General features: G+C 33.6%; 15 protein-coding genes, 1 long non-coding RNA gene and 1 pseudogene across 21 annotated transcripts; 9 read left to right on the forward strand and 8 right to left on the reverse strand.

Moving 5' to 3' along the window:
* Positions 1-3606: 3606 nt before the first annotated feature.
* Positions 3607-8468, forward strand: LOC18599793 (putative amidase At4g34880). Of its 4 annotated transcripts, none has more exons than XM_088806554.1 (8): positions 3607-3809; positions 4186-4308; positions 5361-5482; positions 5996-6598; positions 6864-7078; positions 7392-7619; positions 7712-7910; positions 8043-8468. In XM_088806554.1, the coding sequence occupies exons 4-8, from the start codon at positions 6041-6043 to the stop codon at positions 8397-8399; spliced, it is 1557 nt and encodes a 518-aa protein (XP_088662680.1). In that variant the 5' UTR covers positions 3607-3809; positions 4186-4308; positions 5361-5482; positions 5996-6040; the 3' UTR covers positions 8400-8468. The 4 variants fall into 4 exon arrangements, with proteins under 4 accessions (XP_088662680.1, XP_088662677.1, XP_088662679.1 ...); XM_088806551.1 differs by having other exon boundaries at positions 3611-3809; positions 7380-7619; XM_088806553.1 differs by lacking the exon at positions 5361-5482 and having other exon boundaries at positions 3611-3809; positions 7380-7619.
* A 1443-nt stretch (positions 8469-9911) lies between these two features.
* LOC18599794 (cytosolic sulfotransferase 15 pseudogene) lies at positions 9912-11556 on the reverse strand (annotated as a pseudogene).
* Positions 11557-18398: 6842 nt separating this feature from the next.
* Positions 18399-35137, forward strand: RIF10 (polyribonucleotide nucleotidyltransferase). Of its 2 annotated transcripts, XM_018121958.2 has the most exons (25): positions 18400-18853; positions 19420-19488; positions 19633-19739; positions 19822-19864; positions 20674-20757; positions 22066-22130; positions 22236-22392; positions 25340-25396; positions 26421-26534; positions 27143-27406; positions 27527-27598; positions 28244-28357; positions 28672-28764; positions 29845-30023; positions 30167-30350; positions 30499-30546; positions 30741-30813; positions 31486-31559; positions 31661-31768; positions 31852-31946; positions 32529-32592; positions 33054-33107; positions 33213-33254; positions 33751-34228; positions 34702-35137. In XM_018121958.2, the coding sequence occupies exons 1-24, from the start codon at positions 18533-18535 to the stop codon at positions 34108-34110; spliced, it is 2841 nt and encodes a 946-aa protein (XP_017977447.2). In that variant the 5' UTR covers positions 18400-18532; the 3' UTR covers positions 34111-34228; positions 34702-35137. The 2 variants fall into 2 exon arrangements, with proteins under 2 accessions (XP_088662951.1, XP_017977447.2); XM_088806825.1 differs by lacking the exon at positions 27527-27598 and having other exon boundaries at positions 18399-18853.
* Positions 35138-36451: 1314 nt separating this feature from the next.
* EMB2775 (ATPase family associated with various cellular activities (AAA)) lies at positions 36452-41115 on the forward strand. The gene is made up of 11 exons (XM_007029919.3): positions 36452-36643; positions 36765-36875; positions 37204-37236; positions 37679-37847; positions 38123-38304; positions 38525-38661; positions 38797-38895; positions 39210-39279; positions 39352-39426; positions 40146-40191; positions 40827-41115. The coding sequence occupies exons 1-11, from the start codon at positions 36560-36562 to the stop codon at positions 40883-40885; spliced, it is 1065 nt and encodes a 354-aa protein (XP_007029981.1). The 5' UTR covers positions 36452-36559; the 3' UTR covers positions 40886-41115.
* Positions 41116-41859: 744 nt separating this feature from the next.
* Positions 41860-44692, forward strand: LOC18599797 (uncharacterized). Its single transcript, XM_007029921.3, has 3 exons — positions 41860-42021; positions 42125-43370; positions 44295-44692. Exons 2-3 carry the CDS (start codon positions 42181-42183, stop codon positions 44407-44409), a joined length of 1305 nt encoding a protein of 434 aa, XP_007029983.3. The 5' UTR covers positions 41860-42021; positions 42125-42180; the 3' UTR covers positions 44410-44692.
* Positions 44693-46590: 1898 nt separating this feature from the next.
* Positions 46591-48142, forward strand: LOC18599798 (maltase-glucoamylase, intestinal protein). The gene is made up of 4 exons (XM_007029922.3): positions 46591-46678; positions 46981-47215; positions 47304-47359; positions 47938-48142. Exons 1-4 carry the CDS (start codon positions 46628-46630, stop codon positions 48106-48108), a joined length of 513 nt encoding a protein of 170 aa, XP_007029984.3. The 5' UTR covers positions 46591-46627; the 3' UTR covers positions 48109-48142.
* Positions 48143-48179: 37 nt separating this feature from the next.
* LOC18599799 (cationic amino acid transporter 2, vacuolar-like) lies at positions 48180-54243 on the reverse strand. Its single transcript, XM_007029923.3, has 14 exons — positions 53778-54243; positions 52920-53121; positions 52610-52694; positions 52322-52462; positions 52120-52238; positions 51954-52050; positions 51679-51851; positions 51515-51581; positions 50758-50916; positions 50018-50285; positions 49492-49600; positions 48949-49061; positions 48776-48851; positions 48180-48606 (listed from the first exon to the last, which is right to left on the reverse strand). Exons 1-14 carry the CDS (start codon positions 53935-53937, stop codon positions 48453-48455), a joined length of 1923 nt encoding a protein of 640 aa, XP_007029985.3. The 5' UTR covers positions 53938-54243; the 3' UTR covers positions 48180-48452.
* A 12720-nt stretch (positions 54244-66963) lies between these two features.
* On the reverse strand, positions 66964-73799 carry LOC18599801 (cationic amino acid transporter 4, vacuolar-like). The gene is made up of 14 exons (XM_018121602.2): positions 73398-73799; positions 72719-72920; positions 72466-72550; positions 72211-72351; positions 71964-72082; positions 71784-71880; positions 70559-70731; positions 70388-70454; positions 69969-70127; positions 69572-69836; positions 69071-69179; positions 68017-68129; positions 67599-67674; positions 66964-67495 (listed from the first exon to the last, which is right to left on the reverse strand). Exons 1-14 carry the CDS (start codon positions 73543-73545, stop codon positions 67339-67341), a joined length of 1911 nt encoding a protein of 636 aa, XP_017977091.1. The 5' UTR covers positions 73546-73799; the 3' UTR covers positions 66964-67338.
* Positions 73800-74088: 289 nt separating this feature from the next.
* BPM4 (BTB-POZ and MATH domain 4) lies at positions 74089-79133 on the reverse strand. 2 transcript variants are annotated; one of them, XM_007029934.3, is made up of 5 exons: positions 78654-79128; positions 75896-76241; positions 75465-75744; positions 74762-74810; positions 74475-74679 (listed from the first exon to the last, which is right to left on the reverse strand). In XM_007029934.3, the coding sequence occupies exons 1-5, from the start codon at positions 79025-79027 to the stop codon at positions 74655-74657; spliced, it is 1074 nt and encodes a 357-aa protein (XP_007029996.1). In that variant the 5' UTR covers positions 79028-79128; the 3' UTR covers positions 74475-74654. The 2 variants fall into 2 exon arrangements, with proteins under 2 accessions (XP_007029995.1, XP_007029996.1); XM_007029933.3 differs by lacking the exon at positions 74762-74810 and having other exon boundaries at positions 74089-74679; positions 78654-79133.
* LOC148762943 (uncharacterized) lies at positions 76774-78645 on the reverse strand. The gene is made up of 2 exons (XR_016026342.1): positions 77657-78645; positions 76774-77000 (listed from the first exon to the last, which is right to left on the reverse strand). It is a non-coding gene; the product is annotated as an uncharacterized LOC148762943 (long non-coding RNA).
* An 814-nt stretch (positions 79134-79947) lies between the features above and the next one.
* Positions 79948-84945, reverse strand: LOC18599803 (guanosine-3',5'-bis (diphosphate) 3'-pyrophosphohydrolase, putative (DUF2215)). Its single transcript, XM_007029935.3, has 10 exons — positions 84772-84945; positions 83779-84001; positions 83458-83615; positions 83194-83339; positions 82666-82728; positions 82487-82579; positions 82055-82216; positions 81281-81372; positions 80648-80817; positions 79948-80536 (listed from the first exon to the last, which is right to left on the reverse strand). Exons 1-10 carry the CDS (start codon positions 84863-84865, stop codon positions 80229-80231), a joined length of 1509 nt encoding a protein of 502 aa, XP_007029997.3. The 5' UTR covers positions 84866-84945; the 3' UTR covers positions 79948-80228.
* A 2577-nt stretch (positions 84946-87522) lies between these two features.
* On the forward strand, positions 87523-92041 carry EGY1 (Peptidase M50 family protein). Its single transcript, XM_007029937.3, has 10 exons — positions 87523-88055; positions 88557-89021; positions 89166-89306; positions 89518-89619; positions 90278-90489; positions 90670-90720; positions 90806-90875; positions 91466-91534; positions 91635-91685; positions 91775-92041. The coding sequence occupies exons 1-10, from the start codon at positions 87696-87698 to the stop codon at positions 91931-91933; spliced, it is 1680 nt and encodes a 559-aa protein (XP_007029999.3). The 5' UTR covers positions 87523-87695; the 3' UTR covers positions 91934-92041.
* Positions 92042-93013: 972 nt separating this feature from the next.
* SDG20 (SET domain protein 20) lies at positions 93014-95503 on the forward strand. Its single transcript, XM_007029941.3, has 2 exons — positions 93014-93856; positions 94839-95503. Exons 1-2 carry the CDS (start codon positions 93112-93114, stop codon positions 95225-95227), a joined length of 1134 nt encoding a protein of 377 aa, XP_007030003.3. The 5' UTR covers positions 93014-93111; the 3' UTR covers positions 95228-95503.
* Positions 95504-96453: 950 nt separating this feature from the next.
* On the forward strand, positions 96454-97994 carry LBD20 (LOB domain-containing protein 20). The gene is given in 3 exon segments (XM_007029943.3): positions 96454-96837; positions 97649-97966; positions 97968-97994. Coding segments are annotated over 3 exon segments (729 nt in total).
* A 459-nt stretch (positions 97995-98453) lies between these two features.
* On the forward strand, positions 98454-102816 carry LOC18599807 (ubiquitin-conjugating enzyme E2 2-like). The gene is made up of 5 exons (XM_007029944.3): positions 98454-98829; positions 98931-98956; positions 99928-100017; positions 100121-100209; positions 102248-102816. Exons 1-5 carry the CDS (start codon positions 98705-98707, stop codon positions 102374-102376), a joined length of 459 nt encoding a protein of 152 aa, XP_007030006.1. The 5' UTR covers positions 98454-98704; the 3' UTR covers positions 102377-102816.
* A 462-nt stretch (positions 102817-103278) lies between these two features.
* On the reverse strand, positions 103279-110014 carry LOC18599808 (Leucine-rich repeat protein kinase family protein). The gene is made up of 9 exons (XM_007029946.3): positions 109193-110014; positions 107379-108913; positions 106925-107058; positions 106065-106305; positions 105433-105638; positions 105263-105312; positions 104755-104866; positions 103860-104152; positions 103279-103680 (listed from the first exon to the last, which is right to left on the reverse strand). The coding sequence occupies exons 2-8, from the start codon at positions 108730-108732 to the stop codon at positions 103874-103876; spliced, it is 2376 nt and encodes a 791-aa protein (XP_007030008.3). The 5' UTR covers positions 108733-108913; positions 109193-110014; the 3' UTR covers positions 103279-103680; positions 103860-103873.
* A 3966-nt stretch (positions 110015-113980) lies between these two features.
* Positions 113981-117482, reverse strand: LOC18599809 (plant cysteine oxidase 2-like). The gene is made up of 5 exons (XM_007029947.3): positions 116974-117482; positions 115397-115518; positions 114812-114968; positions 114519-114722; positions 113981-114418 (listed from the first exon to the last, which is right to left on the reverse strand). Exons 1-5 carry the CDS (start codon positions 117218-117220, stop codon positions 114285-114287), a joined length of 864 nt encoding a protein of 287 aa, XP_007030009.3. The 5' UTR covers positions 117221-117482; the 3' UTR covers positions 113981-114284.
* Between the last annotated feature and the right edge of the window lie 2716 nt (positions 117483-120198).

A 120198-nucleotide genomic window follows, 5' to 3' on the forward strand; every position in this document is an offset into this window, starting at 1 on the left:
GATTTATTATGCACATAATTAAAAAAATGAAAGAACAAATAATTTTATTAATTATTTTTTACTTTATTATATTTTTAATATAATTAATTATATTATAATTATTATAAAATTATAAATCTTTCTCAAAATTGGAGCTTTCTCAAATTTGGGGCCTAAAGCCCTTGCTTGGGTGGCTTCACCCAAGGGCCGGCCCTAGTCTAGATGTCACTTTATTATCCATTGGGAATAAAAAGTGATACTGAACTGACCAAGAATAATATTATTGTATTTTTTTCTCCTAAAAAAGATGTACATTTGTCAGTTGAATGTAATTAAAAGTTAAAAATATGTGTTATATCACATATTTAGAATATTTACACTTAAATTACTATTAGTTGCCAAACAAATTGGAGCTTTTTAATGAGTAGATTTTGGATCATTTATTTATAAATTTATATTTAGTATTGGTCTATGTTTATATGCATAGATAGTGCTTATCCCAAAATCGAAACATCCGCCAATTAGCATAAGACTTTGGTCCTACCAAGTTTAATCAAGTCAATTTAGCAGAATCCCATTGCCCATCCTTAAAGAGTAACTCATTTTTTAATCTATTCAACTTTTTTTTTTTTGAAAGGTAATCTATTTAACTTCTTAATAAAAAGATAATTGTAACTCATTTTCTCTTTTCCAAAAAGCAGAAACAAAGTTATTTTTGTTCAATACACATATAAATACATAGGGAATTGATCCTAAACTCGCAACTTAAGTAATGTAATGTAAAGTTTTGATTCTAAACTTACAAAATCAACCTCCCTCTCAATTAAAAGCAGGGATGGATACCACCAAGAGCAAGAGATGGTGGTGAAGATTAACAGCGTACCTTGGGAGAGGAAAAGTTAGAGCATCCAAAACGTTACTCTCAATACAATTAAAAAATTTGGCTGCGATCACTTTTGTTGCTTTCTTTCTACTCAAAATAATAGAATCAACTTTAAATTTAGAACGATTACCATGCAAAGATAAATAAAGAGTAACAAAGCGTATTCCCATGATTTGCTTTAACATATGCCCCTCACCACCAAAGGCCAAAAAATTTATTCATTTACACTGCAGCAATTGACCAGTATTTGTTGAGGATCACAAATGTTCACAGCAGCAATAGACTAATGGAATCAAATCACTATTATTTTTAACCTTACACACAACCTTAATTAGGTAAATTTCAGTGTTGGATGATTATAAATATCTTATAAATGGATAATGTAGGTTAAATTTAGTTTTCTTTTATATTGACATTTCTTAATATTATATTTATTTATACTCGATGATGAATTAGTTACTAGAATTCATAAGTTGTTCAAATAAAATATTACTTTAATCAAAAGATTTAATTTTTATTAATAAAATGCTTAAAATATTATCAAACTCTGGTTGGGTTGAGTTTTACTAATTTGTAGTCGAACTTAGGGCTTGAGGACATCAAGAGCCATCTGCATTTTCAAGAAATGGATTAATCTTGCTATCTTCCTTATTGGGTGAATAAATAGGCCTCTATTAGGACTCTCTCATTCTTGTTACTCTCAGTACATTCTTTTTGTAATGAGTTCACGTTTCCAACTCAAAAAATATACTTAATAAGTGATTATTCACCCCATCTTATTGATGTGGAATTCGTGACATTCTATTCCTCTTAATATCTCTTACTAATGTCGTTGACTTTTTACCCATAGAGAAGATGGATTCTTACATTAGTTTGGTCTACCTCGATCCTTATGAAGACCTCATATTAGTGAAAATCCGAATCTATTCTGATAACACTTGTCATAAGCACATATTTTCAATCCAAAAAACATACTTAATAGGTATTATTTTTGTTTATATACCCAAAACCCATCTCATTTGTTATTGATGTGAGATCCGTTATACTCTTAACTTAGCTACCTTATCTCTTTATTCTACATATATAATTATTAATAAGATGGTATTCTTTTTAATACTATATCTTTTATAAAAAAAACGTGACCAATTAAATTGTTGAAAAGAAAAATCACCATATTCTAATAGAAATATTAATGAATATATAAAAAAAATTTTTTGCAATAATCAATTCTTGAAATTATCTATAAGCTTGTTCTTAAGTCAAAACCGAGTTGCCAGCTACGGTCTTATTAAATAAATTATATTAATCGTTGAATTAAAATATTTAAGTAATATAATTTCTGAATAATTAATTACCTTAAATTACAATTTATTAATTTGATCTTTTAAATAAAACATAACTGCCAGTCCATAGTTATTGTCAAGAATCGGACATAAGCCAAATTCCTAAAACATACGTACCCGGGATCCAAACTTTTAAATTTGAGGGGACTGAACTAATATGGTGAAATAATAATTAATATTGTTATTTTTCTTCAATAAATATATCAAATCTACTAACAAAAGAAAAAGAAAGAATTTTTAAAGGGAAGCAAAATACTAACAAAATGAAAATATACATTTGTTTTTCATATATATATAAAGATATTGTTTAGAATAGGAATTTAATACCCAAATGCAAATGATATAAACCCATTCAAAATCTAATTTGTAGAAAAAAATTCACTGATATATTCTTCTTTTTATTTTTTAATTTGAATTTGGAATAATTGATCTAACTAATTAAATTGAAGCATCTTGACTGGTTAAACTATCCCGATCATCGATAGTAGTTCGAAGATTGGACTCAGCAAGAAACCCATAATCGAAAGAAGCCTTATTTATCCTAGATCCATTTAAAGCCCAAACAATTTTTTTGGTAGAAAAAAAATGCGAATATTTGGTTAATCTACAATTATATATGAAAATATTTTATTAATTTTTTTCTTCTGCTTTTTCTTTCTTTTCATTTTTTTCTTTTGTTCCTCCTTGCACCTATTTAGTTAATTTAATTAACTAATTAATTAGTTAATTATTTAATTTAATTAATTTTAAATAATTAATCAATTAATATTAATCACAGGTTTATATAACTAATTATTATTTTTAATTAATTCATATGTTTTTTATTTTAAAATATATATATAAGTTATCAATTATATATATTTTTTTTTTATTCAACCAATAAAATTAATTTTTTTTTAGAACCTAGAACTCCGCTTTTCCCTTTTTTTCTTCTTCTTTTTCTTCTAGCACCTATCTTTTGAAAATTAAAAAGAAAAACCTATATTTTTCATATCAAGAAATGTATTGTTCTTCTCTTGTGGTAGGTATGTTTTTGTTTTATCTTGATTTTGACTCTCTTCCCTTACAATAAAAACATAAGAAACTTTAAAAAATAAATAAGAAAACATAAGAAATCATGATTGGATTAGCAAACAATTGATTACTACAAAGATTAGTGATTGGGTAAATCCATGGTTAGAAAAGTGATTAGATTGATTATCCTTGCACTGAAATCTTTGTCATGTCCAAATATTTGAAGTTTGAAGACCTGAAATCTACCCGTTCCGCCGCAGTAAAATCGAGGGTAGCAAGCAAAGCCAACCGAACGGTCAAAAGAGAAAGGCAGAAAGCAATGGAAAAGTTGAAAATGCCCCCAGAAGTCAACCAATAGTAGCCAGCAAGCAACGCCCTTGATTTCAAAAGAATTTGTCTTTAATAATTATTTTTCTCTCTTCTCTTGTTTACTTTTCTCTTCCCTTGTTTTCCCGTTCAGATTCCGAGAAATTCCCCTGGGTTCTTGTTAGTCTTTGGAAAGGACTCCATTTCCGATACTGCTAACATATTTTCCTGATTCTACCACTCGCCCCAGTGTCTTGTTCCTCTATAGATTCCCAGCTGGGCATGTAAGGGCACTTAAAACTCTATAAAGCATCATTTTTTTAACCATTTTTTCTCTTTTCGATCTTGTGTTATTTGATCTTCATCTATCAAAGTAGCATCTGGGTTCCTCTTGTTTTGTTATTTAAGAGTATTTTAGTTGTTTTTTTTCCTTGATTTGGTCTTAGCAAAGCAGTGATCTTTAGTTTATTGCCTAGTCTTTTTTTTTTTTAAGCAAAGCATGTTTGAAATAACAGATCAGTTTTTCAAATATATTTCATCATAGCTCACGATTCTAAATTTTTAGAGCTGCAGAACTTGGGGAGATCAATAAAACAACGCGTCGTTTTTAAATACTCTTGAATTCTATAAGCTTACGTAACGTGATTCATTCAATTGCAGACATAGATGGGTATATTTCTCAGCACCCCCAAAACACAGAAATTCTCAGAAGATGGCGAGAATGACAGGGTTAGATATGGTCTATCATCCACGCAAGGATGGCCTGCAACTATGGAAGATGCTGTGAGTAACAAATGAACTGTATATACATCGAATTCTCATCGATTGAACTCTATATATATACATATTCTTTGAGGATGTTTATCTTATGAATGTTAGCTAATGATGATTTATAAAGTAGAAATACTTCATCTCAAAAAACAAGATCAACTCTCAATAAAGAGTTTCTCCCTTTGAAAATTTCTAAATACAAGAGCTAATGAAATAAGACATTTCAAAGTAAATATCAATGACAATTTTATCTATGTTTTGTCTACTAACAGAAACATACTAAACAAGAGCATAAAATAAATAAAGTGATCAGATAATTATTCGTAAGATAATTTAATTGTTAAACCAGAAGATTTATCATGAACCCTAATCTTTCATGACAAAATTAGCATGTGTCCAAGAAAGTGTTTGATTGGTTCTAGCCACTATGAACGAAATAGGATTTGCTTTAACATATGCCCCTCACCATGGTTGGTTGAATCAGCCAAAGGCCAAAAAAAAAATTATTCATTTACACTGCAGCAATATTGTCATTTTCCTAATGCCAGAATAAAATGAGGATAACGGGTGTACACAGCAGCATCGTAAGTATCTCATAAATGGATAATGTTAAGTTAGTTTTATTTTAGATTTTTTAATATTATGTTTATTTACACTCAAATTTTTTAAAAAAAAGTGTTTTTATTAACCTCAACAACTCATATGTCATTCTAATTCTTTTACTTAATGCAATAGACTTTTCATGACATATTGATGCAGTTTGAACATTGAATATACTCAATGAATTAGTTACTAGAATTCATAAGTTGTCCGAATAAAAAATCACTTTTAATTAAAAGATTTTAATTTTGATGAATAAAATGGATAAAATATTTTCAAATTCTGGTTGGGTTAAGTTTATAGAAGTGGATAACGTTTTGAATAATGGACAAATTTATGGTCGAACTTAGGGCTTGAGTACCTCAAAAGCCAGCTTTATTTTCAAGAAATGGATTTGAGAAGTTGAGGAGGGGGGGATAAGCTAGAAGCATTGATTAATTATGAGTGGTGACTTTCCCACGTAGATGTTGCTCCTGTTTTTGGAATTGGAGGACTGAGCATATTCCTGATGCTGCTCTTCTCACATTGCCAGTCATTTGTCTTTTGCGTTGGTTGTCAAAGAAGACAGAATGGACTGTCAACTCAGGTGATTGCTAATTTCTAAATTCAAAACTCTGAGTGTAATTTGACAACAAATATGTCTACAAGATGATAAAGATTTTTATAGTCTACTGCACTACATAGCATGCAATTTCAATCGTTAATTCGGAGAAAGAATAACCAAAAAAGTTTGCTTTTTCTATCTCCTCTATACAAAGAAGGCATCATTTGTCTGACCCACCCAAGTTAGTGCCGATTCACTTTATCACATAAAGCCATGTCATAGCCATGGCTGAGGAACCATCAAAACCCAAAGAAAAAAAGAATGTTTTTTCTGTGCATTGTATTTTATTTAATTGTTCAAGACTTGTGGGGCAAAAGAAAAAGGGCGTCATTGTCAGTGATGATGTTCCAATTCAATTATTACGACATCACGTCACTTTTTTTCTGGTGCGGAAATTTTGATAAATGGCAATTATAATAATATGATTACATTAATAAAGAAATTATAATTCTGCCAGGTTCTATATATTTACTGAGAAACTCTGACTCTATGCAGGCTAAAAGAGTTGAACGAGGGAACCAGGTACCTTGAATTATAGCTATGGCGTCTACCAAATACTCTCCTCTAAGCTTTCCCCTGTTTTTAACATTGACGTTTCTATTTCTTCAAGCCAAGTCTTCCTCTGGGTCTCATTCCAAACCGAACCATGCATTCTCCATCAAAGAAGCAACTGTGCACGACCTCCAACTTGCTTTCGAGAGGTGCCAACTCACCTCAAGGCAACTCGTTGAGTTCTACCTAGGAGAAATCCACAGACTCAACCCGCTCCTGAGAGGGGTCATAGAGGTAAACCCGGATGCTCTGTATCAAGCTGATAATGCGGACAGAGAGCGTAAGGCTAAAGCACCAGGGTCACTTGGTGGCCTGCATGGTATTCCTGTTCTGCTCAAGGATAACATTGCAACCAAGGATAAGATGAGCACCACGGCTGGCTCACTTGCGCTGCTAGGGTCGGTCGTACCTCGAGATGCAGGCGTGGTAACCAAATTGAGGAAAGCTGGGGCTATTATTCTCGGAAAGGCTAGCTTAAGTGAGTGGGCTCATTTCAGGGACAATAGAGCGCCCAGTGGCTGGTGTGCCCGGAGTGGCCAGGGAAAGGTGAGTTTAAGAACGAACATGTTTTGACACGCTAAAGAACCTGTAATGTTGATAAGAGGGAACTAAATATACCGGTATAGAATTTTTCCATGCAAATATAGAAATTAACATAAATAAAATTGTCATATTATGAGTTTATTGTAGTCAGCAATTTTTTATAGAGAATCATTCTTATGTTCTTGTTTGCTATACTTAATTTGGATTCATTACCAAATATAATTTGACTTAATAAAGAAAAGTAATTTCCTCAATTTTTTGTATGCAGAATCCTTATAATCTTTCAGCAGATCCATGTGGGTCAAGTAGTGGATCTGCCATATCAGTAGCAGCAAATATGGCAGCAGTGTCACTTGGGACCGAGACTGATGGCTCAATCCTTTGTCCATCTAGTAACAACGCAATAGTTGGCATCAAACCTACTGTTGGTCTTACAAGCCGAGCAGGAGTCATCCCTATTACTCCCAGACAGGACACTGTTGGGTAGGTGCTATTAATCTTTTGAAGAAGTTTTTTTATTGGGTGTGCTACTGCTCTAATAAGACGATAATAATAGTTCGTACTAAATTGATTCTTTTCTATGTAAATGACTTTATCCATGTTCCTCCCTAGCAAGAAACAGAGCATATTGTTCTATCTCCGTACAGGTCTTCTAAACTAAAGATTTGCCATTGGTTGTATGTTGTCCTTTTATTTCACTAGATTCCAACTTTTTTTTCTTGTGGGGTGGGCTCTCGTACTAATTAAAATTAACTATGGCTCATGCTCTATTGAATTGAAACAGACCCATGTGCAGAACAGTAGCAGATGCTGTACACGTCCTTGATGCCATTGCAGGATTGGATTATAATGATAAAGCAACCATTGAAGCATCAAAGTACATTCCAGGTGGTGGCTACAAACAGTTTCTAAAGCCTTATGGTCTCAAAGGGAAGAGATTGGGCTTATTGAGGAATATATTCTTCCATTTCGATAATGGATCTATTTTTGCTGAAGCTTTTGAGCGTCATTTCTCCACTTTAAGGTAGCAAATCATAAATTCTGCAATTATTAGTTTCATCCAATTACATAGATGGGTAATTCTGATTCATTCAACATAATTTTCTGCAAATTAAGGCAAGGAGGTGCAGTTTTGGTAGAAAATTTGGACGAATCCAAGTTTCTGGCTGCGTATAGCTCCAACACAGACTTCGAATCTGTAGCAATGAATGCTGAGTTCAAATTGGCCTTGAATTCTTACCTAAAAGAGCTTGTGGTTTCTCCAGTGCGATCCCTAAAAGATATCATTGCATTCAACAAAAAGTTTTCAGATTTGGTGAGTATTTCAGCAATCAACAGATACAGTTATCTTCTTCACTAATGCGTTCTTCCCGAATTGGGTATGGTTAAAGCTTACAGTCTTACATATTTGGTGCTAAGTGGAATGCTTGAGTTTTGTGTCATGCAGGAAAACACAAAGGAATATGGGCAACAGCTTTTCCTCGATGCTGAAGCTACGAATGGCATAGGCAAGAAAGAGAAGGAGGCACTATTACATTTAGCAAAAATGTCAAGAGATGGACTGGAGAAATTGATGAGCGAGAACAAGCTAGACGCGTTATTGTCACCATTTTCATCAGCTTCGTCTGTTCTGGCAAAAGGTGGATATCCAGGAATTATAGTCCCCGCTGGACATGATACCGAGGGGGTGCCTTTTGGCATATGTTTTGCAGGACTAAAGGGCTCAGAGCCAACGCTGATTGAGATTGCATATGCCTTCGAACAAGCCACTAGGATTAGGAGGCCTCCTCCGTTCACGCCTTGAAAAGTGGAGTAGAGGTAGGTTTAGAGTCTGTTTGGCTTAACTTTCTTTAATAAAAAAGTTATTATGGAATTTTTATGAAAAATAATAATTTTTAAAATTAAGTTAAATTATTTGTTAAGTTGTTTTGTAAGATAAATTATATAAATTTTAATTTTGATTAAAATTATCATATAGGATATTCATGTCATCTTTTCTATCACTTAATAAATCAGGATAGAATAAATCTACTTTGAATTTATGTACGATTTTAGATGTTAAAATATTTAAAAAAATTCATAAAAAAATGAAACAACTCTTAAACTTATGTAGTAGTAATAGTATTAGATTTTTTTTTTTTGTGAAGAATAGAAAAAACCTTTAAGTAGTACCTGAATGTAATTTTGAATTTTAAGTCTTTTTCTCTTAATTTTTATAAGAACAAAAGAAATCTTAAATTTTATTATTTCACTGTTGAGTCCTCTGTTTTTTAAGTAGTATTTGTAGAAAGAGGTAGAGCAGTGAAAAATCGTGATTTTGCATTAGAGTATGGTGATTTGCAAAGAGAGAGAAGAGGGAGATTGATTGAGAGAGAAAGATAAGTATTTTCTAAAAAACTAACGTATTTTTAAAAAATAGAAAAGAAAGCTCATCTGTGGGGCTTTTCTTTAAACTCTTGTTTTATAATTTTGTTTTTCAAAAAAATATTACTTTTTTAAAAACTTATCAAAAAGCTTGTTTAACCTGACTTTTATTTTTAAGAAGTAAAAATGCTGAAAAAAAAAAAACTAGGCCAAACAGACACTTAGACTATATCTTGAAGCTTTCTTAAATTATGAAAAATGAAAAGTTTTATGCCTAGTCATGTTAATTTTTTTTTCCCATTCTTTTTCCTTCCTTGCCATGTTAATTATTTTGGTATGTAACATTTTCTTAAGAAAAGAAGCATGTAAGATATAGAGGGAAAAAAAGTTTGGTTGAAAATATAAATTAAAGAATAAAAAAAAAGACCCGAAAACTTGGATATATTTCAATTTGAATATTCGTATACGCTAAATTTACATTACGTGACTTGTTAATAAATATTTTAAAAATATTTTGTAAAGAATAAAACATGTGAACTTTGTTGTTAATTAATTTGTGAATATTTTAATTTATAATGACATGGCAATGGCATAACATCATGTTTCAATGAAATGAATGGCAAAAAATATGACAACGTGGCATTTATTTATTAAACTTCAGTCACATGTCAACCTCATAATTTAAAACTAAAAGAAATCAAGATTTTTTTTTTGATAATTCCATTTTCCCAATATAAATGATTACATTTATTGAAATAATTAAATACTTGACAAAGTTTTAGTGATTTCAAATTTTTCAACAACTTATCAAATAATACCCAACTCATTAATGTTTAAATTGATATTAAATCTTTTTTTTTTTTGAAAGGCTAAATTGATGTTGAATTTTAATTCATTTTTCACTTCTAATCAATTAGTTGTAAGAACCAAATAGAGAGAGAGAGAGAGAGAGAGAGAGAGAGAGAAAGCCTTTCCATGTATTTTAGAAAAAAAAACGAGAGAAGATAATGCTATATATATTGTCTAACAATTGAATAATGTGACTACTAAAAAATAGTATAGAGATAAGTAATCATAACTTTATTGATAGTTATTTCTTTTGAGTAGTCAGATAATAAGTTATTTCGATTAGTTTTAAATATTAGATATATTACATGAGTTAGTATGTCATTAGTTAATTGTGTTATATAGTATTTCCTTAAGCAATTGTAATAGAAACTTTTAAATAATTTCAAAATTAAGAGTTAATGAAATAAGACATTTAAAAGCAAACAACAAGGATAGTTTTATATATGTATGTCTACTCGCACAAATACACTAAATAAGAGCATAAAATAAGCAAAATGATCACATAATTATTTGGAAGACAAATATTTAAATGTTAAATCAGACTTATTTAACTTTTCTTGAACAAGCTTCTGCAAGCGCTCTACCATAGAAGGTGTGAGATAATTGCTCCAATCTCCCACCTCTCCTTTCCTGAAGAAGGCAGTGTTTGGAGCTCCAAAAGGTTGCTTGCCACTCTTGTTAACCTCCATCCCTTTCAGGTTCTCAAAACTACACAGCATAGCTATTTCTTCTGCTTCTCCTTGTCTCTCTTCTTCCTTTGAAAAAGGAAAACCTAAGAAGTTGGCCAACTTTTTCACATGAAAAACAATGTCTTTCTTAAGATCTTCATATTTTAAAAACATTATATTATTGGGATTTTCTTGTTTTGCCTTCCAATACCCTAACACATGATCGGGAAATGGTCCAAAGCCATGGATTCCTTGACAAAACATCTCGAAAGCTTCATCTAATGGTAGTGGATCCACGTTTTCAGATCGTAATATATCAGTGAAATGCCAATAAGAGATGAACATATCCATCGGATTTCTACAAATGTACACAATTTTAGGAGTTGAACATTCTTTAATGGAAGGTGGCAAAGAAGCATAAGGCGTATGGGTTGAAAAAATTCTTGGCTGAGGGATGTTTTCAAGATCCGGAGAATGGTTTTTCAAGTAAAGATCTAGCTCAAGGTAGGGTACAGCTTGGTGAGGGCCTAAGCTGAGCAAAGGGTTGTTTTTAAGTTCAAAATGGTTGCGGTTCACAATTGTGAAAATCAAGGCCTTCATCCAAGTAGTGCCACATTTCGGGAGACTAGTTAGAAAAATATCATTATCAAGTGCTTGGAAGTGCTTTTGGAAAGAAATCATGGCTCTAAGCACCCTAGATGTACACCAAAAGCCTTGGTAGAAATAAAGATGATTGCCATACCAGTTTCTCTCTTTGGAGAGGGTTTGGACCAATTCTTGAACCTCTTCATCATCCCATGACTCCTCCGATCCTTGGGTATTTGAAAGTTTGCTTTTAGAGTTTTCTATTGCCTCCATTAAAAAAAAAAGTAGAGCAAAAAATTGGTATCAAAGGATGTATGACAGAATGAAGGGAAAATGTGGAAACCTCTAGCTGACACTAGTTGGTTCACAAAGGAATTTATACTAGTGCAATAATGATGGGTCCCCATGGCTTCTGTCTAATAGGTCCCTTGCATATCCTGTAAAGAATCTTAGCTGAATCTCCATGCCATTTACGCCTTCAATTAAAATCTAAATTAATCGATTGTTTAAGCTTTTTATGAGTTTCAAGACGGTTGGATATAACCTTTTCTCTTGATTGGTATATATAATATACGAGGAAGTTCAAGGGGAGATGGACTCGAACCACCGGTCAAGTCCTTGGTTTGTTTTGTGGCAACTGGCAACCTACTATTGTGTTGAGAAATCAATTTTTAAGTGCTCTTTAAATTAGAAGCTTATTTGGTAAAATTTAGTTATAAGAATAAAATAGAGAAAAAAAACACTCTTCCCTGTATTTTGAAAAAAAAGAAGAAGAAGGTAATGCTATATATATTGTCTATGAACTGAATATTGTGATTATTAAAAAATAATATGCTATAGAACCCAAAAGCATCACACCATAAACAGAACAATAAAAGGCAACATAAGACACACAAATAGCAACATGAAGCCGCAGCACCTTCGATTACCAGGCAACACACAAATAGCAACATAATATGCTTTAATTTGTTTTTATTTTTTAAAAAAACTTTTATAATTTCACCCTTACAAAATTTTAAATTTTCTAATATACTTTGATAATACTTGTTCCACTATCATAATTTTTTACGTAAATTTTTACAAGTTTACATCAAAAAATAAAAATTATTATTGTAAAAATTAACAGTTTACTATTATTTATTCAAGTATTATTCTTTTGAAATTGTTTAAGTCCATTAGGAAAGGAGACTCAAGTCTCGTTGAATTATTGGTTATCAAAGAAGGGTTTCAAATCTTTCTTGACTTGAGGGATCAGAATTTATATAAGTTGCGGGTGAAAAGTGATTCTTTGAATGCAGTTAAGTGGGTTAATAATCCATTAGATGCTCCTTGGAGATTTATTGCAAAGGGAGAATTTGCGCAAAGAAATTCAATGTTGGAAGGTTACTCATAAAAAGGGGAGGGAATAGCATCAGTGATGGTTTAGCTAAAGAAGCTAGGTTTGACAAGAGAGTCTGTTTTTGTTCAAATGTTTCGAGTTGATGGGAGTTGACACGGAAGTAGGTGTTGTTTCATCGTGTTTGATGCTGTTTGTGTGTGGAAGAGCTCATGTAAGAGTCGTTAGGGACTCAGTACTTGGACAGATTTAAGAGGGCAAAATTTCACGGGATTTTGGAATATCTTATGTGATATTTCCCACGTGATTTTTTTTTTTTTTTTTGCTTAATTTTAGGGGTTATGGCATTATGAATTCAAGCTGTTTTCGTGGGCAGCTGTTATGTATTGTCTTGCTGCCCAAGATCTGGCTATTTTACGGGATCCACGTGACTGGGTTGTCATCTTTTGACAGCATTTGTTTAATAGCATATTATTACTTTAACGTAATACTAATGTAAATGTGTCAAATTAACGAAATAAATTAATTAAATCAAATAAATATAATTTTTATAAAATTAAATATTTAAATTTATATTTTTGAGTTTAAAGTATTTTATAATTTATAAATGAATAATAGTAAAGATTAAAAAATTATAATGAAAATGACTAGTTAAAAACTTTTGATGTAAGCCTGAACGAATTAATGTAAAAAATTATAAAGGTAGATCAAATATTATCAAAATATTAATGTAAATGTATGAGATTTAAAATAACAAGTCAATTATATCAAATAAACATAATTTTTAAAAAAATTAAATATTTAAATTTATATTTTCAAGTTTAAAGTATTTAATGGTTTACAAATTTTAATTTATAAATGAATAACAGTATGGATAAAAATAATCATTTTGAAAATTAGTAGTTAAAAAATCTTGATGTAAACCTATAAGAATTAACATAAAAAATTATAATGGTGGAGCAAGCATTATCAAAATATTAACATAAATATATGAGATTTAACGTAACAAGTAAATTATGTCAAATAAATATAATTTTTTTTAAAAATCAAACATTTAAATTTATATTTTCGAGTTTAAAATATTTAACGATTTATAAATTTTAATTTATAAATGAATAATAGTAAGGATAAAAAAATTTATAATGAAAATTAGTAGTTGAAAAACCTCGACATAAAACTATAAGGATTGACATAAAAAATTATAAAAGTGAAACAAGTATTATCAAAATATTGACGTGAACATGTAAGATTTAACATAACAAGTCAATTAAATCAAAATAAACATAATTTTTTAGAAAATTAAACATTTAACTTTATGTTCTTGAGTTTAAAGTATTTAATGGTTTATAAATTTTAATTTATAAATGAATAATAACAAGGATAAAAAAATTATAACGAAAATTAGTAGTTAAAAAACTTTGACATAAAATTGTAACAATTAACGTAAAAACCTTATAAAAGTAGAACAAGCATTTTCAAAATATTAACATAAACGTGTGAGATTTAACGTAATAAGTTAATTATGTCAAATAAATATGATTTTTTAAAAAATTAAATATTTGAATTTATATTCTCAAGTTTAAAATATTTAATGATTTATAAATGAATAATAATAAAGTTAAAAAATTATAGTTAAAATAATTATTTATTAAACTAAATTTTTATTACAATATTTATTTAAAAATTTCTCAATGGTTAATATTTTTTACTCTAGAATATAAATGTAAATGATCAATTTTAATAAAAATTCTATTAATATTCTCAATTTTAAAGTTTTTAATGGTTTATAAATTTTAATTTATAAAAGAATAATAATAAGGATAAAAATAATTATAGTTAAAATAATTATTTCTTACAGGTAGATCAAATATTATCAAAATATTAATGTAAATGTATGAGATTTAAAGTAACAAGTCAATTATATCAAATAAACACAATTTTTAAAAAAATTAAATATTTAAATTTATATTTTCAAGTTTAAAATATTTAATGGTTTACAAATTTTAATTTATAAATGAATAACAGTAAGGATAAAAATAATCATTTTGAAAATTAGTAGTTAAAAAATATTGACGTAAACCTATAAGAATTAACATAAAAAATTATAATGGTGGAGCAAGTATTGTCAAAATATTAACATAAATATGTGAGATTTAACGTAATAAGTAAATTATGTCAAATAAATATAATTTTTAAAAAAAATCAAACATTTAAATTTATATTTTCGAGTTTAAAATATTTAACAATTTATAAATTTTAATTTATAAATGAAGAATAGTAAGGATAAAAAAATTTATGGTGAAAATTAATAGTTGAAAAACCTCGACATAAAACTGTAAGGATTGACATAAAACATTATAAAAGTGGAACAAGTATTATTAAAATATTGACGTAAACATGTGAGATTGAACATAACAAGTCAATTAAGTCAAAATAAACATAATTTTTTAGAAAATTAAACATTTAAATTTATGTTCTTGAGTTTAAAGTATTTAATGGTTTATAAATATTAATTTATAAATGAATAATAAAAAGGATAAAAAAATTATAATGAAAATTAGTAGTTAAAAAACTTTGACATAAAATTATAATGATTAACATAAAAACCTTATAACAGTAGAACAAGCATTTTCAAAATATTAACATAAACATGTGAGATTTAACGTAACAAGTTAATTATGTCAAATAAATATGATTTTTTGAAAAATTAAATATTTGAATATATATTCTCGAGTTTAAAATATTTAATGATTTATAAATTTTAATTTATAAATGAATAATAAAAAGGATAAAAATTTATAATTAAAATAATTATTTATTAAACTAAATTTTTATTACAATATTTATTTAAAAATTTCTTAATGGTTAATATTTTTTACTCGAGAATATAAATGTAAATGATCAATTTTAATAAAAATTCTATTAATATTCTCAATTTTAAAGTTTTTAATGGTTTATAAATTTTAATTTATAAAAGAATAATAATAAGGATAAAAATAATTATAGTTAAAATAATTATTTCTTAAATTAAATTTTTATTATAATATTTACTTAAAAATTTTTCAATGGTTAATATTTTTTACTCGAAAATATAAATGTAAATGATTAATTTTAATAAAAATTCTATTAATATGCTCGAGTTTAAAGTATTTAATAGTTTATAAATTTTAATTTATAAATGAATAATAACGAAAATAAAAATACCTATAGTAAAAGTAATTATTTATTAAACTAAATTTTATTATAATATTTATTTAAAAATTGTTTAATGGGTACTATTTTTACTTGAGAATATTTATAAAAATGCTATTATTCTCTTTATTACTTCTTTCTCTTTCATTAATTTTTTTTTATTTTTGTTTGTTAAGTGTTCTTTAAGTTTTTGTCTTAATCAGTTTGATAGGTAAACAGATTGAAATTTTTTTTAAAGATCAATGACTAAAATAAAAGCCTCCAAATTTAAGTAAACAGATTGCAAGTTTTTGTCTACTCATACTCATACACATACACATATATTAAACAAAAGCATAAAATAAGTAAAGTTATTACATAATTATTCTGATGACAAATTGAATGTTAAGCCAGACTTCTCTATCTTTTTTAGAACAAGTTTCTCCAAACATTTCACACCATGGCAGGTGTGAGATAATTGCTCCAATCTCCCACACTCCTTTCCTGAAGTGGGCCTTGTTTGGTATTTAACACTCCTTTCTAATTTTTTTCAAGAAGTTTTGAAATTATTAAAAATGAAAAGTTTTAAGCTAGTAATGTTAATTATTTTGGTATTTAACACTTTTCGAAGAAAAGAAGCGTGCAAGATACAGTGGGAAATAAAAGTTTGGTTGAAAAAAAAAATAAGTAAGAAAAAGACTATAATACTTATATATGTTAAATCTACATTTTTGTGATAAAATAGTGATGACAAACCTATTAATTTAAAAAAATTTTCACTTGACAATCATTTAGGATGTGTAAACCAACTTCAAAAAAGTTGAATTTAATAATTAACATTTAGATAAAATTCATTTTTTGTTACTACTGATTCAGAGGATGAGAGTCACCAAATTAATGAATATGAACATAATAAATTTGGGTTTGGGGCATACCTAAATTATTCATAAAATTTTTCAAAACTTTTGAAAAATTAATATATTAATATATATATATATATATATATATATATATAATTTTCAAAATCTTTGTGTAACCATGGCCTCCTAGCTCTTATGAGATTTTTTATTTTGAAATGAGATTACTTTAAATTTTCCTTTTATATGCTATTAAAATATTTTATAATATTTGTATAAGCATCGTATTAGCTTTCCACCTCATCAAACTTATCATAAAGATTTTATTTAAATTTTTTGTTTTTATGTCTTTTTCTTTTCTTATTTTATTCATTAAAATTATATAAATTTGTGAAAAATTTTAATTATAATTCATTCAAGTTGGAGTTAAAAGAAAGAATACTTTGTTCATGAAGTCTCTTGCTTCCCTTTTTTTTCTATTAACGTATCAATGACGTGATCTTTATACTTGCATTTTGTTTTTATGACATAACATGTTAAATAAATATTTTTAAAATATTTTTTTAAAAAATAAAACATGTAAATTTTGTTGTTAGTTAATTTGTGAATGACATGTCAATAATTAAGAAAAGTATTTTAATTCAAAATAACGTGGCAACAGCCTAGCATCACATTTCAATTAAATTAATGACAAAAAGAAAAAACGTAGCGTTTATTTATTAATCTTTAGTCATGTCAACCTAAACCTGACACATTAAAACTAAAAGAAATCAATATTTCTTTTGATAATTCTATTTTCTCAATATAAATGATTAAATTTATTGAAATGATTAAATACTTGACAAAGTTTTAGTGATTTTAAATCTTTTAACAAATTATCAAATAATACATAACTCAATTATGTTTAAATTGCCATTAGATTTTAATTAATTTTGCACTTCTAATCAATTAATTATAAGAAAAAATAGAGACAAAATAGTCTTTCCATGTATTTTATACAATTAAAAAAAGAGAGAGAAAGCAATACTATATATATATATTGTCTAATAATTGAATATTGTAATTACTTAATAAATAGCATAGAGGTAATAAATAATAAATTCGTTGATAGTTATATCTTTTGAGTAGACAGATAATAGGTTATTGAACTAGATAATATTTCAATTAGTTTTAAATATTAAAGAACTTATAATATTATTAACATATTATGTTACTATATTTAATAATTTAAGTATTAAATTAATAATATTAATCAAAAAGTTAAAAATATATCATTTTTATTAAAAGATGGGAGGTTTTCAGATTACCACTTTAAGCTTTCTAATGTTTTCTAAAATATCTAAAAAAATCTTTAAATTATTTTTAAAAATTTAAATAAATTTTTATATATACACCTAAGTCTTTTGCTCTTTGATTGGTATGTGATTTTCTTACCTAAAAAGTAGGATTCGAATTATTTTTTTTTCAATTAAAAAAATCAAATTTTTATATCGTTATTTTGAATTAAATAGACTTATCATATGTTAATTTTATGCGAGGTAATGTTAACATATTATACTGAGATATTATAATGGATAGTAATGTAACATATGATATGATTACTAGACACTTTCACCTTTTATCTCAATATCATGTTAGCATTACGTGAGTATAAAACGATAAATAATATTTTAATTAATGATAATTAGTCAATCGTAAATCATAAAAATCTATTTAATTCAAAATAAAATATATAAAAACTTATTTAAATATAATAAAAGAATCAAAATTTATTTAATTTTTTTAATAATTCACTGACTTTTAAAAAGTTATACCACCTTAAAAAGAGCAAAACTTGCTAATAAAAACCTATTTTTTTTATTGGTAATTATTTCACATTCACTTTTATAGATTCTAATAACTGGCTCAATAGAAAACCCATAATAGGCAGGAGGCCCATTGAACTGAGATCCATTAAGAGCCCAAACAAGTTCACTTCTCTTTTCCCCCTTACCTTCCACTCTCTGGCGCGCCTTCGAAACGGATAAACCTTTCCTTTGCTTTCTCTTCCTTCCTCTCCTCCAGGCTCTGAAACTTCAAAATGCCAAAAAAATAAAACAAAATAAAAATGCTAGTAAATCCTAGCGGCGTACAAAGCACGCCGTGCTACTCTCACCCTTCGCATTTCACTTTCTCCAACCGTTGCAAACTGTTTTTATCTCCTAGTTGCCCTCGCTTCCTTAGTTCGAAAAAATCCTCCAAGTTTTGCTCTGTCTCGCTGCTTTTATCGAGAAATGGCGGTGGTGGTAACCGCTTTTCCGTTAGAGCTTTGCTGGAACCGGAAGTTTCCGAGTCCATTGCGGCTGCTGCCGATGGCGCTGGTGGTGGTGATGGTGGTTCCGGTATTCTGCAACCAGTTTCTGTCAAAATTCCGTTTGGAGATAGAGAGGTAAGCTCCGAGAACTTGATATTCTTACTTTTATCATAAAAATATAGTAGTAAATGAAGTACTAAGTAAAAGCAAATGTTAAAAAACGAGATTATAGTTAGTTAAAAAATGAACGAACTGGTAAAATGAAATACAAATTTAAATTAAGAATCATGAAATTTGCCATCTACAAAAATTTAATTATTCAAAAGATTTCAGTATATTACCTTTGAAAAGTAATAAGCTATTAGTAAAAGTAACAACTCTGAATGGAACCTTAGCAAATTCAAAGTACATGTGTTTCTATAGGAACTTGATTCTCAAAAGGTTTAGAAAATGAGTGTATGGTATGTAGTTGCTATTGCGAGAGTGGGCAAAAATAAGAAGTTTCTGTTAGAAAATGATTGCAATGGTAAAATTATGCATCTTTTTCTAGCTCAGGTTTTGCACTTTAGGTTAGTTGAAATGCTAGTTTTGTTTTGTGTTGGTCCTTGTTGGTTTTCAGAATGATATCATGTGAATACTGAACTCAACCTGATGTTCCTTTAGTTGATTACATAAGTAAGTGTTTTTGTTGCTTATTGCAGATTCTGGTTGAGACAGGTCATATAGGGAGGCAAGCTAGTGGTTCTGTAATGGCAACGGATGGAGAAACTGTAAGTGCTGATTTCCTTGGTATGGATGTGTGATGTGTTTCTGTGAAAACACATCAACTTCATTGCATTTAGATTTGTGTAATTGTTATGTGTTTTTCTCATAAAAAAAATGCTAGTGAAGCATTTATTTATTTATTTTTGTAGATTGTATACACATCTGTTTGCTTGTCAGATGTCCCAAGTGAGCCGTCTGATTTTTTTCCCCTTAATGTTAATTATCAAGAACGTTTTTCGGCAGCAGGTCGAACGAGGTGTGCCTTTGTTTGACCCTGATATTTGTTTGATTAATTACTTGAATGGATTTTTGTATCATGCTTACTTCTATTGCTTCAGTGGTGGTTTCTATAAACGAGAAGGGAGGACAAAGGATCATGAGGTACTAGTCACTGCCATCCAAGCATGAGAATTTTTTTTAAATTAGTTGACGCACGAAGCATTCTTGGAACTAGGCACCTGCTATCTAATATTTGACTACCATATTGCTATTGCCATTTCATTTCCAGTAAATTTCAGTTTGTACATTAGCATTGGCTCGTGTTGCTAACTGTCCAAGTGTCTGCAACATTGTGCGAATGCTAGGTGCTGAAGAATAGAAGGAGCAGAATCAAATAACTACAAAATATTGTTCATATTCATTTTTCTCTCTGACATCGAATTTTGCTGGCTTTCTCTCCTTTCTTTTATTTTTTTGGCCAAAGGCTTTCTCTTTGTCTAACCAACAAAGATTCATGATATTGGCATCGTTTTTGTGATGATATTAGTCCATTGTCCTATTATTTCATCACTTTTATCATTTTAAATTTCCCCAAAAAAAATGTCATTGTTGAAATAGTCAATGTATTTAGTGCTTAAGTTTCTCTTATTACTCTGTAATTGTTACTGTTTAAAAAAGTAAGAGAATCCACTTGGCAAACTATAACTAGTTGACCCCTTTTTGATGTCACGTTTTCCTATTTTGGTTTCCTTAAAATGAGAATTTAATTAAATTTGAAAAAATGATAGGTCGAAGCGGGTAGTTCAATTGGACACAGCACTTTGTGTTTGAGGAGCTATTTTCTTCAATAACTTGCTGAAGGCTGCAGTATTTTTATGTTATTTTATTATATCCACCTCTTCCTGGGTCCCTGATTCAAATGCCTTTGAAGTTGTCATTTATCTATTATTTGTATACTTTCTTTTGTGTAGGTTCTTATTTGTAGACTGATTGATAGGCCTTTGCGTCCGACTATGCCTAAGGGCTTCTACCACGAAACTCAGTTACTATCTTGGGTAAACCTCATCTCCCCTCTAGAAGGATTTTTTTTTCTCTGTATGATTCTTATCTTCAAAGCTTTGTAGCAGGCTTCTATATGCCTAAAGGGACTTTTATGAAATTTGTATTATGTGATATTGTTTTTTTTGGTGAAAATCATTTTTCTAAAATGTGATAATGTGGTGGTTCTTGAAAACATGCTGGTCTAGACAATAAGTTAACTTGTTAATCTAATTAGTTGTTTTGACTCTACTCAATAAGGTTTTAAAGCCTAATCATCATTGTCTAAATAAATCTTTTGCACCATTTAGTGCCATTACCCGAACCTTAGCCAAATGAGAAGTAACCAACCATTTTTTCCTCAATACTTGAGAAAGCTTCATTGTCTTTTTCTGTTTTGACTTCTGTTGAATTTGAAGGAATGCATCCTCCTTCTTGGGTTTTATGCAAAGAGCCTAACCTAGATTCTGACTATTCTATGCTTTGTGATGTTATGATGTTATGATGCTTTGAAATATAGCATAAATTGTTTACTCTAGTGCAAAACCTCTAGAATGTTGTGCATAACTCCCTTTATACAACTTTTAAAGAGTCATTTTTATTTTTCCTTTATGGCAATATTAGCTTGAAATGCCACTCCTCTTATTGAGGAAATACCAATATTAAAAAATATCTATTGTCACTAGAGTGCAATAATATGCACTTTTTATTAAACTGCGTACCTGGTCAAAGGAGAAAATATAATATGGGACTAAGGGATTAGCACAGGGTGTTCAAACACTCACTGATAAGTTACTTCCCTGTTTCCTCTCCTGGATTTTCCTCCATAGAGGATGTTTGCTTTTTCAATACTTAGGCTACCAAATGTGTCTTTCTAGCTAACTAGTCGCTTTAATTATACTTGATAGATGCATGGTGCGCACCATGCCATCGCGCTCTCTACAGGTGCAAAGCAGTTATTCTTGGTATATGTTTGTTATAGTGGATGCCAACGTTGTCTTTATTTATAAATTGCTATACTATGAATAGCATGAGCTTAAAAGGATTATGGATGGTATTTCTCTAGGTGCCTGCATTTTGCGTTAGTTTATATTGTAATGTTTGTGCAAAATTAGATAGAGTTAGGGATATTTGTTGCCCATAAAAACAGATTAACTGCTGCAGCTAAATTTGACTGATATTTTATGCATTATGTGCTTGCCCTCTGTTCCTAGTGCTTGATCATTGATGATTTCGATGTAGAATTTGAGGCATAGTTATACCTGACTTATATACACTTTCATTGTTTGGTTTATATCTGAATTGCGCTCATCCTTTACTTTCAGGTTTTGAGTTATGATGGTTTGCACTCACCAGATGCTTTAGCAGTTACTGCAGCCGGATTAGCAGTGTAAGGGTGAAAAACGTTTTGGCCTTACTTACCTTTGTGGCTTTTGTGACATGTACAGTTATATTTAGAATGTCCTTTTTAAATATATACTCATTAATGCCACAGAGCTCTTTCAGAAGTGCCAAACTCAAAAGCAATAGCAGGAGTGCGAGTAGGTTTGCTTGGTGATAGGTTTGTTGTGAATCCAACAACAAAAGAGATGGAAGACTCAACATTAGACCTATTTTTGGCAGGCACAGATAGTGCTATATTAATGGTTGAGGTTAGCTTTAATCCTATTTCGTTTGTCGTAGGATTTTTTGGATTATGATGAGCTTCTGTACCACTTACATAGGACATGTGGGTTCTTTTCTACAGGATCTTTTCATTTTTTCCTTTATATTGTTTGTTTGTGGAAATATTTTGATTGGTATATATGCAGTATGTCTGGCTCCATCTAAATTGTCTCCTATGAGCTACGAACTTTACGTCCCTCTTCTTGTTTGAAGTTGGATCCAGTTCTTACTCCCCAATGGACTTTTCAAAATGTTTCAGTTTTATTAAATTGTCATTTTCAGATGTCTCCTTTGATTTTGTCCCATGAATAGAGTATGGCTTATGGTTGAATTGTTATACAGTTGTTGCATCTTCTCATGCATAGTTATTTCATTTGGCATTGCATTAGAGCTTTTTCACAGTCTGAGGAACTGTAACTGAAGATGTTATAAGACAAGTTTGAAGTGGAATAAGAAAGTGAAGAACATGGTTTAAATGTAAACAAAAAAATTTGAGCCTATAACTTGATTTCTTAGATGAAACAGTAGACAGATCAGACATCTCACAAACAAGAGAGGCAACTGAAATTTAGGACGTGAAAATAATGCGCTCACAAAGACTTGCCCTTTTTTTATTGTTGTCCATCTCTAAAGTTTGGCACTTGGCAGCTGCTTTGAAAGTGCATACAACAAATTTAGGTAAATGTTACTCTTCTTGAAATTTAGGAGTTTCTTGTTGCTGATCCTACACACATGCAAGCGTACGTGTCGCACAAGTAATATAATAGTAAGAAAGTATTGTCTCCATAGGGAATTGAATCTAAACTCTTGCTATTTACTAAAATTTAGACCCTAATCTTATCCAAGTAAATCTAATTTTAAAAATGAATTAAAACTGAAATTAAAGTAACAAGCTAAACTAATAAATTAATGCTAGGGAATTTCTAGAAGTTCAGTAATATGGAGCCTAGGACTGTGGAAGTACTCTACTTTTCATTTGGATTTAATTTCGCTCCTTATACTTATATCAATGGGTTGGTTGCTAGCCTAGAGTCGAACTTTATCTACAATTCTCTGTCAAGATATTATAAACATACCTATCTTAAGTAATTTTCCATATGTATATGTAGATTAATTAAGGTAGGTTCACTAAGCTTATACTCTAATCTTGGCTGCGCATGGTAGTTAGGTATATTTCTATCCTAAATACTAATCAAATCACCTATGCTTTAAGTGAAGTGAACACACGCTATTCAAATCCTTGGTCTATTCTAAATTCCTTTTGTCAAGTTGCATTTAGAGACCCAACTCAATCTAATTGTTGATCAAGCAATTAGAAGCAATAAGCATTGATTGAAAGAAACAACACAATGCCCATTAATATTGAGTAAAAGGAAATTAAAGCATCCAAACTACAAGTAGAAATTAAACACAATCCTAGGAATAGAAAGTTAGTTCATCATATTTAATACAAAATCCAATATTTCTAGAAAAATGTTCATTTCTACAATAAAAAAGAGAGAGAGATGGAACTAGTGTGAGAAAAGTAAGCTGATGTGGATGATACAGCTACCAAGAAAATCCTTCACTTCTCTTCTCCCTTTCCTCTTTTGTGCAGACCAAATCCCTCACTTTTTTCTATTTTTTTTGAAAAGCTGCTCCAGATCTCCCTTTTCTTTTCCCTAAAAACTCTCTTTTATAACCTTTAAAACTGACCCTCTGATCTGGAAAATCGAAGGGTCCACATTGCTTAACTTGGCACTGCAGCATTAAGTTCACTGCCAAAGGCATTGTTTGTAGTGCTGGACAGTGCTGCAGCACTCGAGGTTCTGTTTGGTGAGGGGTTCTGGTTGACTGGGAAAGCGCTGCAGTGCTGTGCTTGCTGTTTCCATGCTTTCTTCCTTCAAGCTGCCTAGTGCAGAGCTGCTGCGGTCAGGCTAATTCTAATGTGATTTTGACCATGCTCGGATCAAAACTGGGCGAAGTGATAAACATGAAAGTTATAGCCTTTCCTCTTAGCTTTCCAATAGTTTAAGAATCACGTTGATTGGACTTCTGTAGCTTGAGTTATGTCTGAAATACCACTGCATGTTCGGATGAAGTCTGCATCTGGTCAACTTGTGCAATTCCTTGCCACTTGACCCTTTCTGTTTTGAGGACCTTAAAAACGTAGGAGCTAACTCAACCATAGCTAAAAATAGGAATTTTTGCCATACAAATGAACTAAAATAACTTGAAGTAAACTAGCTCAATCATGAGTTAACTAATTGGAGAAAAACTAAGAAAACTACTTAAAACTTTGCCTAAATGCAAACACTTAGCCATTTTATCACTCAACATATGGCAAAAAAGAACTCTATATAATAGAGTTATCAACAGTTTGGCAGTTGGCAGCTGCTTTGAAAGTGCATACAACGAATTTAGGTAAATGTTACTCTTCTTGAAATATGTTATTTTTTCCAAGGAATATCTTGTAATAGGGTCAATTAATGGATAAGTTGCATTTGTGGTTACAACTTGAGTCTAGGAGACTGGAAAAGAGCACTTCCTAGGTCACAATCCATGGCATATCATTCACACACACAAAAGACGCATTGATGTGAGGCTGCCTTATGGGTTTTATTACTTTTACTATTTAGTAATGGAGCCCTTGCTTTTGTAAAGTTGAATGCTATGAGGTACCTTGGTCAGAGAAATGGTTGATGCTCAGAGAAGTATTATTTGAGATAAAGCAGCTTGGCCTTGACAAATTTACATATTGCATGTTTTTATCTGAGATCAAAGGCCATTTATCATGTCACTTTGTTTTCCTGTGTGATTGTTATTTAAGGTTACACATTGTTATTCCAGATTTGATTCTTGATTTGTTCTTTAACTAATACTCTTGACAAGAACTATGCCTTCTAAATTGATGTAATGACAGTCACAGATGTTTGCAAAAATTGTTCATTGCAGGGTTATTGTGATTTTCTACCGGAAGAAAAGTTGCTTGAAGCAGTACAAGTCGGGCAGGTTGTTTTTTATATCTAAGTATGTTGCTTATCTGGTATTTCATTTTTTAAGTCATGAGTTATCACTTTCCTGTCATTTTGAAGAACTCATTTCTATATTGCCCTTTAGAGTTGCTATGTCTTTATGAAATGGCATCAATACACTGCCACTTAATGTAGGGGTGTCCACTATTTGGTCAAATCCAAAAACAGAGAGAGAGAGACAGATAGAAAGAGTGAGAGGCTAAGATTTGAATAGAAGGTATTAAATTCTGAATTTCGGCTCATGTATTGTGAAAGCCCAAAAAAAAAGCCCAAACTGAGTTAAATATTAAAGAAAGATGGAAGACTTGGTTTCTAATCTTATAGCTGATTCGTTTTGGTTTCAGAATACCTTGGTCTGGACTATACCAAACTGTGAACACCCCTAACATGAAATATATCTTGTTTTCTGCATGAGATGCATGCCTCATTCTTATCCTTACATGGTGCTTTCCAAATAAATTACTTTACAGTTCAAAGGCTTGTTCTTTTCTTCCTGTCACTTGGATGTGCATGTTACATTCCAATCTTACAGTTAGTTGGCTTGTCTTGTCATATCTTTATTTATCATCATAATTTTAGAACTTTTATTTAGAAGAAACCATTAAAATTTTTTTGAGGAAGTTTTGTGTTTCATTTTAAACTGATTGTCTGATTCATCCTCGGTTGATTCATAATAGGAAACTCAATAGGAACGTTTGAATAGAATGAGCATTGTGTCTTCACCTTGAACTTTCTTGTCTGGGACATGTTCTAATTTAGAGGAAGAGATTTCACTCACTGGCAGATATACATAAATGCATATGCATTTTCAGCATTCAGTTTTGCATTTACTATATTCTTTTGTGTTTCATTATGCTGAAACATGAGTTGATTAGCATTTTCCCCTCAGAATTTGATATAAAGCATCTTACAAGGTTCACAATAAAACAATTAATATCTATATATTTCTAGATTATTTCTTCTTGATTATAATTAAAAGCCTGTTCATTCACTAATACCAGGATGCAGTGAGAGCAATCTGCACTGCTGTGGACGCTTTGGTCAAGAAGTGTGGGAAACCAAAAATGCTTGATGCAATCAAACTGCCACCTCCTGGGCTTTATAGGCGTGTGGAAGTATGGTTCTTGTGTTCTTTTTTCATTAGCATGTATTGTCTTTTCTTTTTTTTTTTAATTTTTTGAATTAATTTTTACATTTTTTTTTCAGATATAATTCTATTGTTTTTACTAATATGTATGATCTTGTCCGATGATGCTGCACTTATCTTATGCTAGCAAATATTAAATTTCAAAATCAATTGCAGAAGCTAGCATTTATCTGCTTAACAATTGAAACTTTCAAGCAATTATGGGTGATGCAGATGAAGCTGATTATTTAGGGGGCTTAACTGTGATGCATGAAAACTTGGTAGTTAGAACTGGAGAAACCTGTCTTTCAATGTTATGTAGTTATGGCATTTTCAATAGTTCAAAGAGTGCCAGAAATATTTCTCCCAAAAAGGAAGAAAATGAGAGTGAAGGGGAAGTAAATAAGCACTAGAAGGGGAAATTTCCACCTTCTACAGAAGTTTTACAAAACCTATAAAGGGGCCAATATCTGGTGCTTGAAAAAGAGTTGGTGAAAAGTTGCTTTTCATCTGTATTTACCTTTCTTCTTTCTTAATGTAAATTTCGTAATAAAAAATTACATCATGGTAGTGGTAACTATTATTTTCTATGAACAGAAAATTGCCGGCGACGAATTGCATAAAGTGCTGCAAATTAGGAGCAAAATACCAAGAAGAAAGGCCATCTCATTGTTAGAAGAGAATGTTATTAATATACTGACAGAGAAGGGATATATCAGTACAGAAGATAATTCAGGAACTGCTGAAACAATACAAGACTGGCTTGAGGAGGAAGATGAGGATGAAGAAATTGTCGTAGATGGTGAAGTAGATGAAGGTGATGTGCACATAAAGCCTGTTTCTCGAAAATCCACTCCCTTGGTGAGTTGTGTTTGAGATCAATCGGGCATTTCAATTGCTTGTCTTGTAAAATCTCATTAATGTTTGAAGTTGTTTCTTCTGTTATTAAAACATTTTCCATTTCCTGTTGTCCTATCATAGTTTACTGAGGTAGATGTGAAGCTGGTATTTAAGGAGGTTACGTCCAAATTCTTACGAAGACGTATTGTGGAGGTATGAAGGCTTGTTGTCGATGAGAAAATGAAAATTTTGGTTCAAATAACAATTGGTGCAAAATAATAACTTCATCAGTATGTATAATGTTAGAGTTCTACTAAATCCTCATGTCTCCCCAAAATTAATGGAGCAGTGACTCTGAAATTTGAGGGGACAGTGCTTTCCTTTATCCTTGGAGGTTTACATTTCTTCTGTCTTTAGTCTTTCGTTTTCACAATTTTTGAAGTAGTTTGGACATGAAATCAGTGTATATCATGTGAACTAGAAGTTTGTGTTACTCAAACCTATATTTTTTGAGGCCAATTTAGCATTTTCATTGCAAAAGCATTTTTGGCTTAATCTTGCAGATTAAAGATCATATAAGTTATATGATTTCTATTAGCATTTGGAGCTCATGTTGTCTACTAATTTGTTGGTTAAAAAAACTTCATGTTCTCTTGACACCTTCATCAGTGGACAAATCATGTCATATAACACCAGTAGTATCTGGTCAGCTAGTTTATGCCTGACTACATTGAGCAAAAGTGAATAACCTCCTTTTTTTGCTTCTTGGGGATAAGTCTTTTTTCAGCCAAACATGATTCCTTCCAAGCAGATCCACTTTCTTAACATTTTTTCGCTTTAAAATTACAATTGTCACAGGGAGGAAAAAGAAGTGATGGGAGGTCACCAGAAGGGATACGTTCAATCACATCAAGATGTGGATTGCTTCCAAGAGCGCATGGAAGTGCTCTCTTCACACGTGGAGAAACACAGGTTTGTAGAAGTGGGGTGATCTTGCCGATAAAATGTTTAAATCTGCAGCTATTATCTTTCTGTTACTACGTGCATGCTTATCTTTGGGATATGGATAACTCACTAGAAGTGACTTACATCTGCCAGCATATGACAGCTAGTCAAGCTCATTTGATATTTTGAATTCTGGTTTGCTTTGATTAAAGTGTCAGCCAAAAGTAACATTCACTTTCATCATTTCACCTGCTTGTTTCCTGATAGAATTTTGTCCCTTTTTTTCTAACTGTAATGTTTTTATTCCTTATTTTGTTTCTTGTCACCCATTTTCCTTTTAGTCACTGGTGGTGGTTACACTTGGTGATAGACAAATGGCACAAAAAGTAGACAATCTAGCGAATGTAGAGGAATTCAAGAGGTTCTATCTTCAGGTCTGTTTTATTCTTTTATTCTTTTCTTCGGTTATCAACTGCAGTTCCTTTATGTATGTACTTGTTTCTTTTCTTATGAGAGTGAACTTGTTGAATTTGCAATTAATCATTGACACCACTCATTCAACATTTTTCTTGAACAGGTACCCTTATTAATATGAGTTTCTATTGATATCGAAGACCATAATCTTCTTTCTTTATCTATTCTGTTTCAAAATGAACCATTCCTTTTGAAAACAAAGAGCAATTAGTCAAGTCTGACAACTGTTTTTCCAACAAGCTTTATAAGGAGCTCTAGGATCTCTAAATAGTTCTTTGAACAACGAGACATTTATGTACCATTAGCGCTAATTTTGAAACTATTCACTGAAATTCTGTTGCGTTCTTAGCTTCTAAAATAAAATAGTTAATCGAAGATGTACCTGGGAATGCAATGTTGATTGGAACAAGTTTGGGTGTGAGTTAAATATCGATTTACTTCCACACAGGAGTAAAAAACAGGGATGGTAGATAATTTAGGTACTTAGTCATCGTGTCTATGTCATACTGTTCAAGCTGATAATTATTGATCTGCTTTGCAATCCCTTAATGGAATGAAGTGCTTGAATTGTTGAAGATGTAAATGGTATGATGAAATGGATGAAATTTTAATTTACAGTGACAATTTTGCAGACAAGCAATAATTACATGTTGTAAGTTTCTCTTGATATTGATTAAATTATAGAAACCTTTCCCTGGAGAGCCTCCACTGATTTTATTTTGAAAACTACCTGTCTGCCTATTCAGTTCCAAGCACCGGCTGTTGTTATGTTACTGTACTCAAAGTACAAATACCTGTCTGACTACCTTGCTACCCTGCCATCTGAATAGGGAGAAGTTGTACTCTTGCCCTGTACAGAGCTATGGATGCTTCTCCTATATTTAAAGAAATATCTCTGCTCAAAATCTTTATGAATCTGCTAATAAGAAGTGCTTTTCTAGGATTTAAAACTTTGTATTTTAAGTTAAAAGAAAAAAAAATCCATCTTTCCCTGAGAGAGACCAGTTAACAATTTGCAATTCTTTATTCTGATATTTCAGTACTCATTTCCTCCATCATGTGTTGGAGAGGTTGGACGAATGGGAGCACCTAGTAGAAGAGAAATTGGACACGGCACTCTTGCAGAGAGAGCTCTTGAGCCTATATTGCCTAGCGAAGATGAATTTCCTTACACCATACGTGTTGAAAGTACCATTACTGAAAGCAATGGCTCGTCAAGGTGGTTTTTTTTTTTTTTAATTTAACAGTGTGTCAAAATGCTTTCATGCACTTTTCTGCAACCAACACCTCTGTTTCCTTTAAGAGCTGCATGTCAAGTGTTTTATTGTGTGATATTAAATATGAGGTTTTGTTGCATAACAGCATGGCATCTGTTTGTGGAGGTTGCTTGGCATTGCAAGATGCTGGTGTTCCACTAAAGTGCTCTATTGCTGGGATAGCAATGGGTATGGTGTTGGACACAAAAGAATTCGGGGGTGATGGTGCACCACTTATTCTTTCTGACATTACTGGATCTGAAGATGCCTCTGGAGATATGGATTTGAAGGTCATCTTCATGGATTTTCCTTGTAATTTGTAGTCTAGTTTGTTCAAGTAAAGTTTCTTAGAAGATAAAATATGTTCATGTCCCTCTCAAACTGGTAAGCTAAAGATAAAAATTAAACAAATTACCTTATGAAAAATTTGTGTTGCAGGTTGCTGGAACTGAAGATGGCATAACTGCATTTCAGATGGACATAAAGGTCATTGATCATCTACAAATCTTATCCCTTTATGAATAATGGTCATGTTACCTTTGGTCACAACAAACCCTTTGCACCCTTTGCACTTCAATCTGTCCTTCTAGCCCCACTTACTGATATGTGTTTCCTGCCTTTTGTCAGTTAAACGTGATAACTGTAGATTAAAATAGATGATAATTATTCTTCTCTGACAGGTAGGAGGGATCACCTTACCTGTCATGAAAGAGGCACTCCTACAAGCAAGGGATGGTCGGAGACGTGTTCTTGGTAATGTGCACTAGTATTCTTTCTCTGAACTCTTTAACCTTTATGAGTTAATAATTTGAGCCATTGAATTGTCTATTAAGGGTATGATAAAGCGTAGAACTTCTCATGTGACTTTTATGCATTGAAGGTTGTTGGATGGCACATTGATATGTTTAATTGTATATTCATGTTCCATACAACATGGAGTTGCTTCCTGGCCCCTGTTCTCCTTTCCTATATCTCATCTCTTATTAAGAATGTCTTACCTTACATTAACTCTCTTTCTTAAAGATTTGCAAGACTGGTATTTGCTATGCGTTCCTAATGAATTGTGCCACAATTACTTCAAATCTGTAGATTATGTATTCTTCAGTCTCAAATGTATGTCAAACAAGCACATGGCCTGAGTTTCTAATCTTGGATGCTGCCACACAACCATCTGTTGACTTGTTTTCAAAATTTATTCTTTGTCGAAGATTAATGGAGCATTTGGTTTGCCTATCCGGTAATCAATTGCAGATACATGAGCTTTTTTTTTTTTCTTTGGGGTGGAGAGTACTGTGTGATTATTGACATCATTTAGCTGTAGAAACGCTATTCTAGAAATTGTAGATATGTTTTTTTTTTTTGTCCTTTTTTAAATTAATTTGCTCTTTTTTGTTTTGGTCTCTTGTTCTCGATTGAAATATCTAGGTGAGATGTTGAAATGTTCACCTCCTCCCGCAAAAAGTCTCTCTAAGTATGCTCCACTTATTCACATCATGAAGGTCTGTTCATCTTTCAGAGACCCATCCTTTCCTGCTGTTTGTGATAACTGATGGTCTGCAGTGTCTAATGTGTTCCATGTCCTTTATAACTGCATTTTCAGGTTGCTCCTGACAAAGTTAACATTATTATCGGTTCTGGTGGGAAGAAGGTAAAAAGCATTATTGAAGAAACTGGAGTAGAGGCTATTGACACACAAGATGATGGAATTGTAAGATCCTACATGACCTTACCTTTTGTTGAATTGACGTGATTATTTCAGTACACATTGTTTCGTATCTATGTTTTTTACAGGTAAAAATCACTGCAAAGGATTTATCGAGTCTGGAGAAGTCCAAATCCATTATTAGCAATCTGACAATGGTTCCAACTGTTGGTGATATTTACAGGTATCTCTTTCCTTTACCATTTCTTTTTTTCCTCTCTCTTCAGATAAACCTGACAACACTGTTAAAATTTCTATCATTATTCTGCAATAAAGATATCCTTAAATTACATAGCGGAGATGTGCACAATGAAGGCTTAAGCATTGTTTCTGTTTGTGAAAGTACATGTGTCTGATTCGTTTGGTGGGCCTTGGAAACTGTTTTCGTATATCTGGCTTGTTATTGGTGGGGGAAGGGAGGCATGGGAGGGGGGGTTGTCACCTTCTAAATAGTAGCAACATTTATTTACTGACATTTTTTTCCCTCCTATATAACACTTTGGCAAAGCTTACAGATTGTTATGGGGAGTGTAGGGAACTAATTGGTAGTCATGGTTTTGTATGCTTGGGACCATCCTTGAATGTCAGATATCAGTTGCCTCCCAGAAATGACCTACGTAAAAGCCTATGGTGCTACTAATTAATGTAGGCAACAAATTCTAAGTTGTGTTTTCTGTACCTGGAAGGTGTATCCTTTCTTGTTGCACTTGTTGCTTGTTAATATAAAGTTGGGAAAAATTGAGTCTTTGTCCTCTTATTTAATCAGGAACTGTGAGATCAAATCAATTGCTCCATATGGAGTTTTTGTTGAGATAGCTCCAGGGCGTGAGGTATATACTTTTGTCCTATATTCAAATGCACAATTTTTAGCAAAAGCTTGATATTTTAATGTCACTTTGCTTTTTGAGTTTTGGTTTTACATATTAAGTTTTAGTCTTCTTTAAGTCATATTTTCATTTTTTTGAATTTCTGTATGTAATTGTTTAGTTGTCACTATTTCTGAGAATTCATAAGATGAGCATGACAACTAATATCAAAGGTTTTTGTTTTTTTGATCAATGCAATATTGTTGGTGATATCATTTGTTGTTGACACAGAATATTTGTGACTCTTCTTATAATTAAAAAATTATATGAATTGAAGCAGTGACTCATTTGAAATATTGAATTAAGCGTTCTCTGGTGTATGAAGTACTGACAGATTTAAACAGGAATGTGTCTGAGATTTCTTAATAATGGAGTATGAGGAAGAAAGAATAGATTCAAATATGTCACAAAATTTGTTTTCTCAGGGACTTTGCCATATTAGTGAGCTGACTTCAGACTGGTTGGCCAAGGCAGAAGATGTAAGCATAGTTTTTTTTTTCCCTTCCAATTTCTTTTGCCTCACCTGACAGATGGGTTGATCACCATGAACTTATTATTGTTGTTATCCTTTTGTGCCACTGTAGGCCTTTAAAGTTGGTGATCGTGTTGATGTTAAACTTATTGAGGTAAGCAACTTATTTTGTCTTGTCTACAAGCTTAGACACAGTCATTAACTAAATATGGAAAATGCTGGTTGAATTAAAATTGATTTATCCACGACCAATATCATGCCAGTACATTACTAATCGTCACTTTGTATTGAAACCTTAATATTTCATGCATTTTGGTGCTGGGTTTCTACTGCTTATTATGTTGATGATTATCATATCTTAACTCTCCTACATTTTTCTTTTTGAATCTAAGGTCATCTTGATTACTATGTTTTAGCCATAATTCCTATTGACATGTTTACACAATACACATCCATTCTACTGGCTTCAGCTCTATACTAGTACTAAATAATCCATGAGTTGATAAAAGTGTTCTTGATAAAATAATCTTTCTGTTGATCTTGTAAATCCATTCCAGAGCAAGATTGCGACAGAATTCTCATCCTTCTTGCTCTGTGCTTTTTTCTTTCTTCAAAGAATATCTGTCCATTAATTGTGTCATCTAACGCAGGTTAACGATAAGGGACAGCTTCGCCTTAGCCGCCGCGCACTACTTCCTGTTCCTGAAACAAATTCAGAGGATCCTAGTTCGGAGCAGCTCACTGGCCATCAAGCTAAAGTTATTACTGATTCTGGAAAAGCATCTGACAAAAGTACACCTAAAAAGTATGTGAATGTCCCCAAGTCTGATGCTTTAGCTCAAGAGAAGCTTGAACAGCCCAAAGATAAAAGTAGTGGTACAAAAATTTCAAGCTCATCCAAAAGTAGTTCTGCAGAGAATACTCTGCTGCCACGAAAGAAGGTTTTTAAGAGAATAAAGAAGAGCACCAGTAAAGCTGTCACTGGTGTCTCTGGCAAAGATGGAGAGTAGTCAATGATTGATTGGAAGTATTTTTTGCTTATAATATGAGGACAAGAAATTTTTTGATCTCCAATAACCGTGGTGAGGAAGGTGACAGAATAGCTTCCTCACTTAAGAAGAAATAGAGGTATGGCCCACATACTTTCATTTTTTTCTCTCTCTCGATCTCTCTACACATGCATGTGAAGCAGATACAGTTATGAAAAACCCTCTAGAAGAACAGCTTTCGACTCGTGCTGGTTGCAAGTGATTCCCTTACAAGAGCTCTGGTCCTCATCCTGGGTTGACCATGGACTTAGTAGGTACTAATTGGGTAAAGATATTGAATTGCCTATGATGAGGTTGCTCACTAACTGAGTAGGTGACACCAATTATAACTGGAAAAAGGCAAAAAGTGAAAGGCAATGAACATTATCATGTGTAGAATGCCTGGGTTGTCTCAAATGGATATAATGCCACTAGAACTGCAATACTAGTAAATCCACTGGATGAAATGGCTAGTCGATGCACTTTTCTGTTATCTGGATAGGTTTAAATAGCATGCAGATAAACTCTATCATGTACATCTTGTGCGTTGGCTAATGTTTGATTCTTTGACAGGAGGAACATTCATCAGAACAGAACCGGAAGCCTGCACTTGGTTTGTGAAATATGAACTCAGGCGCCGGCAGAACCAAATGACTTCTCGCTTCCATATAAAATGTTTATTAAGAAGGCAAGGCAGATAAGCTGGCACAGCTTGATCTCAAAGTTTTGGTGTAGTAAGAACATTTTGCTTGATGCTTAGAAATTTTTGATGTAGTGATTTTATGCTCTACCCCTTCCTTTTTTGTGTGCACAACTTGATTTCTGTCAGCAATGGTCCTTGTATATTTGTAATAGCACCATTGTAGGCCATTGTTGTTCTGTTTGGCCAAACTTTTATGTGCATCTGAAGCTGTGTTCTCATTGTTGACGCCATTTTTTTTTTTTCTGTCTTGTGGGATATGATTTAAGAGTGCATCCTTTTATTAAACTTCAAGTTATATTAGAAACATATTGCCCACATCTTTTTAATTATTTATTTATATTCAATTTGAAAAAAGAAGATTCAAATTCTACTCTTTTAAACAGGGAGATCATAAATCAATCAATGAACAAAATACTCTAATGTTATTCTTTATCTTTTAGTTTTAGAAAGAAATTAAGTTGCATTCATATATATAATTGACTAGATCTATTTAGAATTTTTATTAAGTTACATCCATAATTTTAATTATTATGTACGAAATTTTCAAAAAAGAATATTTTTTAGAAGTTAACTATTCTAACATTCCTGACTTAATTTAACTTAAATGTTTTTTTAAGTTTTTGAATTATTTAAAAAATTCATAGATCTTTATTTTTTTATTATATTTAATTAAATTTTTGTATTTTGATTTATATAAATTTTTATGATTAATTGTTTTTAGTCATTTGTCATTTATGTCACATGGTGATGATGTGGAATATTAAAATATAATAATGGATAATAAAATGATTTGTCAGTGTGAAATAATGAGATGTGGAAAACTAAGATGTTGTAGTGGATAATAAAATTATTTGTTAGTGTAGAATAATGAGATGTTATAATAAATAATAAAATGATGTATTGGTACGGGATGATGATATTGTCAATTGATATTTTTATCTTACGCATCAACGTCATATAGTACAAAAAATTATAAATTATTTGAACAAATGATATTTAATCGATAGTTGATTATAAGAGTTTATTAACTTAATATAAAAATTTAATTAAATATAATAAAAAATAATTAATTATTTAAATAATTTAATTTTTTTTAAATCTTTGATAAAAAAATGATAAAAGAAGAAATTATCTTATTATAGGTTTCAAAAATTACTAGTATATAATGAAGAATTAAAAATCATTACAATAAATCTCCATAAAAAGAAAAAATAAGTAGACCAATGTAAATGGTACATAATTAGTAATGGGACTTTACCATATCAACGAAAAATTCAAATCATTTATATTTGATCTAACAATTTTAATTTTGTAAATAATATCTCTCATTTTGATTATTTGGTTAAAATGAACATCACAAGAAGAATTTCTTCATTTTACCGATAAAATGATAGAAAGGGTCTATTTATGTAACAAATTCTAATAAAAATATAAAAAATTCTTTTTTTAACTTTATTTAATTTTCATATAAATTATATTGATTTGTCATCTATTCACTCTCAATATGTAAAGAATGGAATGGAGGCCAAAGTCCAAACCCAAAAACAATTTATTTTCCTAAATTATAATATTTCAATTGACATAACAATTTCTTTTCTTTAGTTTTTCCACTATATAAAGCCCAGCCCTCCTCTCCCTACTTGTTTCCCGCCACTTTCTCTCTTTCTTCTTATTGTCTCTCATTTCCTCTTTCACTCAGATAAGCAAAAACAAGGAAAATTCTGAAAGATGTTGTGGGTAGATAAATACAGACCCAAAACCCTAGACCAAGTTATGGTTCATCAAGACATTGCCCAAAATCTCAAAAAATTGGTACCAATTTTTTTTGTTTACTTCTTTAAATACAATTCTATTTAGTTTTAAATGCCTAATTTTTTTTCTTTTTTCTCTTTAATTGTTTCAATTAATGGGTTTTTTTTCTCGAATTAAACAGGTTACAGAGCAAGATTGCCCACATTTACTCTTCTATGGGCCATCTGGGTCTGGCAAGAAAACCCTAATTATGGCTCTTCTTAGACAGATCTTTGGTTCCAGTGCTGAAAAGGTCTACTTTTTTATTTTATATATTTTTAGAAAAAAATTTTCATTTTTTTCACATTTTGACCCAATTTTGGTTTTTTTAATTAATGCTTTGTTAAGTGGAGAAAATTTTAAGTACGATGATGAAATTTGAGGTCATTGAAATGTTATGAATTGTGAACAAAATGAATAAACGGGAAAATAATTTCTTTTTTGAGTTTTAAGTAGGCCTTTTCATGGAATTGAAAAAGGAATGTATATCGAGCTGTTTTAGATTGAACTAATGATTTTCTCTATTTTCTGGTTTTTCTTATATTTTAACTGAGGGGTTTTTTTTTTTTTTTTGGCTGCAGGTGAAAGTGGAGAATAGGAATTGGAAAATTGATGTAAGTCTCACATTTGATGACATGTATATCAAAAGTTTTTAATATGGTTAAAAGGTTTTTCATTCTACTGTCAGGTTGGTAAACAATTGTGGAATTTCTTATTTAGTTTCTTTAGCATTTTGAAAATCAGTTTTTAAATGCCTATGAAGGGATGAAACTTGTTTAAATGTTTTAGTACTTGTTTCTTCTCACCTTCTTCTTCTTCTTGAAAAGTTTGAAAAAAAAAAGATATAAATAGTGATTTTAATGGGAAACTTGCTCAATGGTTCAGGAGACCTTTATACTTGTTTTTAAATTTACTGTTAATTATTTGGTATGCTGCAGAATGGAGCTTATTGTTTGTTGAGCATTCATAATCAATACCATTATTAATTTGTATCTCTGCACTGTTTCTCCCTTCATGTCTCTAACTTGGCACCGCCTTCTTTCAATTTCATTTCAGATTGGAAGCAGAACCATTGATCTGGAGTTGACCACATTATCAAGCACCAACCATGTGGAGTTGAGTCCAAGTGATGTAGGCTTTCAGGACAGATATGTAGTTCAAGAGATAATTAAAGAAATGGCTAAGAATAGACCAATTGACACCAAGGGGAGAAAAGGATATAAAGGTAATTCTGATAATTGATTTCTTTCCCCTCTAAATAAACCCCAGTTAGAAGTATTTCTCTTTTCTAGAATCTGGTGTTCAAATATGTCTTGAAAGGAGCGCCAAATATGTATCTGTACTAGTTCACCGGACTTAACGTTCATTTATGTTTCCCTTCATGTTTATAACATCTTCTTGATGCTCCTTTCAAGTTGGTGGGTTTGTTTCTCTTTTTAAAATCAGAGTAATTGTATATAATTTCACCATTATTCTGACATGATCTCTTATGAGTGTCAGTGTTAGTACTCAATGAAGTTGACAAGCTTTCAAGACAAGCCCAACATTCTCTTCGAAGAACAATGGAGAAGTATAGTGCTTCTTGCCGGCTAATTTTGTGCTGTAATAGTTCTTCAAAAGTCACTGAGGCCATCCGTTCTCGTTGTCTGAATATCCGAGTAAATGCACCTTCAGAAGAGCAGGTTGGGAAATTTTATTGTTTTTTATTCATAGTTGACAGGATACATGAATAAATTCAGTGGCACATTCCTTAAAGTCTTTGCCACCATATTATAAAAGGTTGTCACCACAAGACTTATGATGTTTAATACTCATGTTATTTTCCATGAAAGAATCTTCGTTCTCTCCCTGTCTGGCTTCTTATGGTGAATTGACTTGTTTCCGTGGAATTCTCTATGTTAGATTATTAAGGTGTTGGAGTTTGTTGGAAAGAAAGAAGGGTTGCAACTTCCATCTGGTTTTGCAGCTCGCATTGCAGAAAAGACAAATCGGAGTTTAAGAAGAGCTATATTGTCATTTGAGACTTGCCGCGTTCAACAGTTAAGCTCCTTGTTACCTTTTAGAGATAATTTTGGTGTCATGGAAACCAGCTTGGTTGTTTTCATCAGATTACCTAAGAAAACAACGTAGGAGACTTCCTTATATCTGTGTTTCATGTTGTTTCCTGATTATAGGTACCCTTTCACAAGCAGCCAAGCAATTCCACCAATGGATTGGGAGGAATATATATCCGAAATAGCAACTGACATAATGAAGGAGCAGAGCCCTAAAAGGTTTGTTTTTTATGCGGCTTATACTATATAAGTGTTCTGTTAGTAAAATTGCTGCAAGAATTACATAATTCTTTGAAGTTTTAATACATTTTTGGTTAGTGCATTAGTTAGTCAGTTGCTTAAAGTGCAGCAACTGCTGAATTTCTGCCCTAAAAGATATTAGAGGTTTTATATATTTCTCGTTTCTTAAAAAAGAGAAAGCAGATCTACTTGGAAGGATGTGTAAAAGTGGGTGAGGAAATAAAATGTCCTTTGTTGTAGTTTTCTATGGACCTGCTTCAAACTTTTTATTTAACCTTTCTTTTATGCTATAGGCTGTTTCAGGTTCGAGGGAAGGTATATGAATTGCTTATTAATTGTATCCCTCCAGAGATAATTTTGAAGGTAAATACAGCCCCGCAATATGTAGTAGCTTGATTCTTTCTCCAATTAAAGTGTTTTTCATCACTGTCTCAGAGGCTCCTTCATGAATTATTGAAGAAATTGGATGCAGAACTAAAGCATGAGATCTGCCATTGGGCTGCATATTATGTAAGTTCGCTAGTGTTTCTTATCTCACCCGCTTTATGGTGGCTGTTGTTCCTTTCACTTCTGTTGGACCAGGCAGTCTGTTTTACTTTTCTCTGACTAACCATAAATATCTTATTGCTTTTTGGTCAATATGACTGATTATCACATTTTGCTTTATAGCTAAGGATCGTTGGCATATTGAGCTCAATTCTCTACTCAATTCCTTGACCTTCACAACAAGCCAATCTTCTGACACCCTTGGATGTTTCCCTCCAATGTGCAAACCCCAAAATGAAAGAATAAAAGAGAAAGAATGTCGTTTCCATCATACATTCATGCTGTTATTAAATTGCAAATTTTGAAAAATGAATTGGGGAGACATTAAAAAATCACATAATTTACACCTAAACTCTTTTCTTACTGGTCCAAATTGTGATTGGTTATGCTTGGAATGGGTTCTGCCTATCACAAGTGGTGCATTACAAACTGCCATGAGGTGTTTGGTGGAAGTTCCAATTTAACGTGAAGGAGTGACAATTTTCCATATATGTAAATCTCGGGAATATACTAGCGGTGAGCTAAGATATTCTTAAGATGAGACCTGATGCTATGTTCTACAGACAATGCTGAAATTCATGAGGCTTCAACCTGCTTAATAGAAGAAATGCCACTGAATTTAACTCGTGCTCTATTTTGTTTGTACTAATATCTTAACTCCTCAATTTCTTTTACTTTTACAGGAACATAGGATGCGTCTTGGACAGAAAGCCATCTTTCACATTGAAGGTACATAAAACTTTCTGTGTTAGTATTGACCAAGTTCTTATTTCATTTGTTGAAATCACTAAATTGTCCTTGGAGCAAGATTGATGTTTGTGAATGGGAGAGCAAATTTTGGTTCTACCTAGCCTTCAACTTTCCTAAAACAAAAATCTCAATGGATTGGGATTGGTATACTGTTGTCTACATCAGATTGCAGCATCACAGCATGTTTCCTTGAAATTTTCTTGGGCTAATTTTGTCATTCTTTCAATGATATGCTGCCTATATTTTTACACCAATGTGAACTTTAGCACAAGATTGAATGTAGTTTCTCACTCCCTTGTAGAGACATTCTTTTACAATTTTAAGAGTTTATCCAATTGTGTGTAGGCTTGGAAATGACAAAGAGTTGGCTGAATTGTAAAACTAAGATGACTGATAGCCTATCTACTATCAGTATCTTATCTTAGCGGTCAAGATATCAATATTTGGTTGATAGAGATGTCTTTGAAAATATTCCAATTGTTTGACTGCTTTATTTGTCTCCTTTCTGATATTTGCAAAGAGTGAACGCCTAGGCAGCTGCACAACACAAGTCTTGGGCTGTTTTCTTTTGATCAATTTTGTTCTTATGTTGTTTTTCTTGATTAATTTTGTAGCATTTGTTGCCAAGTTCATGAGCATTTACAAGGCTTTCTTGATTGCAACCTTCGGCTGAAGAATAAACCAGCATCTCGCCAGGTGATCTTTAAACGCCATTTTGCAGAACCTGGCAGAATCTGGTTATCAAGTTTCCAGCGCCCTATTGAGTCAGCTTGTCATTTTGTTCTCGAACTGTGTTTTATGACCTGTTGGCATTCTTGTTCTCATGACGAACGAGCTTCACTTGCACTTCTCTTGTCTTCTCACCTTTCCATATGATCTTCAGTTACCTTGTTGTCAGTTCAACTTTTTCTTGTGCTTCACTTTCCATGACATGGACATGATCTGACAGATAGTGGAACTGATTCCAGTTGTAACAATAATTGTGAGGTGCAAGTAGTAACTTGCAAAATGAAGGGAGATTTCTCAAACAAAAGTCATACACAAGATTTCCATAACAAGAAGCATATAAAATTCGAGGTTTGAGAAGGGTACGATGAGAGTTATGTGTTAAGAGAGGAAAAAAAAATTATTTATTGACGAGGATGGCATTTTGTGTGGGATTGACATCATATAAAAATTATACATTATCGATATATATATATATTTTGAACCATTATTTGAATTATATAAAATTATTTTTTAATTATTTATTATTTATTCATGTTCTAAATAAAAAAATAAAAATTTTAAAAAATAATTTTTGTTAAAAGCTAATAGTTTAAATTGTACGCTTGCATTTATTATTTGGCCTTTCTAATCACATCATTCACGATTATAATTATTGTACTAACATCACATGTAAATAAGTGTATTTTTCAAAAAAAAATAAATAAAAAGGTCCTTTTTATTTTTATGATGAAAAATAAATAAATAAAAAAGTCCTTTCAAACATGGACTTTAGGCTGCCTAGCCCATATAATTTGTAAAGGTCATTTCCTCCTACTCTCATTGGTTTTCTTTTCTTTTTTTTTTTTTTTTTGCTAATACCATTTTTTTTCTAATTTACAGTCGTTGGTTATACCATTAATTTTATTGAATAAAATCATCAAAATGTTCAAAAATATTTTATTTATTTACACGTGGTATTTTTGTTTTACCCAATCCATAGAGGTCAGGTTTTCTTTTAGCTTATAAAGTAATTTCCCTTCCCGATCACCATTTGTTTATTTCTCTGGAATCCATTTCTCCATCGGAAAAGCTCGCCTTCAGGTAATTCGATTTTAGGGTTTCGATCATGATTTGCTGCCGGAATTTCATATGTTTTGTGTTTCTTTATCATTTTCTTTAATTATTTCCTTTTTTTCCTCTGCAGTTTGTCGTTTGGTTACTAAGAAAGCGTAGGAAAACCAGAAAGAAGAGGAAAAAAAAATGTCGGTCACGGCAGGTGTTAGTGATACTATAATAGCAATTAGGGATAAACTTAGGGGAAAAATTGGACAAACAAAAGTTAAAAGATACTGGCCTGGGAAAGCTCCTGAGTGGGCTGACGATGCCGATGAAGAGGGCGATATTAGGATGGCTAGGGCTGTTGCTTTAGAAAAAGCATTTCCTAGTCGTGATGATTCAGATGTTGTTAGAAAAGATGATCCTAGGTTACGTCGTTTGGCTGAGAGTAGGATTGATAATAGGGATGAAATTAGGGCTGATCATAGACGTATTAGGCAAGCAGAGATTGTGTCTACGGAGGAGGAGGAGAATAGGAGGAATGAAGGGGTGGAGGCAGAGGAAGAAGATGAGGATGCCTTGGAGGAGAGGAGGAGAAGGATTAGGGAGAAGTTGCTTCAGAGGGAACAAGAGGAAACGGCATTGTTGGAGGAGGAGGAGGAGGAAGAAGAAGTGGAGGAAGAAGAGGAGGAAGAGTCGGAGTACGAGACAGATTCGGAAGAGGAACATACGGGGATTGCAATGGTGAAGCCGGTTTTTGTGCCAAAGTCAGAGAGAGATACGATAGCTGAGCGTGAACGGTTGGAAGCAGAAGAACGGGCTATTGAGGAGGCGGAGAAGAGGAAGTTGGAACATAGGAAGGTTGAGACGAGGCAAATTGTGGTTGAGAAGATTAGGGAGGATGAAGAGATTCAGAAGAATATGGAATTGGAGGCGAATGTGGCTGATGTGGATACTGATGATGAGGTCAATGAGGCAGAGGAGTATGAAGCTTGGAAGGCAAGAGAGATTGCTAGGATTAAGAGGGATAGAGAGGAAAGGGAAGCAATGATAAAGGAGAAGGAAGAGATTGAGAAGGTTAGAAATATGACCGAGGAAGAGAGGCGGGAATGGGAGAGGAAGAATCCGAAACCTGCTCCACCACCTAAGCAAAAGTGGAAGTTTATGCAGAAGTATTACCACAAGGGTGCTTTCTTCCAGGCAGAAGCTGATGATCCTGCTGCAGCTGTTGGAGCAGACAATATTTATCACCGTGATTTCTCTGGCCCAACAGGTGAGGACAAGATGGACAAGACCATATTGCCTAAGGTCATGCAGGTCAAGCATTTCGGTCGTAGTGGCAGAACCAAATGGACCCATCTTGTCAATGAGGATACAACTGATTGGAACAATCCGTATGTTCTCCTTAATTCTCTCTTTTTATCTCATCCAAATTGATATTCTCTTAAAAGGTTAATTTCTCCGATGTTTTATATTAAGTCTTGCACAAGAAGTCACCATTCTATACTTCCAGCTTAGTTATCTTCAGTCTAAAGTGGCTTATAATTTGTTGAATATGCCGTAAGCATTTTATATTAACTGAAGAACAGAGTCAGAGTGAACAGTATCAATGAATATAATTTCTGGCTTGAAGGATGAAGTGTTAATTTTTAGTAACTAAAGCTTGTTTCTAGGAGGCACAGCAAAGAAACTTTGATGGAATTTATATCATATTTGCTGGTTTGTTTACTCTAATTATTCACATCTGGGATGAGTTGTTCTGGTTTTGTTGGGTGCACAGAATTCTGTAGAAGATATTATTGGCTTCTTTTTAGTTGCAATTTTGATACTGTATCAGTCTTTTGGAAAGTATTAATCCACTCATATTGAATTTCTTCATACTCCATTTGACACTTCTTGCCTCAAATTCCTCCATTTTGAATGATGCTAGTTAACATGCATGAAGTAAATCTGCTTAGTTTCTGACATGATCATCTGAACTGAAATTTAGCATGCCGCAAGTTGAACGGTATAATCAATAAAAAGAACAGGTACAGAAGCAGGGAATAGTAGATAATGAGTATGCTTCCTATCAATCAATTAAATCTTTTATTTGAAGAAAATAATCTCTAGAATGGCCCTAAAATTGTAATTTCATGGATGTGTGGGATTTGAACCCTAGAGATATGCCCTTTAAACATTTGATATGGCTGATGTTACTCTTTTGCATAACCTCTAAAGATAAGCATGTTTAAAGCCAAAAAGAATAAAATGTGATTTTAGCTTTGGTAGCTATATTCCTAACAAACCTTGACTTAAATTGTTTGGCTTTTGTGCAGATGGACATACAATGATCCTCTTCGGGCAAAATACAATGCAAAAATGGCAGCCGTGAATGCCCCTGTAGCTAAACCAAAAGGAAGCAAGAAGTTGAAGGATTGGGAATCAAAATGATACTACTAGTTTTTGTCCGTCATTCGGTTGGAGTCATCTTTGCCTTCTTTGATGGCTTGGCATCTTTCTTCACCAAAGTTCCATGGGGTTCATGCTTATGTTTGGCCTCTGAAATAGGTATGTAGGACTTTTTACTGATCATGGCTTTGGGATTTGCCTCCTAACGCTGGAGAAACTGGATGTATAATGAAGTAAAATTAACAAATTGATTTCCTGAGTTAGCTCCAGTTTCAGCATGTACTTCAGTTGGTGAATATCAGCAGAAAAATTTGCATAAACCAAATATTATATCATTTCTTTTTGGGGAGCATTGTTTTGGTACTAGCAGATGATGAATTCATATCATCAATGATTGTAGGAAAAAAAAAACAAGCTTTAAAGAGATGTTTTAATGTGAAAGAAAATGAAAAAATGCATGCAAGTAATTAATTAAAATAAAGAAAAGCATGATTTAGTACAATTGATACAATCATATATATTTATGGAGAAATTAATATTAGATACCAATTCTCTCTCTTTATTCCTATAAATTCAGGCCACCAGAATTGGAAAACTCATGTAAAAGGCAAACAAACAATTGTCCTAAAAGTAAAACAAAAGATTGAAAAAAAGCAAGGAAATTGATCCAAATATGATATTGGAATTTGAGGTTAGTAAGGAGTTGTATTTATTTAGAATTAGGTCTCCCCATTACAAGAAAGAAGACTTGAAGATTGAAGTAGAAGACAAAGCATTGCTCAAGGTAAGTGGGGGGAACAAGGATCAAAGGCTTTGCTACTTTTGTGCTAAGTATCGACTCCCCAGAGATGCCGACCAGGATCAGATCATGGTTTCCAGTGTTTCTGTCGACAATAGTTATTTCACTATCATTACATTTCCAAGGATGTTGGAAGGAGTTGATCTTCAGCTCAGATTATGATCCTAACTACTACATGCTTAGGTTTTTCTTTTTATTATTTGTCAAAAAGAATTTGCGGCCCCAACATAAAGTATAAGTTATATTTAAATGTCTACAATATTAGTCTTGGAAATAAAACCCAAAATATGTATCCATTCACGCATCGTTCTAAATTAATTTGGTGATATTATGGATAATAAATTCCACCCTATTAATACGAAGAATATCAAGCAAGAGATTTTTTATATTTTCAAATGTTTTAGTAAAGGCTTTGAAGTCAAACCCAAAAGCCAAAAATTGCTAAATCGGCCACTATGGAACCCAATTGTGAGATAACTCGATAATCATATTGTTGTAGAATTATTTTGTCAAGTTTTGGGAAGAGAGAGGATTTCAAGATTGAAATTGAAGATTATAATGAATTTCTCAGAATAATTGGAAAAAATAAAATAAAGATCAAATTTTTTTGCCATATTTTTGTTAAGCTTCGTCTTCCCAAGCATGGTGATAATAATCAAGTCGGTTTCCATTGACAATAATTGCATTTTAACTAAATCCCCAAAAATGTTAGAGAGAAATAATATTAGACCTGATAATTTTAGACATGACACGAGAAGATACGGGTTAAACAAGTTTTGGGTTTACTCTTAACCTGTTTCGTGTCAAACACGACAAACACGTTTAAACATATTTAGTTAATCGTGTTATCTTGTTTAAATGTATATACGTGTTTAAACGTATATACTTGACACGTTTATTAATCTATTAAATATTAATAATTAAAGATTATTTTAACCTTATATAAATAATTTTAAATAATTATTTGATGTGTATTTTAACCTTATATATGATAATGAATTTTATATATGTTATTTATATTAAATTTTATTATATTTGATGTTATTATTATTATTATTTTGTTATAATTATTTTAATAATTATAGTTTTTAAATTTAAATAATAAAATTATATTTAATTGTAAATAATTTTATTTAATCGTGTTAAACGTGTTATTAATCGTGTCGTGTCATATATTGACACATTTAATAAACGTGTTAATCATATCGTGTCGTGTTACATATGTATTAAACGTGTCGTATTCATGTTTAGTTTTAACGTATTTCGTGTCTAAACGTGTCTGACACGTTTAAGATATAAGAACTCGAATTGTCATGTTATTATTTTTTATATTTATATTTATTTTGGAAGAGTATTGGGCTAGATTTCAGCCTTAATGGGCTTATTTCAAGCCCAGATCTTTAATAAGCTTATATAAAACTGGCGTCACGTTGTCTTTCCACCAGTTCTTGCCTCTCTCCCATGGCGGAGGAATTTGCTGAAGAAGTCAATAATTCTCTACAGCCTCCTCCAGTAACTCCCTCATTTCTCTCTCTTTACTTTAAACTTCTATATGTATTTATCTTATTATGTATATATGTTCATGTTCGCGGATCGATGCTGGCAGTGGTGGGATGGGCAATTGTCTCTCATAATTCTGAAACTGATTGAATTTTTGAATCTTGATACTAGTTTATCAATGGGGTTAATCAATTCTCAGCAGCTGTTCTGTAAATAAACAATTCATATGTTGAATTAACCTTGTTCTAAATTTCGGGAAGTAGTGAAAATGATTTGATTTTTTTATTCTTGAATTGCTTATGCTGAATATGCAGTTTGTGGAGGTAATATGCAAAAGTTCTGGTAAGAAATCCCGGTTTGCCGCCGGCACCAAGGCGGGATTTGCAGTGTCATTGATAAATAGAAAGTTGGATATTGGAAATCCTTTTGCTTTGCATATTGAAGCAGTTAAACAAGGGGAGGAACCCATTAGTTTTGGCCCTGATGCAGTTCTTGTGAATTATGGCAATGGCTGGAAGTTGCAGACAGTTACTGAAGCGGATTTTCCCTGTAACTAAGTCTTATCAACTCAAACTATAGTGTGGTTTTGAATGTTGCAATCAAGTAGGTTCTGATTCTTGTCTATTTTTTGGTATAGGCACAAGAAAAGGGGAAGGTTTTCGGCCGGTTTCAGCACAGATCCCTATTGTAAAGGTAATAACTTCTCTGGATGGAAGTCTGGCAGAAAGTTCTGGTATCTGTTCATGAGAGGAAGAAACGAACTATCATAAGTCATAAACTAAAAGACCTGAAGAGGAAACTGGTCACCCTATTCTTAGGTTCCCTATGACTATGAGACAGTCTAGTTTAAGGATTACATGTCTGCATTATCTGTAAAATTTACATCTTCAGTTGCATACCACAACCTGCAATCATTCCATTAGATCGCTATTCTGAATTATAGTAAACGGATGTGTTGCAAAAAGTAAATGCCAAATGGAAAACCTTCCAGAATGTGATGACTACAGTTGCTCCTACCTCATGATGTGTTTCCCATTACCGGGAACCTACCTAAAGGCTAACTGGTATTGCTAAAAATTTGGGGTCGTCGCTTGTTAACAATTTATGTATCTTAAACAAAGTAGTTTTGTTCATCATCTATATTGATATCTTTATTCATTTCCTCTATGGAAATTCACTAGGGCTCATGATGCTTTATCTTTCTCCTGCATGTAAAGGTTTCATTTCATGACTTGGCTGATATATTTATGTCTTTGTTTTCAATGTAACAGAACTTTGATGGCTCACATTCTACAAAGAGGACTTCAAAACCAGGAATCAGTTATCTCTACATTGCCAAAATACTGTTGGCTTTTGTTTTGATGTTTGTGTTGGCTGGAATTTTGATGCTGGGTCTTGAGAATCTTCCTAGACTAATTCTGTTTATAAACTCATCCATGTAATTACTTTGTCATCTATGTGATTGATTTCTGGAAAGGCTAAAGTAAAAGTTACTGAGAGGGAGAGAGGGAAATTCATCTTCAATTTGCTGATTATTTACATTTTTGAACATGCATTTTCCCATCCTTAGGAAATATGTGCTATACAAACAAGGGCCTGATTTTAGGTCATCAGTCAATAGATTACATATCCCTAATAATTGGGGACAACAAATACTACAAGCATACAACATTGAGATTTTTTTCTCCGAAACTAAGGCCAACAAGCATTGGTGCAAAAATAATCCACATTTTTCCTTATATTTTTTCCTTCTTCCTTCAGGAGAAATTTTCCATTCATGCTGCAACTATGCCAAAGAGTCTCCAGAGCGATAAATTTCATCGGCATGAGCTGCAGGCACATAGACTGCATCCAGCAGCGAGCTGTGGGTTCGACCATAGAAAACGTAAACAAGAAACCCCAATACGAGCCATACAGAAACCCGAGCCCATGTGGCAGCACTGACAATTGCAAAGAACATAATATGAGAACAACGCAAATGAAAAGGGTTTAGCCATTTGATGGTAGCATACTTCTGATGAATTCTGGAAGACCAAATCAGCAGCATCCAAAGACCATGTGAAAATAGGAGAAAATAAAGAAGAATAGAATAATTTAGTCAACACTTACCCCAAATTAATGAGCAGGTAGACATTGATGAGAATGCAGGCAATTGGTAGGAGAGGAACAAAAGGGCATATGAAACCTGAATATATCAATATTGCCTCGTAAATTAAATATGCATAAATAGATGAAATCGTGAAGATACAACCACCAGTTAAGATAGAGAGCTCAGAGCATACCTCCTGTATGTCCAAAGTTATGCCGTGCGTCATCTTGATCTATACATGTCAGCACAATCAGACCAAACAGAAGAAGAACACCTCCAACTCCACATAACATGAAACGAAGAAGGCTAGAAGAAGATACCAACAACATCAAACCAAAAGAAAGAAAATAGATAATGGAAACATTTGAAAAGATAAAATTCAATGGAAAGATAATAAAAATAAATTCTTCAGCCATATATGCTGCAAACCACTACAAAGCTTTTCTCTGGCTATTCTTCTTTTTCAATCACAATAGTAATGAATAACTAAATGGTGGACACAAACATTTCCTTGGATTTCAACTCTCTCTCTTCATTCCTATCAATGTATAACGCCAGAGCACCATAAATTTACTCTCCATCTCCCTTTTTTTTCCTGCATCAGGAAAGTATGCCACCCACTTCTGGAAACTTATGATAATGAAAAGCTTAATAATGGTCAAGAATAATAAATTGCCTCCATTCTATCCTGAATAAGGAACTCAGTAGTTCAACAATACAGACATGAACAGCCTACCTCGGAAGCCACAAACTTGAAGCTGCAAATGTAAGGCTAAATGCCCCTACACATGTTAACAATATGGTCCAGCCAGCAATTTTTCGCCTGTATTCTTCATTGAGGGTACCTGCAATAATCATTACACAGGAAAGAATCGATACCTCGGGAAATACCAGCTGATGAAAAGCATCATGGAACAAATGAATGCTACAGAGGTTTCAGGGTGGACAGGTGGCAAACTGACCCCATGCCCATATAATTTGAATTTTAGACAATGGAGATACTGTTCAATTCAATGTGGAGAAACTTCAGTCATAATGTCCAAACCAGTGAATGTGATAATTGTACACCTTGATTAGAAGTTCCAAAATATTCTATTACATAATAAGTTATCATTGTTTAGCACTTTTAAAAGCAAGGAAAAAAACCTTAAAGCACATTACTTACAGAAGCTAGTGATAAAACAAGACATGGTATACTGATTACTTAAATTATTTTATACGATATGTTTTAACAAAAAGGTGACAGAAGGCAAGAAACTTACAACTGGCTTGAGCTTCTTGCTTTTCAATAATGGGACAATCAATAGCTACATTCTTCTTGCTGAGCAAAGGCTGAGAACTACCTGTAGAAGTACTCATCTCAGGGTTTTCCCCACTAGTCACCTGAGAATCCCTACTATATCTTAGTGTCACAGAATCAATTGACTCCTGAAGTGATGACGGAAGTGGCACCTCATCTGGTGGGACATATCTAAGTATCAAGACAGAAATTGCTACCATAGTAAATGCAAGAAGTGTACCCACGCTGACCTGCAAAAGAAAGGTAACTCTTAGGAGCTCCCTATTCTAGGCATATGCATCCAAGAGCCTGTCATAAACTAGAAACTCAATCCAGAGGAGCTAGTTCGCAGAAACCACATGACATTAGTCTTTATAACAAAGCAAAAGCCTTTTCTAAAGATACAAAAAAAAAGAAAACATAAGAACAAAAACGCAGCTTTTAAAGCTGAGAAATGATCAAAACTTAAAGAGTTTGTGAACAGCCTATTAATGTTGTATCACAGACTGTAAATGATCAAACAGATTATGGCAACAATCAGAGACATATCATTGTATGGTTATTAAATTTAGTTTAGACTTTAACTTAAAATGGGTCACCATAGCAACCGAAAGCACTCAAGACCTAGTAAACCACAACCATAGCGCACATTCATGGCCTGCTCCAACAGGCCCCAAAAAGAGAGAAAAAATCCAATACCAGTGGCAAGAAATGCCTACTTACCATCCCTGCCAATTGTGAAACATCCATGAAGAATGACAAGGTAGCAGCAACTATACCAGTTGTCACTGTGCTCTTGACAGGAACTTGGGAGCGTTTATTAACATCTGAAAAAAAGGACGGCAGCAATCCATCTCTAGCCATTGCCATAAGGATTCGAGGCTGAAAACAAACAATCAAGTACATTATTATTAAATAATTAAATCATGCAAAAGTAAAAATATTAAGATCTATGATCGGTCATGTAGATTATTAAGAGCTAGCATTTTACTATTTACAGATTAGGATAACGAGCAGGTATGTTGAAATTCTGACAACAAACCAGTGAAACTTTAGAAGTAATAAAAAGATTGTTGGGGGGTGGGAGAGAGAGAGAGAGAGAGGAACATAGTAATTAAAAAGTTTATACAAAATCCTTACATTAATATTTATATTTATGCAACCAACAAATTTATATCAGCAGTAAGAAATCATAATTGAATCCAAATGCTATATTGACTTTGAAAGGGATCTCTATAGTTAGTAAATCTTTTGAAGTAACATGGAATTGAACATCCACTTTGTAGTTCTCATCCTAGGTTGTGTTTAGCTCTGCAATTAGTATGATACAAGAGTTCTAATTTGAGACAATTATTTGAGAGAAAGAAATGACAGAACAGTAATGTGGATTATAAATAAGGACATTAACATCATCTTGATGGAATATTTGCAGGAATGCCAAACAATTTCACAGCTGTACCAATGAAAAATTCATATGTACCTGAGGGAGGATTGAGCCCATCAATGTTGAGCAAAGGGCAGTAACAGCTCCAACGGTTATAATGTAACTGAAATCACAAAATGAGATTCCCCGCAAGAAAAGGCTTCAGAAAACAATAAATAAATAAATAATATAAACACTTTGAATGCACCATGAATACTCACGCTGCCCATTGCATCCCATAGCTAGCAAATGCAGAAGAGATGGGGGTGTCAGGATCCATTTCATAATAGGGGACCAGACCAACAATCACAACAGAGACCAGCATGTACAACCCACAACAAATGGAGAGTGCTGTCGCGATACCCAGTGGTAAATCTCGTTGGGGATTCTTAACCTGTCATACATTATTTCAGCATGGATTTCAAATTCTTCAGGTCACTCAGAAAAGAAGACTTTAAATATAGGGCAAACTGCTATCACTAAACAAGCTATATACCTCCTCAGCAGTGCTGGCAACCGAATCAAAACCAATATATGCAAAAAAGACTGTTGCAGATCCAGCAAGCATTCCATCCACCCCAAATGGAAAATACCTATTGGACAATTAAGTTAAATAACAACTATCATACAAGGATGGAAATACAACATGAAATGCCAATTACCCAGTAGGTAGTTCGTATCCAGCCCATCCAGTCTTGAAACCCAGATAACCACCAGCTACTATCACAAAAATCATGGCACATACATTTGCGCTGGTGACAATTGCTTGTGCAAGTGTACTCTGCATGAGAGGTTTTAATTTAAGGTTACAAAGGGGTCATCACCCACACAGACAGAAAAGGAACTGAAATAAAAAGGAGATACCTCCTTGATTCCCACGCATAAGAGTCCAGTCACGACGAAAACTAGAACTGCAGCACAAGGGTCCACCACAATATCAAGCCCAGGAATATGTTGACGTGCTAGAAAAATTGGCAGACTATTTTGACCCCCAAAAAGCAAAGCCTAGATGCAAATATCAAAAGAAAATAAGCAAGTGTGCCATGTAATTAGCAAACCAAAGAAGGAAGCTCCCACCCCCACAACCCTCAAGCACCCCCATCCCCAGCCAAAAATAGGCAAAAATTAGTTGAGTAAGAAAATTCACTAAACCAGATTAGGAGAAATGCCACGAGCAACTGCTGCACCACCAATTGTATACTCCAGTATCAGAGCCCAACCAATCAACCAGGCAACGCTACAAAATGATATTACTTGTATCAGTGGCTGAAAAAAATGATAAATCTTCAAGAAGCGAGAAAGAAGAGGATTGTAACATTAGAGCCACTTTAGTATTCTTTTACCAAATGGAATGATTAACTATTATTGAAGCTAAATCCTAACTACCAACGTTTCCAATTGCAAGAACAAAGAAAAACAACAGTAATAAATGTACAAGATAAATCAAGAAATTAGAAATTACCCTTCACCGACACAAATGTATGAATAATGATAGGCACTGCCAGCAGATGGACAACGACTGGCAAGCTCAGCATAGCAAAACGCAGAGAGAGCAGCAGCAATTCCAGCTATTAGAAAAGAAATGGTAAGAGCTGGACCAGAATGCTCTCTAGCAACTGTTCCAACAAGAATATAAACTCCTGCTCCAATTGTTGATCCAACACCTAATCACAGTGCCCAAAATTCGCAATAAGCTATCTATTGTAGATATCAAAACCAAAAAGCAAACAAACAATAATCTTAAAAGTAAAAAGAACTACCATAAGCCAACTCTCTTAGAAGAAAAAGAAAATCAAACTAAACATAATTCAAAAACAAGAATTACCCAGTACATCAAAGATATCCATAAGAGGAACAAGTAAAAAAAACCAGTAATTTACAATAAAAGTGTGAATAACGATCCAAACCCATCATTAAAACCCCTACAAAATCGATATAAAACAGCTTAAAACACAAAACTCGGATAAAAATTTCCCCAAAAAGAACTAAAAAATAAAATAAATACACAGGTTGCTATATGATTAGAAACAATCAAAACACAAAAAGAAGATCAATGTTTTCCCAAAAACCATTTAAACAACACAAAACCATGAAAAAAGCAGCTAAAAACACAAATTCAGGATCAAATCACACCCCCCCCTCCCCAAATAAAGAAAAAAAGCTATCAAAATCTCCCCAAAAACAGCTAAAAACAAAGAACCAACCAAAAACAAAACAAAAACGCAAAACCAAGATCAAATTTTTCCCAAAAAACAGCTAAAACACACACAAACCCAGATCAAACCCAAAAAACTAAAAAAAAAAAACCGCAAAATATTACCAATTGCTATGAGATGACGAACAGTCAACTCTTTAGCCAACTGATGATGACCCAAACGCTTGGTATGAGCAGAATCCACCTGTTTTCTTCTTACAAAACTCTTTAAACCACCCCATGAAGAACCAAAACCATCTTTTTGGGAATCAACCAAAAAACCCATCAATAATTCCCACCCAAATTTATCAACTTTCCCCAATAATCAACAACAAAATTATATGAATTAATGATATTTTACAAGCTTAGCTTTTGAACAAAACAAGAAATGCTAAAAATTTACATACAATATATATTAAAAATAATAATAAACTTTATTAACAATAAAATCTGCCCCCGTGAACCCTTCCAAGATATAAATTTGGTTCAAGTACTTCGCACTTGTAATTCTTGTTGTTCTTAAAAGAGAATCAAAGCGGGCAGATTTTAGAAATATAGAGAGAGAAACAAAATATGAATACTTTGCTTTTGTTTTGAGAAAATGAAATGTTCTGGATTTTAAAGGAGTGACTTGCTAAGGACCAAACCAAGAGGTTGGGCCGTCCGGCAATGATTGACTTTCACTCTTTCAAGGATAATAGAATACTAAAACCAATTAAACGTCACGTTTTCTTTAATAAAAATCACTTTATTTTGTAAATAAACACAAAAACCTTATTTTGTGATTTTTTTTTTAGGAAACATGAAGTCAACAAAATATCAATTGATGGAGAAAATGTCTCCATGATAATTGATCATTTCTATAGTTATATTGTTGGCTCCTCAAAATTTTTTAGAGAAATTAGCATAATGTTTTGTAGTTATAGGCAAAAAAATAAATATTATATTATTAAAAATTTACATTTAATATACAATCAGCATATAATTTTTATATATGTTATCAATAAATCAAATATTGTTATTTTTTTAATAAATAATTTTAAAAATTAAAAATCTTTAAAAATAAATATTCATAATTTTAAAAATATTTATCTTGAAAAATTTTTATATTTTTATCTTTGTACATTATGTGATTAAGTAACAGTGTATCAACATAAATTTTTTTTTTATTTTTTTGGTTTTGTGGTGGTGCAATGAACAAACTAAGGGATGTGAAAGTACAAGTAATGATGAAAATGATATATTAGTGATAATAGACAACTAAATTGGAACTCTTTTAAGAAGGGGATATGAAAGCTGAAGAAAATGGATCAAATAAAGGAATATCGAGTCATAAGTGTGGTCACAGGCTTTTCATTAATTGGACACATGATTATATACATATATATATATATGTATGTATGTATGTATGTATGAATATTAAGCTTAAATTTTATAGTAAAGAAATATTCTAAAAACATTTTCATAAATAATTTAATGAATTGTCATATATATTTTGTCATACATCCTTGAAAAAATATCTTTATTTACAAACATAAAAAAGAAACGTTAATTTTAGTTTTACAATATATAAAATTTGATATAGTACTTTAAAATTTTTTTTAAATTATTTAAAAATTTAAAATAAATTTTTAGTTTTTCAATTCAATTAAATTCTTAAAAATTTATTTTAAATTAAATAAATTAATTAATAATTTTTAATTAAAATATCACTTATCATATTATATCATATTTCGTTAATGTAACATATTTGCATGTTTACATGTTATAATTAATAATGATACGAGAATATGATATTTTGATATTTTATGTTAATATCACATCAATATTATATACTATTAAATAATAAATAATATTTTAATTAATAATTATAAAAAATTGATTTTATTTAAAATAAAAATATAAAATTTTAATTAAACATAATAAAAATAAAAATTATTTAAAATAATTTAATTTTTGTTCAAGGATTATATATTATTTTAATAATTAATTTTTAAAATTATTATATCATACAATTTTGAATTAAACAGAGAGGATGTCCACTTGAAAGTTGAAACCAATACTTCTCAGAGCCTTAGATAACTTGACATTCACGAGAAAATTAAAAAGATTTTATGCTTTGAAAATTACCTGGCTGTTAAATCAATGACAACTGACAAAAAGAATAACTAAATTATTAGTAGCATGTGATTTTTAATTTTTGGTTAAATGCTGATTGAGCTCAACTTGGATTGCCTTTTTTAGGTGGATTCTGAATCTTCTGGGTCCAACCCAAATCGACCAAATTGCACTTTCTTTTTTATTTGTTAGATTTTTGATCGGGATTTACAAATTGGGGCGGTGGACATCATTTTAAATTATTAAGAAGGATATCGAATTGACTGCTTTAACCTTATCTTGGTTTTACAATTAAATAGAAAGACTATCCGCAGCTAATTGTGGCAATTCCGACACTGAAAAACGATTGATGTTAGACCAAAAGCCGATCACTATTTGATCAGATCTGACCTATGAAGATCGAATCTAGTGACGAAATGGTTGGAAAAGATCCCCTAAGACCATATTTATTCATACAATTTAAGATCCGATAACATTATTTTAAAATTCGATTTAAATAATAATCAAATTCGTTAAAATAGATTAAAAAGATATTTTTAATAATTGAAAAGTGAAATTTGATTAGTAAAGGCCATTTTCAACGTCATTTGGTTGATTAGGATTATTAGCCTCGATTTAACAGCTTTTCAAAGAAGATTTAACGTTTTGAATTTAAAAATGACCTTTGCTTCTTATCAATTAAATAAATTATTGATTGAGAAAAAATAAATAAAAATTATTATTTTCATTTCGTTAAATATATTTCGGGGTAAGTGCACACATTAAATAATTCTAGAGTCCATGGGGCCATTTTGTAATTCCCCCAAATTTTAAAAGGTGAGAAATTGGGTGCTGCTGGCATTTTGTCACGTGGGTTTGAGGCAGGACTTGTGTCGGCAAATAAGCTCAGGATTGGAAGGAGAATTTTGGAGGCGGTGCCCATTGGCCTTTGGGATCCTTCGATCCCTGCAATGCAATTTTGGAACTATTTGGCACCCTTTTCCAATTAATTAATGAAACAAAATAGATTTTTAATTGATTTTTAATTAAACCAAATAGCATGTTTTAAAATAATGGTAAGCTATCTTTTATGTAAAATCTTAAATCCATCATTGACTAAAATAAAATAGATTCTTGGACAAAATTGATTTTCTAACCTATATTTTAGATAATTATCCCATGAAAATTCAAGAATTAATCAAGTGAAGTGAATCATAACACTTTGAATAGTAAATTATGCTTCCCATTGGCAATGATTAAGAAAAGCCAAGAGAATTAAATTTATGATAATGGGCAGGGGCAGCCCACACTTAAAGCATTGAATAATTGCAAGGGATGCGTGTTGGAACGAAATTGAGATTAGCCATCCTATGTAATGAAATTAAGCTGACATAAAACTTTGAAACAACTTACATTGACAAGATGTTTTAACATTAAAAAAAAAACATTTCGAGATCAACTTTGAAAAGTTAGTTGAACTTGTGGATATGAAATGCTCTCGCACTGTTGGAAAAGACACGTGTCCCGCCTCTTACGTAATACATCGCGGTCAGATTAAGCAACTATAACATGCATGGTAATCCTTCAATCTGGGATTAAGATGCTTTGTCATTAATTAATTGTGATAATTACGCATGTCATGTTATGTATGATGAGAAAGAAAACCCTTTTGATAAGTAAGAAAAATAAAGACTAATAAACATTTACTGTAGATTGTTTTATAGATAAAGAATAAGACAAGCACTACAAATATATGTGTTCTTTATTAAAAAAATTTAAATTAAAATCAATATTTTTTATAAAAATTAATAAATAAAAAAATACGAAAGCTCATTGTTTCCCGAAAAGGCAACCAAGAAAATGGCAATTGAATTAGTCTTAATACCTGATGGAAAACTTTTTGAATTGAATTTAATTTTTGGCCGGTCAAATTCCTCATGCTCTTAATCTTTTTTGACTTGAAAATATACATTTAAACTTTTCCTATCTATTCTATTCCTAAAAAGTCTAAATTAAAATTTATATTTTTTTCGAATTTCAAATCATTTAATATAATGTAATAATTAACTGTAAAAAGACTAATTAAAATAAGTAAGAAAATCCAACTAATAAGTGCGGTTACGAAAATTTGATACACAAAATCATAATCTATAAAAACGAAAATTTTTCATAATTATTTTTATTTAATAAAAAGTTTAAATTTTATTTTTTAAAAAAATTATATACTAATTAACAAATTAAATATTTAAATATAAATTTTTTTATTATTATTGCGTGTGTTAATATTCTTCAAATAAAATAAGATACGCCAACCCATACCATAACCATACGACAACACCAACTCAAGGTTTTCCATAACTTTCCACGTGGCAGAGATCGGTAAGAAAGGATGGGGGAATTAAAACTATTTCTTTATCTTTTTTTTTATATATATTACCATTACTTTGCAGCACCAATTCTCCGAATAAAAACAAAATTACAACTTGGAAGGAACACAGATCAAATGAAAATGATAGTTATATATATATATATCACAATGGTCCCTTTTTCATATTTTCCTCTCTCACATCCAACCGCTCTTAATATCTTCCGTAAGTGGTTATAATTAGAGCGGAAAAACGTTAAATAAATCCAATTTTTTATGTTTACAAAAATTTTAATCGAATTATTTGAATATTTAAAATATTCATAAATGTAGATAATTATTTATTTAAAAATCGAGTTTGAATTTAAAATATCATGTAATATGATTCTGTGTGTTTCCGTAAAAGGCAACCAATCGATTACGACTATTAATTATTAAACCAAACAATATAGACTTGTCAAGCTTTGGAAATTGAATGTATTGGTTAGTCAAATTCTTCACGTTTAACCTTCTTTGAGATTGAAATTGTTTTCGTCTGATGAGATCTTGGGCCAAGTCAAACCCTAAAATTTCCATATATACGCACTTGACACTAATGGGATACGTAGTGGATGAATAAAAGAAAAGAGAAAACATGGGTAAAAGGAATGATAGTGATTCCACGGCCATTAACAACCACAAGCTCACAAATCCTAAAGGCTTGCCTATCATAACGTTCTCCACCAAGGGAAGGCTTGCATTTTATCAAAGACGAATCATGTTATTATGTAAAAAGTAAAAAAGACGTCAAATAGTTAGTTTAAATCATTCCATTCATGATAATTATATATATATGTGCAAATCATTATATACGTGTCAAATTTTGAACCAAAGTGATAAGTTCTTGGACATCAAACCCTAATTTTGTGAAATATTCTCCCAAAAAAGATATAACTAATCTTTAACCTTATTGTCACGGACGAAAATTTAATTTCAACCATGTGTAGCCTTAAGCTCTAAAATAGAGTTTAAGTAAGTTTATAAATCACGAGTTCACGTTCTGACCCAAAAGACGTGTTTGATAAGTGATAGAAAAGCTATATTTATATACCCAAACTCATTTCATCTCTTACTAATGTGGAATTCATAACATTTTACCCTACCCATTTGTAAAACGTTTTTATTGCATTGACTCTTTCACCCTTAGAGGAGAAGGACTCCTACACTAATCCAAGTCTATCTCGGCCTTTATATATCTTTTAAGGTCTCACATCAGTGAAGATTTAAATTTATTTTCATACCACTTGTCACGAGCCAAAACTTAAATCTAATCTCATACGGTCTTAAGCTCTAAAAGTATAGTTTAAGTAAACCTATAAATCATGGGTTCGCGTTCTTAATCTAAAAGACATACTTGATAGATACTGAAAAATCCATGTTTATATACTTAAATTCATTCCATCTTTTACTAATATGAGATTTGTGACACTTATACTTTAAGTAAAAGATTTTCATATATATTACATGGATCATCCAAACATTACGGTTTCATAAGTAAAGTTAGCTTTTTATATTTAAATGAAAGAACTATTTAATTTAATTTCATTCATAAAACTGTTATTAGGTATATAAAGTATTAAAATTTAAAATGCCAAAGTTTTTCGCGCGAGCATTAGATAAGTACTCCTCTACGAGAATATTTCATCTGTTAAACCAAGTCTAGTGATTCCATTAGTTTTATTATTATTATTTTTGTTTAGGTTTAAAAAATTGAGAGATTCAAACTCAATTTTATTAAATAACAGATTATATATATATTTATTATTGAATCAAACACTGAGACACTATCTTTCGATTTCAATATTAAAATCTTTTTATTATATTTTGGCCTGTGTAGTTTTTTTTAACAATCAAATTTCATTGATAAAATGAGTAATTACAAAAAAACAGGTTTCTTTGCTCTAACCTGCATCTCTCTGCATGAACAAAAAGATGCAGAGCCTCAGTTGCCTGTCCGTGACCAGCAAACCCACTAACAGAGCTCATTGGTAAAAAAGACAAGCTCAAAACAAACTCTACATATGGTCAATCTATACAAAAGAGTCAAAATTCACCCAATGTACACCTCCCATAAACAATCCAGTACCCTATTGGTTTCCTGATACGATCCCTTGAAACTGATTGAGTTATGGGACGGTGTGTGGAAAGGTTTGGCTTAGTTTGAGGTACGCTAGGTACTTGGGTGGAAGGTTTCTTTTTTCGACCTATGTTTGTAGTGCTGGCTTGTTAGAGAGAACCTACAGATCTCTTGAGTTTTAAGTACTTAAAAACTTGAATAGATTCTGAACAACCTCTTTTATTAACTTCACTCCTTTTTAACTACAACTTGGTGGAATAATTACCCTTAAAGCAAGAAAGTAAAAAGCTGGAGACACAACCTCCAATAACATGAAGTAGAAAACTACCACTAACAATAAAATAGGATGGAGACACAACCTCCAACAACATGAAATGGAAAACTACCACTAACACTAAAATAGGAATCACAATGAAACTTTAACAATAAACTGCCAGCAACCAATAGAAACCAATCAGATATGTTGATTTAGTTTATACTTCCCATGTGTGAATCGCTTGTAAACTAAGGGATTATCTGATGTGCTAACATTACTCCCTTCCTTCAAATCGCGCTTGTCCTCAAGTGTGAAGTGTGGGAAGCACTCCTTCATGGATGAAACAATCTCCTAAGATGCATGTTGGAGAAGTGTCTTGTCAGTGAATCAAGACCTCTTGAATGTTTTGATTGACTCGATAATCAAGAACAGCAAAAGGTAGTGGCATAGGTTCTGCTGTAAGACCCATAGAGAGTGTAGCAGATACTGGATTGTCCCTCTCATGAAAAACTTTTAGATAAGAGACATGGAACACAAGATGAAGCATAGTACCTGGAGGGAACTCCAACTTATAAGCCATAGGTCCAAGATGTTGCAAAATTGTGAAAGGACCATAGAACCTTGGCAGCAGTTTTTGGTGACGACGATTAGCCAAAGAGAGCTGTCGATATGGCTGTAATTGTAAAAAAACTCTATCCCCCACTCGAAATTCAATATTATGATGCTTGGAATCATAAATGGTTTTCATCTTATGTTGGGCATGCAACAAATTATGCCTTAATGATTTAAGGATCATATCTCGAGATTATAAGGCCTAATCCACAGCATCCAATTTGGAAATTCCAAGACAATAGGACAGTAGGCGCTACAGTGGTCGCCCATACACAACTTCAAAAGGTGTGGTTTGTAGTGAAGAATGAAAACTAGTATTATATGAATACTCTGCCCAAGACAACCAATCCATCCATTTGGTAAGATGAACACTAGTAAAACATCTTAAGTACATCTCCACAATTCAGTTGACAACTTCCGTTTGGCCATCTGATTGGGGGTGGTAAGCGGAGCTGAAACATAGCTTGGTACCACTAAAACGAAAAAGTTCCTTCCAAAACGCACTTGTAAAGGTGACATCTCTGTCATTCACCATTGTTTCAGGTAACCCATGTAATTTGAAAATATTATCAAAGAAGAGTCTTGCAATATTAATAGCTGAATATGGGTGAGCAGTTGGCAATAAATGACAATATTTAGAAAAACGGTCCACAACCACCAAAATGACATTTTTATCATGTGAATTAGGCAAGCCTTCCACAAAGTCTAATGAAATGTCAAACCATACATGCTTAAGCACTGGTAACAGCTAAAGAAGACCAACTGGTTGCAAAGTTTCTGTTTTGTGACGTTGGCAAATACTGCAAGCACGAATAAAGTCACGGATATGGTGTTTCATGCCGTTCTAGTGAAAATCTTTAGCAATACGGAAGAGAGTTTTTTGATACCCTTCATGTCCTTGGTTGTGTAAGGTAGTCATGACTGTCTGGATGGAAGGAGAATTAGGAGCTAAATAAACCTGATGTTTATAGAATAATAGCCCTTGTTTGAAGTTCCATGGTTTAGCAGCAATACCTTCTTGGACACTAAAGATTAAACTTTGGACTTCAGGTGAATTTTGTTGTTCATGACGAATTTCATCAAATAGGCTCAATTGTGGCATGGATATGGCCAGGAGGATAGCCCCATCAAAATCTCTCTTGGATAGAGCATTGGCTACAGAGTTGTATCGACCAGCCTTATATTCTACTGAAAATGAATAGCCCAAGATTTTTCCCAACCAGTGTTGTTGTGGTGGTGTCAATAGTCTTTGCTCCAATAAGAATTTCAAACTATAATGATTGGTGCGAACTATGAAGTGCTTTCTCCATAAGTAAGAGCGTTAGTGTTTAATGGCCTTAACAAGACCAATGAGCTCCTTTTCATAAGCTGGTAAATGTCGATGTCGCATTGCCATGGCCCTGCTAAAGAATGCAATTGGTTTATTATTTTGCAATAAAACTATACCAATTTCAATGTCAGAAGCATCACACTCAATGGTAAATGGTTGAGAAAAATCAGGAAGTGCTACCACAAGCGTGGTGGTCATGGCAACCTTAAGTTTTTCGAAAGCTTGAGACGATTGGTCTGTCCATATGAAGGAATTTTTAAAGAGCATGGCTATAAGAGGTGCTACAATAGAACCATAGTTATGAACAAACTTGCGATGGTATCCAGTGAGGCCTAAAACACCTCGTAACCCTCGAATAGTTAAAGGCTTGACCATTCTGTCATGGCTGAAATTTTGCTTGCATTTGCAGTAACTCCTTCAACAGTGATGATGTGGCCCAAATAAGCAATTTGAGTTTGGGCAAATAAGCATTTAGATCATTTGAAGAAAAAATCATGTTCTGAGAGCAATTTGAAGACGATCCGCAAGTGATACGTGTGCTCTATCCAAGTACGACTGTAAACAAGTATATCATCAAAAAACACTAAAACAAATTTTTTTAAGTGAGGACGCAGTACCTCATTCATCAGGGCCTGAAAAGTCAAAAGGGCATTTGTTAACCCGAAGGGCATGACCCGTAATTCAAAGTGGCCATGGTGTGTTTGGAAAGCTGTTTTTTCTACATTAGCTTCATTCATTCGAATTTGGTGATAGCCTGACCGCAGATCTAGTTTAGAGAAATACTTTGCTATGAATAATTCCTCTAACAATTCCTCAATCATCGGAATGGAAAATTTGCCTTTGATTGTCTTTGTATTCAATTCTCGATAATTTATGCACATGCGCCAAGTACCATCTGACTTAGGAACAAGGAGTATTGGAGATGAAAATAGGGATTGACTAGGCTAAATTATCCTTTGCTTCAACATCTCGGAACAGTGTTGCTCAATTTCATCTTTTTGGGCATGTGGATATCGATATGGTCTGACAACTATTGGTTTTGTCTCGGGTTCTAAAATAATTCGATGATCACAAGCACGTAAAGGAGGAAAGCCCGTGGGTTCTTGGAATAAGGAAACAAAATCTCGCAAGAGTCGCTGTAAATCAGCATGGTAATCTTCTGCCGTAATAACTTAAATCTTAGCACTTTGGGATGGTTTGGAAGTTTTAATTCCATATAATTCTATCTGTTTTCAAGTTTAGTAAAAGATATCCATATATCTGTAAAGTCCCACAAGATGGGTCCCAAGCTCTTTAACCAATTGACACCTAATACGACATTAAAATCACTGAAAGTGAAAACATATAAATCAACAGAGAAAATGTGATTGCCTAACTAGAGTGAGATTCCCTCGCATTGACCCGAACTTCTAATTCTCTCACCAATTTGCAACCATAACCCGCAATCCATCTCATCTTTTCACCTGGAGATTAAATTGCGATACAAATTTAGAGTCTACAAAACTGTGAGTACTACCAAAGTCTACTAAGGTCAGAGCTGGGTTACCAATCAATTTGCCTTGCAAACGCATGTTTTGAGGAGTACTAATACCGATGATGGCATTCAACGAGATCTCCGGTTGATCAATATTAGCATGTGGCTCATATTTGGTTTGATCTTCGTCTCCTTCTTCAACTGAGTCAATCCAAAATAACTTTTTACATTGATGGCCTCTGATAAATGGCTCATCACAATTGCAGCAAAGACCTTTAAGCTGTCTCTCCTCCATTTCAGCCTTGGTCAATTTTTTTACAAATCTCGTACGATGTTGAAATGGTGTATCAAAGGGTTTTGATCGTCGAACCTTTGATATTGGTGTTGAGTGGGGGGCCCTTTGCGTTCATAGAGCCGGGATATACTCATTGTAGTTGCTAAATTTGACGGATTGTAGAGCTTTGCTTCAACTGCAATATATTCCGCAAGGCCGCTGATTTAAAGTTCAATTTTTTTTGCTTGTATAAGAGTGCTTGCCCTGTGAAGCCAATTGCTCAAATTTTTCTTGGTAATCTGCCACAGTACCAATTTGTCATAATTTCGCTAATTCTCCCAACTTATGACTCTTTATAAGTGGGCCAAATCGCAAGTGACATTGACGTTGGAATTCGTCCCAAGAAGGTTGTGGCGTGTCAACTTCCATTGGAAAGGAACCATAGCTACGCATTCCCCTCAAAGTAGAAAGAGGCAAGGCTAACATTTTCTTCTTCTGGTGTTTGTTAGTGGCGAAAGAAATGCTCGCATTTGCTCAACCACCCTAAAGGATCTTCTTGGCCATTGAATTGTGGAAAATCCAACTTTGTGAACTTAGGGATGATGACGCCTCCCCTTGTGGTTTTGGATCCTGTCCATTTTGCTACGCTTTTGCCCTTATGGCTTCGGTTGTTACTGCCTTCCTCTGTAGATATGGTATTAACTTTGGAAGTTGCTAAATCTCTGGTGAGTTCATCTAGTCGAGCATTTATTGCTTCTTGTCGGGCCAAATTGGCTACACATTCATCTTGGAACAATTATAAAAGTTGCTACAATTGTTGCTGAATAGGGTCCCCCATAACATTAGGCTCTGATACCAAATTGATACAGTCCCTTGAAATGGATCGAGTTACGGGACGGTGTGTGGAAGGGTTTGGCTTAGTTTAAGGTACACTAGGTACTTGGGCGAAAGGTTTCTTTTTTCGACTTATATTTGTAGTACTGGTTCGTTAAAAAGAACCTGCAAATCTCTTGAGTTTTAAGTATTCAAAAATTTGAATAGATTCTAAACAACCTCTTTTATTAACTTCACTCATTTTTAACTACAACTTAGTGGAATAACCACCCTTAAAGCAAGAAAGTGAAAAAGTGGAGACACAACCTCCAATAACATGAAATATAAAACTACCACTAACAATAAAATAGAGTAAAAACACAACCTCCAACAGCATGAAATGAAAAACTACCACTAACACTAAAATAGGAACCACAATGAAACTGTTAACAATAAATTGCCAGCAACCAACAACAATCAATTAGATATGTTGATTTAGTTTATACCTTTCATGTGTGAATCCCTTGTAAACTAAAGGATTATCTGATGTGCTAACATTGCCCCTTCTGTTTCGTTTTGTTGGACCCCTTGGCTGTTGACCCACAGTAGGTTTTGTAACCTCCAGACCCTTTCCTTTGGCTAATGCATCAGCCTCCTCATTTGCAGAATGCAAGATGTGGGCAATCTCCCATTGACTCACCTTTGCAAGCAGTTGATGAATTTGGACCCACTTTACCATATTGGTTGGGTCACTCTCAAGTGAGAGTTTATCAAGTTGATGCCACAACAATAAGTATTGCTTCTTTGGCAGTAAGTAACTCAGCAAAATTAGAGTCACTTTCCCCTCAAAATTTTGTTTCTCATTCTTTGACCTGTATAGTTTATGACGATGTAAGGGATGGAAACTTATCCAAAATCCAAAAATAAGTGAAAAACGGTCCAAAGATGTGGAGATCTCTTCGCATTATTCCTTGAATTATTGTTGCGTGTGCCGGTAGTACTGAAAGGAAATAAGTGCTAGACATGACCATGGAAATGACGCGTTAAAGCTAAAACAAAGTTTACCCATGGGACGTAAGTTCTGCAGCTCAAAGGCTTTGGAACTTGCAGATAAACTAAGTAAATAAAATAATATAATATAATATAAAATTAATGTGTATGGACAAGACAGAAATAGTTAATAAGACACTACAAAGGAGTCGTAACATGTTGATAAAGAAAGCAGATGGAATTTCTGGAAATTACAGGTACAAAACGACGTAGTTTTGAGCACACCAAGTCAAAAGGATAAAAGGGTCAGCTGGCTGCTTCTCAACCCTCAGCCAATTCATTATGTGGTGATTCTTATAATGGTTTGTGTTGTGTTGTCTTATACACATTATGAAGTGTGACGTTATTAGTAATTGAACGGGTCACCAACTCGACACCTTCGTGTTCATAATTTGACGTGAATTAAGACATTTAATAATATTTTTTAATATAATATTTAAAATTTTTTAAAATATCAAAAAATTTTATTTTTTATTTAATCATTATTTATTTTAAATCAAATAAATTATTTATTATTAATTAAAACGTTACTTGTCATTTTATACTACATATGTTAATATGACATAATAAATGATGACATTAATATATAATATTTTCACCTTTTACGTTAATATCATGTGACATTAAAAACAACAAATAAAATTTTAATTAAATTAATTAAACATTAATTATAAAAACTTAAAGATTTTAAAATAAAAGTAAAAAAACTTAATTAAACATAATAAAAATTTATTTAATATTTTGGATTGATCCAGATATTAACATTATTTTTGCTTTCATCTTATTTTTCAAGTTAAAAGTATGTAATGGAACTTGAATTACTAATTCACAAGAACCTGAATTACTAATTCAAGTTAAAGTATGTAAGCCTAAATATTTGATAACTTGAAATTGAAAATAAGCTAAGAATTGGATTCACAAGTAGTTTAGTCAAAACTCACTGGCACTTGAACTCATCAAGGGGAGATTCACCATTGAGAATCCTCTCCCAACCTATTTTTCTATGTTTACATTCAGCATTTTTCCCCACCAGGGATAAACAATCTTGAATCAGCCTAATACAAAAGGAGTAATATATAGAAAAATAAGTTGAGGTTAAAGGCTATATACAGCTTTCAGCAGGGACAATTCAGAAGGGGCCTATGCCATCGTGACAATATTGCTATACAATCAGAAGACTGGTTTCAATTTCATCACTATGCAACACCATAAAGATTAATAATGATACAGTAATACATTAAAGAAGCATCTTTTTGTAAAAAAGAAGTGATGCTTAAAGACAAACTAATGAGTTGCAAGTTTACACCTGAAGACTTGATGATGCGCGGTAAATTTCATCAACATATGCCGAAGGAACATAAACTGCTTCTGTGAGTGAGCTGTGGTTCCATCCGTAAAATATATATATCAATGACCCTATAATCAGCCAGATTGAAACGCGGATCCATGTGTCAACTCTGTTGAAAGGGTATCATATGGGTTATCAAACATTAAAAAGACAGAATATCAGTAAGTTCATTTCAATGAGAGGAAGAGAACATTGTATTGTTAAGTGCTCACCCAAGACTAATCAGTAAGTATGTGTTAATCAAAATGCAAGCAGCGGGTAAGAGGGGAACAAATGGGCAAAGGAAACCTGAAAACAGATGAATAAATCAATTCATAAGCCTATAAAGTGGCAGTGTTTTAAGTTAATAACAGCATTCAAACTCCCCTTGAATAAAAATTCTTCATGCCTTTGATAAGAAAAAAGCAGCATTTGACACATTTCCTCCAAAAACTATTCCACTTGGTTTTTTAACTTTCAAAAAAATTCCAAAAAGACCATCAAACTGGTAGATAACAACTCAATAACCTTTGCAAAGGAATAATCTTAGAAGCTTTAAAGCAATCTGAAAGAATTAAAGATGAGAGACATAAATACCATGCCCTGATCCTCAACTCTCATCCATGTTCATTGCATAAAACTTGAACATACCTCCTGTGTGCCCAAAGCTGTGCCTTGCTTCATCCTGGTTTAAACATACCAGAACAATCAAACTGCACAACAGAATAGCTGCACCTACTGCCCCCAAGGTGAAACGAAGAAGGCTGGTACAACCAACACAATGGTTAAAGGCATAAGAAACCTTAATTGCAAACTATGACAGATCTTACTTAAGGTGTCATTGCACACTGAAGAAAATGCTCAACCTTTTGATCTTTTACGCATCAATATAAAAGAAAAGAAATAAGATATGTGGCCTATAAACCTTAAGCACATTAAAATCATATCCAACCATCCTGAAAGTTCTGAAATTAGAGTTCCAATGTTTCACCTCAAACTGAGTTAAGAAGACTCACCCAATAAAATTTAATCAATTAAACTGTAAGAATGAACTTCAGACCCATATCAGACCTTAAAGGAATTGCAGATAGATGTTAGCTTGGTAAAGACCCTTTAAAACCTTCAGCAAGAATATATAATTACATGTGCATGTGTCTGTGTGTCTGCGTATATATAGGGCCCCAGTTGAACAAAATCACACACACAAAAAACCCCAAGTGATAGTGAAGCCTTATGAACAGGTAGTTGCAACATAAAGTACAAACTTTCTCTTCTTTGAAACTCTATTATGATTTGTGAATAAGGCATAACTCATGTCATGTTTGTCATTACATTGCCATCCTCCACATGATAGCAAGGTTATTGTTGGTTTTAATGAAATAAAAATTCCCTTCCCACCATAATGCACCCAATCAAGCATTTGACCTCACATTAGTGAGATGCCTCCCCAACACTAAAGCTAAAGGCCTTTAACTTAAAATGTCCAGTCAGTATGTGCATAAGCAATAATGTAAATTTGTGAAGGTAGCCTGAGCTCTTCAGATTAACCACAAATTACTAGTCCAGTCAAGCATGGGATATGAGTCAGCTCCCAGAGCTTCTTCAAATATTTTCTCCTGGGAAGGGGAGTGAGCTTGCGAATGACACCACCAAGCACCAGATAAAGAAATTATTTAAGTAGAAGAGTTCCAAAAAGCTGACAAACCTGGGAAGGTATTCAGCAGCAGCCGCAGATGTGAGAACAAGAACACCTATGCAGAAAAGGGCTATACTCCACATTGCAATTTTCCTCCTCCTCTGTTGATTTTGTTTATCTGTAGATGAATGTGAAGCCAAAGCACTGAAGAAGTATTCTAAATATTCAAGGAATGAATAATACATGTGTTAACATGCTTAAAAAAATGCATTGTTATAAACAACAAAGGCTTTGCAAATTTTGAAAGCAAAAGCAATAAAGGTAACACACATTCTGGATAACAAGAAGGAATCCAGAATAGACCAGCAAATGTCTTTGAGGAAACATGCCAAGGACAAGCACTTTTCACTTCTTTGACTATGAAAGGTCTCTATTTAAGAAGGGATTTCTGAGGGCTTCTTTATTAAACAAATATAACTTATATTTAAAGTGTCACAATCAAAATTTTCCTTGCATAATTTCATTCATGCTGAGCCATGGCCATCTGAAACTTGTATGTCTTGATATTACCTTCAGTGATTTGCTTTTGAATAAGAGGACATTGAATTTCTGCTTCCCCATCCTCCAACTGATGAGAACTTTGCTCAACAATGTCAACAACACCGTTAAAATTTTTTCTTCCTGTCCCCTGACTATCATCATCGAGCTGCATTCTCACTGAATCAATAGACTGTTGAAGTGATGGTGGAAGTGGCACCTCATCTGGAGGAGCATATCTGAGTATTAAGATTGAAATAGCAACAACAGTGAATGCAAGCAGAGTACCTACACTAACCTGCACCAAAGATGGAAAAAAGTATGTCATGCGACACTACTCTTAAATCAGAATCATGCTTATCCAAAGAGACATACATTCTTTCCCATGTAACATTTCTAGTTTAAAGTTCATAGGCATGACTCAACTTACCATCCCTGACAATTGTGACACATCCATAAAAAAAGCCAATGCTGCAGCAAGGGTACCAGCTGTCACTGTGCTCTTTACAGGAACTTGGGTGTGTGTACTGATGTCTGAAAAGAATGAGGGTAATAATCCATCCCTAGCCATTGCCATCAAGAGTCGTGGCTGAAGAAGTATAAATATGAAGTCAGTTTTTGGAATTACAAACAAGTGCAAAATCTCTAATTTAACAAACTTATACATCACTGCATCCTCATGCAAATTTAGAACCAGTTAAGCAACAATAAAAGGATGAACCAAATGTTCACTCAAATGTTAAGTTCAGAGAACCTATTTTTGCTTAAAGCTACTTTGATACTTTTCCCCAGTCAAGTAGTTAATGTTCAATTATGATTGTAAATTACCAACCAGAAATGCCAACATACCTGAGGAAAAAGAGAACCCATCAAACTTGCACAGAGAGCAGTAACTGCCCCAGCTGTGACTATGTATCTAGAATTATAAATATCAAACATGGAGTTCAAAAGTTAGTTTTGCAGAAAAGGTCTTAATGAATGAACAAACACAACTAACTACCAAAAGAATATAATGCTTACGCAGCCCACTGCATTCCATTGGCAGAAAATGCTGAGGAGATAGGGGTGTCTGGATTCAATGAAAAGTATGGAACTAAGCCAACAATAACAACTGATACAAGCATGTACAAAATGCAACATAGAGACAAAGTCATCCCTATGCCCAAGGGCAAATCTCGCAAAGGTCTTTTTGCCTGTCATGAAGGGGAAAAAACAAAGATAAAGAAAAAAAAAATCAGAATTAGACCAATTTCCTATAATAAGCAGCCCTGTCAGATTATAAGAATTCATTTTATGTAAAAGGAAATGTCAGCTTTCATCACATATGAAAATCCAATTAAGAATATACTTCCACTTGCACACAGGCACAGATTGCATACCTGTCATCCAGCTTGTTCTAAATACATAATCTCAAACAATAACAATCCTAAAAATGAAATCCTATTTTCTAAAAAAAATATATCTATAGAAAGAGAAGGAATAAACATAAGAGAGGTATGTTCAGAAAAAAAAAAAAAACAAAGACTAGCACCATTCTCAAAAAAAGTGAATGCTGGAAACTATTACAAGTAGTCATTTACATATTTTACATAAGTTTGTCATACAAACTTTTTATCCTAATGATTGGGCCATTTATAAGAAAAGTAGGGTGGGAAGGTGGGGGGACAGATGGAAACAATAGATTATGGAACAACCATGGAGTTCACCAGTACCATTCTTCAATTTACTTCCTTACCTTACACTTTGCAAAATCTAGAAAACTACTATATTATTAAGAAATTCAAGTTAGCAGATTTACATTCAACATTTGATCTATCAATTTAGCCTAATAGAACATCTTAACTCGAAGGTCACCCTGATGCAACTTAGATGTACTGAGATGATTAATTGATGGAAAAGATAACAACTTTCCATGCCATATGAGAAGTACACAAGTCAGGTAAAAGAAGTATCTTTAAGAAATCTAACAACAGAATCATGTGCTTTCCAGGGCTAGTATCAAATACCATGAAAGCACTAAAGATTCCTGAAGAATTCTTCACCCCCATGCATAAAATATTTGAAAATCATATTTCAAGAGGCAAATAATAATAATTAGCACTCCCTTGAATCCAGCATCTTAAACATCATCCAATTTTGATATTTTAAAGGGTTTGGGTTGGAAATCTTAGTATTCAGGGTGCTTGTTCTATCTATAATATATGAAAGATAATGGCAGGATGGCACCTAGAAAATTTGGTAATACCTCTTCAGCTGCAGCAGTAACTGCATCAAAACCAATATAAGAAAAGAACACAACAGCAGACCCTGCAAGCATCCCATTTACGCCAAAGGGGAAAAACCTGCAAAATGAAAAGGAATACATAAACAGGAGAGTAAACCATGCACAACTTAAGCAAAGTAGATCGAAAAACACAATAGCTACCCGCTGTGAAGTTCATAGCCAGCCCATCCAGTCTTGCAAGCCAAATATCCACCAGCTATTATGATGAAAAGCATGGCACAAACATTCACTGTTGTAACAATTGTTTGTACCAGTGAACTCTATAACATCAAGTGTTAAATGAAAGCAATCAGAAAAATTACGTACACATAAAACACAAGGACACACAAAACGAAAAAGAAAAGCATTACAAACGTGTTCAGCTATGGGTAGTAAACCAATAGGCTACCTCCTTGATTCCAGCACACAGCAGAATGGTGACAATAACAACTAATACTGCTGCACATGGATCCACCACAACACCAAGCTGAGGAATAGTGTGACGGACCAAAAAAGCAGGCAGCTTATCCTCACCCCCAAAAAATAAGGCCTGAAACGTACAGCACTGAGGATGTTACAACATTTGTGTGATGTGAGGTTCTCCCACATGTTCAGCATTGTACATACAATAAATTACACCAAATATTTAGAAGTAAATCCTCACTAGATTTGGAGATATGCCGCGAGCAATAGCAGAACCACCAATTGTGTATTCCAGAATCAAAGACCAACCAATCAACCAAGCAACACTGAAAGTATCCACATTGCTTAGGTTACTAAACTTAAAGCAGATGCAAAACATGGTGCCATAACTGATATTCTGGATCTTGTCCTCAGTTTATTAATAACTGCAAGTAATGAAGTATATTGATTCTTCTTTGAGGAAAATATAAAATGATCCAAAGGATTTAGATTACCTTTCCCCGATGCAGATGTATGTATAATGGTAGGCACTCCCAGCGGATGGACATCGACTAGCAAGCTCTGCATAACAAAATGCTGAGAGAGCAGCTGCTAATCCAGCAATTAGAAATGAAACAGTAAGAGCAGGTCCTGTGTGCTCTCTAGCAACTGTTCCAACTAGAACATACACTCCAGCTCCAATGGTTGTCCCTACTCCTAATTAACAGTACATACATTTAACAAATATCAAGGTGTGTGAACATCGAAACCCCACAGTCACTCTAGTTCATAGACAAATAAAATCCTCAAAGAAAACCAACCCAGAAACCAGCAACCACCCAACTGAAGGGTTAAAAAAAGAGAAAACATAAACATATTCATATGCCTATATGGCCAAATTCAACGATCTCAATATACAGTCACGCTACTTCCATCTCTATGATTATGACTACTTCCTTCAAAGGAGAGAATTCCATCTCCATTATTAAAAACTACTTCCTTTATACATAGATTTCACAGAAACAGCCAACTTTTTGCTTCAAAAGAAAACGAACGAAAAACGAAATGACATAGTCAAACTGATATGCCCGATACAGCAAAATTCAACGAACTCAAACTATGTAACAAAATAAGAAAAAATAAAATAAACCCAAGTTCCAAACAGCATTTTGAAGTTAATAGCAATAGTAATACCAATGGCAGTAAGGTCAAGAGCAGATAGTTGCCTGGCTAACTGGTGACCTTCTCTCCTTACATGAACTGAATCAACTTGTTTTCTTCTAACTAAGCTTTTTAAACCCTTTGAATACTTTGAAAATAGTACTTCACTCCTCTTTCGCATATTAACGATCAAACTTCAAAAAACAAAAAAAAAAACTCTTGCTTTTTTGTTTCTTTTTTACCGGTTCGTTTGCTGGAAGAATCAATAAAGAATAAAAAGATTGAGTTTTCGATCAATTTGCAAGAAACCCATCTGCCCCAGTTCTCATTAATGTTCAAGAAAACAAAAAGGGCAGATTTTGATATTGGATTTCTTTGCTATTTGTATAGAAAACTAAGCTGACAGAGAGAGATAACTGTTGTGGAGAGAAACGTGCAAGTGATGGTTGCGTGTGTTTTTATATTACCCGCTAAAAAGCCCGTACAACCGCAACCTCTTCCGTTAATAGTACCATTTTCTTATAGAAATTTGGAATAGACAATCACGTCTAGGTTCATCCAATGTTTATTTTTACTAATTTATTTAAAATCATTTTCTTTGCTTAAAATCATAACTTGAATTAAAATTAAATCAAATTATATAGGTTAGAGACAGACTACTTCATGTGGACCAGAAGAAAGCTGTATGTAAATGCAGATATAGACAAAGTACAGATCAACAAGATTGTTCAAGGGGTTTTTTTTTTTTTTTCTAATTTATGTAATTTACTTGTACAAACTCTTAAGCAAATGATACTGTAGTCCATGCGCTGTACCGGCATATAGCAATCATCTAAGTACATTGCCACCATAATTTAGTCACTGTCACAACATACCACATCAAGACCTGTAACATTAAAAGAAAAGAGAAATTCACAAGATAGAGGCAAATGTTTCCTAACTATTACTGTTCCTCTCATTTCCACAGTTTCTTTTCTTTTCCTTTACCCCCATCTAATGTCCTCAATGTTAGTTGACAAACAATGTACCCATGTTTCCAAACGTCATTCTTCTTGCCTGGGGCTCCCCTCGCCGGCATCACCACCTTCAAGCTGTACCCACAAGCCTCGATTTTGTTCCCCTCCGTTTTCCCAGGTTTGTTGCCTTACACTCCTGTCAATCGTATCACCACCATCAGAAAACTGTGCCCACACGCTTCGGCTCTTTCCTCCACCACTGAATTCTTCCTCACATCCTGCAACTGTCTTGAGGAGCTCTGACTGCAGTGACGGGCAGTTTTCTTTGAGATACTCAAAACCGTCCGAGCGCATAACAGCTGCATCAGATAGAGCAGTCAGTAAAGGTAGCACAACAAGTTAGAATGCTAAGGAAAAGTAGCTTATAGTAATAATGAAAACCTTAAGCTCCGCTCTCGATTCTTGGGTTTTTCATTAACTTCAGGAACTCCTGAAGAGCAAAAAACTTTATAAACAGAATATGCCAAAGTTGTTTAAATTTTAACATCATTTGACATGTCAAATTGAAGTCCATCAAAATTAAACAACTTAACAATTGACAGTTTAACATGCATTTAGTGAAGCCAGAGCAATCATTTCACCAACTGGGCAGCATGACAGTTTCCAAAGACCCTACAATCCATCACCCCCTACCCCCAAAAACGGAAAAAAAAAAAGGAAAGAAAAAGGCCTGGAGGACTCATTCTTAAAACATAGGGACATAAGAGAATGGCTACACAATCTTATCTGACAACAGCTTTGATTATCTGGAATTCTGGACACCAACCTTATCCATGGACGAGGCAGGGCCAGGCTTAGGCTTGAAAAACATAGCCAAGGCTAACCTTAAACAGGCCAGGTCTGCAGGCTGCCTGGACCATGAACAGAAAAAATGACCCATCTAAAGAACCAAATATTAAACTCTTTTCAAATTCATTAAAAATCTGAATGCTGAGCATCATCTCAAGACATTTTCAGATCTGAATACAAGTAGACTGTAATAAAAGGGACACCAGACTTTGCCCAGCACATGGCAACATTGCTCCAATGTTCTATATAACATAATACCTGGAAAGGAATAAATAAAAAAAGAAAAGGAACTTACCGACAAGATTTTCAGCAGCAAATTTTAAGCAAACAGATTTTAGATCCATAGCATGATAACGATCGGCCAGGGCTAAAATATTTGCAACTGAGTTCACAGATATATCCTTGCAGAGTACAGACTCACACATCAGTCTAAGTCTAGGCAAGTCATATTTGTCCGCTGCCGCCAACAACTTTGAAGCTAATGCATCGGATACAGATGGCATACAAGATGAACTAGTCCCTAAGAACTCCTCATCGTCAATAAGAGTATCTCTGTATATGAAGTGAAGCAAAGCCTGCCCAACACACATGCTAAAGAATGTTAGGAAAATAAAAACAACCAGTCAGACATTAGGCTCTAGTGCCATATCAAGTGAGCCAACTTGAATTTTTAAGCAGCATTACAACCAAATCCAAAGGAAAGGGAAATAAGGTGGAAAATGCTACCTTAAAAACCTTAGGCTCCATATCTGTAACAACTATTTCGTTATTATCTTCTTCCATCCTATCAGAAAATTCAGCTTCAAATACAGGAGACCGAGAAGCCAATACTAACTTGTGAGCATGGAATTTTTCCCCAAACACATTAAAAGTAATATCTGAACCTTCTTCATTTTCCAATAACATGCCAAAATGGGCCCCAATATCAGACTCAGGGACCTGTATGGGGTGCAATCTTGGGCAATCAATTTCTGAAACCACAACACCAACAGTGCAATTTATTTTCAAGCAATCATCCTTGAGGAAATCAGATGTTTCAAGCATAGCCCGCCTGAAAAAACGCTTGTACCCCCTGAAAACAAAGAAGGCATCAAATTAATTTCAACCCTTTGAAAGTGAAAACGAGTCAAATGTCCAAACTTAGGAAAGCAATTATTTGAATATTAATTCCTTCAAATAAGATAGTGGAAAAGGAACCATGGTTCCAAAAGAAGTGAGGCAATAATTCACTAATACTAGCAGACAGGCCCAACTGTAAATTCGGTAAACAGTCAGTTTTGCAGTTGGTTATAGATGGTAAATGTATATCTTACACATATCTCCCACGTTCTATGACGAAAGAAGAAAGAAAATCAGTAGAAATAGGTAATAAACAACTACCATTATGATCTGTACTTATATTTTTTAACAATTAATGATAGGCAGGACAATAAAAGACATTAAGGTTAGCAAGCTCTCCGTTAAAGATACTTGCTATATAAAGCAATTACACGGTTATGCGTTACAACTGAAAAAGTGATTGGGACAAACATCAAAGGTGAGAAGCTTTTAGGAGAACAGATTCCCAACATGGTAAAATTTTGTTGATCAAGAAAATAACTGAGTAGTGAGCACAATCTGTTCAGATTTCATCTTATGAAGAAATAATAAATGTTAACTTTAAAAGATAAAACATCTAATGATCCTTAAAGGTACAAAAGGTAGCACATTCTGATATGTTATAAGTGGACCAAAGTATTTAATCCAAGAGATACGCTAGTTGTGTGAGGAAAAAGAAAGCATATATGTTCCTCCATCTCCTCATCTCCTTCCTTGCACTCCTCATAACATACTGGCACCAAGAGAAAAAGAGAGATGAATGGCAGCAAAAATCTATAGAAAAGAAGCATGATTAAGACACTGAGATAAGTTATTATTTCCTGTTTCATGTATAGGCCGGGAGAGACAGATGCATAACGGAAAAGCAAAATCATTTATCATGCCTCTCAATTTGCATGAAACATCAAGAAGTTTATGGAAGTGTAATGCCTGAATGTGGATATCGTTGCTGAGAGGCATATTTCTGTAAGAACCTTTTTTTTCTTTTTGCTGTAAAAATGGGAGATGGATAATCCCTATATATTAATACTTCCCATGAACTCTGGTGCATCAATAAGCTGGATCAGTAACTTGTTTGCGCCAACAGTTCTTCTGCTATCTATTCCTTTTGGTTTAACATTTCTTATTTTATTATCCTTTTAATCATTCTGTCCATATCCTAGTTCTATTCACTGTTTTAAGTTTTTTTTTTTTTTCCTTCAAATGAAGTTAAGTCCATTCTAGTGTCAAGGTGAAGTTATATTCCCATCAAGAACTTATGACAGAGTTTGCATGTCATGACTAACCAAAATAGACAGACCATTTCTTTGTTATTTTACCACTTAAAACAAATGCTTGTTTTAAGAATGTTTACTAACAAATTTATTGATGGATCTCTAAAAATCGTACCATCAAATTACTCCTCCATTAGCATGCAGAGTCAAATACCTGCATTGATAGTTTAGTAACTTATGTTTCAGAAAACTTAAAGAGTAAGATGTGGCTTTGGCCAAAATGAAAATTCTCTGAATTTATGATCCTGGATTTTAGTTTAACATGACAATCACTCCTAAAAGAGATTCCATTTTTTTCTGGCAAGATTATTTGCTTCAGTAATGCAGCAGACACTTCATCTTCAATTTGACTCAGAAAGAAAAGTTATATCATCTTTGGATATGCTTAAATGCACTTGCAAAATTTAGAGTTCCCAGCTATACTACTCAACATACACATCTACAATCCATTCTAATTAATCCCTTCTATTAATCAACCCTATCTAATAATCCCAATTTTCATTCATTAATAGTACCTTTTTTCCCTTATTTATTTTCTTCACAAACCTCTTTAAAATTCTGCCAAAATATCCATCACAATGCTCAAAACAAAAATTAACAATTACAAACCAAACAACTCGAAATTATCAAAATTATCCTCAATTTTACATGGTACAAGAGAGAGCATTATGACTCAAACCTAATATCTCTACTCCCCAAGCCACCCTTACCACTTGATCTAAGGCCAAAAGGGAAAATTACCTGAATTTTTAATGCATTAATCATACCCTTTTCATCAAATAATCATTTCCCATTCACTTCCACACCTTCAAAAGCATCAGTCTTTTCACATATTTCCCTTTTTTTAACACTTATTTCTCTAACACTGTTCCAAAAAATCTACAAACCCAGCAACCAAAGCAATCCAAAGAGAAATAAAATTGCACCAAAAATTCAAAAAAGAAATCAATCTTCTTTTCCTTTTTTCAATAACGTTTCTTTCTCTAAACCTTATTTCCCAAACATATTAGCAAAATTCCACCAAAATCCTCAAAAAAGAAAAAAAAATTAATCAAGATAAAGAAATACCCAAAAATAAATAAATAAACCACTAAAAAAAACCAATTTCTTACCACATACTTCCCCTATACTTGAGCGTATAAGGGCCACTTTCAAGAGCACGATCAAAATGGCTATGAACTTTATGTTTCCCTTTCCCACTTTGGTCCAAAAGGGTTAGCTCAAAAAGAGCTCTAACATCTGTGCCTTCGCTGGCTAAAGCTACGAAAACCGAGACATAAGTCGAATTATCTTCTGGATTTTTACCGTCAGGATAAAAGTAAATTGCCCACTGGTAACCTCCGACGGTGAAGCTCTCGCTGGCTATGTGTTTGCCTACGCCCATGCCTTTGGCTAAGGAATAGCCTTTAATCGTGAAACGGTGGGAGCCGTTTACGGTCTGGGTTACAGACCGGGAGCTTGTGGGTGAACCCAACGGTGAAGGCATTGGGTTGGGGGGGGTTTCTGGGATTTTGGCTGTTTCCTCGGGAAAGTGAGGGAAAATATAAGAAAACAGGAAATTATGAAGCGTTTTGATTGCTGGGAAAGGACGTCTCTCGGTTTTTACCTTAAAAATATATCTTTTTGGTTTATTGCTTTATCTCATGGTGTGGAGCGAGACGAGACCTGATTGATTCGGAGACCAAGGTAAAAATGGGCCGGAAATACAGTACGGGCCCAGGAGTTGAATGATTTTATAAACAATTTATTTTTTAACTAATAACAAATATATATGTATAATTTATTACCATCTTATCATTCAACAGTAGATTTATTAAAATAAATATCAATTAATAATATTTTTGTCCCTATATGAAGTCAACAATTTTTTAAAAAAATCTGGATTCGTTGAAATTTTTAGATAATATAAATTTGAAAATAAAAATATTAAAATGCGCTTACTCATAGTATCAATTGGACTCAATAACTTTTATCAAGCCTAAATTATATAATTTTCAAAACTTTTAAGTTAGTGATTTATTTATACTTTTATATAGACATTATATTTATACTGTTATATAGACGTTATCAATTACATTTATATTTGATGTGAAATTAGATATTACGAAATAAAAAATTGAGATAAGAAAAAGCCGAAAACACGCTTTTATAACTATAAACAAGGAATCAAAGCCTCAAATAAAAAGATTAATTACAACCTTAATGGTATAGATGCACAAATGAAGCAGAAGAATGAAAGAACAATTTATATGTTCAATTCATTTCTTTTTCCCATTTCCTAAGAAGTAAACTATTCCCATTAGTCTGAATTTTGCCCCTTTCGTTTTCAGGATTTCACATGTACCAGTATCTAGTCGTATTTTTAGGCATAGGATATACCTTATGAAGCTCCAGAAATTTTGCAAATACAGCAGCCGAAAATCTAATTCCAGTTGCAATTAATTAGTCAATGAAACAAATCTGCCCTTTTATCTGCAGCATCTGTACATTATGCAGAAATTAATCTTAACTCATACAAGGATTTCTACCGCCGTCATATTGTTAGAAAATTTTTCAGAAAATCAACATGATGCAACAGAAACAGTATCATTCCTAAAACATTCCCCACAGTTCTTTGTTGCCCTTTAATTTCCTAAGATAACTATACATTAGGGGTTCCATAGTTAACATTGTTTTCTACTCAGCTGCTACCAACTGAACAATCTGAATCGACTGTTGCTTCCTTCATTGTCCTCATCTGTAGAACTTGTTTTGCTCCCCACTGATTCGTCTGAACTATCACATGGAAGGAGTTTTATCCTGCCAGCATGCTCAGTCATCCAATCAGTGAATTCTGGCGATGCTGCCAACTGTGCCAATGCATGCCGGGTCGATTCCCGACTGAAATCCTCCCATTCTTGCTTTGTGAATTTCTTTCGATATCGCGTCTTGTGAAAGGTTGAATAGTAATCTTGATGATCTATAGCAGCTTCACCAAGAGGTGATGAAACCACACCTGCAACATTAAAAGGAAACAAGTCAAACAAGTCAATCAAATCAATAATATTAACCAAAACATGAAAGAAAACTAAATGCTGCCCACGAAAAATGCACTAGTATGAAGTACCTTTTACAGGAGAGTTACTCCATACAGGTGAAGTCTTTGGACTATTCCACACCTTCCTATTAGAATCCATTCTTGGACTCCTACTAAAAAATTCAGCACGACCATGCTTTATTGTTCCCTGCCTCGACTGGTGCAGCCAAGGACTCCCGTACCCTGAACGTGGTTGGTGCCTGCATAATCAAAATTCATTATTCAAATAAATCATGGCTATGAATGAAAACTGAGATTTACCACCATTTGTTGAATTTAACAGTCAATTAGACAGTGTGATGCTATAACATTTCAAAACCTTATAGAAGTTGAGTTAATTATGGTAATCTAAACAAAGTAACTGAGTTAATTATGGTAATCTAAATAAAGTAACTGCTTATGTGCATTTCAAGAAAAAAAAAGGGGAATGCTTATGTACTGCACCACCCACCATGTGAATGTATTGAAGGAGATCCAAACAAACTCAGGGGCAGTCTTAATATATTGGTATGACTATTAATTGAAATGAACAAATTCAACACGATACTGATACTGCACAGCAAAGACATTAACAGCATAGACTAACAAAATCATTGGTCTTCCAGCAGATACATATACATGAAAAACATAAAAAAGGAACCAAACGTGCTATGTTTAACTTACATATGGTCATTCCTTTTTGCTGAAGTGATAAGATAACAGATAGCAGAACAAGAAGCCACTGCCACCATTGCCAGCTGAGTGTCAAGAGTGCTCTGGAAAGAGTATAAGAAGAGTGCAAGACAAAAAAGAAGAAGCATAAGACACCACTGCACCTCAGATTGAAGATACTAATACTGTTCCCTTCTCCAGCTTCACAAATACGATTAGCCAATAATAAATTTTGCATAAAGGACTACTTTGCATCAGTAACAATTTAAACATCTATGACCCTTCACTCTTAAGGGATATTATTTATCTATGTAAGAGACACAGCAAAACCAGCAGATGGCATGCAAGTGCATTTACTTTGGATGTCAGGGCAGGTGAAGAATGGCTGAGCGGATCTAGTTAAAAGTAGCCCATGACAAACACCTAACACATTTAAGCGGGCAAGGCTAAGTCATAGAGGCACACAATGCCAGGTCCATCTCAAAATCAAGTGTCCAACCTGAAACCTAAAAGCAGCTAATCAACAATCTAATTATAATTTTTTTGTTCCTATTAAAGGAAAGATTTTCAAAGGGGGATCAGTCAATCAATTTATCCTTCCTTGAGCAATTGCTTGGTTATTACCAACAATACTGTATTTGACATAATTATCGCCAACCCTCTTATAGGTCTTTTCAGAAGCAACCTCCTGCTTTAAAGGAAGTCCCAACTAAAGAGGAGAAAACTTGCTACATAGCTTAGGTTGCACATCAACTAATACAGCCACCACAAGTAGGAGAAGCATACCTGGAAAATAAAAGTAGTTGCAAGGATGCGCATGGCCCATTTTACAAACTGGGCAACACCAACATCAACACTTCCATCTTTTGAGATCACGAATTTCCTTACAATCCAGTACCCCAAAGCAGCTCCTGAAAGGATAATTCCAACCAATACAAATATAGCAACCTGTAACCAAAATAAGCAGAAAGAATTACTTCGTCCACTTTGAAATACCACCATCTTTTTGAAGGAAAAAAGAACAAGTTAACCACAAACAAATTATTAGAGAATAAGAATCACATGCACATAAATAATAAAGCTATTTCTTTCTCCATTTTTTTTTTTTTTTTGTGAACAATAAAGGGAGGGAGCCATATTAAACATCTTGTGGTGAAAAACTGAACTCCAATGAGGGGGAAGGATGAAGAACTGATTCAGCTGAATTTAATGACTTACCGGATTATGCATCTCTTCACTCAGCCCAAAATTGACAAGGATTGAATTTACCAACGCAGACAATTGATGTAACAGAAAAGATCCAGCTCCAAGCTGAAATATAAATAAAACAGTAAGCTTATTGGCGGCACAAAGTAGATGATATATTAATTAATTAATTAATGAAAAGAAAGACTCACCATTGGTACATATACTGTGAGATAGAAGATATTTTTCCTTCCTGTTGGCAGCAATTTCATTCCCTGCTTGGTAAAATGAAAATCATACACACAGTGAAAAGTCAGAGCTAAGACAGTTAAGGCACTGGCGTAAATTAGAAGTGGTAAATATTTATGGAAATCCATAACTAGTAGTTGCAAGGTCATCCCACCATAGTATGTCAACCAATGAGTATCTGATGAGGAAGCATAAAAGTTGATATTCAAGCAATTCAATTAATGAGCTCTAAGTAAGGAAGTAAACTGATAGACTGCAGCCATAAAGTTGCACAGCACTGGAACAATGATATAGATCCATGTTCTTTAAAATTCATGGAATTAAAATCGGTAGCTTCTTGCAATCAACAGAGTAAGACAAAGTACTTCAAATTTCAAAAAATATATTCTATGATAGCATTGAGATTTAAGAAAAATTAGTCAAAATAAGAAGGAAGATTTAGTTGAAAAGCAACAAAGGCATAAGGAAATTGTGGAAGAAAGCCAATATACCTGAAAGAGAAGGATTATAATGACAAGAAAAATGCCAATAGCCATTGAACTGCTGTAGTAAAAAGGAACCCAACTGCTGACAAATGGTGCCAACAGCAACAACACAAATCCCAAAACTAGAAAAAAAAGCCGCCATTGCTGAAAGTCTGCAAAAACAGTAAAGAATTAAGGTTAAAACTAAAGTTAAAATTTCAAATAACTAACAATCGCCATCAAAAGAAATATATATTCTTTTAAAAGAAAGGCAAATAAAAAGATTTAAACCTTCTTCAACAGCAACTGTGACAGAGCCAGACACTTCGCCGATAAACTTCACATCAATATATCGATCATCATAAGGTGACATGACAGTGTGCCATATCCCCTTTTGCACCGCCTTCCAATCATCATTCTCACACTTGCATAATCCAAGTGAAGCATTCCTGCAAGACTTTGTCAGTCAGGCCCAAAAAGTCACAACAAACTTTTGAAGTATGCTCATGCATCGCCTAGGTGTCTTTTGTACATGTGTGGCGAATAGGAGACAAGACGGATGCAGGAGAAGCAGAAAGCAGATACAACAGTAGATTGAGAGTCAAGACTTACTGATGAAAGCAAACTTGTATTTTGCTGTGTAATCGTTCTGGTATTAAGACAGATGGAGCCAAAGTAACCCGAAAACAACTGGCATAACTCCCAAGTTTTAACCTTGGCTGACCAGAAACTTGAACTCGATCACATAACAAAACATCTTTGGAACAACGAACAGATGAATGCCCAGAAAGGGGCGTTGGGGTGACATCTAGGGCTGGACTTGCCAAGTCAATGCCTGAAATTTAAAACCCATGATAGGTGAAACCACACAAACAAGCACAGCAAGAGTGCAAGAGAACAAAAACACATGAACCATAGCCATACATTATAAATTGCCATTGACTAACCAACATATCCCCATTCCCCGCTCTCAAATTGCTTTATACATTGTCTATATGGCAAAACTATAAGACACATTGATAGGGTTCAGTTTTTTAATTAAATTAATTACAAAGCATCCGCTCATCATTCAATCCAAACATTTATAGAAATAGTACTAGAATCCTCCCATACCTATAGGCCCTTCCAACCAAAGTAAACAGCATCCCACATGTGACATGTCTAACCTTAGTAATTTATTTATATTAAAGCTATCGTCTTTCTAGGAAGGCCTAAAGAAACCTGTGGGAAACTGATTCTCACTGATAAGAAATGAGAAAATTAAGTCACTTTTCTCAGAAGCCAAAGAATAGTATAGATAAGTACTCAAAGAGGGTTTTCATTTATCAAAACCCAAACTCTTGGTTTTCTTCTGGTTTCGTATATTTTCTCGGGAATCAAACAAATTGAAGCATTACGATTCAGAATTTCAAACCAAACAATGAAGAACAGCCCGTTTGAAAGATAAAACTGTTCCGAAAATTAAAAAAAAAACCAAAACTAAATTCGCTAAACCCTTTTTCCTTTTCCATCATATAATCAGCAACCAAATAGCATGCTACTATCTAAAGTTTGAAATCCCATGAGGAAAATGAAAAAATAAAAAAGGAATAAAAAGAAAGATACCTTTGAAGTGGGTGGTCACATGAGAAGCCCGTGCGAGAAATAAGAGAGGGAATAAGAAGAAGAAGAGGAGAAGAGGAGAAGAAAAGGCCACCATCGTCAGTCTCAGCCCCTCCTCCGCCTCTCTTCTCTCTGAGTTAAATGAAAAAGGCAGAAGGGAGCTTGAAAAAGAAGGCGAAAGGAAACTTTAAGAGGAAAGCGCTCTTTGTTTAATACCAACTTTATCTACGTGTCACGTCCGTGTAGCGTAATTTAACATTAACTCAACATTAATGTTAAGACACGAATTAGACACGTGATTAAATAATTATTCATTTTTTGTATAGAAATTTATTTAGTTTTTACAACTACATACCAACAATAACCAGTAATTATGTTTCAGGTAATAAAATAAAACAAATTGCATAGAAAGTTCCAAATAAAACAAAGTTGCATTAAATTTTACAGTCTACAAATCTAGCAAACTTGAAGTTATGTTGGAACACCATAAGATAGAATTATACAGATTCATTAAAAATTAAATGAGAAGGCAATTACTAAATTCAAGTAGTAATAAAGTTAGGGGTTATGCACTAATGTAATATTTCAACTTTCTTCAAACACGTATGACATATATAAACCCTTTCTTTGACCTATTGATAAATTAACAAAAAAAGCTAGTAGCATATAAGGTTTTTTTTTTATATATAGAAGGTAGCAGCTTATAACTAATTATTAACAAAATGATAAATAATGTAGATTCCAAAAAAAATTAATAATATATTATGAATTTGATCAGTTACTAAAATTAGATTCAAATTTCAATATGTGTTTCAGTTTTGAAAGCATCAAAGGAAAGAATAAGTGAGCTATTCTTTAAATTCACAAATTTGAATTGGTTAATTCCTCTAAATGGACTTGGAATGGTTTTAGCTTATAATTAATGTAATTTAAATATATAAGTAATACTTTTATAAAGTTATTCATCTATTAAAAAAATGTAAATGAATTTTTATTAGGAATAATACTAAAAAAAATCTCTAAACTATTTAAGACAATTTAAATAAGTTCTTACTTTTTTTTTGTATTTAATCAAGTAATTATATTTTTTTTTGATCAAATAACCTCTGATGATTAATGATTTACTAATCATCATTAGTCAAAATACCACCTATCATTTTTATATATACGTGACAATGATGTGACATTAACATGGATGGTGAAAATATTATATGAGCATGTTATAATGTCACATTAGTATGATACATTATAATCAATTATGACTTGTGAGTATACCATATGACATTTTGACTAAATTAGTCATTAATCATAAAACCTTAATTAACTCAATAAAAGTATAATTATTTATTTGTAATTTGGTTTGAAAATAAAACTACAGAGACTTAATTGAACATAATAAAATAAAAAAATTTTATTTGAATTTTCGTTTAAAGGTTTTTTAAGTATTACATATTTTTATTATTATATTACGTTCAATCAAATTTTTATATATGTACCCGAATATTTAGCTTATTAGTTAATGCATAATATTCCTGCTTAGAGAGCAAAGTTCAAATCCCTCTTCCCCAAATTAAAAAAAAAAGTTTTTATAATTTTATTTTGTAACAAATAAGTTTTGTGACTATGATTGATTGACTATCAATGAAAAAAAAATATTACTTGTTATTTTACGTTAATATGAAAAGTGAAAATGTAATGTGGATATATCATTACATAATGTCATCATTCATTAAAATATGTCAATATGTTACATCACGTAAAAATATAAATATTATTTTGACTAACAATATTTATTCAATCATTAGTTATAAAAATTTATTTAGTCTAAAATAAAAATATAACAACTTGATTAAATATAATAAAAAAATAAAAAATTATTTAAAAATTTTTAAATAGTTCAAAATTTTTAAATATTATGTATTATATATAAGTCTTTTTACAAAACGAGAATAAGAAAACTACAAAATTACATAGTTTTTTAAAAAGTAAAATACTTCAATTTTTTTATGTTTTAATCGAAATTCTAAATAGATTTATTAGTTTTTGAAATAGGCATTACGTTTTAAAGAAATATCTTCCACTAAATAGATAGATTTAATTGTTAATTAATTGTTAGTATTTTTATTAATTTGATGACGTGATAATATTAAAATAATAATTTTATTTTTTATTAATTTTAAAATTTTTTTATTAATTTTAACAAATAGGTGCTTCCTGAGGAAGTGCTCCTAGTTGCTATTTTTTTTATTTTTTAAAATAAATTTTAAATTAAAAATAAAAAAATATTTTAATTTTTTCATAAATTTTATTAATTGTATTTACATTTTTGGAATGGAGAATATTTTTTAAAATTTAATAGACCTGTTTGAAATTTTAATTAAAATTTAAAAATTTAGAGTATTTTACCTTTTTTAAAATTATCATCAATTCTCAAATTTTATTAATTATTTTATTAAAAGAAAGAGATTTAAATTTTGAATTCGACGTTAGCCAAATGTTCATTATCTAATGAAAATTAAAAATATAATGGATTTAAATCAATCAAATTTCATTAATTCTTTATTAGGAAGTAATCAACATTAATCTTCAGAGAAAAGGAATTAATCAACATTGCATTTAAAATGTAATTGACGTGAAACTATAAAAAAAAAATCCTGCAATTGGATAAATTAACCAGGACCCACATATCCAGGTGGAAAAATAAACTAGGACAAGCCGTCAAACTAGCAAAGATCAAAATCCAATTAAGGAAACAAAAAACAAAAAAGCACAAAAAGATATTTCTTATTGAATATCCAGCGACGAAGAAGATAAAACATTGAGCTCATCTCTGTGTTCAAAACCCAGAAAAAATAAAAAAATTCGAACCTTTTTCTTTTTCATTTTTCAATTTTTTACAAGTAACTTGCTTGGAGGTTTTGGATTGGATGGGAACTCTCACGAGCTGTAGTTTTAGCGCGGTGAATTTCCGCTCCAGTTCCAGTTCAATCTTCCGCGAAAGAGTTCGCGTCGAAGTTTTCGAGTCGAGGAAAGTGAAGAGGAATTTGTGTCTTTTGTTTACAGGAATAATTTCCAAGGAAGTTTCACGGGAAAAGTTTTTCAAAATCAGATGTTTTAGCGGCGGTAATAATGATGACGGTGATTACACCAATAATGATGGAGACGTTAAGGAGAATAATTCTTCTTCATCTAAAGAATCCATCGTCACGACGGCGTCGCCGACAGGAGAAACAGCGCCGGAGGAGAGGAGCATCGGCAATGACCCGCCTCCGTCTGTTTCCTCAAGGGTACGGTGTTTTGCTTCTTTTTTATTGTTGCATTTATTAGTGATATTTTAATAGTTAAATTTTAAAGGCATAAATTTAGTTGCCATTTTGGGCGAAAATTAGTTAAAAAATAAGTGCAAAAAATTGTTTTAGGCAAAAGAAAGAAAAGGAGAGAAATGTTCATAGAAAAATTAAATTATCATGGCAAACCAAATGCCTGATTTTACTGTTATATAGAACAATTATGTTAGAATTGCTGCTGCGTCTGTGCCATCTATTCATTTTTAATTGATTCTTTTCAACAACTTTTAGGGAGCAAAAAACTAATTTTAAAAAGCAAGTAATATTTTGTAAGTAGCAACCAAGTGAAGCTTTCTTTAATATGAATGAATATATGTAGCTAAATTTTGTACATAACAATGGGATGAGTGAAGAGAGTGAATGTTTGTGAGAATAGTGCGTGTTTGTAAGATATGCAATGACATTTATGATTCTAATATATCAATGCTTTCCTTTTTTCAGCCACCAAATATAGCTCCTCTTGGATCAGCCTACAGTGATTTCCAAATTGATTCTTTTAAATTGATGGAGCTTCTTGGACCTGAGAAAGTTGACCCTTCTGATGTAAAGCTCATTAAGGACAAGCTTTTTGGCTATTCAACATTTTGGGTAACTAAAGAAGAGTCATTTGGAGACCTTGGTGAGGGCATCCTTTTTCTGGGAAATATAAGAGGAAAAAGAGAAGATGTGTTTACCAAACTCCAGACTCAATTGGCTGAGATTATGGGTGATAAATACAATCTTTACATGGTTGAGGAGCCTGATTCAGAAGCACCGGACCCACGTGGTGGGCCACGTGTTAGCTTTGGTTTATTGAGGAAAGAGGTTTCTGAACCTGGGCCAACTACCCTTTGGCAATATGTGATAGCTCTTTTGCTGTTCCTCCTGACTATAGGTTCCAGTGTGGAGTTAGGTATTGCATCTCAGGTATTTCATTTTCGTAGAAACACTTTGACATTGATGCATTGATCTATAGAATATAGAAGAAGTTATATTTTCTGCATTTTTCTGGATATACCATCTTTGTCAATCTGGATATCAGATATTGATAGTGTGCAATCTGCTTTACAGATAAACCGACTTCCTCCAGAGATTGTGAAATACTTTACAGATCCAAATGCTATTGAACCACCAGATATGGAACTACTATACCCATTTGTGGAGTCAGCATTGCCCCTAGCATATGGTGTTTTGGGGGTTCTTTTATTTCATGTATGCGTATCCATGCTTTTTGATGGTTTCCAGAGCCAGTTTCCCTTTCCAGTTTTAGATTTGCAATTTGTCAATTATTAATCAGTTTTGTGTCTGATATATTTTATAAAAATTGTATGCCTATATGTAACATCACCAAACTCGATCTATTTTAGTGTTTACAATGCACTTATGTTTGACTTTTCTATTTCATGAATTTTGTTGCCTGCAGGAAGTTGGGCACTTTCTGGCTGCTTTTCCAAAGAAAGTAAAACTAAGCATTCCTTTCTTCATTCCAAACATTACTCTTGGAAGTTTCGGAGCAATTACTCAGGTGAGTGTGACTTATTTCCTGTATGGCAACTCAAGGTAGAATGCTATGTCTGATTAACTTTAAATATTTTCTGTCTTAATGAGGTGCACTTGTTCAACCATCTGATGGTTCCCTTCTTGTATAAATAGGATATTCAAGCCACAAGACGCACAAACTTAATTTGTAGCTGTATGGGCTACATTGAGAATTGAGCAAGAAATTCATAATTCCAATGTCCCACTAACTTGAAGCCTTTGTTTCATGTGGTGTAAACTGTCCTTATATGATCAGTAGTGATAGATGTGTAGTTGTTATGGTTTCTTAAGTTAAGCATATTGTCTTGAGATTCATCTTTGGATGATTCAAAATATCTCTCTCAACAAACTTCATTCTTGTCACTGTCCCTCTTACCCCCTCTTCTCCTCCTTAGGGTCAAAATGACCTTGTCTTTGTTTTCTGAAATATAATATCTTATTTACATTTCAGGCACAGCATAGATATTATATTCTTGACTGTCAAATATTTTCCTTGACCCTTTCTTCAGTTATTTTCGGCTTTATCTCTCTATATCTGTTTTCTTGGCTTGACTTGATACAAGGAATGAGGAATATCCAACTGAAATATTTTATCTTTTCAAGTGCTATCTCTGAAGGTGTTCCTCAACTCTTACTTCTTGCAGTTCAAATCTATTCTTCCTGATCGGAGTACAAAAGTTGATATTTCCCTTGCGGGCCCATTTGCCGGTGCTGCACTGTCCTTTTCCATGTTTGCTGTTGGTCTGTTGCTTTCATCAAATCCTGATGCTGCTGGGGACTTGGTGCAGGTTCCTAGCATGCTGTTTCAGGGTTCGTTGCTTCTTGGGCTCATCAGTAGAGCAACTCTTGGTTATGCGTATGTCCTTTTGCTTCAACAGCTTTAAATGCATGAGCTTTGATGAAATCCAAGGAGCCAATGATGTTGTTTTCCACTATTCCTCTTGGATGAATCTAAAAGATGTAGCATGTGAGGTCATTGAGATCTTATTTTTGTGATGAAAATATTTAATGGACAAATTACGTTGTCAATGTGCAGGGCAATGCATGCTGCAACAGTATCGATTCATCCTCTTGTGATTGCAGGATGGTAGGGTTTAATTCCTGATTATCTTCTTACCTTAAATCTTAGTCTGGATTTCTCGATATGCTTACTATACAAGTTATCATTGCAGGTGTGGCTTAACCACAACAGCTTTTAATATGCTTCCTGTGGGATGTCTTGATGGTGGCAGGGCTGTGCAGGTACCCTATTCTCTCTATCTTAGAGCTGCAGAATTATTATTCTTTTTTCTCCCTTACTTTTGCATCATACTGATTAGAGAGAACGGAAGAATTAGCATCTTCAAGTCATTAGCCTTTTCTCTTCTGTGCATCCTCAAGCTTTGATGATATCTTGGGATAATCATACCATTACCAGGGTAGGTTGGTAGAGAGAATATAGATAATAGGGTCAAATCAGGGATAGGGATAGAGGAAATTTAGATTGAAGTATAAGAAACAGGGGAAACAAAATATATAATTTATGGGGCGGTAAGCCTCCTACCACTTCTATAAAGAAATTATCCTTTCATAGCCTAAAGGGAAAATGTATGTCAACAACTCTTCTTTTCTTTTAATGCTCTAATAGTTGAGTATTTCTATTATTTGTCATAAAGGCCAATTGCTAATACGCATATTGTTCTGACATGTATAGGTACTCTAATTAGACTGTTATTTACGCTCCAAGTGTTATAAACAAATTGAGATATGGCAACTTTAATTTGATCATGCATGAATTAGCTTTAATTATCTCATTCTATGTCCAAGATTTATGATAGTCACATTTTTTTCAGGGTGCTTTCGGAAAAGGTGCATTGGTTGGGTTTGGTCTGACAACTTACACACTGCTTGGATTAGGAGTGGTATGTGCCTACTAGTTAGAGTCATCCTGGACCGTGCATTATAAACCAATTACCTCTATCTTTTGTGTGATGCAGCTACTCTCTTCTATCTTATTTGCAGATTGGAGGACCTTTATCACTTCCTTGGGGGCTCTATGTGCTGATATGTCAGGTATGCCAATCAAAACTTAGTAAAAGAATTTAAAAAGTACAATCAAAAATCATCTTTCTGATCATTTTACTTTAATCACAATCGCTCAGAGGACTCCAGAAAAATCCTGCTTAAATGATGTAACTGAGGTCGGAACGTGGAGGAAAACGGCAGTTACAGTAGCTATTTTCCTTGTTGTATTGATGCTGCTTCCTATATGGGATGAGCTAGCTGAAGAGCTAGGTATAGGCCTTGTAAACACATTTTGATATATGTTACTATTATGTAGGATATTGAGAAAGAAATTATAGTAAAGCCAATTTTGATATAAAGCCATATGAAATTCAAATAATAGCCAAAGCAAGTCATGTTTTCAATTTGTATCTGTTCTTGTACATCATTCTCCTTATTGTTTTGCCTTTTCTTGGTTGCCTCGTTCATCATTTTCTCTTCATTGTTCATAATTTTTGGTTCCAGATTCATTGGAGTATTAAACCTTTAAATTGGTCTAACATCTCCTCAACAGGATTTCTTTCGTTCTCTTTCATGGTAATTGTCGTCTATTAGATATGAATGCTTGGCAATTGATTGGCATCGGCAGTGATTCGTTTGAAGGATCATTCATAATCATAAGCAACAATGCAAATTGAATAGCAAGTTTTGAAAGAAAAAGAAAATTGAGGCCGAAACAACAAATTCAATTGTAACCATTTTCTGCCATGGCGGACCCCTCGAGAACTAGCAATCATCCCCCTCACCATCACCAACTCGCCGGTCCCATCACTCTCCATCGCTCCCTCACGCTTCCAGATCCATTACAAGCCTTTCCATCCCATTTCACGACACAGTGGATCAGTAAGCTTTTGCCTACTTCATCTGCACCCCCTTTTTAAAAAAATCATTCCGGCTCCTTCTTTTCCTTATTTGAAGCGCCAAATATTTCCGGCTCGAAGTAAGTTTGGTCTTAGTTTAATTTGAACTTTAGAGCAATCACAATGTCCATTTTTCTTTGTAACGTTCATGCATACTGAGCAGCAAAAATAATTGATTTTAATAGTTTTAGATATTATTACAAAAATCATAATTATTATAAAATATGATTATTTTTAATAGTTTTAAGTATTATTACAAAAAATACAATTTTAGTAATCTCACATAGTTTTAAAATTTAAATAATAAGTATCCAAATGTTTTTCATTATTTTAAAGGACAAAATTTAAAAATTTATATTAGAAAACATGTAAGTGTATTAAATTTTTTAAAAATTTTAATCAATACTTTTTCTTATGTATCAAACATTATAATATATTATTTTTTCATCAATAATTTTGACGTCGAAACAACAAATCCAAATGTAATCATTTCTTTTAGCCCAAACTCATCCCATAATTAGCAGCTGGAACGTTCTAAACCGAAACAAACCAAACCAGATCACTCTCCGGTCTCCATGTTGCCTCCTCCGCCCAAAAAATCGCACCTAAACGAACTAGCCCCAAAAAGCCAAGGCTTGAACCACCCATTGTTTCAATGCGCAGTCCTGATCCTTCCATGGCTGAACCCTCAAGAACTGGCTACCATCTCCTTCACCTGCAAAACCCTTCACCAACTCGCCCTTTCCGTCACTCTCCACCGCTCCCTCGACGCTTCCAGATCCTTTGAAAACCTTCCTATCCCATTTCACAACACAGTCGATCAATACCCATATGCCTACTTCATCTACACCCCTTCTCAAATCATCCCCTCTCCTTCTTTTCCTTATTTACAGCGTCAATCTTGGGGACCCAACAACTTACTGAGTCAACTCGGTCCCAACTCGTCGCAAGGTCAGGCTCTTTCCGGGTCGAGCTCTTCGGATGCTGAAATGGGTTGTGCTTATTTTCAACGGAGTCGAGTGGCTGATGATTCGATGTGGGTGAGTGTGGTGGGCGAGTCGGCGTGCGTGTGTGAGAGGTGTTTAAAGGTGACTGAAGATAATGTGATTGGATGTCCGTGCATGGAGTTGGAGGGGGCCGAGTGGATGGGGATACTGAGTGAGTGTGGACCGAGTTGCCGATGCGGGTTGGAGTGTGGGAATCGGCCGAGTCAGAGAGGGATACGAGTTCAGTTGAAGATTGTGAGAGATGTAAGAAAAGGTTGGAGCTTATATGCTGCTCAATGGATTCAGCGGGGGCAATTCGTCTGTGAGTATGCAGGTACCTAATTTGAAAGTTTAGCCTTTTTTTTTTCCTTCAGTTACATATATTTTTACCCCAAAATAAATTTTTTAATATGAAAGGTTGTGATGATTTACTGTTTTAGTATCTTTCTCTCAGTTAAATTTAGTTGCTTTGTCAGAAGAGTGTCACTTGTATGTGTTTTTTTGGGTAAATTGATGATTCTTAAAAGATGGCTCTGTTTTTAAGAATAGAAGCATGAGTTTGGTCAGGGCTTAATGCCAGGGAAATCCTTGAACATTACAAGAAAACAATACGATGACTTGTAGAAAGCATAGAAATTTTGAAGTTTGAATATATGTATGCACATAATATAAAGACAGCACCATCACAAATTAATAATGCAGGCTACATGATATTATATTCTCCTCCAGCAATGCAGCTAGCTTTCTGTTTCTCCCCCTTTTTGCCCCACGCTATTTTGCTTCATGTCACCAATGTGTAACAACTTGCTATCTTTAGCAAAGTTGGGGTTGTTAATTCTTACTGATCAGGCTGATGGTTTGCCTTGTATCATACTATCATCCCCATTTCTGCTTCCTGGTTGTTGCCGTTTGCACCTTCTTGCTTTCTGGTTCTTACTGTCATACGACCTTAATCTTTCTATGCTCTGCTAAACAGAAAGCCATGTTAGTGTTATTGAATTAATATTGGTGCTGAATTTTTACATGATTCAGAAAGCTGTTGCAAACCTAACTGGAGACAACATGCTGAGGCTTTAATTGTAATTGTTTCTTCACCTCCTCTTCATCGTCTCTCTTTAGTTTTGTTCTTTGTGCACATCATTCAGTGTCCTCAAAGCATTTAGAAGAACAAGCTATCTAGAAAAATTTTCTGGGAGAAATATTTTGGATGGAAGTAATTGTGTCTGTTATTCCTCAGTTATGCACAGCTGGTACATGATTTGTATCTTTGGAGATCAGTCCTTAAATGCTGTTCTCTTTGCAATTTGGTTGGATAGGTGAGCTTTTAACAACCAAAGAAGCCAGGAGGAGGCAACAAATCTATGATGAACTTGCTTCAGGCGGCCACTTTTCTTCCGCTCTTCTAGTTGTGAGAGAACATCTTCCATCGGGGAAGGCATGCTTAAGGATTAATATAGATGCCACAAGAGTCGGAAATGTTGCTCGCTTCATTAACCATTCTTGTGATGGTGGTAATCTATCCACAGTACTTGTGAGAAGCTCAGGAGCTTTGTTGCCTCGTCTTTGTTTCTTGGCTTCAAAAGACATAAATGAAGATGAGGAGCTCACTTTTAGCTATGGGGAAATTAGAGTTAAGCCTAAGGGCTTGCAATGTTTCTGTGGAAGCTCTTGTTGTCTTGGAACTTTACCTTCAGAACATACTTGAAAGCACCCAAGCTGTCATTAACAGAAAGCATTGCTGCACAATTGACTGGTGATGTTCACAAAAGGTATATTGATTGTCTAAATGTATAGCTATGCCCAATTGATGGGCTAATCTTCTGCTGTGTCTTTCCAAGAGAACCATGCTAGAGCCTTTGCTTTTTGACAGTACAAGGAGAGCACCAGGACTTTTAACTTTTGAATGTTTAAGAATTCTTTACTCAAAACTCTAATCCCTCAGTGAACGCAAAATTGAAGTTCATCCTTTTGACAGCATAAATTACCTAGCTTGCTAATTGTACTTGAATAGCAACAACTTGTGATCTTTTTCTCTATCTGTTAACTGTTAACAATTTTGTAAAATTTCGTTTGTCTCAGAAAATCTACTCTGTCCTGCTCTCTTACTCTTCTTCTCTTTTCTCAAATACAGCTAGAGAATGTCTGTTCTAAGATGTCATTTGTTGTAGCTTGGTTGGCTTGGCATGGTACAAGTTCAGTGGGAAAAACTATTCTCAGTTCCATTTTTGTATTACTCAGACATAGGAGTCTTTCTTTTTGTTCTGTAACGAGTATTAGAAGAATTATTACTAAATCTAGTAATGAAAATGAAGCTGAAGAACGCAAATAAGATGTTGCAATTTCCTCTTATATAAATCGTTACTACAAGAAAGGACTAAAGGCTGAAACTTCACAGCTTGGAACTTCACTCATGGCATGACATCCTTGCAAGTTTGGTAGCAAGCTACAAATCCCACACGCCACGGGCAGCACAAATCTTGTGCCCTCCCATAAAGACAACCCTCCTCGACTCTTACAAATGAACTTCTCATTACTTTCTTTTACCATTTTTATATAATCCCCATATCTAACACCTTCATTAAACTACTAATTTAACCATGACCCAACTCCCAGCTCAAACAAAGCCACTCCCTTTGCACGTGCCCCTCACACCACCCAGCCTCTTCCCATTTCACTACCCCTCCACCAACCATAACGCCCCTGCTCTCTTTCTGTATTTAGTTTTTATATTATAAAGTGTTTTATATTTGAAAAAAGACGAAAGAAAAAGAAAGACAGAAAAGGAAGCTTACCACAGTTCTCTTGGCAACCCCATTCACGAGACAAACGTGCCCTCCTCAACATTTTTTCTCACATATAAGCAACCAAACTCACCACCTTTCTCATTTGCGCTCTCTTTTTAACCCCAACCCTAACACTAACATCCCTCAAATGGCCGAGCCACAATGCCATGGCATGTCTGAAACTCGTAGGAAGGGCACCAGCAAGCATGCGACCATGCTGGTCGAGGCTGATGAGCCGGTGGTGGCGGCACCTGCCCCAGTCCCAGCAGCACCATGTGGGGCATGCAAGTTCTTGAGGAGGAAGTGTATTAGTGGGTGCATATTTGCACCCCACTTTGGCTCAGACCAGGGTGCAGCCAGGTTTGCTGCCGTGCACAAGGTGTTCGGAGCTAGTAACGTGTCGAAGCTCTTGCTTCACATTCCGGTGAACCGGAGACACGATGCTGTGGTCACGATATCGTATGAAGCTCAGGCCAGGCTATCGGACCCGGTTTATGGTTGTGTCTCAACCATACTTTCTTTACAACAACAGGTTAATCTACACATGCATTACCATAGTAATTAGTTTCTTCCTCTTTGTTGGTTTTTTCAATGGAAGCCAATTAAATCTTTAGAATTTAAACAAAAATATCAAGGGAAAAAGACAGGAGAAGATGATTGTTTTCAGGAAAAAGTTTGCAAAATGATGTTGGCTAAGTTGTTTTCTTGCTATACCTACATCTTCTTTTGAGTTGCATACTGTTTGAAAAGGAACCAATGGACCCTGCGCCTTCACGTTTTTCTCATTCTATTAGCATTATGCTGGACCAAATTAAAGGTCATAATTATTAAACAAATGAAATTAATCTACTTTTTTTCTTTATTTGGGAAGAGAATTTCAGCGATAAAAAGTCATGCACTAATTGTTGAGTTAATTATTAAGACCTTGTAATTACTTACCTTACAAGAAAGTATAGTCACATATATTGAATTTAATGCTTACATATAGACTAGGCAATATGAATTTAATATTGAAACAAGACAAGAGTTGCTCTCTGCACAGTTTTTTGTCATAAAAGTGAAAATCATATTATGATCTTCCTTAAATTATAAGGAAAATTTTGTTATTCACAGCAAGATATTAAGTTATTTGTGCTTTAATTATCGTTAGCTAGGTTAATGTTTAAGTTTTCTTTACCAACTATAAGATCAACACCAAAAGATTGTTCCAATGATTTCTTAGTAAAAAAGTGCTAATCTGACCAAAAATTTGCTAAAATATTCTTTATGATTGCTAAAAGTAATTCATATATATATTCTATTTGCTTATAGTTGATAGAAAATCATTGTGATGCTTTTTGCAGGTAGCTTCTCTACAAGCTGAGCTAGCAATGGTGCAAAACCAACTGATTAACAGTCGATTTGCCATGGCAAATGCCCTCCAAAGCTCCCAGCAACAGCAGCAGCAACAGCAACAACATATTGGATTGCTGCAGCCAGCATACTCAAACAACTCCTCAGCTTCCAATAGCCTCATCCACATGAGCAACTTCACCTCCAGTTTTGACCTCGTGGCTGAAACTGCACCATCCTCTCAAAGCCTGGACCGTCTCGATCAGCTCTCCAGGCCATGCCATGACGACGAAGATGATGAAGAAGAGAGCCGGATTCCGGCCATTTTCCGCCAATGAACTTATTCACCGAAGATAAACTTTAGGATTTTTTTTGTCTTTCCTTTTTCATTTCCATTATAAAATTAATAAAACTTTTATATATATAGAGAATACATATGTGCCATGCCCATGCAGTGCTCCTCAGGACGTTATATGCAAAACCATTTCTATTCGTATATTATCATTCCCAAAAGCATAACATAAACATATATACCAAGGTTTATATGAGATATTAATATAGGTGAATGACAAATTAATGGAATAATCTTATATTTTTCCTACTTGCTTAGGTTAATGTAAGTAACAAAAAGGAAAGAAGATAATATGTATAATTAAGAAGAAAAACCAGAAAAAGAAGAAGTACAATTAGTCGGCAATGATGTGGCGAGACACTATTTGCCCGTTCCAAAACTCACCTAACCATGCAGTCACATCATCACTACCCCATGTTTTCATTTTTCTTTTCCCTAAAATCGTCTTCGTCCTTTTCCACGTACAAATACAAAGAAACCCGCACTCCCAAGCTGAAGAAGAGAGAGAGAGAGGGAGAGAGAGAGAGAGAGAGAGAGGAAAAAAGAAACGCAAGCTTGACCTCTCTTTTGTGAAACCCGGGAAATCCCAGAGACGATTCTTTCTTAGATTTCCCTCAGATCTCTTTTTCTCTGTAAAAGAAACCTGGGTTTTTGTTTTCTTTTTATTTTCTTTTGCTTTTTTCTGTTGGGTTGGTTTTAGAAAAGAAGGAAGCCTATGTCTACCCCAGCAAGGAAGAGGCTGATGAGAGACTTCAAGAGGCTCCAGCAGGATCCACCTGCTGGTATTAGTGGGGCTCCTCAAGATAATAATATCATGCTTTGGAACGCTGTTATTTTTGGGTATATCTCAATTTTCTTCATTTCTTTGTCTTTCATTTGCTTCTTTTTTTCCCTTTTTGATTTGGTTATGGTTTTTGATTTTTGATTTTTTTTTTGGGCAGGCCTGATGATACTCCTTGGGATGGAGGTAAAAATTCGTTCTTTTTTTTTTTGTCTTCTTTTTCTTGAACCTTATTAATTTTTAGTTTTGTTTGTTATGCAATTGATGGTTTCTTGTGGGCTTTTGTTGGAATTGTGTAATTTGAGCTGCATTAATTATGTAACTTTTGTTGGAATTGCATAACTTTTTGGGTTATGCAATTGATTATGTTGCTTTGGTCGTTTTACCTTGAAATTTGAGCTGTTTTGTGTTTTGCTACATGCATGCATAAACTAGCATACATAGATCCATAATTCAGACGCACATGATTTACTTGAGTTGGTGAAGATGGAGTGTAGTTGAATCTTTGTGGAATCTGTTTAATTGTCCATGAAGTATTTGTGGTTTATGGCTTTGGAGTTTATTTTAGATCCTCATGTGTTTTCTATTGATGTGGATGCTGATTAAAGTGAATTGATCATGGGTTTTGGCTATTATACCAATGGCATTTTCTCTGCTTTTCTTTGATGCTATCTGCCTTTGAATGTTTGTTTGGTCAGTTTAGTTCCAAGCATTAGCAAGTCACCTTCATTCCATTGCCTATTTGTTTAAATTTAGGGGTTTTCTTACCCTGTTACCTGAAATTGTTGCTGTAACTTGTGGAGTTGTTACGTTTAATAATTGGAACTTGAAACTATGACCTTTCAAATGGTAAAATTTGTGGGAAATTCATTTTGTTGCTATGACTTGGTGCTTTGAGTGGAAAGACTGGAAAGAGAGTTTTAGGGGCGTGGGTGGGTATGATGGGGTAGGGTTAGCAAGGTTAAGACTCAATAAAATTGTTGACGTTATGGTGTATAGAGATCTCATGTTTTCTAGTATCCTAGTTATCTTGTTTTCTATTGCCTGGTTATTCTTTCAGTTTACCTTCTTGGTGGTATTTTAGTTTTCATGTTTTTAGGATAATAAATTAGTTTGTATTTCTCATGTAACACGAGGAATTTCTTGAGATTTCTCAGGTACGTTCAAGTTGACTTTGCAGTTTACAGAGGATTATCCAAATAAACCTCCAACGGTCCGGTTCATCTCGAGAATGTTTCATCCAAATAGTATGTACAAGATGTTGTTCATTGATTTTATTTGTGGCCTTAGCTGCAAATTGTTTCTGTTTTGTTTCTTTTACCATCTAATGATCAGTCATGGTTTGATCAGTCTATGCAGACGGAAGTATTTGTCTGGATATTTTACAAAATCAGTGGAGTCCAATATATGATGTTGCAGCTATACTCACCTCTATCCAGGTGCAGCATTCTATGCCTTTTTACCTTTTTATTTACTTTCTGAAGAAATTTTGTTTCTCATCAATGGCTTCCTTGACTGTGATGTTTGCCCTTTGTTGAATTTCAAATTAAAACGTATGAGTTATCTATGTCTTTACGTGAGTGGGTCGTTCACCTTTGCTCATCTGATTTCTGCAAAAAAACCATTGATGCAATAAGCATACTTTTGATTGATATTCTGGTCGTCTCAATTAGATTTTTAATGCATATCAATTTGAGAAACCTTAATTGAAATTTGTTCGGTTATTAATATTTACTGCATAGTCATTTGACTGTTGCTGTGTGCCTGTGTTCAGTGTTTACGTTTTTTTTTTTTTTGAAGAAAAAAGATAAGAGAAAGGAAAGAAAGATGTGACATGTAAAATGTACAAGGAGATTCTTTGACAACCTAGGCACATGGCAAACATAAAGGTTTAGAAAAGCCAATGATTGGGCTCCCTGAAAATAATTGAACCATGGAAGCATGACATGTCAAACTTTAGTCCTTCGGAAAGGACTGGAGTGGTTGTGAGGGTAATGCAATATAAACTACGGATGCAGGAGGAGACATGTGTGCTAAACATATAATGCTGTATATGCAGGCTGTAGGGTTATGTACTGTGATTTAATGGTAGGCCAAAATTTGGAAATGGGCAGGGTGTCATATTCCTCTTACCTTTTATTTTTGTTTATTTCTCCTTTTTAGCTGCCCTACAGTATTTTGTCTCTGAAGAAAAGTCAAATGTGTAGTCATTATCAAATTTCTTGTCGTAGGTAAGAATGTCTTGGTGCTTTATACAAAGTGCTTATCCATGATGGACCAAACTTCAAGGATTGAGGTGTTCTCCCTGTATACATAAAAATGTCCTCTTTTTATCATGTGAGTGCAGGTGGTCAGATGTTAATAGTATAAGCTTGTGTGATCACTCATAGCGTTGTTTGACCTGGAGTATCAACAGACTCAATAAAACAAAAGAGTGACCTATGTGGTCCTAGTGGCATATGTGCATTTAGCCTTTAATATATTTCAAAGAATTTTCTATAATGCTAGTGGACTTGTATGTTCACTAACTTTTTCAAAAGATACTTGAGGGAATGGCATCAGGCACTATGGCCTGAGCTTTGTTCTGTCAACTCTCCTTCATTTTCTAACCAATGAAAGTAATGAGTCATAATGTCGGAAAGCGTGCTGCCCTGTTACGTATTTACCTAGAAGGGAAATATACAAGAGAGCACCAAAAACTGTTAACAAGGAGATAGAAACAAGTCCAATTCTTTTAAAATCTAAGGTATATCTGCAGAAGCCAGTTTTTTAGGAAGGAACTTGAATATCAGAAAAATAAGAAGGAAAGAATTTGTTCCGTATGGCGGGAGCCCATGCTGTTTTCAAATTCTTTGAGTAAAAATGGGAATAACATGCATATCCTTCCTTTGTGGCTCCTTTTTAGGCTTTATTGACTCTTTGCAGTTCATATTTCTCTTTTTCATCTTTTCCCTTGGTTGACGAATGACTTTTATATCCTTGGCATCTTATCCATTTACTTTTCAAAAGAACATGGGAAGATTTGCACCGATGACTATAAGCCGTGTAAAGTAGGCAAGCCTATGTCTTTCAACCCATGGTTCAGCATCCTTGTCAGTAGGCAGCCGGTATAAGGCTTTGCACATATTGGCTGAATTAGTTATGCCATGATATGTTTGATCAAGTTTAATCATTTTTACGGTGGATGAAGAGATCTAGGATGCTTGCTGATCCTCACGCAGCTTCATCCTGTGATCAGTCATTAAATTATTGCATTTGATTGGAATAACTTTGAAATTTGTGATTAAGTTGTGGTGTTGTGATCAACATTAAGCAAGCATTTGGAAAGTGGGCTCCAATCAAGACTCTGTTGTGTATAAATGGTTTCTTGTTAACTGTCATTATGCAGTTTGATCAACTTAGTTTGCTTAAAAGTCAAGAGAGGTTCTGAGCTAATGCAAATTAAAGGTGCTAACGACATTGTTGTGCTTTTGCCAGTCTCTACTTTGTGATCCAAACCCAAACTCTCCAGCAAACTCTGAAGCTGCTCGTATGTTTAGTGAGAATAAGCGGGAATACAACCGAAGAGTGCGTGAAATTGTGGAGCAGAGCTGGACCGCTGACTGAGTCCAGTAAAGCACCAGTAACCTGTGTCATTCTGTGAAAATAAAATATGCTGGTGGTGCTTGTGAAGTTGAAGACTGTTTTCCAAACCTTTTGTTAGGGATTGGAGTACAATAGTCTGTTTTCGTGTGCATTGTGCAAAGACGATTTCTTTGAATGATTTAATTTCTGCCTCTAAGACAGTTTTGCTTTTGCGGATTTCTGAATGTTGAATCCTATTCTTTACTCATCTTTCTTGTAATGTAGCTGTCAGTTTCTCTAGTCTGTATATGAGTATCTTTGTAGTACTAATGTCCCAGGCAAGAGAATCCTTGCTCTTAGAGACCAAATTGGAGGAGCTTTTCATTGTAATTGAGTTAGTAAGATAATTCAAACAATGTGAATGGCTGCTAGGAACTCCTGTTTTGCTTAAATCTAGTCAGATTTGCTGGTTGTTTTGCTTATCTTTGTGAATAACATGCACTTGTGTTTAGAGTTCATTAATGTTGGGTATAATGTGATTATAAACGTTTTGTTTTGCATTTCCTCGTACTGCCATTAATACTGTGGACCCCTTTCTGTAACGAATGAATGAGATGTAAGCTGCATTTTTAAAAATATCCATAAAAAAAGAATGACAATGTTGCCATATATTTTAATCAATCTGCTGGGAATGTCAGGTATATGAAATAATGCAACTTCTGGTTGAATGTTCAGTGATTACAAACAAAACTGTCTTTGGGCATTTGTCATTTGATTTATTTCTTTCATTTCTATACATTGTTTATGATAATCGACAAAGCAATGATAGAGAGCAGATGCAGCTAATCCATGGCAATCAGGCTTGGCAGCAATTGTTCAGCTGTTGTTCAGATAGTTATCAAGTTTAATTATGAACTTACCGCAAAAGAATTGAGACGATAGTATGGCAAAAAGACAGCTTTCTGCATTTCTCAGAAAACTAGTATAGACAATTTGGTTCTGGAATTTCCAACTTGTCAAGTAACTATATAACTTTGACAAATCACAAAATGAGATATAGGGAGGAGTATGAGCCTGTGACTGTGAGGAGAAAAACGCTCCCAAGGCTTAGATAGCTGGCATGAAAGGATTTAGCAGCACCAGTGAGAAAATCCTCCTGAGGCTTTGCTTGGTAGGGAGGATAGAAAGGGGACATGATGGAAAATTTTTTAATCCGATGGTCAAGTTTCGAAATATAGTACATAACCAATCAACCATTGGATTAAAACTTTTTCCTACCTTTCTCTTTTGCATCCTCCCAATCCAGTGGAGCATTTTCCTTACTGTCCTCTTGTGATTGCCATACCCTGCACAGAAAGATTATAAGGTTTCAGTTACTGCGTGAAATTATGAAAGACCCTAGATTCTACCTTTCATCAATTTGTGATTATCATTTGTCAAAAGGAAATTACAGATTTCAGTTCACATTGACACTCTAAATCAGAGTAACAAAAAAACAAGTTCAACAACCTGATAATAGAAATACCTGAAAAGTTACTGCTAACGGAATGCAACACGAAGGTGTGGGGCTTGGGAAGGAGAACCTGGAGATCCTTCACTGCTCTGTGAATCTCCCCGCCATGCGTCTTGAACTTGAGCAGCAAATTGCAAGTTCCACAGCACATCCTCAACCGAAGGCCTCTCTGTTGGGTCCTTTAGCAGACATCTGACACAAATTTCCATCATTGTCTTCAATGACTGATCTGAGCAAGACTTCTGAGCTGCTGGATCAGCAACGCTTCTTCTAGTTACATCATCAGTTGCTAAGATTGCTTGTAACTGCACAGGATTAAAGGACAATGAATAAGGAAATGTTTGAGTTTCTTTGTACAGTCAAAACCAATATATGTTCTTATTGTATAAAGGTAACACAACATTCAATTATCTGACACTAGGAAGCAGCTATGACAATAATTTTCTCTGTTGCTTCTAATTTCTCAAATAACATTGTCTGCTAAACAAGTATTATTTGGTGGCCAGAAACAAGTATTATTCATGATTTCCATCTAACAATGCAAAACCTAGTACTTGTAGAAAAGAATGACAAACAATTGACAAGAATAAGAGAATAATTGTGTCTTCCTATGCTAGAATTCCAGGAAAAGTTAGAAAAAAGAAACGAAAATCTTTCTTCTTCCTCTTCCTGATCCCTTTAATGAACATTACAAAACATTGGCTGACCTCTTTGACAAAAGGGTCATTAAAAGTGTAACACATATATCTGTTTGAGACTAACTTGTATGAGTTCTAAGTTCATATCTGAATTTCAATGTTTCTGGTGTCTGTCATGAATGTGCCTTTTTTTTGGTGTGAGAAATGAAAAAAAAAAATGGAAAGAGACTTGGAACTCACAATTACAACAAAGTAAAACTATGATTTACCTGGTTTTTAAGAATTTGCACCTCATTCTTGGTTTTCAATGGCCTCCCCAGAATCATTTCGAGTAAAATCACTCCAAAATCATAGACATCAACCTTATAGTCATAACTTACCCTGTCAAGTAACAAAAGCAAAGGCAACAATTTAATGAAACATCATATTTTAGATGGTTCTATTATTGACACTGACTTAACTCTACAGGGATGAACTTTGAGGGAGGGAATATGATAGCACCATTTCACAGGAAGAATGATGTGCAGAATTAGAGTTCAAATTAATGGAAGTCTTTACTTATACAAATAAATGTTATTGATCTTGTATACATGAATTTTACCTCTGAGCAAATCATATACAGATAAATACAAGTACGATGGTATGTAGTCACTTGTTCGTGAGACTTTAAAGGGCCATTTACACGCTAAAAAGCAATATGGGCATCTTAGTTGAACAATATCTGTTTGAACTATAACTGTAGAACTTCAGTCTCATACAGGATTTGCCATTACAAACCTTGCACTATTACTTGGATCCTTGGGTAGAGCAAAAGTTCCATGACCAACCTGCAAGAATGAGTAGGACTAAGTATTATCTCACAAGGTTCACTTCAAGGAAGCAAAAAGTCCCTACAGAACTAAAATCTGTTAAATTTTTTTGTAAAAAAATTTCTCCATCGTTCATACCTTTCCTGCACTCTCTGCTAATAAGGGCAGGTTGTAACTGCTAATTTTTGCAATGAGGTTCTGGTCCAACAAAATATCAGTAATTTTCAGTTTATTTGAGTACACACCAGGCACGATCCCTGTGTGCAAAAATTGGATGCCCTTTGCTATCCCTATTGCAGCAGATATGCGTTGAGCCCATGTAAGTGATCGTCTGGCATGTTCTTCTGCCAACCAGAATGAAAGAGATAACAAACCATCCAAACTATAAATGATAAAATAAGCATTCAGGTCTTTCTGGATGGAGGACAGGAAAATGAAATGTTGCTTTTATGTCTCTAAAATGTTAAACAGATTGGATGCTGTTGTCTTGTTGATGAACAACAGCTAAACAAACAGAACAAACCAGTCACTCATTTTGATAACCAAGATAATTGCTTCACACTTATAAATGATCCACTCAAATGAGCAAAAGGTGCAGAAAAGAATTCTTCCACACAAAGAATAAAAAAGTGAAATTTCCTCAAGAGGAAAATTCATGTGTCCAGTCTCACTAAGATGTAGCCTAAACCAGTGCAAAGAAGAAGGGTTCAAACAGTGTAGCCTCAAATATTTTCTGTACAGAAAAATTTAACATAGAGATTCAGAATTACCAGATACCCAGCTCCTCAGAGTGCCATTTGGTACATATTCAAAAATGAGAAATATTCTGCTGACACTTGAATCATCCAGGTAGCACTCAAAGCAGTGTCCAAGAGCACTAACTAAATGGCGATGTCTTAATTTTGAAATCAGCTCTACATGGTGCATCAAGCTTTGAGTGCTGTGGCTTTTCTTCATTTTCAGGCATCTAATGGCCACAAAGGTGCCATCTTTCAGCCAACCTCTATACATCTGAAATCGTAAATGGAATATGTTAAAGGATTTACAAAGGAATTTTTTTTCCCCTTATTTTGGATGTAGATAATAAGAATAAAGACAAAACCAGGGCCACTAAAGCTATTCAATGATTTCAACAATGTACATGCAAGCACATTATGCTTTTGCAAATTGCGGAAGCACAGGCTCACTTCTTACCATGTGTTGGAATTAGTTTTTCCAATGACAAGGCTATTGGGATTTGACAATCAGTCCACCACTTTAAACAAACTTTGATACTATATCAGAGAATCATTCAACTTTCAATTCAGTTCATTATAATAGATGTCAATGGGCCAGCAATTGGTTTTAAATTTTTAAAAAAGGAAAAAAAAAATGCAAAAGGGTTGATCAAAAAACAAGAAACAAAGGACAAAGGTTATTTAAACCTATATTAGTTTACAAAACAGAAAGCCTGAAAATAAGTCATATGGAGTCAACCAGCCAGAAAAGTCTGGTATGAGAAGAAGTGTAATAAGAAAACCTATCACGAATGTGAAATATAACTTCATGAATATGGTTGGAGAAAATCATGGGAGTAAAATATGCTGCCACAATGCGAAAATATCAGGTATATGTTAACCATATCGCATACCTGCCCTTGAGAACCTTCACCCATGAAAGCAGTTGTGTCAAAGTTGTTTGTAGCATCCTCAAGTTCTTCCAATGAAAAGGTTCGATAAGCTGGAAGGCCAAGTGCTCCCAGCTTCATTGTTTGAGATATATACCCTTCAAGTAGCCAAAAATCATGTGATCAGAATTGCAACTAATGAAAACTATGGTAGGCCACATTCATTATTTATTTACTTATTTTTTTGCTTGTGTTTTCTGCATTGCATTTGAACTAACCCAACAAGTGAGATGCTTAGAGGGTTGTTGAATCTAACAATTTCATATTCAGCGAGTGACATTTTGTTAAACTTTGATATTTGAACTTCAACCTGAAAAAGTCTTCTTATGACCCAACTAAACATAACTTTCATGGTCATGCAAGTCTATTTGGAGTGATTGTTTGTAAATAGAGAAAGAAAGGCAGAGAGGGTCCTTACTTGCATCAGATAGTAGCTTTGACGTGTACCCGGTTGATGATGCTTTCTCTGCAATCAATCTTGTAGTAGGTTTATTGGTTGTCTTCTTTGCATTCAACCTTCTACCAAATATGAAAATGAGACCAAGAAGCACTATTCCACCAATAATTCCTCCAGTTATGCCCAAGGAAAGAGCTACTTTAGAAAGTTTACTCTTCTTATGCTGGGGTAAGATTCCCACAGCTAAGGCTTCATTTCGACAGAAGGAAAGTGGATGTTGATTTTCCTTTCCAGTTGCCAGACAATTCCGAGCATACAGGAAGACTCTGTCTTTAGAATCTGAAAGACAGCTGGGCAAGTGTCCAGTCAAAAGATTTGACGATAAATCTACAAATCCTAGTTCCACATTGCAAGAAGTATTTTCAAAAAGCTTCCCAGTGAGTTTGTTGTTTGCAGTATTCACATAAGTAACAGAAGGTAGGGATAACAATGTTGACGGAAATGGCCCAACAAATCTATTGAATGACAGGTCCAGCCATTGAAGTTGGTAATAGGAGCTCAATTCAGAAGGAATGCCAGACCTAAACCTGTTCTTTCCCAGTATAAGGCGAACCAACTTGTTGCCAAGCTGAGGAAACCGAGGTCCAAATGCATTTTCTTCTAGATCAAGCTCTTGAAGATTTGTTAAACTGCTAAAATCAGGCACTTCTCCATAGAAGTGGTTATGTGAAAGTGCAAGAACTCTAAGATTCTTCAAACTGCTAAAAGAATCAGGCAGGGAGCCATTGAATAAATTCTTCCTCAAACTAAGAACAGTCAGAATTGGAAATGAACCTAGCCATTCAGGTAGCCAACCAGAGAACATGTTATCATCAAGTATGAGTGTTTGAAGGCCAGTTACAGTTGAAAGCTCATGAGGGATTGCTCCATATAGGAAATTTGAAGTCATGTTAAGTATTTCCAGTGAGGATAAACGTGCAATTTTACCGGGCAATGGCCCCCATAAACCAAAAGAAACCAATGTAAGGACTTTCAAGTCGGGAAGCTTAACAAGGGTTGTGACAAAGGAATCCATGGAAAAGTTTCTAGGTAGCAAAGGAGTTCCTTTTATTCCAATTATATGTAGCTGAGTTATGCTGTCTTCATAGCATACCACGGTTACTTGCGATGTAGGTTCAGTGTTGCAGAAGTCTATGGTGCTATTCCAGCTACTTAAAATATCTGGATAATTCAAAAGCAATTTAAGTCTTAAAAGGGTATGAGTCTGGGAGGACTGAAGTTGCTCTGAGTGATGGATTAAAAGGAAGATTGTAGCAAGAACTAGGAATAGGTGCTTGAATCCTTTAGCCATTGGAAGCATACACAGAACCGGCATTAGAGGAAAAGCACTGAGCAGCTTTGAAGGATTAGAAAATGAACATAAGTTGCAGAGATACCATCAACTCAAAATTGGTAGCAATCTTGCCATATTTTCTCCACATATGCAGAAACAGCAGAAAGGGTTTGTAGCTATCAATCACTGAAGCTCACACTCCCAAGATCACATTGAGGAAGCTCTGCAAACATTACCATCAACATAATATTGAGAAAAGAAACAAACTCAATAGAAAACTGAGATTTTAAAATTTGGCATATAATTGTCTTTCAAGTAGAGATACTCAGCACTAAAGAGACACTCAAACAAAATCAAATATAGTCCACAAAAATTTATTATTTCTAGAGGCCTATTGCTTATAAGAAGTTTTGACTGCATTTATTATTTTATAACACAATTTTTATGTAGTGTTCTCAATGGTCAGTACCATAACTTGTTTCAAAAATTATAGAAATCTTACCTCTTGAGAGAGCAGATTGAACAGACCCCAGCTTAACTGGTGTGCCCTGCAAAACAGCATCTCTTTCTTCTTAACACTCCTCAAAAGGTAAATGCAGACAAATTAGGACACGAAATTTCTTGCTGGAGAGCACCTGAGACTTTTAACTAGTCACAAAGACTCCAAAATAGAACAAAGAAGAAAGTGCTGGTCTTAAGAATCAATAACTCTGACTACAAAATGAAAAAATTCCCTTCCAAAATCCATAAAAGAAAGTGCTCCCCAAAAATAGACCATAACTGTCAAATTAACTCAAATTAAATTCAGATTGTGGACTTCCACTTGCTTGCACACTTCGCCTGTTCACCACACTCAAACCCCCCAACCAAAAACCCACTTCAGTTTGTTCCTTTTTTCTTTTTAGAATTGTCCTCTAACTCTTTTTGACCACACACTACAACCCAAAAAAAAAGAAAAAACCCAAAAACTTATCAACCATACAACTACTCAGGGAGCTCTGGATCCTACTGACACAAGGAGAAAATTTTTTCTCCAAAACCAGAGTCAGTTTCTGGATAATGCAAGCCAAGACAACCAAGTGACACGGGTTCAGAGAAACTTGTAACAGCCAAATATTTCACACCAAAGCTGACCTGTAAATCCCACAAACCGACATTTTACGTTTTCCTTCTCAACACAAAAAAAAAAAAAAAAAAGAGAGAGATGGAGAGAGAGAGAAACTCCCAAACTAGTTTCTTTCTCTTTCTATAACTTTGTCACCGTACTTTTTTCTCCTTTTTCCCCTTAGAGGGTCTTAAAGAGAAGCTATGGCTGGAGTTATAAAAGCAAAAGAAAGGAAAAACAAAAAGAAGAAGGATTCCTGCAGAAGATAGAAGGACCCTTTATTCCCCATAATTCAAATTGCCATGCAAACAGGTTTAGTTATATAACAAAACCTTGTTATAGTGAAGTTTATCAGATTTGGATAAACAATGGATTACTGAAAAGTTTATGTTGTAAATAAAAATGTGTTAAGGCATATCAGCACAGACTGTAATGTAAGCTTTCGCTTTCTGGGTCTGGTAAACTTTGGCTTTCCAAGGTCCTGTCTACTTTGAGCTGGGACCCCACTTCCATGTTTCAGTCTGTTACTTTTGGCGCCTTTCGCTTTTTCTTTTCCTTCTTTCTCTCTGCTTTGCTGCTAGCACCGCTTGCATTTAACTTCTCATTTTGAGATTTAGTTTGTTCCATTATTATAAGATTGGTAACACTGTCACCAGCTTCAGCAAAGTACTAGTATTATTATTTTTTCTTGAGAGACACCATGTGTAAAATTTGGCAACTATACTAACCCATCATTTGTTTATATATATATATATATGGTAGGAAGTTGTAAAGACCTTGTTATGCTACAACTCTCTCTTATTCTTTACCTTGGAAATCATTCAAGTTATAATTAAAAAGCCTGGATTATTTAAGATGCCACAGTACCAAGCCGCCTTTGTGTCAATTATTCATTGTACCTCAAGCTTCTGGACCCTATCTGCAGGCCGAAAAGCCACCCAAACATGCCCTACAGCAAAGGCCATCCCCCCATCTCTTGCAAAATTATAAAGGCTTCCAATCTAAAATCAACAAATTTTACTCCCCATTGCCTCAATGTTGAAGTAGCTGTTCCAGGTGTCCTACAACAAATTCTTTTTCTTGTGTATAGTAATTGTTTTGACCTCTTAATTGATCAATGAGTACTTACACCATATCTGAAAATCCCTCAACTTAACTTTTTAACTGTTAGATGGCACATACAATATGAAGAAACTGCATATATATATATAGAAAAAGTAGATGCATTAATGTCTTAATTACCTCCTTGTAAGACGAAAAAAAAGAACAAACAAACCAAGTGCTGGACTTGATTATATACTCCTGCACCTCTCGTAGAACTAGTTACTCTGCAAGAAAGATGAGTTTGCCATGTATTGGAAATTTTTAGTAAGAGCATGTTGGGCTTAAAGATGGGAAAAAAAAAAGAGAAAGTGGTTCTACATTGTTTGCCTGAAGTAAATTTTAGGAAAAATCCACCAGAACTCAACAAGTTGGTAGTCAACCTCAGTGTCTTTATTAATGCATGCTCTCCAAGTCTATCAGCATCCCCCACACTCTCCACACAAAACCAAAAAGCATCAAAGAAGAAACAGGATTCAAATACTGAACACAGATCATCAGCAACCATAAATATTACTATCTCTGCAATCTGGCTTAAAACCCCACTTGTCAGAAATTTATTTGTAAAACTGAATCCTAGACTGTCCAATGATAAAGAACATAATTTTCTTTATGACAGAAAAAAGGACAAATGCTAATTTTTTTCTTGGCAAGTGCAATTAGCATGTGGCATGATTAATTGGTGATATATCAAATTCTTGACTTGTTGAATTATTATCTTGAAACTCAAGCAGGCATCTTCTATTGTCATGCTAGCCAGCCTGTCTCTCAGTACTTCCATCTCCTTATTACCTGTACTGTTTTTTCTCCCTTTAAACACAAATTATTTCATATAAACTTAAGAATGCAATAAGTATGTTTACTTCACTAATCCAACTTAAAATTATCATTGCTTTCTGATGTGATTACTTAAATTACAACCAAAATAACAAAGTTGGGTTTTTTTTATTTTTTGATTAGGTGAAGTGTATTAGATGCAGCATAGTTGAAAACTGAATTCATAAATGTCTTTGCATAATTATTTTGGCTAACATCACTGGTAGGTCCTGCGGGAAAAGTGACACCTACCAGCTTGGAAGTGGAACTCAACAGGGAAAAGGCAAAGTACAATTGAGTGGATTAACAATTGGGGAACTTCCTAAAAGAATTCAAGACCCACTTATTAAAGTTAGAAAATGAAGCAACAAAAGCTCACCATAGATTTGAGATATTCTTAAGGTTTCTTTTTTTTTTTTTTTTTGGGGGGGGGGGGGGGGGGAAGGTGTGGGGGTGCTGGTGTTTCCCCTGTAAACAATGTCCTTTTCTTTCTTTTTGCCTTTCACTTTCATTGCTGAATCATTTCCTTAGAAAATAGTCAAAATTTCCAAAACTTCAAATCCAATATAATTGAATGTTTATTGCTGGAAGGTTTTTGATGGGAGAGATTGGATTTTCTTTAGTGACTTCACAATGGCCTTAGATTTGGACATCCTTCCTTCCTAGTGGACGAAAATGTCTGGGGTACCCCTAGGTTTTTGCATGTAGCATTACACATAACAAGGATAGTTTTGGCATTTTCGATTCCTTCATGTGTAGCTCTTGTCCCTTTCCTGTGTATCATGTGTTATTCTCATTCCTTTAAGGTCTGTTTTACAAATCTGCAATTGTCTCTTTCATGGCAAGCTTGAACTTTATACTTTTGAATACACCTAGGACACAAATCTTCATCATTCATATTCTTTTTATATTAAAAAACATTTTTTAATTATATTATTGTGAAAATACTTATTTCTAGATGAATTCTATTAACTTTTAATGATTAGAATTCGAAAATTTTCAATTCATTAAGAACAAAAGAGAGATGGTATTGATGGAAATTATTGAATTGGAGAACGGAGCACGATTTTGAACGTTAAAATGGTCACAAATAAGAGATTTGTTTAGCTCATTATACTTTTCGGATCACGTAATTATCATAGATTTCATATCAATAAAATATTATATATTTTTTAAATTTATAAATAAAAATTTTTCTTCACTTAAAATGACGTGTCTTTTAACTTAAAAACGTGACACAAGTAACAAGTTAAAATAACTCTGCAAACTTCAGAGAAATGAAGCACAGCTTCAACTGCAAAATAGAACAACTGTGATGGTCCACTTTACTTTGCTAATACAAAAAGAGAAAAAAAATATTACTTACTTTTCATGGGCTATTGGTGGGGTTAGGAAGACAATTATTTCAAATGGGCCAGCCCTATGAAGGATGTGCTTTTTCAGGAAAGGGCAGGGAGTCCTTACATGTCCAGGAGGCCCAAGTAAATTTGTGTGCACATATTTCTCTTTAAATAGGATGTGAGTATATGTGAGAAAGATTAATACACATATACTAGTTTGAATTAAGATATGTAAAGTTTATATTATTTTCATTAAAAGTTATTATTTCTATTTCCTCTCTTCTGATTTCGGTCATTTAACACAGGTATTATTCAAATATATTCCATTTTAACTTATTAACCATAAATGGAAGGACCAACTTAACTAACTTATACTAGTAATTAAATAATTATAAAATGTGAGTTATTGGACACCATTGGTACCATGAGAAAAAGGTCCATGATACCAGCCAAATGTGTCCTATCTATTAACTATTAAGGTTTGTTTACAATTTATGGTCTATAATATAGACATAAGAAATAACACGCCTCATGTAAACATAAAAAAGAAACCGTCAAATGACAAATGACAAATCCCAACAGAATCTTGTCTTCGATTTTCCTCTATTTATTCATATCCAATATTGTCAAATAAAAATGCATGATACTTGCTTCTTGGTATAGAATTTGCATCGTCAATATGGGAAACTTCGCATTGCATGTTTCAAGTTTCAACTGATGTTACGTATGAAACCATAACATAATTGATCAATGGATTATTAGTTTTTAATTCAGAGGCAGATTCTTAATACTTAATTTGCAAGTATAAATATCTATGGATTTGTCAAGCTAATAAAAAAAATATCTAAACCCACAAAGACAACAGGTGGCATAGGTGGAAAAAGTTATTCCTACTGCCAACCTTTCTTTGGTCAAAATTGAATCGATCTTTTGAGTCTCAACCCATCTTCTGAAAACCACAGAAAAAGATATGATAAACCACGAGCCCAACCTGGCAAACCAGTACTGCCTCTAGTTTCTCAAGAAAAATGTGTAAATGTTCCCAAGAAAATCATCCAAAAACACTTACTATATGTTTTCTACTTATCTACAAGGCTAAATATCATAGCACAAAACAAAAGAAATAAAAAATATATATATGGATTCTTGCTAGTCTGGACCTTTTCTTTCTCTTTTTTCTTTTACTCCCGTCTCTTTTCATATGGAAAGGTAATTAACATTAGATACATTAATTAGAAACTAGTTTCTGCAATCTGTGGACCCAAGTACTCAATTCTATCCATCTTTGAATTCTCTGGCACTTGGATTTCTTCCAACCATCCAAAAAGGTCACCCTCTACTTCTTCACTCACTGTAGTTTCTCCATCTGCACCATCCAATTGGCATGTTAATTATTGTCCATGAGAGAATCCCTAAGATGAATTTACATGGATTGCGGTTTGAAAGTGATCGAAAGCCTCACTTACTTGGGAAAGCTGAGCATGGGACATCTCTGTAATAGGAGCAATCTCGATCGTCTTCTTTAGAATAAGGAGGACCAAGAACATCAAGCACTGCACAAGGTGTTATAGCTGTGAATTGATGGATATTGCCTCCTGCTGTAGGATACAACACAGAGGTGTCGCATGGGGCGGTGAAGACACTATCAGCTTTCAACCTCGCCAATCTCGCTGCAAAAAAGAATAATCACATCAAGGTCAAGACTCAAATCAGTTGCATGCATGCATGTAACGACGCAAGCAAAGATAGAGATTCTCACGTTGGGAGGGTGGCACAGGGTCTTCAGAATGCACAGGATCAACCCAATCATACGATTTTATATGCATTTTTCCTAGTAAAAGTTTGCTGAACACGGTCATCCCTGGATGATTATGGAGAGGGATGACAGCCTTTTCAGGAAGAAAGAAAATGCATAACTGCACAAGAGAAGCAAGAAACAATATCAGCAGCGGAAAAATCAACCAGGTATGACTACAACAAGGAAAATGAAATTACTCCCAATACTTTGTCATTTTCCAATAAATGTGATATTCAAAATACCTGATAATCTTAAACTACGTAAATTTTATAAATAATTAACTAAGTTCCTTATTTTGATAGAGTTTTCACATTGACTCCACACTCTTGCATTCGTTTATCCTCTCCCACTTGCCTATTGCAACCCAAAACTTGCCAACCTCCATCTCTTAAGAGTAGATGCTAGTATACGTTAGGTAAACAGTCAAAGCCCAAAATAGTAAAGATTTTGAAGGAACTGATCTTTTAGCCTAATGGCTAATTGCCAAGCTTCAAATTCAATCAAAAATATCACCAAATAATTAATGAGAGATAGCCAATCTCTTACCGAGAACTCATCACATTGGTATATAGTCGTGTATGTGACCCTAGGAGTCCCCGTCACCGCACCCCTTGCCTTGAAGAACTGCAGATTTTTGCTTAGCCCAACGTCTTCTGGCTTCATCCTATCTACAAAGTAAGTAAAATAAAATAAAAATGTCATTGTCGGTTCCATTACTAATGCAACTAAATTAATCACTTAAGTAAAAGAAAAATGATATAAAACTCATACACCATGCACAAGGAGCATAGAATATTCAACAAAATTTTTCATTCATTAAATCCAAAACCAGTTTGCGCACATAGAAATTGGAAACCCTTCTTATCACACTATTTAATATAGCTTAAAGATGCAACAAATTAAAGGTGCTTTAATAGATTGCTTTGAGAAATGAATGCTTTGGGTCCAATACAGCCTTGGCCGGCAGGATCAGTAGTCCTTAAAGAGGGCAAAGGAGAATCTTTTCCAATACTAAAAAATAGTAGAGATTTTCCCTACTTAAATCAATTTTCTAGATAATTAAAAAAAATTGCTTTTGATTATCCATTTCTTAGTTTATTTTGAATTTTCGTTTAATAATATAATATAACAATTAGATCAGATTTTTTTGATGAAGTAGCCATTAAGGTAGATCACATTGTCACGTGGGATTGAAAAGGGACAAGAATTGTTGCGGCCTTAAAGCAAAGATATGAGTAAAAAGGCTTAAAAGTTTTTGTGACTGTTGGGTATCCACTCAAGAGGCAACACCTATGGACGCAAAAAGGCCACGACTAACCTGAATTCCCGATCTAGAAGCATTATCAAGTATCATCTCTCTCTCTTTCTCTCTCTTTTTCTTTTTTTGTTTCTTTCTGTTGTTTTGGGTCACCTTATTCTTATCATCAGACTCTATGCTTTAGTACTACATCCATTATTGCTCCCTGGAACACTGAGAAAAACCCAAGTGCCAAATGACTGAAACCCGTTGGTCTATGTATAAACAGCTAAGACTTCTCAAAGATCCCCCTTTTTATGTCTTTTGTTTTCAAATGGCATGCACGTATATGATTGAGGATTCCATTTAAAAGCAAACATTTGACACAACTTAACTGATGTGGGTGTATTAGAAGAGCAGTAAATGACAGAAACTAGATTTCCACTAAAAAAATCTTAACACATCCCTAAATACTACATCTGAGTACTAGAATCCAGGCTATCCGGCCACTTTTGAAAAGTATATCTGCATTTGGTATGTAAAACCAAAACTATTACTGCTATTACCTGCTACATCAATAAATGATCCATAAAGCTCAGACAAAACTGGAAAATTATTTCACTTTACTATTAGATTAGATGGTCTAGGTCCATATCCATATTTAAGCATTAAATATTCTCGGTAGCTTAGTAAAGCCGGGTGCAACAGACATGTTCTTTGAATCTGTCCATTAAAAAACAAATACTGCGTAGCCTCCTTGATTTGTCAAAGATAAAGTGCTTCATGGGATAATATGCACTACACCAGAGTGACCAAAGCCAAACCAGTTTCTAACAAAAATCAAGCAATTTAAAAAAAAAAAAAACACTAAATTCTGGTAACTTACCAAGAATGCTGCAAAGCTTGTCTACATCAGAAGGAGGAGGAACATTTCCAGGGCCTTTGAAGACTTCCCTACAAGCAACAAAGAGCTCTGGCAGTAGTCTAGGAACTCTTGACACAACAGGCTTGCTTCTCTTCTTGCGTCTGAGCTTCTTGATTGGCTTGTTAACGTACCTCACCTTGCTGTTTACATGCCTCATAGTCATAGTATCCTTTCTTTGCTCCACCAATCCACCAGCCTCAACCATCATAAAGTTTAGCTCCCTAAAAGTTTATTCAAGATCACTTGTTTTCGTGCAAAACCTAGAATTCGAAACTCAACAAAAATAATCTTCGGTCAAAGCAGAAACCAGTCCAAACCCATAACAGAACCTTAAAAAACACAAGGAAAAAAAGTGGAGTTTTTTATGGTTTTGGTTACGAGATTGAAAACTGGTTCGTTTGAATCAAGAAGATAAGCCTTGATATTGGCAAAGACAAGAGAGAAGAAAAGACTGAAGAAATGTGAAGATTGCGGAAAACTGTAGGGAGCAAAGGTGGTATATAAGGGTGGAGAAATAGCAAAACCGGGGGCCATGAAGAACAGGGGAAAAAAGCTTTTCATAGTTCTAGAAAAAAAAATTAAAAAAATATATTAAAAAAAGCAATAAAAAGCAAAGAAAACAAACAACGCAAAACGAGTGAAAAAAAAAAAGCAAAAGAATGAGGAAAAGTCTGTTTTATTTTTTAATTTTTAATTTTGGATTTTTTAGATATTTTTGTGGTTTAATATTTTTACGTGTATTTGGATATGGAAAGGCCGCTTCCCGCCCCCAAGATTGAGAGTTGAAAACTGCCTGTTAAGCGACCCCTGGTTTTTCTTCGTACGAGTGTGGAATTTTAACTAATGGTGAATTGACGAAAATGGCCCTGGATTTCAGTTGGTGAGCGGCCTTTTTTAAAAGATGCTGTCGTTAGTTTCACTTTTTTGCTAGAAAATAGGAAAAAAATGATTTTTTTTATTTTTTTATTTTACATTTGCTTATACACGTGATTTTATATTAAGACAGGCCGGTTTTAATTAAGCACTAACTTAAATTTTAATAATTATATTATTATTAGATGATATATTTGTTACGGCAAATATTTATATTTTAAAAAGTTATGAATGTTGAGTTGTACAATTTATCAGTTAATTTTTTTTAAAAAAGTAATAATCACGTGATATAACGGACTTGATTTAGATTCAATTTACATGAAACACTTTCAAACAAAAATTAACTAAAGTAGTTTAAATGTTTCAAAAGATGTAAGTATAACATTTCAATTTCACATCGAATATGTATGAAATCTTAAAAAATTTATAAATATGAGCACTGTACACATGTTAGGTTAGTCTTTTGGTAGGAGGATGATTGCTATGTAATATATACATTTATCATTAAAATAATATTTAAATTCTAAAGTTGAATTTTTAATTTAAATAAAAAATCAAACTTTAAAGAGAAAAAATGGGAAGAAACTATTATTTAATAACATTTTATAGCATGGATTATATTTTCCACTGATTTGACTTTAGCTGATTTATTTGTCAATCTCACATCCAACAAATAAGCTGAATCTTCGGAATTAGTTTCAAATATATATGTAAAAAAAATGAAAATATTATCCATACAACAATAATGTATTCTAATATAAACATAACGTTACTATTAAAATTAATATTGAAAATGGTCCACCTATTGAATGATCTTCCATTTCATCATATCTTCATTTGTAATCAACTATAAATATTGTATTCAATTAGTATTTTATTTTTACACTAAATGCTGATTAACTTTTGAAAATATAAAAACAAAAAAAAACACTTAATAAAAAAAAAAGTTTTATATCTAATACACTGTGGATCAGTTAATTAAAATAGTGTCTGGTAAACATATAAAAGTAAAAATTTAAAAATATTTAAATGAGCAATTTATTTACCAAATTAATTTATTCAATTTCTTTCTCATCTTCACAATAAATATGTGAGATGGGTAGACATGGTTTGTATTGTACTTTAGATTTCGGATGTGAGAAAAAGCGGCAGAAGCAGCTTGCTTGTTGGGAAGATACTGGAGGTCATGTCAGTTCATCTCGTTCCTCTCCACCTCCGTCCACAGCTGTCCATCCATGTAATGTTAAGCTCTCTTTAGACTGGACCCCACTTTCCAAAACCAGGGACAGGGAGCGGTAACAAGAAAAAGTAGGCATTGGATTCGGATGACAAATGAGGAAGAAAAGAAAAATATGTTAAGTTAGTTTTGACAGGTGATGATGAGAATGTTTTCAAAGGGTGAAGGTAAAGAAAAGGCATTAATGAATCTCTAATATTAAAATTTATTATTTAAAAATAAATAAAAGAAGGAAGGGAGGGAGGGTGTTTTAGACAAATTGGTTAGAACATAGGAAGATAACTTAGAGAAGCAACTTCACGTGGCAGCCACATGGGGGATCGGGGTGTGGCAAAGAGGGGGATGCATCAAGGCACGTTTCAGCACCAAACCAACCTGTTTTCGACTCTTTTAAGCCTCAAGACTTGAAGGCATTGACATTTGTCAGGGAATTTTTTTTAATAAAAAGTCAATTTCGTTCTTTTTTTTTTTTTTTATCTTGGGTAATTTTATTTCTCTTTTCTTAAAACCTCTTTACTTTTTTATCAAATGGTTTTCAAGCTTTCAATGGACTGTTTGTTGGGATTACAGTTTTCTGTGACTGTGTGTAGAAAGGAGAAACAAAGGTTGGAAAATTTTAATATTAGGATCCCTCAATTGGTGGCATGATTACTCAGCTATGATCTCATGTTATATATTATTTGAAATTTGATGTTTGTAATGGGAACTAGTATGGATTCAAATGGAAAAGTTAATTCAGAAATGGTAAAAGGGGTAAACCTCGGAAGATTAAAACAAAAAAATTAAATGCTTTTTGAGCTTTAGTTTAATTTATATTCCATGTCATTCCGTCTAATCAGACCGTTTCCATCAATTATTTTTCGGTGGAAAATAACATAATTCATATGGGATTCAACAACAAGTTTTATGATCCTTTTTAGTACTTACAAATGAAATCAGTGAATGGTTTAATTAAAAGGTTTTATCCCTTTTTAGCAAGTGGCAATGGCCATGTCGTGCCTACTTGCAGTAGATCAAAGTGAAGTCTCCAACGACGTTGACAATTGATGAAACTGACTACTGATTATGGGTCATCA

The sequence above is a fragment of the Theobroma cacao genome, chromosome 5 (assembly GCF_053813885.1).
Source record: "Theobroma cacao isolate CCN51 chromosome 5, ASM5381388v1, whole genome shotgun sequence".
Lineage (NCBI taxonomy): Eukaryota > Viridiplantae > Streptophyta > Magnoliopsida > Malvales > Malvaceae > Theobroma > Theobroma cacao.

Excerpts from the sequence above, each read along its gene's own strand:
- LOC18599809 (XM_007029947.3), bottom strand. The coding sequence starts at position 117,220 with ATGATGGTTGAGGCTGGTGGATTGGTGGAGCAAAGAAAGGATACTATG. Across the intron at positions 114,969-115,396 it reads ACCAATGTGATGAGTTCTCG|TTATGCATTTTCTTTCTTCC; the intron begins GTAAGAGATTGG and ends TCTCTTGTGCAG. Across the intron at positions 114,723-114,811 it reads CCCTGTGCCACCCTCCCAAC|CGAGATTGGCGAGGTTGAAA; the intron begins GTGAGAATCTCT and ends TCTTTTTTGCAG.
- LOC18599808 (XM_007029946.3), bottom strand. The coding sequence starts at position 108,732 with ATGCCGGTTCTGTGTATGCTTCCAATGGCTAAAGGATTCAAGCACCTA. Across the intron at positions 105,639-106,064 it reads TCTGAGGAGCTGGGTATCTG|AAGAACATGCCAGACGATCA; the intron begins GTAATTCTGAAT and ends TCTGGTTGGCAG. Across the intron at positions 104,867-105,262 it reads GATCCAAGTAATAGTGCAAG|GGTAAGTTATGACTATAAGG; the intron begins GTTTGTAATGGC and ends GTTACTTGACAG.
- LOC18599801 (XM_018121602.2), bottom strand. The coding sequence starts at position 73,545 with ATGCGAAAGAGGAGTGAAGTACTATTTTCAAAGTATTCAAAGGGTTTA. Across the intron at positions 68,130-69,070 it reads GCTGCTGAATACCTTCCCAG|CCTTCTTCGTTTCACCTTGG; the intron begins GTTTGTCAGCTT and ends TGGTTGTACCAG. Across the intron at positions 67,496-67,598 it reads TACTTACTGATTAGTCTTGG|AGTTGACACATGGATCCGCG; the intron begins GTGAGCACTTAA and ends CCCTTTCAACAG.
- LOC18599797 (XM_007029921.3), top strand. The coding sequence starts at position 42,181 with ATGTCGGTCACGGCAGGTGTTAGTGATACTATAATAGCAATTAGGGAT. Across the intron at positions 43,371-44,294 it reads ACAACTGATTGGAACAATCC|ATGGACATACAATGATCCTC; the intron begins GTATGTTCTCCT and ends GCTTTTGTGCAG.
- SDG20 (XM_007029941.3), top strand. The coding sequence starts at position 93,112 with ATGTTGCCTCCTCCGCCCAAAAAATCGCACCTAAACGAACTAGCCCCA. Across the intron at positions 93,857-94,838 it reads ATTCGTCTGTGAGTATGCAG|GTGAGCTTTTAACAACCAAA; the intron begins GTACCTAATTTG and ends TTGGTTGGATAG.
- LOC18599807 (XM_007029944.3), top strand. The coding sequence starts at position 98,705 with ATGTCTACCCCAGCAAGGAAGAGGCTGATGAGAGACTTCAAGAGGCTC. Across the intron at positions 98,957-99,927 it reads TGATACTCCTTGGGATGGAG|GTACGTTCAAGTTGACTTTG; the intron begins GTAAAAATTCGT and ends GAGATTTCTCAG. Across the intron at positions 100,210-102,247 it reads CTATACTCACCTCTATCCAG|TCTCTACTTTGTGATCCAAA; the intron begins GTGCAGCATTCT and ends TGCTTTTGCCAG.
- LOC18599803 (XM_007029935.3), bottom strand. The coding sequence starts at position 84,865 with ATGGTGGCCTTTTCTTCTCCTCTTCTCCTCTTCTTCTTCTTATTCCCT. Across the intron at positions 84,002-84,771 it reads TGTGACCACCCACTTCAAAG|GCATTGACTTGGCAAGTCCA; the intron begins GTATCTTTCTTT and ends TTTAAATTTCAG. Across the intron at positions 83,340-83,457 it reads CACAGTTGCTGTTGAAGAAG|ACTTTCAGCAATGGCGGCTT; the intron begins GTTTAAATCTTT and ends CTGTTTTTGCAG.
- LOC18599798 (XM_007029922.3), top strand. The coding sequence starts at position 46,628 with ATGGCGGAGGAATTTGCTGAAGAAGTCAATAATTCTCTACAGCCTCCT. Across the intron at positions 46,679-46,980 it reads ATTCTCTACAGCCTCCTCCA|TTTGTGGAGGTAATATGCAA; the intron begins GTAACTCCCTCA and ends CTGAATATGCAG. Across the intron at positions 47,360-47,937 it reads CACAGATCCCTATTGTAAAG|AACTTTGATGGCTCACATTC; the intron begins GTAATAACTTCT and ends TCAATGTAACAG.
- BPM4 (XM_007029933.3), bottom strand. The coding sequence starts at position 79,027 with ATGCCTTCACCGTTGGGTTCACCCACAAGCTCCCGGTCTGTAACCCAG. Across the intron at positions 76,242-78,653 it reads AAGTATAGGGGAAGTATGTG|GGGGTACAAGCGTTTTTTCA; the intron begins GTAAGAAATTGG and ends CTTTGTTTTCAG. Across the intron at positions 75,745-75,895 it reads TGGAGCCTAAGGTTTTTAAG|GCTTTGCTTCACTTCATATA; the intron begins GTAGCATTTTCC and ends TGTGTTGGGCAG.
- LOC18599793 (XM_088806551.1), top strand. The coding sequence starts at position 6,041 with ATGGCGTCTACCAAATACTCTCCTCTAAGCTTTCCCCTGTTTTTAACA. Across the intron at positions 6,599-6,863 it reads CCCGGAGTGGCCAGGGAAAG|AATCCTTATAATCTTTCAGC; the intron begins GTGAGTTTAAGA and ends TTTTGTATGCAG. Across the intron at positions 7,911-8,042 it reads ACAAAAAGTTTTCAGATTTG|GAAAACACAAAGGAATATGG; the intron begins GTGAGTATTTCA and ends TGTGTCATGCAG.
- EMB2775 (XM_007029919.3), top strand. The coding sequence starts at position 36,560 with ATGTTGTGGGTAGATAAATACAGACCCAAAACCCTAGACCAAGTTATG. Across the intron at positions 38,662-38,796 it reads GAGACTTGCCGCGTTCAACA|GTACCCTTTCACAAGCAGCC; the intron begins GTTAAGCTCCTT and ends TCCTGATTATAG. Across the intron at positions 39,280-39,351 it reads CTCCAGAGATAATTTTGAAG|AGGCTCCTTCATGAATTATT; the intron begins GTAAATACAGCC and ends TCACTGTCTCAG.
- EGY1 (XM_007029937.3), top strand. The coding sequence starts at position 87,696 with ATGGGAACTCTCACGAGCTGTAGTTTTAGCGCGGTGAATTTCCGCTCC. Across the intron at positions 89,620-90,277 it reads GTTTCGGAGCAATTACTCAG|TTCAAATCTATTCTTCCTGA; the intron begins GTGAGTGTGACT and ends TACTTCTTGCAG. Across the intron at positions 91,535-91,634 it reads CACTGCTTGGATTAGGAGTG|ATTGGAGGACCTTTATCACT; the intron begins GTATGTGCCTAC and ends TCTTATTTGCAG.
- LOC18599799 (XM_007029923.3), bottom strand. The coding sequence starts at position 53,937 with ATGGGTTTTTTGGTTGATTCCCAAAAAGATGGTTTTGGTTCTTCATGG. Across the intron at positions 48,852-48,948 it reads TAACTTTGGACATACAGGAG|GTTTCATATGCCCTTTTGTT; the intron begins GTATGCTCTGAG and ends TGATATATTCAG. Across the intron at positions 48,607-48,775 it reads TACCTGCTCATTAATTTGGG|TGCTGCCACATGGGCTCGGG; the intron begins GTAAGTGTTGAC and ends TGCAATTGTCAG.
- RIF10 (XM_018121958.2), top strand. The coding sequence starts at position 18,533 with ATGCTAGTAAATCCTAGCGGCGTACAAAGCACGCCGTGCTACTCTCAC. Across the intron at positions 31,947-32,528 it reads ACTGTTGGTGATATTTACAG|GAACTGTGAGATCAAATCAA; the intron begins GTATCTCTTTCC and ends TTATTTAATCAG. Across the intron at positions 32,593-33,053 it reads AGATAGCTCCAGGGCGTGAG|GGACTTTGCCATATTAGTGA; the intron begins GTATATACTTTT and ends TTGTTTTCTCAG.